This window comes from Capra hircus, chromosome 20 (assembly GCF_001704415.2).
Source record: "Capra hircus breed San Clemente chromosome 20, ASM170441v1, whole genome shotgun sequence".
Classification (NCBI taxonomy): domain Eukaryota; kingdom Metazoa; phylum Chordata; class Mammalia; order Artiodactyla; family Bovidae; genus Capra; species Capra hircus.
In genome coordinates, this window is record NC_030827.1 from 45,779,587 (window position 1) to 45,923,765 (window position 144,179).

Below are 144,179 nucleotides of genomic sequence, written 5' to 3' on the forward strand. Positions count from 1 at the left end.
AGCATCATCTTTCAGGTTTTGAAATAGCTCAACTGGAATTCCATCACCTCCACTAGCTTTGTTTGTAGTGATGCTTTCTAAGGCCCACTTGACTTCACATTCCAGGATGTCTGGCTCTAGGTGAGTGATCACACCATCATGATTATGTGGGTCATGAAGTTTATTGTACAGTTCTTCTGTGTATTGTTGCCACCTCTTCTTATCTTCTGCTTCTCTTAGGTCCCTACAGTTTCTGTCCTTTATTGTGTCCATCTTTGCATGAAATGTTCCCTTGGTATCTCTAATTTTCTTGAATAGATCTCTAGTCTTTTCCATTCTATAGTTTTCCTCTATTTATTTGCATTGATCCCTAAGGAAGGCTTTCTTATTTCTCCTTGCTACTCTTTGGAACTCTGCACTCAAATGGGTATAGCTTTCCTTTCCTCCTTTGTTTTTTGCTTCCCTTCTTTTCACAGCTATTTGTAAGGCCTCCTCAGACAGCCATTTTGCTTTTTTGTATTTCTTTTTCTTGGGATGGTCTTGATTCCTGTCTCCTACACAATGTTACAAACCTCCGTCCATAGTTCATCAGGCACTCTATCAGATCTAGTCCCTTAAATGTATTTCTCACTTCCACTGTATAGTCATAATGGATTTGAATTAGATCATACCTGAATGGTCTAGTGGTTTTCTCCACTTTCTTAAATGTCAGTCTGAATTTGGCAATAAGGAGCTCATGATCTGAGCCACAGTCAGCTCCTGGGCTTGTTTTGCTGACTGCATAGAGCTTCTCCATCTTTGGCTGCAAAGAATATAATCAAGCTGATTTCAGTGTTAACCACTAGTAATGTCCATGTGTAGAGTCTTGTCTTGTGTTGTTGCAAGAGGGTGTTTGCTATGACTAGTGCATTCTCTTGCCAGAACTCTATTAGCCTTTGTCTTGCTTCAGTCTGTACTCCAAGGACAAATTTGCCTGTTACTCCAGGTGTTTCTTGGCTTCCTACTTTTGCATTCCAGTCCCCTATAATGAAAAGGGCATCTTTTTTGTGTTTTAGTTCTAGGCAGTCTTGTAGGTCTTCACAGAACTGTTCAACTTCAGCTTCTTCAGCGTTACTGGTTGGAGCATAGATTTACAATATGAAACCTGATTTCTTTGATACCAGAGCAACTTGCATTTGGACGTAGGAAAAAATTCTCTATTCTTTTCTCAGAGGATCCCAGACTTCTCTGCTGCTATGTTGATGGCCAGATTAGGTGAAATAACGGGGAAGTACACTGTGTCTTATCACCCACATGGATGAGACCAGAGTTGATGGAATAAGTAACAGTTATCCCAGGTGGTGTTAGTTGTAAAGAATCTGCTTGCCAATGCAGGAGACATAAGAGCCATGGGTTTAATCCTTGGTCAGGAAGATCCCCTGGAGGAGGACATGGCAATCCACTCCAGTATTCTTGCCTGAATAATTCCATGGACAGAGAAGCTTGGTGAGCTACAGTCTGGGGGGTCTCAAAGGGTTGAACACAACTGAAGTGGCTTTGCACACACACACACACACACACACACTCACCAGTTACCAGAAGTCTCTTAAACCCAAGGACTGGAGATAATCTTTTTTAAAAGAGGTAAAAATAGTATACATTTTAACCTCATTAGCTTGCTCCGTACTGGTATTTTACCCATTACATGGTAATTAAGCCTGTTTTTCTCCAATCTTGAGTCATATGTAACTCACAACAAAAAGACCTACCTAAACATGGTACTGCCGCTTTGTTTTGTGTCCTCATCATTGCAGTGTTTTAAAAAATACAAACATTACACATTTCTATCTGCATTCACCTAAATGTGTCTCATTTTCCATAGTCTCATTCTCTCATTCTCTGACACATTTTCTTTCTCTTCATCTTTCTCTTTTTCTAATGAAGATCTGGTTAACTTACTTCCCTGCAACTTATGTTTTGTCTTTCTTGTGTCCTAAATAATGAATTTTTCTTCTGGACTCTTCAGTATTTAAGATTTAAAAATCAAATAATTAATTTTAATATTAACCTGTAGTTACAAGTTACTAGGTTTCAATAATAATTTATTGATTCACTTCATTAACTATCTTATAGCTACTAGCCAATTTTTTAAATTTACTGCAAAATCTGTTATTTGCCATAGCAACTAAATATAAATATATCAGTGTGCTTTATAAATTCAAAAGTGCTATGTTAATTCATGATTGTCATAGCTCTAGTTCAGACATAAGAGGTAGATGAGGAACAAAAAATGCATCACTCCAGAGACAATGGAGTCTTTACTGCACATATTTCTTAAATTGACCCCTTTACAGTCATTTTCTCCTGTGTCTATTGTGTGCTCAAAGCAAATTTAATTTAATGATGGTTTTTTATTATTTCTGTTCTGATGATTCAAGTGTTTCTTGAAAATAAACGTTCTTTTAAGAGAGATCATATTGTAGTTTTATAATATATTTTGAGTGAAAGTACCGTTTATTTGAAGTTCTATTCTGTCATTTACAAGATGCATGATCCCAGGCTAATTATATATTTAAGCCTACCCATTCATTTCTAAGGAGGTTCTCCTATGACTGTTCTGGGTTGTTGAGAGAGGATTAAAGCATGGATGATGCAGCAAAGTTAGTCTCACTCCACAGGTGACTGTGAACTACTATTTTCTGTTGTCTCCTATCTTCAAATAATCTTTATTTCTAAGAAATATTTTATGCCCCTGAGCCAAAATAAACAAAAATTATGCTAAAAATAGCTGCTATAAGGTAAAGTGAAATGAGTGAAAGGAAAATAAATAAAAGGAAGGTGCTTGGAATGAAAATAAAGTCATTTATAGGTAGATAATGCTAGTCTCCAAAGCATAAAACTTCACTAAATGAATTTACTGAGTTACCATAGGTCTCTTGATTCTTGATTTCTTTTAATCCCTTTTCTTCTTTTAATATTTTAATCTAATAAACTTTTTCTTATAAAACTGCTATGAAGATCTTATTCCATACTCATATATGGAATATAGCCAGGTTCTAATTATTCTATAAATAATATTTCTTTCACTAATATTATCAATAATGTCATTACTATAATCATTAAAATTGTGCATTTTTCTGGAATACAATTAATTACATACTTTTTCATAACTTCAATTACACTAACAATTTTACAGTGTTGTTATTCTTGAGACATGTATAAAATAATCTATGGGGGACAAAAATCTTTTAAACAAACAAATATGATATAAAATTTATATGTTACATTATCAACATCTACTGTCTCTCTTAAAAATTGCTAGAATATTCAATTTGGGAATATTGATGTGACAATTTCTTAATTAAAACATTCTAGAATATTTATATAGTTTGCTTAAAATCATTAATGATGGAAACACTTTTTTGTCTTTTGCCTATATGAGTCATGTATATAATGACTATACTCCAGAGCAGGCCTCCTTGGTGGCTCAAACTGTAAAGAATCTTCCTGAAATGCTAGAGACCCAGATTTCAATCCCTGAACTGGGAAGATCTCCTAGGGAAAGGAAAGAGAATCCACTCCAGTATTCTTACCTGGAGAATTCCATGGACAGAGAAGCCTGAGCTACAGTCCATGGGGTCACAAAGAGCTGGACATTACTGAAGCAACTTAGTGCATGCACACACACACACACACACACTCCAGAGCAACATGATGACATTACTGATAATATGCTGAATCAGTTAATGAGTAGGCAGAGTTTTAAGTCATTGGAGAAAATTTAAAAATTGTTTTTCTGCATAATATCAGATGTGTCTGGAGTGTCTTTTTTATCATGAATTAGAGAAGAAAATATCTCCTTTGTCTTCGAAGAAGACCATTATCCCTCTATGAATAATTTATTTACTTTAGTTTGCCCCATGCATCTAAAGGCTCTCAAAATCAAGTTGGTAGTTAAACTTGTCCCTTTGGGGCATTTCATTTGAGCAAAATACATATTTTGTTTTGTTTGTAATGTGAATTTCAAGACACACAGTAAAACTACTTTTATCAAATATAAATAATTTACTTTAAAATTGGTAAACAGCTAGTCTCCAAAGTATAAATAGCAAGATTTTTTTTTAAGTAGATAGATATAAGTTGAGGAAGAGTGAATTCTTCAAATCATGAAGAAAGGCAGGGAAGGACAATGAATATAGATAGGAATGTAATTTGAGAGTAATTTTAGATAGTGAGGTGACTTAAGAAACACAAAAAATGTAGTTTTGGAAGATTTCTGTAATCCCCCAAGTTATTAAATTTATTTTTTCTTTTTTTCTGGGTTTTATTATTGTCTTTTAAATTTATGTTATGCTTTCTATTATAGTATCAGTTCAGTTCAGTTCATTTCAGTAGCTCAGTCGTGTCCTATTCTTTGCGACCCCATGAATCACAGCACACCACGCCTCCCTGTCCATCATCAACTCCTGAAAGTTCACAAAGACTCATGTCCATCGAGTCAGTGATGCCATCCAGCCATCTCATCCTCGGTCGTCCCCTTCTCCTCCTGCCCCCAATCCCTCCCAGCATCAGTCTTTTCCAATGAGTCAACTCTTCTCATGAGGTGGCCAAAGTACTGGAGTTTCAGCTTTAGCATCATTCCTTCCAAAGAAATCCCAGGGCTGATCTCCTTCAGAAAGGACTGGTTGGATCTCCCTGCAGTCCAAGGGACTCTCAAGAGTCTTTTCCAACACCACAGTTCAAAAGCATCAATTCTTCGAGGCTCAGCCTTCTTCACAGTCCAACTCTCGCATCCATACATGACCACTGGAAAAACCATAGCCTTGACTAGACGGACCTTAGTTGGCAAAGTAATGTCTCTGCTTTTGAATATGCTATCTAGGTTGGTCATAACTTTTCTTCCAAGGAGTAAGCATCTTTTAATTTCATGGCTGCAGTCACCATCTGTAGTGATTTCGGAACCCCCAAAAATAAAGTCTGACACTGTTTCGATTGTTTCTCCATCTATTTCCCATGAAGTGATGGGACCGGATGCCATGATCTTCGTTTTCGGAATGTTGAGCTTTAAGCCAACTTTTTCACTCTCCTCTTTCACTTTCATCAAGAGGCTTTTCAGTTCCTCTTCACTTTTTGCCATAAGGGTGGTGTCATCTGCATATCTTAGGTGATTGATATTTCTCCCGGCAATCTTGATTCCAGCTTGTGTTTCTTCCAGTCCAGCGTTTCTCATGATGTACTCTGCATAGAAGTTAAATAGGCAGGGTGACAATATACAGCCTTGACATACTCCTTTTCCTATTTGGAACCAGTCAAAGGCTTTGGCATAGTCAATAAAGCAGAAATAGATGTTTTTCTGGAATTCTCTTGCCTTTTCAATGATCCAGAGTTGACCTCAAATTATTTTAAACACAATGGATAAATTTTAAATGAGTGAAAAATGGAAATGTATCAGTTAGGAGGCAGTTTTCATCTGACAGAAGTCCAAACATCTGAAGTTTTGCAGAAGCAAATACACATATTTTGTCAATTTTCCATGTTATTTACCCACTGAATCTTAAAGTATCTGTCCAAAGACAGATACTATGCAGGAAAAATCTAATAATCACCCATCAACACAGACATGTGAGCACACCCTTGTGGTCAGAGGAGCATTGCCATGGAAAGGAAAAGGCAATGATCTTTGTAGTTAAATTCTAAGTTCAGTTCAGTTAAAGCAGAAGGCAAAAAAATACTTTTTTTTTTTTTTTTTTTGGTCCAGTAACAGCTGTGTCAGAATAGGAACAGATGAGAGTTATAGCTTAAGAACAGAGGAATTAGTGTGATTAAAAGCTTTTGTACCTATTATGCTTAGATGCATAAAATGCTGTGAAGCTTCTAGTATAGAAGAAAAGCCAGCATATAGGAAAAGCAGGGAAGTTCATGTAGCATAGCACAGTTATGGCAGTTTCAAAATAATATTTATATTACCTAGAAGATCACTAGTTCAGATATGAGTTATTCCGTGCAGTGGAAGTGAATTAAAGTCAACAAAATTTCAAGTTAAATTCTGTGTTTTCTTTTATTTTTGTTGGAGAAGGAAATGGCAACCCATCCAGTACTCTTGCCTAGAAAATCCCATGGACAGAGGAGCCTGGTGTCCATGGGGTCGCAAAGAGTTGGACACGACTGAGTGACTTCACTTCACTTCAAAAACCCAAAGATGGGAAGAGTTGAACTTTAATTTTAAGGACCATTTTAAGGTTCAAAGTAATATGCAATTAGAGGATAAAAAAGCAGTATCAAGAATATATATTACATTTTAGTCATATATAAATTGTCAAAAACATTTATGAGAATGTTTTTAGTTTGATTTCCCTCTTTATACAATTTGAAGCAAAACATATAGTCTATCTTGTATTTGTAAAATAATATTGTATAAATTTATAGATTTAAATGAATTTATTGAATACTATAATTATATTAACTGCATTAATTTATGAGGGCTATTATAACAAAAAACAACATCCTGAGTGGCTTAAACAACTAATAGCTAGAGACTGAGGCATCAACAGAGTTGCTTCTTTCTGTGGCCTGTGAGGGATAATGTGTGTGTCTCTCTTAGCTTCTAGTAATCTCTGGTTTGTAGTCAGTATTCCCTTTTTATAAGGTTGTCAGCCATATTACATCAGAGTATACCCTAATAACTAGATCATTGGTAATGATTGTATTTCCAAATAAGGTCACATTATTATTCAAAGTCACACATATTCACAAGTACTGGGGGTTAGAATTTTTAAACCTTTTGAGGGGCATAATTCAATAACTTGTCATTCATTGATTTCAATTACTTAAAGTTTGTATTTTGAGTTACTGGGAAAATCCTACCTGGAATGCTAAAATGAGTAATTTGGAAAACATTCCTGAATATTTTTTTCAGAGATATGTGTCCCAGAAGCCAAAATAAATTTGAAAATATCTAAGTAAACACTATGGGGCTTGCAAATATAGTAAGGCATTCTCTGCATCTTAAATGCATAGTGTGTTAAGTAAGATTAAGTTTAAATATATAAATATGTAAATAACAAGAGCTAGAACAGCTCAAAGACAATAGAAGACTATGCTTGATTAATTGCTAACTAAGTGTTATAGACATTAGCTATAAGACAAGAACACAATTCCTTTAAGCTAGGCGGAATAGTTAATTTGTTAGGATTTAAATTAGAAAGTAAAGACTGGATACATTTTAGAAAGAAAGGTAGAAAAGGCAATTAATGAATAAAATGTTAGATGCAAGAAAACAGGGCTTGAATTCAGAGGATGAGGTGTTGCTCAACAAGTTAAAAGAGCGTTTGTTTAGCTATAAGGGACACTGAGTAGTCATGTATGGATGTCAGAACTGGGCCACAAAAAAGGGTGATCACTGAAGAACTGATGCTTTCAAATTGTTGTGCTGGAGAAGACTCTTGAGAGTCTCTTGGACAGCAAGGAGATCAAACCAGTCAATCTCAAAGGAAATCAACCCTGAATATTCTTTGCAAGGGCTGATGCTGAAGCTGATGCTCCAATATTTTGGCCACCTGACGTGGACAGCCTGCTCATTGGAAAAGACCCTGTTGCTGGTACAGACTGAAGGCAGGGACAGAAGGGAATGATGGAGCCTGAGATGGTTGGATGGCATCACCCATTCAATGTGTATGAGTTTGATAGTGGAGGACAGGAAAGCCTGGTGTGCTGAAGACCATGGGGTCACAAAGAGTCGAACATGTCTGACAGCAACTGAACAACACACTTGGAGATGACAGGAAATTTAATCTAATATTTAAAGTCATAATGGCAACCTTTCTTTTTATAATTAACTAAGTTCCAGCCTGCCTGGAAAATCCCATAGACAGAGGAGCCTGGCAGGCTACAGTCCATGGGTTCACAAAGAGTTGGACTTGACTTAGTGACTAAGCAACGAAATTCCAAACTGCCTTAGGGCCTTGGCCTCGGCCTCTGATATTCTCTCTGCTTCTGTAGCTATCACCCCTTTTTTTTGCACAATTGTTTCTGTTGCATTATTTCCATACTCAGCTTAAATATTATCTTGTTAGAGAGTTGTATCCTGAGTACTCTACTCTCTTTCACTCCCTAGTATAATCCCAGTTGATTTTCTCTATAACACTGATTAAAATTAATAATTATAAAAATTATTTATAAAATAAATAAAATTATTTATAAAATAAAAATTTTATAATTATTAAAATTTATAAATTTATAAATTCTTTGTTATATCTTATACTAAGATTTATGACATCAATAACCATATTTCTTGCTTTCAGCATTTTTACTCAGCATCAATAACAGTAGATGAAAGAGATATATGACATGTAAACATTGGCTAAATGAAGGTATTTAAGTTGTTTATAATTTTACTATTAGTATTGCTTTATAAATAATAAAAGACATTGGCTATTTGAGGTGCAGAAGGCAGGGTGAAACTCAGCAAATAAACTATATGTGCCTCATACTGTGCAAATAGACTTTATATCAATAAGCTCATTATTATAACACTTCCCTGATGGCTCAGATGGTAAAGAATCTGCCTGCAATGTGGGAGACCTGGGTTTGATCCCTGGGTTGGGAAGATTCCCTGGAGGAAGGCATGACAACCCACTCCAGTTTTCTTGTCTGGAGAATCCCCATGGACAGAGGAGCCTGGCGGGCTACAGTCTATGGGGTCACAAGGAGTCAGACATGACTGAGCAAATAAGCACATAGCAAAACACATAGTCAACCATACAGGAAATTCGGATTCACGAATTGAATGGAGGGACTAAATTTTGATCACCAAGTAGCTCCTGGCATGTGTTCCATATGATATCAGGACACTCACATTTATACTCATGGTTCACTGACATGATAGTGGTGGTGGTTTAGTCACTTAGCCATGTCCAGCTCTTGCAACCCCATGGACTGTAGCCCACCAGGCTCCTCTATCCATGGGATTTCCCAGGCAAGAATACTGGAGTGGGTTGCCATTTCCTTCTCCAGTGGATCTTCCTGACCCAGAGAACAAACCCACGTCTCCTTCATTGCAGGCAGATTTTTTTTTTTTACCTCTGAGCCACCAGGGAGACTCATAGACATACACCCTCATTATCATGGCATTCATCAGGGTATTCCAGAGAAACAATCAGGGAATTCCAGAGAAACAAAACTATGTAAATAGGTGATGGTTAGACAGATAAATAAACGCATAAATGCTAAGTTGCTTCAGTCTTAACCAGATTCTTGTGACCCCAAGTACTGTAGACTGCCAGAGTCTTCTGTCCATAGAATTCTCCAGGCAAGAATAATGGAGTAGGTTGCAATGCTGTCCTCCAGGGGATCTTCCTAACCCAGGGACTGAACCCACATCTCTTGTGTCTCTTGCACTGACAGGCAGATTCTTTACCACTAATGCCATTTGAGGAGATAGATAGATAAATAGATTTTTAAAAATTGGCTCATGTGACTGTGTAAGCTTGGGAAATTCAATATCTGATGGTGAAATCTGACAGGCTAGAGACTCAGGAAAGACATATAGTTCTAATTTAAAGGCAGTCTACTGGCAGAATCCCATCTGCTTGAAGAAGGGTATCTTCTTTTGTTCAACTAATTGGGTGAGATCCACCGCATTCCAAAGGACAATATGCTTTACTCAAATTCCATTAACCTATAGGTAAATATCATCCAAAAGTACCCTCATAGAAATAACTAGAATAATGTTTGACCAAATATCTGGGTACCAATCAAGCTGACACATAAAGTCAACCATCATAGTCAAAATCATAGAAAAAATCATAGTCAAATCATAGAAAGTGAGCCAGCAGAGGCAGAATACACAGAAGGACGTAAGACTGAAGAGGGCTCTTCTTTTCCAAGATTGAGAAGATTAACACCTTTTCTTCTACCCATTTCTCCATAAAACATATACCATGACTTAAAGTAGTAAATATTTAAGCGATTCTAAAACTGCCCCTTGAAAAGATGAGGACAAAATTCATACATCCTACTGAAATAGAGACTTTGGACTTTTCATTACCATTTTCTCAGAATCTAGTACAATGCCGTATAAGGTTTAAAACAAAAAGTAAAAAACATTGCATCATTATACTAATAAGAAATGATGAAAGAGTGAGTAGGAAGATAGCAGTAAGACTTCCTCCCTAAGTTACTACAATATAATACAAAGAATTAATATAAAATTGGTCTAATAATAACACATATGCATTGACCAATCAATGCATCAAAATAGAAATTCAAGACACATCTAATAACACATAAATATTTAACAAATAATTCAAATCAATGGAAAATACCTTATTCAAAATGAGTGTTAAAATATTTTAGAAACAATAAGTACCACAATATAGGGTAAGAAACAGCAAATAGTAATATGATAATAAGAATTGTAATAAATTTGAGCTAATAAATATTTAAAACACCCTGCCTGGAATTTTACAAATTTTATCCCTTTGTCTCTTTTAATGTATTAGAACTACTTGGTTTGTGAAGGCAGATTGCTGGACTTCACTCTAGGATTCTTATTTATAGGTTTGGGGAAGGCACCATATTTTGCATTTTCAACTAGGGGGTCCATTTGAGAATTACCAGTCTATACAAATTGTGATAAAATTTTCTTTTAAAAAGCTTCAAGATAAATTTAAGACCCCACGTTGCTTTCTTCTATAAAGTATGCTTAGTTTCAGGACAATAATAAAAAAATGTCAACATGCTTAATCCTATTTGATATTACCCAGGATTTTGAAAATGTCATCACTATAACACTATAAGTACTTTACATATAAAATATACATTTACTTAATTTGACTCTATTAGTGTTTTAAAATTGATTGCAGAAACCTGTCATTGATTTTTAGTTTTATAATACTCTCAAAATATTTGTATTTCTTACTGATACTGTAATCTATGAAAGATACTATATTTCACTTATTATTCTTTGAATTAATTCTTAAATTTGGCATTATTCCTTCTGAATATGAACCACCACCTGCCCCAAACATTCTAAGGAGCAGAAGATTATTATAATTTAACTTTTCTTGAAACATTCCTTTGTATGCTGAACATAAGTATCTATTAGTACTAGTTATTTGATTGATTAAAGAAATTCTCTTTTTTTAAAAAGGACAATTTTAAAAATATATTTACTAGCTTATACCATGACTTGAATTTCTTTGGTAGCTAAAAAAAAGGCTTTCCTCGGAAGCACTGAAATTTAGGTGTAATAATTTGAATTCAGTATCTAAAAACTAAATTTATTTTATGATATCATCTAAATAAACCAGAACAACATTTTCTAAGAAGTATAAACTGCAATATTGCTGAGAGATAAGGGATTGTAAGGAATTTGAAATTACTTCCTGAACAAATGATTCTAAGTTTTACTTCTTTCCTCCTTAAAACTGTTACTTTGTAAATAGTTATTTGGTGATAAACAGATGTCTATTACTTATTATTTTTCAATCAGAAAAAAATATTTTCAATATTTACTATATATGGGTTCAAGTTCAACAAAATTCTATATGTATAACTCGAGATTAACAAAATATCCTGCAAAACAATATGCTTGTTTTTGGGTCAGAGAAAGATAAATGCACAATAGTGTTTATTATTTAAAGTAAACAATTTACATGTAATAGTTTAACCACATATTCACACTTGAACTTTCTGGACACAGACTGCTACCTCGTGATTTGATTCCATCAGCACCTAAAGGTCATAAAAGCATTCTATCAATAATTCTATATCCATTTTATTTTTACTTCACTTATGCAAAATTCTTAAGGAATATTAGCATTACTTGGGAATGATATTCTCAGATTTCTCAATTGTGTTGATATATGTTTTTTAAAATGGCTTTTAAAAGCCCTCATTTCTATAAGAACTAGTAATATGAAATGGCTACATATAAAACAATATCAAGAAAATTTATACCAGCTTGGGGTTACACAAAATTTAATAAAAATAAAAGAATTAGGTTTGACATAGTACTCACATGACAAAAGTTGTTTGCTTTCTGTTTTGCTTTTAGAACTCTCTGGCTCTTTGAGTTTAGTTAATTTGAGCTAAGATTCCCATTATGACAGCACTTTACTTTGAAGTGGGATTTTTTAATGTCAAGAAGGAAAATCACCTCCCAGTTGGTTGGCAATTTATTAAAGCAAGAGGTCTCAGGAGATGAGCACGCATAATATTGTAAGACATAATGTCAGAGGGCTTGTCATTACAAAACAAACAATTTAATATAGATCAGAGCCTCTCATTTAAAAGTCATAAAAAGCCCTCAAAAAGATGATATTAAAGTTTTAATATGAATACTTTTATATTCTTCTCTTAGGGAAAAACAGGTGTTTGTTTGTTTGTTTGTTTGTTTTTTTCAAGTAGGCATGCATTAAGGCCTATTTAAGTCAATAAAAATTGGTCATATTTGTACTGTTAAAAAAAAGCAAAGTGGAGAAACATCAATATGTGATATATGATATATTTCTTTTATACTCCAGATTCTAATTGTCCCTCACCTGTTCCTACTGCCTGTTATTGCACTTAGAATTTTGTCATAGTTGATTACCAATCATCTCATATATGTTTTTAGAATAAGTTGGAAATGATGATTATCATAATCTGACTTGTTTTATGATACTCAAGTAGCAAGTTGAGAACTTAAGCTGAAATGAAATTTGAATTTGAATGCAGAAATGATTGAATTCCAGAGGCAAGTACCAGGCTATTATGTTGGAGCAGAACCTTCACTGTTAGGTTTGGGAAACCAAAAATACCAAAGAGAAGTTTAATCTTAGAGCATAGATATAAGGAGGTGTTACCTGTGCCTTAATGGGAAAAGGGATGTGTCAGGGGGGAGCATAAAAGAAACTAAAAGATACCTACTTGGTCTCTAGTGTTTGTGTTGCCACAATTTAATGTTGGTCAATAAATTGTACCTAAATTTTCTTGTATGCAGAATTGAAAATTAAAACCATGTATAGTTATTCATATGCTATATAAAACAAGTTTTAAAAATTGAAGTGGGTTGCCATTTCCTTCTTCAGGAGATCTCCCTGACTCAAGGATCAAACCTGCATCTCCTGCGTTTCGTGCATTGGAGGCGAATTCTTTACCCACTGACCCACCTGGGATTTCAACTAAAAACTGAATTTGCAATAAGGAGCTAATGATCTGAGCCACAGTCGGCTTCAGGTCTTGTTTTTGCTGACTTTAAAGAGTATCTCCATCTTTGGTTGCAATTAATATAATCTGATTTCAGTATTGACCATTTGGTGATGCCCATCTATAGAGTTGTCTCTTGTGTTGTTGGAAGAGGGCGCTTGCTATGACCAGTGTGTTCTCTTGGCAAAACTGTTAACCTTTGCCCTGCTTCATTTGGTACTCTGAGGCTAAAGTTGGCTGTTACTCCAGGTGTCTCATGACTTTTTATTTTTGCATTCCCATCTCCTATGATGAAAAGGACATCTTTTTGGCATTAGTTCCAGAAGGTCTCCTGAAGTAGGAAATGGCAACCCACTTCAGTATTCTTGCTTGGAGAATTCCATGGACAGAGGAGCTTGGCACGCTACAGTCAATGGGTCCCAAAGAGCTGGAAATGACTGAGTGACTAACACACACACTAGAAGGTCTAGTAGGTCTTCATAGAATCATTCAACTTCAGCTTCTTTGGCATTAGTGACTGGGGCACAGACTTGGATTACTGTGATGCTGAATGATTTGCTTTGCAAATGAACTGAGATCATTCTGTCATTTTTGAGATTGCACCCAAGTACTGCCTTTCAATATCTTGTAATAACTTACAATGGAAAGCAATTTGGTAATAATTCTCTCTATATATACTGAATTACTTTGATGTACATCTGAAACTTTTTAAATCAACTGTGCTCCAATTAAAAAACAGAAGACCTTATGAGTGCAGAGGTTATGGTAAATGAAGTAATACTACTAGCATCTAAGAGTTATATTGTAGGGGGTTTTCTGAGTACAGTTAACATGGAAAGTTGTTTTGGTAAACCTCCTTACTCATTAGACATCAAGAGTTCATAACAGTGCAAGGCCTTCTGAGCATAATGAATGTAAATATTTAGCTGAAACTCCAACCACATTACACATCAGTGATCTCAAAATGGAGACAGGCCTAAGTACAGCAATAATGGGCATGTAGTCAGCCAAAATTTTGACCTTACTCAGCACCAAAAAGTTCACACCAGAGGGAGTACTGCAAACGGGGGAAGACTAACAAAATATTCTAATCTATCCCTAAAAACTTCTTTAAAAATTGTAAAATATATGTAACAAAGTTTATCTCTACCTTTTAATGTTTGGTGCAGCATGTTTAAAAACTCATATCTAATCTCCAGAATTCTTTTTCATCTTGCAAAAATAAAACTCTATACCCCTTAAACAACATCTCTCTCTACTCCATTCCTTACCCCACCTGGCAACCACTTTTTTTATACTCACTCTATGTACTTGATTACTCTGGATACTTTATATACGTGCAATCATACATTTTTCATCTCTTTGCAACGGGCTTATTTTGCTTAGCATAATGTACCCATGTTGAAGAATCTGTCATCACTTTCTTCCATACTGAGGAGGAGTCAGAATTGACCTGCCTAAGACATGAGGAAGGGTGCTGATATTCAATGCAATTTCATCTGACATGATGATATTTAGAGAAACAGGAGATCCAGATTTTATATGGACTATTTATTAACAGCTTTACTGAGGTACTGCTATACAAACATTCATTTATTAAAATTGGAAAATGTATTTTCACATATGTGTGCACAATGAGACTATCACCAAAGTCGTCATAGTGAACATGTCCATTACTCACAGAGGTTTCACTAGCCCCTCCATATTCTCTTTCTCCCAACCCTACCCAAGTTTCCATCTCCAGGTAGACATCATAGTTTACATTTTATATAAAGGGAATGCTACAGGTATTCTTGTATGACTCTTCAATAAGTGCACAAATATATTTTTAGTATCATGTGTGTGTAAAAGAATGACATCAAATAAGGATAAGTAAGCCTTTCCTATGTATTAGAGTTGCATTGTTTGTAACCAAATGTGGGTTATTTTGCTGTTGTTCTCACAATCACTGAGAAAATGTTGTTTAAAGTGGGAACTGAAGTTGAAACTATCAAGAGTAATTTAAACTGAAAGTCAGTTTCATATGAATTCTTTACGAATAAAATAATTTTGAACCATCTTTATCATACAGAAAAGAAATTTTCAGGTATTATGTTTTACTTATCAGTGAGAAATGCCCCCTTAGTTTACAAAGTTTCTTTACATATCTGTTAAAATATTTGTACCCAGAAGCTATGTCATGAGCCTGTGATGATTAGAGAACAGATCATTGATTCTTCCAGGAACTGTGCACCATTTTAAGGTTTAAACTCAGACCTTACCTTTTTAGCTTTTTAGTTTATATTGGAATACAGTTGATTAATAATGTTGTGCTAGTTTCAGATACACAGAAATGTGATTCAGTTATACATATATTGATACATGCATCTATTTTTTTACAAGTTATTTTCCCATTTAGATTGTTACATAATAATGAGCAGAGTTCCCTGTGCTATATAGTAGGTCCATATATGCTAATAAAATGCTGTGGCCAATTCTATAATATTGGTGATTGCTGCTATTCAAATCAACTGTGATTTTGAATGCAAAATCTATACCCTATAGCACTGTATTTAGACTCTATTCATTATTCAATTATCACTTCATATAGGCATTCATCTGGATGTGATTCAACTAGAATCTCATAGAGTGGAAGATAACTGATTATATACATATTCATTCAGTTACTAAACAAATGCCATAAACAAATATGTTAGATTCTAGTTAAGCATATTATTAATATATACTAGAAAGTACACTAAAGTAGTTATCATTAAGTAATACATGGAAAGTAAACTTGCAAATTTAATTTCTCTACACATTGAAAAAAAAAACCTGCAAATTTAATATCTATACACATTGGGAAATGCCATTCTCTCTAACAGTCAAAATGTAAAGGGATTTAGTAAAATTCGCTTAGGAAAATAAAGTAATAGAATTTAGAATAAACACAGTTGTCAGGATCCAATTAGATATGACACGTATAAGTTCATTATAAATTTTGAATAGGTATAGGAACTGAAACAGTCATTTCTATATATTTGAAAGTGTTATGTTCAATAATTATTTGCTATACTCATTAGTGGTATTATAGTCAAAATACCAACTTAATTAAATGAAGAGTAATTGTAATTATGAAGTTAGGACTCTTTTTGCATGTGATAGTTCATTTTATGTGTCAACTTGACTTGGGCCAACAAGTGCCCACATGTTTGGTCAGACATTATTCTAGGTGTATCTGTTAGGGGTTTCTGATGAGATTTGAATCAGTAAAGGAAGAAGAGCAGATTGTTCTGCCTAATGTAGGTGGGTTTCATCTAATCAGTTCAAGACCCGAATAGAACAAAAAGGGCCACCCTTGCTCAAGAAAGGGAACATTTTTCTTACCTTTGGGCTTAAACAGATATATCAGCTCTTCCTGGGCCTGGAGCTCACTGGCCTTCAGACTGGAAATGCACTTTTAAATTTCCTGATTCTCAAGCCTTCAGATTCAGACTAGAATTGCATTGTCCTCTCTCCTGGGTCTCCAGCCTACAAATTCAACCTCCAGTTCTTTGGACTTACCACCCTCCATAATCACATAAGCTGATTCTTGTTTATACATACTGTAGGCTCTTTTTTCTTTAGAGAACCTTTAGTATGAATATACGATAAGCATCATTCTTATACAAGATATGGATTGTTCTTAATAAACTTTTTATTTTCCCAGGTTCTTGTAGATTCCCTAGTAAATTAATGTTTGTTGAATTAGAAATTCTCAGATTTTTTAGCATGATTCACGATGGCTGCTAAGAAATTGAACTTTATTTTATTTTCACAGCCTTTAATTTGGGAATATACTTGCATCCAAACTGTTAGCCACACTGTGGTGAGTGAAAATTTGTTTGTTCACAAACATGGCACATATTTAAACTTTTATGTCATGTTGTTACTGAAAAATTTTGACACTGAGGAGATGTACTGAAAGAGAAAAATAAGTCTCTAACATCCTATTCTGCAATATGATTGGGCATTATGAGAGACTCTGATACCACTAGAAGATATAACAAACTTACTTCCCTGGACACTATTATCCATAATTGTTTGAAGTAAGAATATAGTAGCTTAAATTTTCTTCCAAAAATCATGGAGCTGTTTAATCTACCTATTGTCAAACTGAGATAATTTTTTTCAATACATTATGGAATAAGTAAATCTTACTTGATTAATCTTGGTGAAAGGCTTTTCATCAATAACACCTTTGAAGACATTACTTAAAACTATGTTCATGATTAAAATACCCAAAATATCTTGCATTAAGTATCAAAAGCATTCAGGAGACTGAAATAGTAAAATCAACTTATATTACAAAAAAGTAACTATTAAAACTAAGAAAGTTAGTTTTACAGAAAACTCAGATAGTAAACAGTCTGCCTGCAATGCAGGAGACCTGGGTTCAATCCCTGGATTGGGAAGATCCCGTGGAGAAGGGAATGGCAACCCACTCCAGTATTCTTGCCTGGAGAATTTCATGTTCAGAGGAGCCTGGCAGGCTATAGTCCATATGGTTACAAAGAATCAGACATGACTGAGAGACTAATACTAAAGTGTTAGTTAGGATGGGAGTATGTGTTCTGTGAAATTTTACTTATGATATTTTCCTGAAACCAAAGAGAAATAAAACTTGAGTACTGATAAGATCCAGTAATGAGGCATCTACTGAAAACATTAGTGATAAAAAGCATAACTGATAGAAAAACGTCACTAGGGAGCGCAGAATGAAGAAGAGTTAACACAGAAACTTTCTATCCCCAAGGAAGCCATCTCTTCCATTCCTGTTGTTGGCAAAGCAAAGGGATATGAGATACATATTCAGTTATCAATTAAGCTTCAGCAATATCAACTTTTGCAACTCTTTCTGATATCATAACGACTGGAAACCTGAGAACCATTTTTCTCAGAATTCTTACCAAAAGAGATTCCACCATCAAGAGGCATTTGCACAATACATAGAAATTAGAAGCTATAATTGAGTTCCATCAAATACCATGAGCAGAAAGAAGAAATAAAATTTTTCCCTCATTCTGGGAATTGTCTAGAAAACAATGAATGCATGCTACAGTCCAGGGGATCACAAATAGTCAGGCATGACTGAGTGACTGAACTGATCTGAAGAAGGTCAATGGAGAAAAAGAGTGAAGAATAATAGTTGAAATAATAGACGATGTTCAGGGAAGAAGGTTTCCCTAGGGATAAATATGGGTATTGTCAAAATAATCAAGTAAGTGTGCAGGGAACATTTAAAATTGTTTAGATGTGTTTAGAGGTTTTAGATTTTTTCAGTGGAGGAATGATTTTTGGATAGGAAAAACAAACCTAAAATGTTCCCATACTTTTGATGGCTGAGGCGTATCCTAGGTAATTTGATGAGGTAAAAAATCAGGAATCTCAGTTAATTAATTAGGGTGGCTATGCTATTTGAGGAAGAGAGACAGATTGTTAAATGCCTAAATGCCAACCCTTGGCAATGAGTCAGAGTGACTGGGGAATCTAAAATTACACAACAGATAGAGATTTTTCTTCAGGTAATTTACAGATAAGAGGACTTTGCAGGATAGCTTGGGGAACTAATCCATGGACAATAATATTTGTGGAAGGGATATGTGTTTTAAGCCTTAAACAAGTGATTTAGAAACATAATGGAACACAAGTCACTTGTTCCTGAAATATAAATGTGTTCCACTAAAATGTGTTCCAGTTTTCTGCTTAGCCCTTAACCTTTATTTTACTCTGTGGACCTGAAAGATTTATTAACTTATTCATTTAATTTACTTTTGGGTACAGTCCAAGGAGTAGGTATTTGCTACTATAGGTAGGGATTTTTAATTTGCTTTGTAGCATTAAATGTTTTCCTGTTTCTTATACTTTAATAAAGGCTATTTCTGCGGCAGACTGTTGCATCTTTCTTCATTTAGTTGCAATATGGTCCATGTGATTACTCTCACCTCCTAAATTATTAACTGCAATTTGATGAACTGAAATTAAATGAATGATAGTAAACTATATATGATGAATTGTTTTATAATCTAGGCAGATGTCTAATTGTAATGATTATATAAAATGCAGTGGCCTATTAATGACTTAAGTATTATCATAAGAATGCATATAATCAGAATATAAATATAAATGTTCCTTTAAATAAAGCATCATTTTTTTTCTTTGAAAATTGTTATTGCTTGATAGTATACATGTTTCAATGCCATTCTCCCAAATCATCCCACCCTCTCCCTCTGCCTCAGAGTCCAAAAGTCCATTCTATACATCTGAGTCTCTTACCATCTTTCCAAATTCCATATATGTGTGTTAGCATACTTTATGGGTGTTTTTCTTTCTGGCTTACTTAACTCTGTATAATCAGCTCCAGTTTCATCCACCTCATTAGAACTGATTCAAAAGTATTCTTTTTAATGGCTGAGTAATACTCCATTGTGTATATGTACCACAGCTTTCTTATCCATGATCTAGAGAGATGATATGGAGGGAGGTGGGAGGGGAGTTCAAGATTGGGAACTCATGTACACCTGTGGTGGATTCATGTCAATGTATGGCAAAACCAATACAGTATTGTAAAGTAAAAGAGGCCTGGTGTGCTGTGATTCATGGGGTCGCAAAGAGTCGGACACAACTGAGTGAATGAAGTGAACTGAACTGAACTGAACTGAAAATTTAAAAAAAAAATGTTATTGCAATCAAATGAATCACAATACATTTCTCCAGGATTATTCAAAACCATACAAAGTGACATGGCTACTTCTTCCACTATATCTTATCACCTTGAATCTCTTTTGTCTTATGAGAAATTTTCATGATATTCCTGTACATACAAATAATTGACTTCTCAAATATAGCAACCAGAGCATAGACAAGTTGTTACAACATAGCTATGCAAAAATACAGTCACATAAATTATAGTTTTCTTTTTCATTTGTCTTACTCATCCATCCTACTCCTCACATAGCATTCTAGTGACAACTGAGTAAAAGCCAGCAATGCAGTGTGATTCGGATCCACTGTGTCATTCAGAGGTCATTTTCTCTCTCAGAACTAAGGGCATTGTCTGCATGGTTGAGGCTAGGTTATATTTATATACATTGCAGCCCACAGAAAGGACAAGAAAATCTGAAAAGGAGGACAAGCATTCTCATTTCATGCAAAGAATGAATTAGAAAAATTATCTTTCATTTACTTCCTACTGATAACACCTAAAATTTCATGAGTGCTTCTCATAAAGAAGCCCAGTTTCTGGTAATATGGACATGTACCCAGCAAAATTTCTTGGGAAGAAGACAGAATTTCAGATAATCTAGCACTTTGCCATACCAAGATCCCAGGTGAGGAACATTTGTATTACTCAGAAACATGGACCAGACATTCCTCTCCATGCTTTACCTAGAAACCCATCATTCTTATTTTTCTTTATTCTATGAGTGAGTGAGTGAGTGAAAGTCGCTCAGTTGTGTCCAACTCTTTGCGACCCTGTAGACTACACAGTCCATGGAATTCTCCAGAGCAGAATGCTGGAGTGGGTAGCCTTTCCCTTCTCCAGGGGATCTGCCCAACCCAGGGATCGAACCCAGGTCTTCCGCTTTGCAGGCGGGTTCTTTACCAGCTGAGCTATCAGGGAAGCCCAATTTCACAAAAAATAGATATAATAAAACTAAGCGATACTTATTAATATAATAAACACTACCTAGTTTCTGTTTCACTTGTTCTTCCTATCAGCTATCTGACATTAGGGAACATATCTAAACCATTTGATGTTTAATTTCCACATGTGTAAAATCAAGCTATTAAAAATTAACTCACAAAATTATGTTGCTTAATGAAAAAAAAATGGATAGAAAATCTGGACACTTAATAAAACACTACTAATTTTCTTATGCCTTTTAGTCTCATTAGCAAACTAATTCTTGAATAATGTGAAATCTACCCCAGAAATTTAAATAACCACAAGTATTATATAAATAAAAGCACACATTTTTCTTGAGTTTCAAGGCCACAATTTGCCTCACGAAGAGTCAAATAACTCGTAGGGACATGCGGGGATGCAATTTCCTCTTATAGGCTTTTAATTATTCTTTCTACCGCTTTTTGGTGGATTTTTTCCCCTCAGATTTATTCCTGAGTATTGTTCTACTTTTGAGGAAATGAATTAGAAATAGCATATGAATCATTATGAGTATGTGTTCACAAACACAAAAAAAATAAACTAAAACCAAAAACCTAGAACCCCAAACACAATATCCATGGAAAGACTGGGTCTTATATCAAAATGACGGCACATAAAAGCTGGAATAAAATGCATACATTATACATGTATACTTTTTAATATTTTTACTATTTTTAAGTAACCTACAGTAAAGTTGAATGTCTTGTGTGCCATTATATGAATTTGAGCACATGTATATATTCATGTAATCAGCACAGTTTCACTGGCCCAAAAAATCTCCCTCATGGTATCTCTTCACAGCCACAGCCTATCTCAATCACTAGCTCCTGCTGACTACTTCTTTGAAATCACAGTTTTTAATTATTTTTTCAATCATATAAAAATAAACATGCAGTACATAATTTTTTGAGGCTTGTTTTCACTCATCGTAACAATATACATTTGCATGTAACAAATCTTCTACTTGCTACTATCCCATCGTGTGTCTGTACCACCATTTGTTTGTCCATTCACCTATGTGGGATCTTCAGGTTATTTTCACTCTGAGGAACACATATGCTATAAACACTTGTGTATGTTTATATTGGGTTGGTCAGAAAGTTAGTTTGATTTTTCTATAAGATTTTATGGAAAAGCCCAAAAGAACTTTGTGGCCAACCCAATATAAACCCTAAGCTGCTTGAATCTGTACATTTATATGCTTTGTCTAGTCTAATTTGGAAAGTTTGTAACTATTATTTCTCAAACAATGTTTTTTCTGGCAGAATGTTCTTTCACCTCTCTTTCTGAAATTTTCATGATGTGATTATTAGAAATGCTATTAATAACATCATCATATTAGGGTTCTACAGAGAAACAGAAACAATAGGAAAGCGAGAGAAATTTATTTCAAGCAGCTGGTTCATGAGATTATGGGGGCTAGGGAACCCAAAATCAGAAGAGCAGTTGGCATGCTGGAAATTCAAGGGCATTTTGAATAACAGGACATTTTGCAATCTCAAGTCCCAAATCTAAAGGCTGGAAAATAAGGCAAAGTTTGTTTGTTACAGTCTAGTGGCAAGTTGCTTCTTTTTCAACAAATCTTGTCTTTGCTCCTAAGGCCTTCAACTGATTGGATGAAGCTCATATACATTATGGAGGATAAACTGCTTCACTCAGTTACCTGATTTAACTGTTGATATACTTTAAAAAAATGCAACATCGAGACAAACATGTATATAACCTTGTAAATATTAACCTATAATAAGTATTATAAAAAATAGAACTTCAAGAATGATATCATTTTAATAACTTTACCCATTGCTTTTGGCAACCCACTACAATATTTCTGCCTGAGAAATCCCATGGACACAGGAGCCTGGAGAGCTATAGTCCATGGGGTCTCAAAAGAGCAGGACATGACTTAATGACTAAACAACATTGTTTTGTAAATGGAGAACCCATGGTGATAATATTGCTTTGTAATAGGTGGCAATCCTTAGTTATATGTTCCATATGGAGCTGGGGGAAGGAGGAAAAAGCAATTAGAGTTCAAATACATAGGATCAACAACCTTGGTGAGTTTGCACATGTGAGTAAGTGCACATGTTAGCATTTAGAATAATAATAATAATAAATCTAATGCTTGTTTTTAAAATGGAAACTTTACTTTTAAAAAATCTTACATGGGCCTGGATATTTATTTATTTATTTTAAGTTTTCTCATGTTCTTATTTTCTAACAATTTAACCATTTTAATGTAATTTCTCTCTGTGCTGTGTGCTAAGTCACTTCAGATGTGTCCAATTATTTGTGACCCTATGGACTATAGCCCGCCAGGCTTCTCTGTCCATGGGAATTTTCCAGCCAAGAGTACTAGAGTGGGTTGCCATGCCCACCTCCAGGGCATCTTCTGGACCCTGGGATTGGACCTACGTCTTCGGTGTTTCCTGCTTTGGCATGCAAGTTCTTTACCACTAGTGTCAATTGTGTTACATAGAACTGAATTAATTTTTCTAAGTAAATTAAAATGAAATGGATGAATTACATTATGACTATAATTTGTTTGCTCTACTGTCACACTTAAATTTTTATGGTCTGTATTATTTCTTTGTTTGAGAAATACTTAGCTACCCTGTGAGAGTTAAATCATTTTTGGCCATATTTTTGTGTGGCAAAACAGGGAGTATCCTATATTAATGATCAGTGTCTTTTCTTTCTAGGAAAGTGTGAAGCAAAGGCTATTAATTTTGTTTATTATCATCTTCCCCTTTAGTATAGAGCCTGGTAATTGGGAAAACGTTCACATACCCCAAACTCATTTCACATGTGCTTTCTTTCATCACTGATTAGTGATTCTGTCTCTTTTCCTCTAATGTGTGAAATTAGGTCTCCTTACTTTGACATAGCTTGTTAAAAGGGACAGAAACAGTATGTTCATGTGGGTTCATCTGGTCTGATGAGCTCTAAGTATTCCATGAAGCAATCATTTACAGGGCCAGGTGACACGGGTCAAGTCAGGCATGGGGAGAAGTGTGCTATGATAATCTGAACTAAAATTATTTTTTTCAAAATACGTTAATTGCTTCATTTTATAAGTCACTGAGAGCTATGAATAAGGCAGGGACTGCATTAAAATTCAACTTTACATAGCATATTTAATGAAAATGATAGGTCACAACATAAAAGTGCCTAGAACATGTCATGGTTTTAAAACCAGATGATTCTTAAAAGCTGTTGTTTAAAATGCATATACTTTCATTATAAATTAGTTTTTTAAATAACCACTAATATAGATATTTAACTTAAAATGAATGTATACACTTCAATTTCAGGATGGGTTTTAGGGCAAAGGACTTGTGATTCTACAAAATAAAAGCTTTTTTGGTGGGGTACTATGTTCTGGAAATACTCATTAAAATTTTGAAATATTCTGGATTCAAACTATTTAATCTTATCTTTTAATTTTTATTGGAGTATAGTTGGTTTACGATGTTGTGTTAGTTTCAGGTGTATTGCAAAGTGCCTCAGTTATACATATACATATATCCACTCTTTTTCAGGTTCTTTTCCATATAGGTCATTGCAGAATATTGAGTAGAGTTCTCAGTTTGTCCTTAGTTATCTGTTTTATATATAATAGTGTGTATATGATGTCAATCGCAATCTCCCAATGTATCCTTTCTCCCTGCTGACCCTCAAGTAACCATAAGATTATTTTATACATCTGTAAACTTATTTCTGTTTTGTAAATATGTTCACTTCAACCTTTTTTTTTTTAATCCCACATATAAGCAATATCATATGATATCTGTCTTTCTCAGTCTGACACTTCACTAAGTATGACGCTTTCTAGGTCCATCCACATTGCAGCAAATGACATTATTTCTTTCCTTTTTATGGCTGAGTACAAAATGCTACATTCACCCCTAGAGATTAGTGGTTTCAGTGCACTGGAAAATCAAGCATCTTTAAGTGTGTTTCAACAACTTTTTAAAATATGAAATGAGTTTCTACTAAAATCAGTTTTTCCTAACAATTTTGATTCGCATATATGCTCTAATAAAAATAAAATTTTAAAGTGTGTTGCATTGTCTGTGGAATATGTGTACTTGTTGGGAAGGGATATGTGTAGGTTGAAGCCTATGGGGGAAATATTTGAATAAATCTGTTATTTTTTCATAATAAAGACAAAAATCTAAGACCCTTGAATTTGTAAATATTACTATAATTCCAAAGAAAACAGAAATACAGAAGGTAAATACTATTTAATGAAGCTCAGTATGTTATTTAAAAATATGTGTCATATGATTATGTCTATAATACTTTATAGGTACAGTATATAATAAAATAGCATGAGATAATATAAGAGCACCAATCTTCAGTGGATATTTATACCTATATAAATAGGTGAATAAAAATATTTGTATTCAAGGTACAAACTTGAGGGCATTGTTATAAACATAGTTTCTACAGCAGGAGTTCATACATTACAATCATTCAATTATGGGTTTTGAGCAATTATTATTTCCTTCTATCTCAATTTATTATAATATTTTTACTCCATAATACACTGCTTATATCACTGACATGTACTTAGAGTATAACTGGAAATGATAGATTTAATTTTTGGTAACATGAACTCATTGCTTTGGGAGTAATGTCAAAAGTGTTTACAATGGTGAATGGAATTGTTTCCTTAATTTCTTTTTCTACTTTCTCATTATTCGTGTATAGGAATGCAAGGGATTTCTGTGTGTTGATTTTATATCCTGCAACTTTACTATATTCATTGATTAGCTCTAGTAATTTTCTGGTGGAGTCTTTAGGGTTTTCCATGTAGAGAATCATGTCATCTGCAAACAGTGAGAGTTTTACTTCTTCTTTTCCAATTTGGATTCCTTTTATTTCTTTTTCTGCTCTGATTGCTGTGGCCAAAACTTCCAGAACTATGTTGAATAGTAGCGGTGAAAGTGGACACCCTTGTCTTGTTCCTGACTTTAGGGGAAATGCTTTCAATTTTTCACCATTGAGGATAATGTTTGCTGTGGGTTTGTCATATATAGCTTTTATTATGTTGAGGTATGTTCCTTCTATTCCTGCTTTCTGGAGAGTTTTTATCATAAATGGATGTTGAATTTTGTCAAAGGCCTTCAATAAACAAACGGGATCTAATTAAAATTAAAAGCTTCTGTACAACAAAGGAAACTCTAAGCAAGGTGAAAAGACAGCCTTCTGAATGGGAGAAAATAATAGCAAATGAAGCAACTGACAAACAACTAATCTCAAAAATATACAAGCAACTTCTGCAGCTCAATTCCAGAAAAATAAACGACCCAATCAAAAAAGGGGCCAAAGAACTAAATAGACATTTCTCCAAAGAAGACATATGGAAGGCTAACAAACACATGAAAAGATGCTCAACATCACTCATTATTAGAGAAATGCAAATCAAAACCACAATGAGGCACCACTTCACACCAGTCAGAATGGCTGCGATCCAAAAATCTGCAAGCAATAAATGCTGGAGAGGGTGATGGAGAAAAGGGAACCCTCCTACACTGTTGGTGGGAATGCAAACTAGTACAGCCACTATGGAGAACAGTGCTGGAGATTCCTTAAAAAATTGCAAATAGAACTACCTTATGACCCAGCAATCCCACTGCTGGGCATACACACTGAGGAAACCAGAATTGAAAGAGACACATGTACCCCAATGTTCATCGCAGCACTGTTTATAATAGCCAGGACATGGAAACAACCTAGATGTCCATCAGCAGATGAATGGATAAGAAAGCTGTGGTACATATACACAATGGAGTATTACTCAGCCGTAAAAAAGAATTCATTTGAATCAGTTCTGATGAGATGGATGAAACTGGAGCCAATTATACAGAGTGAAGTAAGCCAGAAAGAAATACACCAATACAGTATACTAACACATATATATGGAATTTAGGAAGATGGCAATGACGACCCTGTATGCAAGACAGGAAAAAAGACACAGATGTGTAGAGTGGACTTTTGGACTCAGAGGGAGAGGGAGAGGGTGGGATGATTTGGGAGAATGGGAATTCTAACATGTATACTGTCATGTAAGAATTGAATTGCCAGTCCATATCTGACGTAGGGTGCAGCTTGCTTGGGGCTGGTGCATGGGGATGACCCAGAGAGATGTTGTGGGGAGGGAGGTGGGAGGGGGGTTCATGTTTGGGAACGCATGTAAGAATTAAAGATTTTAAAATTAAAAAAAATAAATAAATAAAATTAAAAAAAAAAGTGTTTACAGTGCTGTGTCAAAGATCAAAATAAATAAGTAGGGTACTAAAAAAAAAAAAAACAACTTGCCTCTCTTCAGTATGAGAAACATGATTCTGTCATGAGTGAAACACAACAAATGTTGAAAAGAGATAATCAACCATTCATTCATTCATTCATTAAAGAAACGCCGACTCTGAGACCTACAGACTGTGGCCCGCCACACTCTTCTGTCCATGAGATTCTCCAGGCAAGAATACTTGAGTGGGCTGCCATTTCCTTCTCCAGGGTAAATAAACCTATGGAGTTTAAAAAATAACAAGAGACATACTATTTCCTCAGGAGTTTTATAGCTTAGTAGATGATACAGACATACAGACTCTTAAGTGGCTGGAAATGTTGCTGCTGCTGGTGCTAAGTCACTTCAGTCATGTCTGACTCTGTGCGACCCCACAGACGGCATCCCACCAGGCTCCTCTCTGTCCCTGGCAGTCTCCAGGCAAGAACACTGGAGTGGGTTGCCATTTCCTTCTCCATTGCAGGAAAGTGAAAAGTGAAAGTGAAGTCGCTCAATCGTGTCCAACTCTTCGCGACCCCATGGCCTGCAGCCTACCAGGCTCCTCCGCCCATGGGATTTTCCAGGTAAGAGTACTGGAGTGGAGTGCCATTTCCTTCTCCAGAGTAAAAAAAACCTACTGTGGTTTAAAAAATGACAAGAGACATACTATTTCTTCAAGAGTTTTACAGCTTAGTATATGATACAGACATACACACACTTAAGTGGCTGGAAATGTTAGCAATGTGCAAAAAGACACAAATTAACTAATCAAGAATTTGGACAGCAATGGAGAGGAGGAATCATAGAAAGAGATGAATCTTGATCCAAGACTTAAAAAATAAACAGGAATTAGCACTATTATTTCAGTCAGTTCAAGATATGCAGATCATAAATAAAATATATACTTTAAAATCTGAAAGAATATACAAACATGCATCCCCCCTACTTCCTATTAATAAAGAATATTGAAGGCATTTATGGAGAAGGAAATGGCAGCTGACTCTTATCTTCTTACCTGGAAGATCCTGTGGACAGAGGAGCCTGGCAGAGTACAGTCCATGAGTTCACAAAGAGTCGGATACTACTTAGTGACTAAGCAACAACATAGCAATGCACTAATCAACACTCAAAATTATTTTAAGCATTAAACACATGTATAGCTCTAAATAATTTTTGCCAGCCACGAATCTTGTCATCATTCTAGGTAATTTTAATGTTTTTATGGAAAAACAACCAAATAACAAAATAAACTTGCTCTTCCTTCTTTTGGGCAGTTTAATAGAAGATAACTCTTAACCTCCATTGTACTTAAGGTATCCATTTTTTTTGGGGGGGGTACCATGAAACCCAAATACTCTATCTATGAACCCTTAACTTGAAAATTTAATCTTTGTTTATATTGCTGCTGCTGCTGCTGCTAAGTCACTTCAGTCGTGTCCGACTCTGTGCGACCCCATAAACGGCAGCCCAACAGGCTCCTCCGTCCCTGGGAGTCTCCAGGAAAGAACACTGGAGTGGGTTGCCATTTCCTTTTTCAATGCAGGAAAGTGAAAAGTGAAAGTGAAAGTGAAGTCGTGTCCGACTCTTCCCGACCCCATGGACTGTAGCCTACTTTGTTTATGAAAACCTACTAAATCTCTAATATGTTTTTATATTATAGCTATTATCATGTCTATGAATTTCTCTCTCTTGCTTTCATCTATTTTTTATCCAGCATGGGTTATATAAGTGAAACTTTAACCACTTTTTGTTATTATCAAGTTGTTTGCTATATGTTGAAACATAGATGCAGGCCCATTAGGAGTGTAGACAGAGCAGGTGGAGAAGGAAAAAAAGAAAAAAACAACATATAAGAGAATGATTTCATATAACGAGTGTTATGGAGTAAATATCTGTATCCTCTTATCAAATTCATATGTTGAAGCATTAATTTCTAACGTGCTATGTTTGAAGATGGGGCCAGTAAGGAAGAAATTAAGATTAAATGGAGAAATGAGGGTAAGGTCTAGTTCAGAAAGGTTAATGCTCATAAAAAGGCACATCAGAGAGCTCTTTGCATGTGAGCAAAGATGTCATGTGAGTACGGAGCAAGAGGGTGGTCCTCTATAAGCCTGGAAGAAATTATCATCAGAGTTCTCATCAGAAACCTCTCTTACTGGGCCTTGATCTGGGAATTCCAAAGCAATGACAAAGTAAAGATCTGTGGTTTAAGCCACCTAATATACAGTATATTTTTATGACAGCTTAAGCCAACCAATGTAGCCAGTATCATATAAACAACTGAGCAAGCAATTTATAAATTATGAGGCTACAGTTGAAGAATAGTCTATGAACTTAAGGTTCAAGAAAAGCCAAGCTGCAAGGAATGTTTTTGAGAATGAATGGTTGCTCACAAGGTAGTGATGGTCACTGGATGTGACAAGGTCAAGAGAACAAGGAATCAGGATGGGGTGGGTGAGACTCAGAGGGATACAGAGACTAGAGAAAGGAAGATAATTTACATTTTTGGCCAGTAAGCAAGGATAACAGATACTACAAAGAGATATTTATTTACCTTAGTTATTGCCAAGATAATTTGTGTTAGTTTTCCTTCTTGTGAAAACAAATGTCTTCTGAGAATGTGGGCTCTGCCATGATAGATGGCATTGATAAGAGTGCTACTGGAATTTTCTGATAGTGAATATTTTTTCTCTTACCGTTGGCAAGGCAACTGTCATCTGCTTTGATGGTGTGGATACTAGGGTCAAGTTACAAGATCAAGACTCCACGAGTATGCTATCCCAGGAGAGAGAACAGACATTGTCTGTTTGCATGCAGTAAGTTGAAAGTCATAATGCTGGTGGCCAAAAGTGTGACCTCTGTGATAAAGGCCAGCAGACAGTAATACAGGGTCAGAATATTCCCATCCATCAGGGGCACCTTGAGATCAGAGCCCATTTGGGTAGCGTCAGAAAGATCAGAGTGCTGTCTCCAGAGGTGATGTAATTTCTCAGAATACTCCACACAGATTCTTTACATAACAAGAAGGGTAATGCTGTTGCAAAGGAAACACCAAAATTTAATCTAGATTCCACATATAAGTGATATCATACATGGAATCTAAAAAATACAACTAACTAGTGAATATAACAAAAAAGAAAGTGAAAAAAGTGAAAGTGAATGTCACTCAGTGTGTCTGACTTATTGCAACCCCATAGACTGTAGCCCGCCAAAATGCTCTGTTCATGAAATTCTCCAAGCAAAGATACTGGAAAGAGTAGCCATTTCCTTCTCCAGGGGATCTTCATGACCCAGGAATTGAACCCAGTTCTCCTCAGTGGGTTCTCAATTTTTCCCAGTTGAGGAAGACAAAGAGGAGGATCAAAATAGGGGTAGAGATTAAGAGGTACAAAAGTAATGCATAAAATAGGCTACAAAGATATATTGTATAACATGGGGGAATATATCCAACATGTTATAATAAATATAAATGGAGTATAAACTTTAAAAGTTGTGAATTACTCTATTGTACCTATACAAAATGTATAGTATTATACAACAATGATGCTTCAATAAAAAATCTCAAAAAGCTTTTTAATCTATTACCTATGGTAAGCTATTTCTTCAGAGTTATCTTTTTAAATATGTCATTGTACATTACATTTTGCTTTTCAGCTGTTTTATTTTGAGGGCTGCAGAAAAGTTTTTCTTGAGGAATACATCCCAGAGATTAAAAAAAAAAAGAAAGAAAGAACTCAATAAGTCTATTTTTCAGACAAATTTCCTGTACACTGTAAGTGTAAAAAGACATGAAGCTAATCATTCATCATTAAACTTCCTGTAGACACATCCCAGGATTTCACTTTTGAATACATATTTCGATAACCATCTAGCAGTCAAAGCAACCATCTTCAGTGTGACTTTCAGCCTCTGAGAATATAGATTTTCTCATTATCCACAGGTAATTATTGAGTTCTACTGATTAAGTTCAGATACAAACACTGAATAAACAAGATGGCTGTTTATTAATGAAGACAGTATACTTTTCAATTGTTGGAATACAAATGACTTTATCAAGAGCCTATCAGTCATTTCTCATAGAATGAAGTATTTGAGAAATCACGTTACTTATCAAGGTTTCCTTGGTAGAGCAGAATTAAAAAAAAAAATCCCATTAACAACACTTGCCTTCTTTCTCCCTCTATTAAGAATATTATCTAAATATCCTTTTGCCGAAATCCTCTATTATATGTGTTTTTGGCAACATGACAATCTCTGAAGCCTCTCACTACTGCCTCTCATGAAAGCTAAGAAGGACCTAGACTCTCCCTCTGCTTCTCTGTATGGCAGACACTGAGGATGTCCAAAGTGAGTCAGATGGATTAAGGAGATCTTCTGTCCCTGATCTTCACACTGTCACTGATTAATGAAGAAATGGATCAAATGGTGGAGCACCAAGCCCATGGGGACATAAGTATTGGCACAGGAAGCAGTGTTCTTAAAGACCATCTTGGTTTCTCACCTGCTGCATAGATTGTAGACCCCCAGGGTGTTTTCTCTGTTTTCTAACTGTTTCATCAGCCTCCCATCCATTTTGTTAGCTCACTATCGACTGAATCCATTTTATTTTATAGTGTTACGATTTTGCTTAAAATCTCCTTTGTAATACTCTTCAGTTCAGTTCAATTCAGTCGCTCAGTTATGTCCGACTCTTTGCAACCCCATGAACTGCAGCACACCAGGCCTCCCTGTCCATCACCAACTCCCGGAGTTTACTCAAACTCATGTCCATCGAGTCTGTGATGCCATCCAGACATCTCATTCTCTGTTGTCCCCTTCTCCTCCTGCCCCCAATCCCTCCCAGCATCAGGGTCTTTTCCAAGGAGTCAACTCTTCCCATGAGGTAACCAAAGTATTGGACTTTCAGCTTCAGCATCAGCCCTTCCAATGAACACCCAGGACTGATCTCCTTTAGGATGGACTGGTTGGACCTCCCTGTAGTCCAGGGGACTCTCAAGAGTCTTCTCCAACACCACAGTTCAAAAGCATCAATTCTTCAACACTCAGCTTTCTTCACAGTCCAACCCTCACATCCATACATGACCACTGGTAAGCATAAAATCAAGATATGAGAAAGGAAAATTCAAGTTTCTTTTAGCTTCCAGATTTAGTATATTTTTCAGCTGGAGAGCAGGAGATGAATTCTGAAATCTTTTGTTTCTGTGAATGACATTTCCAAGCTTAGTAAACATTTCTTTGGGTATTTTTTTGTTTAATTCTTAGGTAGGGTGTTCCTACAATCAAGTTCCCATTTTGGGCTAAAGTAAAATTTACTCTGATATTTATCACTGATATTCATATGGGCACAGAGGAAGCTGGCTCCTCCCATAATGAGTTAATTTAATTCAGTGTACTTGAAGAGATATACATAATATCCATTGATGTTTCCACAGTCATTAATGCAAATAATCTCACTATGTAATTTAAATATACACTTACTAACTTAAAAAACTGTACACATAAACTTATATATTTTATAATATATATAAGAAAGTTTAACATTGACAACTCTTTGAAAACCATCCACATATAGGACACAGTTCTGCAGCAAATGATTTTTATAGGTGTCTAATAAACAAAAGAGCATCCCCCTGTCCTTTTAAAGGTGCTAGTGAATTTTGCTTCAAGTATTCCTCCACCACAAAGTACACAAAAATTTATGGTGTTTTGTCATCTTATCTGTCAAGTGATTACTTCATAATGATTTACACCTGAGACAAACCTCTCAAGGTATGTGAGTAAAATGTTACTCTGTTTATAAATAATAGATTTAAAGACAACTTAGAAATATATTTACTTATATATCCTGAATATTAGAGCAATACACATATATTGAAAAGTAAATGAAGCATTTAAAAGCAAATAGAGTAATAAATATCACAAACAATTCTATCATCCTATAGCAATCACATGCTATTTATAATTCAGTTTTGTCAATAACATAATGACTGACCCACACACATCATATATATAAACCTTTTACAGTTTATTCATATGTCACAGAGCATATATACTTGCCAAGGCTCATTATGTAGTGTTAAAATTGCTTTAGAATGGCAGTACCTATATGAACTCTGAGTCCTAACATGAATGTCTACTTGTAACTTCGTTGCATGCATGTTAGTAATGTTCAGTTTAGATGTCTCCAATTTTGTAAAATAAATACAATATTTAATTTTCATGACAAGGGGTCCATATAATCAAAGCTATGTTTTTTCCAGTAGTCATAAAAAATGTGAAAGTTGGACCATAGAAAAGGCTCAACACTGAAGAACTGATGCTTTCAAACTGTGTTACTGGCAAAGACTCTTGAGAGTTCCTTGGACAGCAAGGGGCTCAAACCAGTCAATCATAAAGGAAATCAACGCTGAATATTCATTGGAAGGACTGATGCTGCAGGTGAAGCTCCAATACTTTGGCCACATGTTGCAAAGAGCTGACTCATTAGAAAAGCCCCTGATACTGGGAAAGATTGAGGGCAGTTGGAGAAAGAAACAACAGATGATGAGGTGGTTGGATGGCATCACTGACTCAATGGACATGAGTTTGAGCAAACTCAGGGAATAGTGAAGGACAGGGAACCCTGGCATGCTGCAGTTCATGGAGTCGCAGAGTTGGACACGACTTAGCGATTGAACAACAACAAATCTTGATTTATGGACATTTTCCAGAAGGGCAATGGCAACCCACTCCAGTACTCCTGCCTAGAGAATCCCAGGGATGGAGGAGCCTGGCAGGCTGCAGTCCATGGGGTTGTGAAGAGTTGGACACAACTAAAGTGAGTTAGCAGCAGCAGCAGCACGGACATTTTCTATATTTTAATTTTTTCTTCTGCCACAAAGCATCTTGTGTGTATGTACATCAATATGCATGTATATAACTGTTTCCTCCATCTTGGCAAAGGAATAGATTCCCAGAATTACAATAATTGGATCCAAGGTACATTCAGTATTGCTTTTCAAGTAGGCTATCATAACTTTTATTTCCACATGAAAAAGTACTATAATTCCTACATATCTGATGAAAGGCATTTTAATCTGTTTTTAAAACTATAAATCTGATTAGGTAGGGATCAGCAAATGGCCAAATCTAACTAACCATATATTTCATAAGTAAAGTTTACTGCAACATGATCACACCAGTTTACTTACTATTAACTGCAGATACTATGATGGAGACATCAGTTTGTTGACAAAGGTCCATATAGTCAAACCTATGGTTTTTCCACTAGTCATTTATAGATGTGAGGGTTGGAATACAAAGAAGGCTGAGTGTCAAAAGAACTGATGCTTTATTTATTTTTTTTTAATTTTAATTTTTACTTTATTTTACTTTACAATACTGCATTGGTCTTGCCATACATTGACATGAATCCGCCACGGGTGTACATGAGTTCCCAAACATGTATCCCCCTCCCACCTTCCACCCCATATCATCTCTCTGGATCATCCCCGTGCACCAGCCCCAAGCATCCTGTATCCTGCATCGAACGTAGACTGGCGATTTGTTTCTTACATGATAGTATACATGTTTCAATGCCATTCTCCCAAATCATCCCACCCACTCCCTCTCCCTCTGAGTCCAAAAGTCCACTCTACACATCTGTGTCTCTTTTGCTGTCTCACATACAGGGTCATCATTACTGTCTTTCTAAATTCCATATATATGTGTTAGTATACTGTATTGGTGTATTTCTTTCTGGCTTACTTCACTCTGTATAATCGGCTCCAGTTTCATCCATCTCATTAGAACTGATTCAAATGTATTCTTTTTAATGGCTGAGTAATACTCCATTGTGTATATGTGCCGCAGCTTTCTTATCCATTCATCTGCTGATGGACATCTAGGTTGTTTCCGTGTCCAGGCTATTATAAACAGTGCTGCGATGCACATTGGGGTACATGTGTCTCTTTCAATTCTGGTTTCCTCGGTGTGTATGCCCAGCAGTGGGATTCCAGGGTCATAAGGCAGTTCTATTTGCAATTTTTTAAGGAATCTCCACACTGTTCTCCATAGTGGCTGTACTAGTTTGCATTCCCACCAACAGTGTAAGAGGGTTCCCTTTTCTCCACACCCTCTCCAGAATTTATTGCTTGCAGACTTTTGATCTCAGCCATTCTGACTGGTGTGAAGTGGTGCCTCATTGTGGTCTTGATTTGCATTTCTCTAATAAGGAGTGATGAATTGATGCTTTAGAATTGTGGTGTTGGAGAAGACAATTGAGGGTCCCTTGGAATGCAAGGATATCAAACTCAGTTAATCCTAAAGAAAGTCAACCCTGAATATTCATTGGAAGGACTGAAGCTGAAGCTCCAACACTAAGGCCACCTGATGTTAAGAGCTGACTCATTGGAAAAAAACGCTGATGCTGGAAAGATCGGAAGCAAAAGTCAACTGGGTGGCAGAGGATGAGATGGTTAAATCTCATCACCAACTCAATTGGCAGGAGTCTGCGCAAACTCTGGGAGATAGTGGAGGATGTAGGAACCTGTTTTGCTGTTCCATGGAGTTGCAGAGTCAGACATGACTTAGGGACTGAACAACAATGACAGAATGACAAGATATGTCAGAGAGTTCATGTGGACTATAAAGCCTGAAATACTTATTACTTGGACTTTTACAGAAAAAGTTTACAAACTTCTAATAATTATTTTAATTGATTACCCTAATTGACTACTATTAGTTTCCAATAACTTTATAATTGAATATATATTTGACTACCTTGATTAGGTCTTTAATTCCTTACCTATATCTTTTGCCAATATTTATATGATAAGGTTTTCCTGGTTATATTCTGAGATTATATGCAATTGATTGCAAATATTTTCTTAATATTTTATTTTCTATTGACTGTGCTTTTGAAATTTATGTTTTAATTTTTATAAATACTCCATTTTTTTTTTTCCTAAATAGCTACTCTTTCATGCCTGGTTAATATATCTCACTAATCCAAGCAAAGAGATTATAATTTAATGAAAAACCTCTTTTAATTCAATAAAATTTAATTTTAATGGTTTGTGATGAGTTATAAGAGTCCAATTTTATTTTCATTTGTGGTTTCATCTGGCTTTTGAAATAATCTGTTCATCTATTGAAATCACATATAAACTCAATCCCATATATACAACTTCTCTAAAGCCTTATAACATAACTCCATTTCATATGGTTAAAAAATTACATGTAAAACCTAAACATGATGTTTTTCAATATTATTTCTACATATAGCCTTAAATTTTACTGAAGGCTGTTTTTCCCTATTGAAGTTCAGTTAAGTCACTCAGTCATGTCCAACTCTTTGCGATCCCATGAACCACAGCATGCCAGGCCTCCCTGTCCATCACCAACTCCCAGAGTACACCCAAACCCATGTCCATAGAGTTGGTGATGCCATCCAAACATCTCATTATGTGTCGTCCCCTTCTCCTCCTGCCCTCAATCCTTCCCAGCATCAGGGTCTTTTCAAATGAGTCACCTCTTCACATCAGGTGGCCAAAGTATTGGAGTTTCAGCTTCAGCATCAGTCCTTCCAATGAACACCCAGGACTGATCTCCTTTAGGATGGACAGGTTGGCATCTCCTCACAGTCTAAAGGATTCTCAAGAGTCTTCTCCAACACTACAGTTCAAAAGCATTAATTCTTCGGTGCTCAGGTTTCTTTATAGTCCAACTCTCACATCCATACATGACTACTAGGAAAACCATAGCCTTGACTCGACAGACCTTTGTTGGCAAAGTAATGTCTCTGCTTTTTAATATGCTGTCTAAGTTGGTCATAACTTTCCTTCCAAGGAGTAAGTGTCTTTTAATTTCATGGCTGCAATCACCATCTGTAGTGATTTTGGAGCCCAGAAAAACAAAGTCAGACACTGTTTCCCCATCTATTTGCCGTGAAGTTTTTATATAATTTAAATGTAAAATAGCATATAATTTTTCTACACAAGTAATATAGTTTATGCATTTGTTACATAAATTCTGCTTTTGTGAATGAAAAAGACATTTATTTAATATACATTATTGACTCCCAAACACTTAGCATAATGTCTGGTATAAAATGAGCTTTTAATAGATTCATTTTCAAGCACTGTTATTGCATATCTAATATTTAACAATCTCTCAAGACCAAAAATACTGAAACACATTTTAAACCAGGCCTAAAAATATAATATGCTATAGGAAGTTGTTGCTGATAGGTACCTGAAAAAATTTAAAGGATTTTAAAATAAATTTCCACAAAGGAGGTTAAAATAACTTCCTTTTAATCACATAAAATAAAATATCTCTTATGAAGATAAAAGTTATTATTATAATAGCTATAAGTTTTGAACCCATATTTTGTGCCAGATGTGTGCTAGAAGCTTAATGGGAATTACACATGAAATTATGTGCAGCTAAACACTAATTGGAAGAAGAAGGCGGGGCAGATTTGGTTATTAAAAAAATGGAGAAAGTGATACTTTAAATTTGGCAGCTGATTAACTGTATTAAGCAGATTAATAATAAAAAAAAAATAAAACAGCTTGGAGACTGGTGACATTTTTCATCTTTGTCCAAGCATGTGTTGCTCCAGATGATACTGGATAGTGGGAAAAAACCTTTTAGGGTAGTTATTACTGCATTCACCTGTGCATAAAATGTAGATTATCAGGTTTATAATATAATGAATAAGAAAGCTTGTAATCAATTGATTTTCATTGCATTCTTTGTAGTATAAATATGTATATATTAAACATTTACATGTCATAAATATGATAATTTAGAAACCTCAGAAATCTAGTTTTCATCTTATATTTCATATTCTAGATGACAAAAAAGTTAGTATCATTAAACAATGTATTATAATGGAACATTTTCGAGGCATTATTTAGAAAGCTGTGAAAAACTGACATTAAAATTTAATTGTATTTTGGATCTGAGTCTTTTTAAGCAAAGTTAGATTTTAAAGAAGCCAGGATTGGTGAAGCATTTCACATAGAGTAAAATTTACAGTTTTACATTTTAATGTTTCATAAATGTATTTCATTACTTAGCCACCATATATTCTCAAAATTTCCCATTTTTCAGTCAGTCTCCTCAATCCTATCTAAACCCTGTCAACCACTGATCTGAATACTTTCCAAATAGCAAGCATATGAATTGAATCATAAAGGAGTAGCACCTCTGGGATTCTTTCACTATTTTTGAGATCCATACCTGTCAGTATGTCATTCTGTTTGGTCTTACTTATTGCCAAGTACTATTCTACTGTGTAAATGTACCAAAATTAGTTTATCCATTTGATGGTTGAGGAACATTTAATTTTTTTCAATTTATGGTAACTACAAAATGAAGCTATTATATATTCAAATACAGGTTTTTGTGGATATACATTTTTATGCCTCTTAGGTAAACAATTAGAAATAAGATTAGAGGGTAACAGAGTAAGTATATGTATAATTTTTGAGAGGCTTTACAAACTTTTTTTTCAAAGCAGAAATAAGATTTCAGGTACCTATCAGCAATATATAAGAATATAAGTTATATTATATTTCTACCAATGGTTGATATTTTGTAGTTATAGACATTCTGATAATGTTTAGTGATATCTCATTGTGGTTTTATTTCTCATTTACTCAGTGCCTATTGGTGTGAACTGTCTCTTCATGTGTTTATTTGCAATTATCTTCTTTAGTGAAATGTCTGTTTAAAGTTTGTACCCAACTGTTATTGTCTTTATCTTATATCGAATATTAAATTTCCATTTTCAGAGCCATAGTCTGTGACTTGACTTTTCATTTTCTTAATGGGTTCTTTGAGGCAAAAAGTTAAATTTTGATGAACTATACTTAATCATTTTTCTTAAGATCTAAAATTATAAAATCTGTACTCAAACACACATACTTTGTAATTATTTCAGTGGGAAAACAAAAAGATCAAAAAGAGGAATTTGCTGACTGTCAGCTTCTCACTTATGCCCAAATACATGCCAAGACGTCACTGTCTTTTGTCACAGTAATAGAATGTTTGCATATTATAAATTTATAAGTATATCTACAGTGTTAAACTTTAATTACTGCTATTTTTCAGAATATTCTAAAGATTCCAATTATAAATTCATAAGATTTGGTGGGCATATTGTATACTTTTATTTTTTATATATTTTACAGTATAATAAACACAGGCTCAGGGTGTCAAATATCTTGAGTCTAAAATTTCAAGAAGTCATTTGAAAGACACACAGCTTTGGGAAATTTATGTATATTTGCAATATTTTAATCTGTTAAATAAGGTGTTTCTAATTATCAGAGTTCTGCATGATCACAGTAATATTTTTTTTTTTTGGCCTGACACATGTAACCCAAAGGAAATAGTTAACAGTTCAATTTATTAAGTAGCAAGTTCTATTACAGTTAAAAGCATTTGTCTTGAAAACTTTATGATCATTTAAAATAATCCACAAAAAATTGAAAGAAAAATGCTTTTATTTAATTACCTCGAATCATTCACTATAGCAAATATTTCCTTTTATTCAGTATATCAAATATTCCATTACAAAAAACTACCAATACCTGTTAAATACTGTACACTTTCTAAGACACAACATTCTACAATATAGATAATACAGCCAATATTTTATAAATAATTTAAATAGGATATAAGCTATAAAAATATTGGATCACTATGTTATTCATCTGAAAATAATATAATATTGTAAATCAATATACTTCAATAAACATTGTTGATTTGAATGGAAAAAGATCAGATCTACATTGCAACACATGATCTATGATAATGCCAGATATGAGACATTTTTAAAGCAATATTGGAAACAGCATAAGAGAGGGATGATTTTATTCCTTCTGAGTAATAAACTCACATTGCCTATGTCCATAAAAAAAGAGGAACCTTTGTTTAACTGCAACAGCAACAACCCTATGTAAAATCTTATCAATCACCTATACCTCACTGTTGTGATATAGTAGATAACTTCCAATCCATGCTGATTAAAACTCTATATATATTTATAAGATAGAGCTTATTTAAAAATTTCAAACATATAGCAAAGATTAAATAATTTTATAAGGAATATCTATATATTCCAATCTGAATTCTAATGTTAACATGTTACCATACTTGCTTTATCACCTGTATGTATACTTATACTTCTATTCATGTATTTGTCCACCTTATTTTCTGGAGCATATTACAGTAAATTAAAGACTGTCAATATGCTTACTCCTAAATATTTCAGAATCCTTTTTTAAATTAGAATTCAATAAATGTTGATTTTTTTTTCTTTTGGTGTAAAATTGAATATAAAAAAGTTCACAAATATTAAGAGTATGCTGGCTGAGGTTATATACATACTTAAATGCATGAGAGGCCCTTGGACTGCAAGGAGATCCAACCAATCCACTCTGAAAGAGATCAGCCCTGGGATTTCTTTGGAAGGAATGATGCTAAAGCTGAAATTCCAGTGCTTTGGCCACTTCATGTGAAAGGTTGACTCTGATGTTAGTAGGGATTGGGGGCAGGAGGAGAAGGGAATGACAGAGGATGAGATGGCTGGATGGCATCACTGATTAAATGGACTGAGTCTGAGTGAACTCCAGGAGTTGGTGATAGACAGGGAGGCCTGGCGTGCTGCAATTCATGGGGTCGCAAAGAGTCGGACACGACTGAGCGACTGAATTGAACTGAACTGAACTGAACTGAACTATATATATACATATGTTTTTAGGATCTTGCATTTTCTTCTATTAATTAATTAAATTGCACCTTAAAATATTTACTATGAAATATTTTATCAATGTTCAATTATCAATATGCCAAATTTACACTGTGATTTCTTCTTTGAATACTGCATTATTTTGAAGTTTAAGTATTGAGATTTAAATGTGTTTATTATTTCAATTGCATTTTTATCAGATAGCCAATTCAGATACTTGCTGTTATTTGAACATTGTTAAGATTTTCTTTACAGCTTAGCTCATGTTAAAAGTGCTCATGTAATTGAAAACCATCCATGTTTCTATGCATTAAATGTAGTGATTTACATATGGTGCCTTCAATCATTTTTATTATTTGTCTAGTGTTTGTGAGTTAGTTGCTCAGTCGTGTCCAACATTTGCCACTCCATAGACTGTAGCCCAGCAGTCTCCTCTGTTCATGGAATTCTCCAGGCAAGAATACTGGACTGGGTGGCCATTTCCTTCTCCAGGGGATCTTCCCTATCCAGGGTAAACCCACGTCTCCTGAACTGCAGACAGATTCTTTATCAGCTGAGAAAACAGGCAAGCTCACAACTGTCTAAATTCTTACCAATTTTTTGTTTCTGATCTATTACCAAGAGCTATTAACATTCCCTCATTCCCATTGCATTTTAATCAGATATCATTGTAATCACTTTTTTTCCCCTTTCCTTCATATAGTGTTGAGTATTATTAGCTAAATGTTACATTTGGATCGTTATAAGTTTTTAAGTAATATTTTATTTTTGTTATTTTTCTTCAGTCACTCAGTCATATCTGACTTCTTGCAACCCCATGGACTGCAGCACCCTTGGCTTTCCTGTCCTTCACCATCTGGAGTTTGCTCAAACTCATGTTCATTGAGTCAGTGATGCCATAAACCATCTAATCCTCTGCCCACCCCTTCTGCTGCTTTTGACATTTCCCAGCATCAGGGTCTTTTCCAATGAGTAGGCTCTTCATATCAGGTGGCCAAAGTATTGGAACTTCACCTTCAGCATCAGTGCTTCCAATGAATACTCAGAGTTGATTTCCTTTAGGGCATGATCTTCCCTGATAGCTCAGTTGGTAAATAATCCAGCTGCAATGCAGGAGACCCAGTTCAATTCCTGGGTCAGGAGGATCCACTGGAGAAGGAATAGGCTACCCACTCCAGTATTCTTGGGCTTCCCTTGTGGCTCAACTGCTGAAGAATCCGCCTGCAATGCGGGAGACCTGGGTTCAATCCCTGGCTGACAATTTACAGCCTTGACCTGAACCTTTCCCAATTTGCAAGATCTCCTGGAGAAGAGAAAGGCTACCCACTATAGCATTCTGGCCAGGAGAATTCCATGGACCATAGAGTCCAGTCATAAAGAGTTAGACACGACTGAGAGAGTTTCACTTTCACTTGGGCTTCCCTGGTGGCTCAGATGATAAAGAGTATGCCTGCAATGCGGGAGACCCAGGTTCAATCCCTGGGTCAGGAAGATCCCCTGAAGAAGAAAATGGCAATTCACTCCAGTATCCGTGCCTGGGAAATCCCATGGATGGAGGAGCCTGCCATGGGCTCACAAAGAGTCAGACACAATTGAGCGATTTTCACTTTCTTTCACTTTCCTTTGCGACAGATTAGTTTGATCTCTTGCAGTCCAAGGGACTCTCAAGAGTCTTCTCCAACACAATTTGAAAGCATCTATTCTTTGGCACTCAGCCTTCTTTATGGTTCAAATTTCACATACATACATGACTACTAGAAAAACCATAGCTTTGACTATACGACTTTTGTCGGCAAAGTAATATCTCTGCTTTTTAATACACTAAGTTTGTCCTAGCTTTTCTTCCAGGGAGCAAGTGTCTTTTAATTTCATCACTGCAGCCACTGTCTGCAGTGATTTTGGAGTCCAAGAAAATAAAGTCTGTCACTGTTTTCATTGTTTTCCCATCTATTTGCCATGAAGCGGTAGAACTGGATGTCATGATCTTTTTTTGAATGTTGAGTTTTAAGCCAGCTTTTTCACTCTCCTCTTTCACCTTCATCAAGAGGATCTGTAGTTCCTCTTCACTTTCTGCCATGAGGGTAGTGTCATCTGCGTATCTGAGGTTATTGATATTTCTCCTGGCAATCTTGATTCCATCTTGTGTTTCATCCATCCTGTCATTTTGCATGATGTACTTTGCAGAGGAGTTAAATAAGCAGAGTGACAATATGCAGCCTTGACGTACTTCTTTCCCAATTTGGAATCAGTTTGTTGTACCATGACTGGTTCTAACTGCTGCTTCTTGACCTACAGAAAAATTTCTCAGGAGGGAGGTAAGGTGATCTGGTATTCATATCTCTTGAAGAGTTTTCCACAGTTTGCTGTGATTTATACAGTCAACAGCTTTTGCATAGTCAGTGAAGCAGAAGCAGATTTTTTTTTTCTGGAAGTCTCTTGCTTTTCTAGATCCAGTGGATGTTGGCAACTTGATCTCTGGTTGCTCTGCCTTTTCAAAATCCACTTGTACATCTGAAAGTTCTTGGATCGCACACTATTGAAGCCTACTGAAGGATTTTGAGCTTCACATTGCTAAGCATGTGAAATGAGTGCAATTGTGCAGTAATTTGAACATTCTTTGGCATTGCCCTTCTTTGGGATTAGAATGAAAACTGACCTTTTCCAGTTGTGAACAATCCTTCATTCTCACTGCATTTTTAACAATTATCTTTGTAATTATGTTTTTGTTTGCTTCACATATTTTGACTTTTATTAGCTAAATTTTACACTTGCATGTGTACATGCATGTGTATGTGCTAAGTTGCTTCAGTAATGTCCAACTCTTTTGCGACCCCATGGACTGTTGGCCACCAGGCTCTTCTGTCCAGGGGATTCTCCAGGCAAGAGTACTGGAATGAGTCATCATTTCCTCTTCCAGGGGATCTTCCCATCCCAGGGACCAAAGCCACATCTCCTGCGTCTCCTGAACTGTAGGTAGGTATGTACCCACTGAGCCAGCTGGGAAACTTACACTTGTGTCATTATAATGTTTGCAGTAATTTAGTATTTTATTTAATTGTATGTATTTTCTTCACTTTTATACTTAATAATATCAGTAATTATATTACTAATATTATTTTTATTACTTTATTATTTTTTATTCTTTTTATTACTTTATTCTATTTTATTATTTTTATTATTTTATTACTAATATTATTATTATTACTAAGATTATTTTACTAATATTAATACAACTCATTCAGCATTATTTGGTTTATATTTTTTAACCTGAGGTATATGTGGGCGGTTAGGTATGTATGTGTGTATGTATCATCTATCTGCCTGTTCATGTATCTTATATTCCATGTCTTTAAACATTTATCATTTTGATTTGGATTTGTCTTTAGTAATTTGAATATTAGTTAATTTACATCTTATTTCAGTTTTTAATTTACCTTTATTAAATATCATGGTGTTTGTATTTATTATTGCTAATGTAGTTTTAATAATTTATACATCTTACCTTGTATGACTATCACTCATTTTCCATATAGTTTTTCTCCTAATGGATTGATTAAGTTTTCTTTTTTCTTTTACTTGTTACCTAGTCCTCCCTACTCTAAAGATTTGGAATGTCTACATCTATCATTTTTCTTTTCGTGTTTATCTTTTAAAAATACATGCAGAATTTTCTTAAAGGTGAAAATCTAACTAGTATCTAGTCTCTACAGTTAAAATCTTTAAATCTGTTCATTATGTCCTGTGACCCTCATAAGGGGTTTCCCAGGTAGCACTGGTGGTAAAGAACCCTCCTGTCAATGCAGTAGACATAAGAGATGTGGGTTTGACCACTGGGTCAGGAAGATCCCCTGGAGTAGGCACGGCAACCCCCTCCAGTATTCTTGCTTGGAGAATCCCATGGACAGGAGAGTTTTGTGCACTACAGTCCATGGTATCACAAACAGTCAGACATTCCTGAAGTGACTACGCATTCATGCAGCCTCATAAGGGTGCATATTACATTAATAACATCATTTTCCACCTCCAGAATTAATCTTTTAAAATTCCTCTTTATTGAGCAATTTATTTTCTCCAAATTTCTTCTGAAATTTTATTCCTTCTATCTGGATTCATTGTTGCTTTTATTGAAGTGCCATCTTTAGCAGTTCATGTAGTTCAGTTATCTTAGTGCTTTATGCTGATTTTTACTGAAAATTGTTTGTTTGCATTTAAATCAAACTAGAGGTTATTTGGGTATTTGAGTCTAAGTTGGTAACATTTTGTATGAGCACTCTAAAGACATTATTTTATATTTTTCTGGCTTACATTTTTTCTTTTAAGAAATAGTCTATCAGTCTCGTAATCTGCATTTTCTTTGGAGCTGCTTTTAACTTGATTTCTTCTGTCCTACCTGACTGTTGATACTCGTTTACCTTTACTATTGTTGCCCAAAACCATGTTTCCTTAGCCTGAGGACTCAGGTTTTTCATTTTTCTTAAATATTATTTTAATATTACTTCTTCCCTAGCCTCTCCATCTACAGTCTTTATTATATGCTTCAAGTCTTCTATTCCTTCTTTTTAAAAGACTCTGTAGCCTGATCATTTGAATCATGTAAGCTCATTTTTTCAAACTCTTCCACATTTCCCAGAGAACTTGGATTTAAAACACAGATCTTGGCTATGAATTGCAAGTCAGGGTCTGGTTATTTGCTTATTTGCACACTTCATCTCTCCTCACATCTCTTTCTCTACTTACCTTCAAGCATGACAATCTCAATCACACAGATTTAAAATGAGAAAGACATTACCAGAAACATTAATTTTGGACTAAATTAAATGTGTTACAAGTAGAGAAGACTATAGTTACTCAATAGAAGTAGTTATTTAATGTCTGGAGGAGGGCATGGCAACCCACTCCAGTATTCTTGCCTGGAGAATCTCCAAGGACAAGAGAGCCTGGTCCATGGGGTCGCAAAGAGTCAGACACGACTGAGCAACTAAGCGCAGGACAGCACAGCACACATACCACAGTTATTTAATGATTGATACTTAATTTGGAAGATGAATTAATTAAACAATAAACTAATAATCAGCAGAAATTACATAAGATGTCATGTTTTATCTTTTTGGTCATGAATAGCACCTTGTACATTTTAAGGGCTCAATACTGACTCAGAGAAATGTAATTGATTTTGATAGAATAGAATTTTTAACAAAAACTGTCTGCAGGTAGCAGGAAACATGAGAATTTTAAAGGCCACAAATGTAGTTACTACAGGAAAATTCACTAAGCTTTGTGCATTTTTTAAATTGAAATAGAGCTAACATTCTGTAAGTGCAAGGTATGTATCATTAAACTTTGAATTTTCCCAAAATACTCAACTAGTAAGTGTAATATTATGAGAAAAGCAAATAAAAATCAAAATAGATCAGTCTTTGAGATGAGATAGACTTACCTTACTTTCTTTTCTATAGAAAATAATGAAATTTATATTATCCCATAGTTCAAACTTCGCTGCATAAACTGTACTGTAATTACCATAAAAACGTACAGTGCCTAATAAAAGTGAATCCATTGTTTGGAATAAAACTTGCCTTTTATTGAAGTCAGAGTCATCACATTTCTTCTACCCAACTTCTTGAATAATAAGGATTTCTACTTTCTTTAATGTTCTGAGAATTTTCTTTCTGAATAATATAAAGGCTTATATTATCATGCAGAGGAAAAGGTATAGGCTTCTATTGTGAATGTGCTGCAATATTCCATTTAAATGAAGTTGATTCAGCACAAGTTCTCTAGATACTAGCAATTTTAGTTTGAATAAATGTAAAATGTTTGCCTGGGTTGAGGCTCACATTATATACAAGCTTTCTATCATGAGAGACCTTCTTGGGAATTTTTTTTTACAATACATTTGGAAAGAAAGACTGAATAAAAAGATATTATTACTTTTTTTTTTATTTTGTGGATGTGATATAAATATATTTAAATACAACTTTGGTGATTAACAAATAGTAGTCATGGATTCAAGAGGCTTCTATTGTTTAATACTTTAAGCCCTCCCATTTTTGTATAAAATTAATTTGAGTTTTGAATATGTGTAAGGGTTTATAAAGTCATTAAATTCAGAATATTTTGAAGACTTCTTTATGTGGTATCATTCAAACCCGTAATGAATTATTAAATCTAATGCCAAATTATTTATTTAGCATAATAATAAAAATGATTGGGATGTTTTGAAAGCAATTTTTTTCTCATAACTGAATATAACCAACTTCGTTCACATTGAAACATGAATATCTAAAAACACTAATGTATGGAATGCAGTGAATATAAGTAAAAAGAAAATCACAAGAGTATGTTTTAAAAATAATAAAGTGAGAATGAGATCTCTCATACAAAAATCTATTTCTTTAAGGGGAAATTTACCTGTTTCAAATCTCACATTAGGTTAAAAGTTTAATACTAGAAAAAACATACTCTGTGTTAAATACTTTTTAATCCCACTAGTGGTATTATATATAGTGCCAGCTGAAACATGAACTTTTGTGTCAGAAATTTCAAAAGTTCATTAATTACATGAATTTTATTTTTTTTAAGTTTTTATTTTTTTTAAATTTTAAAATCTTTAATTCTTACATGAATTTTAGTAAGTTAATCTCCCCCTGATCAATTATACATCGTTAAATTTAATAAAAATATTAGCACTATTTCAAAGGATTGTTGTGGAGTTTCATTGAGATAATATTTATAAACACAATTAAAACAACACTATGTACAGATTAAATAGTACCTCCTAATATTTTTTTTTTAATCCACTCTGTCAGTTTATTCTTGGAAAAGGCATACAATTAGTCCATATTACATAGATCAAGAAAAATAAGAGGGAGAAAGTTGAATTGTGTAAATCTGAGAGCCTCAGAGGGAATACTGAGTTGTTATGTATTTCAAAGTAGGAAAATGCTCGTAGCAGGCTCTGCTGTTCTCATATAGAAAAGAGAACTCTGCTTCTGTTTATGGGGACCTCTGTGGTCAATTAAACATATACTCCAATGTTTCCTTTCTTGTGAAATTAAATATGACCACATTGCAGAGCAATTGGCAATGGTAAGTGTTGGAAGCAGTCTTTCCTATAGCCTCATTAAAAGACAGCTTTCATTTATTTTTTCCTTCTTCCATCTTCATGTCTGAAAATATAGCAGTCATTGCAGAGAGGCAACATATATTGAGACAGCCTGGAACCTGGGACCTGGAACTCTACTACAACCACGTACACCTGGACACAAGTCTCCTCAAACTAACTACAGAGAAACTATAACAGACTAAAAGTAATTGTGGGTATGGGCAGTTGGGACAAATTGTGGACAATATATAAAAGGACCAAAAAGCCCAGCTGCCACTTCTGAAATGCCAAGAGCAAAAGTGGGGCACTGGATATGCTCCTGCATTGAACACCACCAAAGGAGTGGGCAAACCACCTAGGTCATCCCACTGCCCTGACCCCTGGACATCTGGACACCTGGACACCTGGACACACCTCTGCTCTCATCCAATATAGGGAACCAGCTCATCCCCATTTGGAGAGTGACTGCATGAGCAAGGGAACCCGTTACATATTCTTGCCCACTGCTGTGTCAAGGGCCCCAATAAAGCCTTGTCTGAATTTCTTGTCTGGCCTCTAATCAATTTCTATTGATTAAGAAAGTCAAGAACCCTGGTCAGTAACAGTATTAAGAAGGAAAATGACAATATAAATGCTGGACAAAAGATGAAATCTGAGTCCTTGTTAAGACAAAGTGGCAGAGATGAACTATCTATAGCTAGACCTCATTTTATGGTAGTAAAGCATATATCTCTGTGATAAAGCCACTGTAAAAGTTCCTTTCATCATGTACAGTTAAAAGAAACCTGAACTGACACAAAACTGATGGATGAAGAAAACAGTAAAGGTGCAAAGATACCCCATCCATACCAAAAATGTAACCTTTTGTTTTATTAACAGTACTCTGGGGACTTCCCTGACAGTACCATGGTTAAGACGTCACCTTCCAATGCAGCAGGTATGGATTCAATCCCTGGTGGGAGAGCTAAGATCCCACAGGCTTTGTGGCCAAAAAATTAAAAACAAACAAACAAACATGAAACAGAAGCAATATTGTAACAAATTCAAGACTTTAAAATGGTCCTCATTTTAAAAGAAAAGTACTATTTCATCCTTACAATCTTCCTTTGTCATTTGCAATTATTTCTATTGTTTTCTCTAACATCTTAGTCATCTCTTTTCCATCTTCTTTGCTGCTTTACTGTCTACTTGATCATTCAGGTTTACAGCAGACAGTTATTGAAGTAGCCCACAATGTATTATGTGTCCCTGTCTCCATACTCATGTATAGCTTCTTCCCAGATTAGCTGTGATTGACCATGTGACTTTCTTTGGCCAAATATTTTAGCAAATATCGTTCAAGCAGAAGCTTGAAAAATATGGGCATTGAAATCATCTCTTTTTTTGATTTTGGAATCACATTTCATGTAAAGAATCCCAAGGTAGCCTGATCAAAATGTGTGGCCTGGGAAGTAGCTAGGACCAACTCTCAATCAAATTAATAAGGTTATTTTAAAACATCTAGACCAAGACACAGTGCTGAGTAATCTCATTTGAAACCAGCCAAAAAAAAAAAAAAAAAACACCTAGCTAAACTCAATTCAAATTGTTGACATGGATGAAAGCAAACAAAATTACTGTTAATTTTAAACTATTTAATTTGGGTGTTTTTTACTACACAGAAACAGGTAATACAAGTTGCATAAATGTTTTTGATGTTCTTCCATTATATGGCTATATTCTCTTGCCATCACTCCCAGATAGATATCATCAAATTATACCTTTCATTCAATCCTCCAGACCCTCACTTCCAGTCCTCTTCTCAGTATCCCTTCTAAGAGAATATTACCTATGTGGGGACTTCAAGCTAAACAGTTTTGTTGTTTTTGTTGTTGTTCATTCACTCTGTTGTGTCCAACTCTTTGCAACCCCATGAACTGCAACATGCAAGGCTTCCCAGTCCTTCACTATCTCCCATAGTTTGAAAAACTCATGTCCATTGAGTTGACGATACCATCCACCCTTCTCATCCTGTGTCACCACCATCTCCTCCTGCCTTCAATCCTTCCCAGTACCAGGACATTTTCCAGTGAGTTTGCTCTTTGTTATCAGGTGGCCAAAATATTGGAGCTTCAGTTCCAGCATCAGTCCTTCCAAAACTACTCAGGGTTGATTTCCTTTAGGATTGACTGGTTTGATATTGCTGTCCAAGGACTTTCAAGAGTCTTTTCCAGAACTGCAGTTCCAAAGCATCAATTTTTTGGCACTCAGCCTTCTTTGTGCTCCAACTCTCATATCTGTACATGACTACTGGAAAAACCACAGCTTTAAGCATACGGACCTTTTTGGGCGAAGTGATGTCTCTGCTTTTTAATACACTGTGTAGATTTGTCATAGCTTTTCTTCTAAGGAGCAACATGATAGCCGCTGGTCCAGCAAAAATCCTAAGAAGTGAATAAATCCTGAACAGTTAATAATCTGTTCTCATGAGCTGCTACATGATAGCTGTAGCATAACACTTTCTGCAGAGCCCTTCATTTCTCTGACAGAATGCCCAGTGCCCTGTTAATGTAATGAGGTCCCACAGTGCTCGGTCCATTTGTTTCCTCTTCACTGTTGTATTTTTAGTGGTGCCACAGTGCTCAACTTACAGAATGCAACTTATAAAAATGTATTAAGTGAAAGAAAGAAGGAATACATGAATGTTGATGTTTCCCTGCTTTCCAGGACAGCACCAAGGGCTAGAGAGTGTCTGAAATTAAACATCTCCATCCTTCTGTTCTGTACGACTCACATAAAAACACTTGGGGAAGATGTTGAAATGTATTTGTGTAGGTTGAAAATGCATAGCTGGTGAGTTTGATTTGACCTGTGTTGAAAAACACTATTTTAAATTATGTATCCTGGGTATATACATATTAGTCAAAAAGAGGTGGCATTGAGAAGACATTTAAAACAGTTTTTAAACCACATTATGCAAAGGCCATGCCTGCATTAATGTTGAAACAAGTAAGCTTCACAGATACTCAATTGCACACCTAGTTAACTGGCAAAGAAGAAATTGGAAGTAAATGATGATGGATGCATAACCCAGTCTTTTTCAACTGCTCTGTCATTTGTAGTCTGAAGTATTTGAAATAAAGTGATGTTGATTACTGTAAAAAAGTTGCTTAAACAAGCTATAATTTTCTGAAGATTGACTATAAAATAGGAAGTCAACAGGAAATTCAATGAACAAAAGCACATCTTAGAAACTTTGGGAGAATAATTCCAACATAATTGCACATGGTCTGAGCTCCCATGAAGTTGATGCTGAGATATTAGTGGCTGTGCATGCAAGTTAAATGATACAGTTTCTTTCATAAACAGTTAAAACATTATTTACTAAATAACCATACTTTCAGGCTTCTAAGATGAGTATTAAAAGTTTTGGGTCTCTGAAACTCATTTGCAATAAGTAAAACAATTGAATTACAATTTAACTGGTAGCATTTGATTCCATCTTAGTAAATACTCAAAAATAATGGCATTATTAATGTGATAAACTACAGCAATGGTGTTATTCCATAGCAGATACCATTTTGCAAATAGGAGATAAAAATATAAAAAGTCATTTTTTCAAAATCCTGACCTGGAACAGCAAAACTAAAAAGTCAAAGGTAATAAATATTAGATTAGACTTAAAATTGTAAGGTCAAGAGGACTGAAAATATTATTACAGTGCTTAAAATATTTGGTGTTTCCATTGTGGTGTTTTCTAAATACTCTAAGTATTTGGTGTTTCCAATATGATTCTAAGGCATCAGAGTAAGTATTCACAAAAACGTGTTTGCATTGTGGATGCAAAAAAATTAACATCACTTAATTGGTTTTGTACACCATCCAATTTTACAAGGATTGAGTCATAATCCACTACATTCCTGAACGCAGTGCAGACTGAAAGGATTTCAGGGTGAAAAACAAGATGAGACACTCTGTACTTTGGAAGAGCATGAACTTAGGTGGTTAGATGGATACCTCAGGAACAATTTGAATGTCCCCTGATATTTGTGTATTCCCATATTAAAAAAAAATAGTAGAAGGTACTAAAATCATTAACATGAAAGTCTGTTCTTTGTTTCAACAGTAATCTTTTATCAAGATGTATGTTTGATTGCATACATTTCCAAGTCAAAGATCATATATATACTGGCTTCTCCCCTAGTTCTTCAGAGCAGTTTCCTCAATGCTGAGTAGCTATCTCCCAGGCTACAGTCCTCAGCAAGAACCTGAATAAAACAAACTCACAACTCTTCTGCTGGATTTTTTTCCAAGTAGACAATGTATATAATCAACCAACATTCTACAATTTTTTTTTTTTTTTTGCCACAAATTTTCTAAAGGCTTATCCTACAGAGAAAGAGAAAACAAGTCTGAAATTAAGTTGATGTTCAAAAGCATGAGCATGAGCAACTAAGATAAATAATATTTTTTAAACATGTGGTCCACAAATTATATCCATAACAATTGCCTGGCAAGCCTGTTAAAAATGAAGATTCTTTGACTGTGACCCAAACCTACAGACACAAAATTTATGGATAGAAACTCAAACTCTTTATTTTCAACAAGCTTTTCAGCATGTTTTATGCATACTAAAGTTTGAAAGAAATATTTTGTAGGAAAGGAAAAAAAAAAGATTATCCAAAAAATATAATAAACATAGGATGTTACACCATAATTTTAGTCATTCACTAAGCTGTGTCTGACTCTCTGTGACCCCAAAGATGGCAACATGCCAGGCTTACTTGTCCTTTGCTGTCTCCTGGAGTTTGCTTAAACTCATGTCCATTGAGTTGATGATGCTAGGAAATTGTTAATAATAAGTATGCTGAGTAGGCACTTAAAATTGTAATGCTTTCCTATGGAAATCTATTTAAAATGTGGATATATTTCAACTGAGTCATGAATAATTGTTCACTGAAAGAGTGGTGGTACAGAGAGCTATGTAATATTCAACTGTATGTATTGTTGATAAATCTAATGTAACACTATATTTCATTCCCACTGAGTAAAGTTGAAAATTCTAATATAAATTGCCTTTTTTTAAGAAGATTTACATATACTTCACATATTTTATCCAGTTTACAGCCTATGCATTTTGTCAATATGAAGTTATCTAGAGCACCAAAATTTCATTAGAAAAATTAACAGCTATAATATTTGTCATATTTTAAAAACAAAATTCTAGTCATAAATTAGAGTATTTTATATACATATATATTTGTTGTCTAAAACTAAATATTAGCAATAAAGTTATAGTTAACTTATTAACATAATTAATGTGCTAACTTGAAATCAGAGAACTATTAAAATATGTTTTTCTTAAATAAACAATATAGTAGTACATCAAAAAACATAATTTAAAAATTGAAATTTGTCTTCAGTTAATCAATTACATTTTGCTGAACTACAAGATTATTGTCTGAATTAGAACAAATAGCCCTGATTTTCTTTACTCATCCTCAATTGTTTGCTATTTTGTTGTAGTAAATAGATAATCATTATTATTTACATACACCATTGAAATATTTCAATAAGAAATTGAATATCCAGCACATTTTGGAGAAAATGCAATCAAAAGTAATTTTTATATGAATTGATAATTTTTAAATACAAATTTAATCTTTTCTTTACCTAACTGCATATGTTACTATTTTGAGTTTTAGTAGGGGAGAAAATATTTAATGCACATGCTATAAGACTTCTCTACAATTCAGAAGATTTAAATTAGCATAGAAAAGAGTCAAGAAAGCAAAAATAAAAACCAAGTGAGGAAAATAAAATATCTCTAGTCTACTTTTCTTGAGTGAAAAATTATTGGTACCACATATATGTTGGTACAATATATCTCTCATTTTCCTGACCAGCTTCCAGGAAGAGAATATCTTCTCAGGTCAAGATTACACAAAGGTTACATATTAGCTATGAATTGGTTCAGACAACTTTCTAACCATTTAAAATTGCTCCAAAATACATAAAAGCCATGGTTGTTCAAGGGAAAGCTCTTTTCTAAGTTTGCTATGTTCTTGATTTATGAAGTAGAGTAGCTAAAAGGATGCTTACATTTAAACTAAATGAGTCTTTTTTTAATCTTGAACTTATTTAGTAGAATTCTTACAAGAACAAGCCTACAAATAAAAGAAAAATGGCAGACATAAGTAAATATTGCTACACTTAAATAAATATGTCTTTTTTGATACTTAAAAGAAATTGATTTAATATAAATTAGGACTAAAGCAAGTGCCAAAGTCATTTTTGCAAAATTATGCTTTTGTTGATTGTCTTTTTCTTATATTTGCAATGGTAATTTTCTTATATTGTGTTAGTTATAAATACGTATACAAATATACATGTATAAACACACAGAAAGGAAAGCACTAGAGTCTTGTTATTTTACATTTAAACTTTCTATGAAAAGATATATTTCTTTTTTCTTATCATCAGAAAATCTCACATATCTATACTGTAATTACCACACTGAACAAATTTTGCCTCTCTATGGAGAATTCTGTTTTGTCATAGCAGATAAAATAGATCCTTGAGCTTTTAGCAATTGTCATAACACTCTAGTCTTGCATGTCATTTGGATGAATATTCATGTCAAAAATTTAAGTTAAAATTTATTTTAAAAAAAACCTCAAAGTATATTTTATATTTCATTTCCGGTTTTCCACTACAAAGATGGAAAAATCTTATTATGTGTCAAAAATAATAAAATAAAAAATACATTTTACATGTTACTTCTCTCTGGTTGTAACTGACTCCATGCAGTCACTCCAAAGTTGATTTATGAGAAAATGATACCTTTGAACTGTGAAAGGAAAATTACACCAGATGGAGTTAAATAGCTAAGGAAGACCTTGTCATGACTATTACAATAGGGAAGAAGAATTGAACTCAATTCCATTAAAGAGAAGAACTTTTAAGTTCCTGGGTACAGTAGTGAAACAAATATTGGAGGACCTTAGAAAAGAGTTTGGTCACTGTGGTTAGGTCATCTGCATGTGCTAACTAGTGCTTGGGGAAAGCTAAGCTCCTTCAGGCAGATAGCAGCCCTATGTTTCTTGATGACTGCATTTCAAGGCGATGGCTCCCAGGTACTTGAGAGAAAATTTAGCCAGTTATAAAACTGGCCAAAGGACTGGAGGTTTACATCTTAAAAGGGTGGAGAAATAATTTACAATAAAATGTTGTCTTAGACAACAATTTAAAAAAAGGGAGGGAAGGGTCCAAGGTCACGAAGAAGCCTGTGTAAAGTTTAGTCAAGCAGGCAATCATGGCTACAATAGGAGAGAGGTCTCTAGTCTACACTGAAGGTTCATTTAAGTGCTACCTATGGTTTCTCCAACAATCATGTACAGATTGGAGAGGTGGTCCATAAGGAAGGCTGAGCACTGAAGAACTGATGCTTTTGAAGACTAGAGCAGTGGTGCTAGAGAAGACTCTTGAGAATTCCTTGGACAGCAAGGAGATCAAATAAGTCAATCCTAAAAGAAACAAACCTGACTATTGATTGGAAAGACTGTTGCTGAAGCTGAAGCTCCAATACTTCTGCTATCTGATGTGAAAAGCTGGCTCACTGGAAAAGACCTTGTTGCTGGGAAAGATTGAAGATGGGAGGAAAAGGCAGTGGCAGAGGATGACATGGTTAGGAAGCATCATTGACTCAACGGACAGGAATTTGAGCAAACTCTGGGAGATAGTGGAGGATGGAGGAGCCTGATGTGCTACAGTCTGTGGGGTCACAAAGAATTGGACACAGTTTAGCAACTGAGTAACAACAAATAATACTGGAGGGAAATGTATCCATAAGATAGGTTGGATGTCTTATCCTTGAGGTCCTTTCCTCCACTGTTTTTCCTTTTAAGTCAAATAGTTTGTCTTCTCCAAGAAACTTTAAAATACTACCTCCACTCTTCCCCAGTCTGACTTAGAACTCTTTGTCTGTTCCCAGGTAATCCAGCAGTATCTCTTTCAAAATACGTATCATCAGAGATTTAATTTGGGGAGGCAATTTTGTCTTCCCCATCACACTTCAGCCATTTCTAGGACAAGATGTTGTGATTTTTATCTCTGTTATCCAAGAAACAAGCTAAGTGTCACAAATAGTCAGTACATAATGAACACTGCTAAATAACAGGAACATATTTATTTCATAGTAAATAGTTTAAAGTCAGCTGGGGCTTTGCAGGTGGCACTAGTGGTAAAGAACCCACCTTCCAATGCAGGAGACTTAAGAGACAAGGTTTCAATCCCTATCCCTGGATCTGGAAGATCCCCTGGAGGAAAGCATGGCAATCCACTCCAGGATTCTTGCCTGGAGAATCCCATGAAGAGAAGGGCCTGGTGGACTGCGGTCCATGGGGTCGCAGGGAGTAGGACATGACTGAATCAAGTTAGCACACACAGGATAAAGAGAATCATCGATGGACAAAAGGTTATACAAAGTCCCTTAAATCTTGAATCTTAAAGCATTTATTCTGTTTCTTTGAGCAGTAAGGCCAACCCTATTAGAGAGCATTATAAATGAAAAATATGCAAATTAAAAAAATAGCCCAGATTTAATGGGGATTATAACAAAATCGAATATGAGCTTAACTTTGAATTTCTTGGCTTTTATGTTTAACTTAAATCCAAGATACCATTTGAAAGTATCTTTTTGAATGCAAATCAGCACCAATACTGCTGAGCATAGTGAAAATGAATGAAAATGGTAGCAGAAAAAACTTTACAAATTATACAGAATCCTGTTTTAAATCCTGTTTTATGTTTTATTATTATTATAATTAATGGCATACAGACTAAATCTTGCTTATCAACAGTAAATGACAAACAAGATTTTTCCATTGCATTTATTAATTTCAGACAATCACAAATTTGAAAGATGATTCTAATTTTAAATAATTATTAAATCTATCATTAATAATGTGTAGAAGCCCAAATGATTATTTTTAATAACTATTTTTCATGAAATATCACTTTCTTCTCAGATGTTGTATTGTAGTCTTTCAAAGTAAACATAAATGTTTTTAAAATACAGAGTTGATTTAAAGCTTTCTTTTATTTCCAAAAGTATTTTCTGAATATTTAACTTCAACGAGACCAAATTCAGACAATGAGGCTATCCTCTGACATGATCATTAATTTACATAGTTTTATTTTAGAAAGAAATTAACTTTTTATAAATGTCTGGTTTTAAAATTTAAAAAATATATATCATTTGAAAAAATATCATACTAGAAAGAGAGAGACAATGAGAGAAACAGACATAAAATGTATCTAAAACTCTATAGTTACAGACATAAGCCATATATCTTCCCTAGGTTTTGGTTTTGGACTGTTTGCATTCACAAATATTTTCTAAGACACTAAAATTTGTAGATTTCAACATTTTAATGGCTTCATATTTTTCCATATAATAAATAAATAATGCCTATGAAATGAGTCCATTATTTTCAGAATTCATGTGGTTAACAGGAAATTGTTACTATGCTTCCACTAAGTGTATGCTAAAACTTACATAATCAGTGACTAGCAAGTTCATTTCAGCTTAGTTCAGTCGCTTAGTCGTGTCCAACTATTTGCCACCCCATGAATCGCAGCACGCCAGGCCTCCCTGTCCATCACCAACTCCCGGAGTTCACTCAGACTCACGTCTGTGGAGTCAGTGATGCCATCCAACCATCTCATCCTCTGTCATCCCCTTCTCCTCCTGCCCTCAATCCCTTCCAGCATCATCTTTTCCAATGAGTCAACTCTTTGCAAGAGGTGGCCAAAGTAGTGGAGTTTCAGCTTTAGCATCATTCCTTCCAAAGAACACCCAGGGCTGATCTCCTTCAGAATGGACTGGTTGGATCTCCTTGCAGTCCAAGGGACTCTCAAGAGTCTTCTCCAATACTACACTTCAAAAGCATCAATTCTTCAACAGTCAGCTTTCTTCACAGTCCAACTCTCACATCCATTCATGACCACTGGTAAAACCATAGCCTTGACTAGACGGACCTTAGTCGACAAAGTAATGTCTCTGCTTTTCAATATGTTATCTAGGTAGGTCATAACTTTTCTTCCATGGAGTAAGTCTTTTAACTTCATGGCTGCAGTCACCATCTGCAGTGATTTTGGAGTCCCCCAAAATAAAGTCTGACACTGTTTCCACTGTTTCCCCATCTATTTCCCATGAAGTGATGGGACCAGATGCCATGATCTTCGTTTTCTGAATGTTGACTTTAAGCCAATTTTTTCACTCTCCTCTTTCACTTTCATCAAGTGACTTTTTAGTTCCTCTTCACTTTCTGCCATAAGGGTGGTGTCATCTGCATATCTGAGGTTATTGATATTTCTTCCGGCAATCTTGATTCCAGCTTGTGTTTCTTCCAGTTCAGCCTTTCTCTTGATGTACACTGCATATAAGTTAAATAAGCAAGGTGACAATATACAGCCTTCATGTACTCCTTTTCTTATTTGGAACCAGTCTGTTGTTCCATGTCCAGTTCTAACTGTTGCTTCCTGACCTGCATACAGATTTCTCAAGAGGCAGGTCAGGTGGTTTGGTATTCCCATCTCTTTCAGAAGTTTCCACAGTTTATTGTGATCCACACAGTCAAAGGCTTTGGAAGAGTCAATAAAGCAGAAATAGATGTTTTTCTGGAACTCTCTTGCTTTTTCCATGATGCAGAGGATGTTGGCAATTTGATCTCTGGTTCCTCTGCCTTTTCTAAAACCAGCTTGAACATCAGGGAGTTCATGGTTCACATATTGCTGAAGCCTGGCTTGGAGAATTTTGAGCATTACTTTACTAGCGTGTGAGATGAATGCAGTTGTGTTGTAGTTTGAGCATTCTTTGGCATTGCCTTTCTTTGGGATTGGAATGAAAACTGACCTTCCCAGTCCTGTGGCCACTGCTGAGTTTTCCAAATTTGTTGACATATAGAGTGAAGCACTTTCACGGCATCATCTTTCAGGATTTGAAATAGCTCCCCTGGCATTCCATCACCTCCACTAGCTTTGTTCATAGTGATGCTTTCTAAGGCCCACTTGACTTCACATTCCAGGATGTCTGGCTCTAGATTGGTGACCACACCATCATGATAATCTCTGTTGTGAAGATCTTTTTTGTACAGTTCTTCTGTGTATTCTTGCCACCTCTTCTTAATATCTTCTGCTTCTGTTAGGTCCATACCATTTCTGTCCCTTATCAAGTCCATCTTTTCATGAAATGTTCCCTTGGTATCTCTAATTTTCTTGAAGAGATCTCTAGTCTTTCCCATTCTGTTCTTTTCCTCTATTTATTTGCATTGATTGCTGAAGAAGGCTTTCTTATCTCCTCTTGCTATTCTTTGGAACTCTGCATTCAGATGCTTGTATCTTTCCTTTTCTCCTTTGTTTTTTTCCTCTCTTCTTTTCACAGCTATTTGTAAGGCCTCCCCAGGCAGCCATTTTGCTTTTTTTGCATTTCTTTTCCATGGGGATGGTCTTGATCCCTGTTTCCTGTACAATGTCACAAACCTCCATCCATAGTTCATCAGGCAGTCTATCAGATCTAAGCCCTTAAAACTATTTCTCACTTCCACTGTATAATCATAAGGGATTTGATTTAGGTCATACCTGAATGGGCTAGTGGTTTTCCCTAATTTCTTCAATTTCAGTCTGAATTTGGCAATAAGGACTTCATGATCTGAGCCACAGTCAGCTCCTGGTCTTGGTTTTGCTTACTGTATAGAGCTTCTCCATCTTTGACTGCAAAGAATATAATCAATCTGATTTCGGTGTTGACCATCTGGTGATGTCCATGTGTAGAGTCTTCTCTTGTGTTGTTGGAAGAGGGTATTTGCTATGACCAGTGCATTTTCTTGGCAAAACTCTATTAGTCTTTGCCCTGCTTCATTTTGTATTCCAAGGTCAACTTTGCCTGTTACTCCAGGTGTTTCCTGACTTCCTACTTTTGCATTCCAGTCCCCTATAATGAAAAGGACATCTTTTTTGGGTGTTAGTTCTAAAAGGTCTTGTAGGTCTTCATAGAACTGGTCAACTTCAGCTTCTTCAGCATTACTGATTGTGGCGCAGACTTGGATTACTGTGATATTGAATGGTTTGCCTTGGAAACGAACAGAGATTATTCTGTCGTTTTTGAGATTGCATCCAAGTACTGCATTTCAGACTCTTTTATTGACCGTGATGGCTACTCCATTTCTTCTGAGGGATTCCTGCCACAGTAGCAGATATAATGGTCATCTGAGTTAAATTCACCCATTCCAGTCCATTTTAGTTGGCTGATTCCTAGAATGTTACATTCACTCTTGCCATCTCTTGTTTGACCACTTCCAATTTGCCTTGATTCATGGACATAACATTTCAGGTTCCTATGCAATATTGCTCTTTACAGCATTGGACCTTGCTTCTGTCACCAGTCACATCCACTGCTGGTTATTGTTTTTGCTTTGGCTCCATCCCTTCATTCTTTCTGGAGTTATTTCTCCACTGATCTCCAGTAGCATGTTGGGCACCTACTGACCTGGGAAGTTCCTCCTTCAGTATCCTATCATTTTTCCTTTTCATACTGTTCATGGGGTTCTCAAGACAAGAATACTGAAGTGGTTTGCCATTCCCTTCTCCAGTGGACCACATTCTGTCAGACCTCTCCACCATGTCCCGCCTGTCTTGGGTTGCCCCACAGGAATGGCTTAGTTTCATTGAGTTAGACAAGGCTGTGGTCCTAGTGCAATTAGATTGACTAGTTTTCTGTGAGTATGGTTTCAGTGTGTCTGCCCTCTGATGCTCTCCTGCAACACCTACCATTTTCCTTGGGTTTCTCTTACCTAGGTTGTGGGGTATCTCTTCACGACTGCTCCAGCAAAGCACAGCCACTGCTCCTTACCTTGGATGAAGGGTATCTCCTCACCACTGACCTTCAACGTGGGATAACTCCTCTAGGCCCTCCTACACCCGTACAGCCACCACTCCTTGGACGCAGGGTGGCTCCTCTCGGCCGCCACCCCTGACCTCAGATGCGGAGTAACTCCTCTTGGCTGCCGTCCTTCGGGCATGGGGTCTTCCCGGCTTTTGCCCCTGATCTTGGATGCGGGGTGTCTTCTCCTGGCCACCTCTGACCTCAGACTCAGGGTAGCTCCTCTCGGCCACCACCCCGGCCTCGGACGTGGGGTGACGGGGGAGTTCAATTCAATCAAGAACTTCTTTTATAAAATTTTTTCGGCTAATCATGAGGAGGTGTTGTCACCATGAAGGGAATTAGTGCTTTTCTAGATACGAGGACAAGAAAGGATTGGGATCATGAAATCAGTTCCTGAAAATATCTAAGCATTTAAAGACCTGTTCCACTAGTTTCCCTGGAGCACAGAGTGCTTCACTCTCCACCCTGAACTCTCTTCAGTGTGTGTCGAAGGTCAGCAGCTGCAGCAGCACAGGATTCAACCTCTGCAGAGGCAGGTGGCAAATGCCTTTGGCAAGTGCTACTTTGTAGCTGATATTGTGAAAGAATTAGGAGATGAAGCCAAGAAGTTAAGAAAGGAGAGTTTATTTAACCAAGGATATGCTCTGGTGCTAGCTCTTTGTCCAGCCAGTTAAGAGGGATGTACAACACCCAAGGCTGATTCATGTTAATGTATGGCAAAACCCACTACAATATTGTAAAGTAATTATCCTCCAATCAAAATAAATAAATTAATTTTTAAAAAAGTAGGATGTACAAATGAAGGGGCAAGATATTTACTGGGTGTGTTGCATGAAGGGGGAACCCCTTCCAGGGCCCAAAACTGGGCTCTTGTCTAACACTCAGAAATGAATTGTCTAAGGAGACACGTACTGACAAGGGAAGAGATTTTATTGGGAAAGGGCACCCAGGTGGAGAGCAGTAGGGTAAGGGAACCCAGGAGAACAGCTCTGCCACATGACTTGCAGTCTCAGGTTTTATGCTGATGGGATAATCTCAGCAAACGTTATCCTCCATGGTGAAACCCTCACCATTTGAGGGTTTGATAACCCTCAGCAAACATTATCCTCAATGGTGAAAAATTGAAAGCATTTCCCCTAAAGTCAGGAACAAGACAAGGGTGCCCACTTTCACCACTACTATTCAAGATAGTTTTGGCCACAGCAATCAGAGCAGAAAAAGAAATAAAAGGAATCCAAATTGGAAAAGAAAAAGTAAACCTCTCACTGTTTGCAGATGACATGATCCTCTACATAGAAAACCCTAAAGACTCCACCAGAAAATTACTAGCACTAATCAATGAATATAGTAAAGGTGCAGGATATAAAATCAACACCCAGAAATCCCTTGCATTCCTGTACACTAACAATGAGAAAACAAAAATAGAAATTAAGGAAACAATTCCATTCACCGTTGCAATGAAAAGAATAAAATACTTAAGAATATATCTACCTAAAGAAACAAAGACCCATATATAGAATACTATAAAACACTGGATAAAGAAATTAAAGCAGACACTAATAGATGGAGAAATATACCATATTCATGGATTGGAAGAATCAATATAGTGAAAATGAGTATACTGCCCAAAGCAATCTCTAGATTAAATGCAATCCCTATCAAGCTACCAATGGTATTTTTCACAGAACTAGAACAAAAATTTCACAATTTGTATAGAAATACAAAAAACCTCAAATAGCCTAAGCAATCTTGAGAGAGAAGAATGGAACTGGAGGAATCAATCTGCCTAACTTCAGGCTCTACTACTAAGCCACAGTTATCAAGACAGTATGGTACTGGCACAAAGAAAGAAATATAGATCAATGGAACAAAATAAAAAGCCCAGAGATAAAATCACACACCTATGGACACCTTATCTTTGACAAAGGAGGCAAGAATATACAATGGAGAAAAGACAATCTCTTTAACAAGTGGTGCTGGGAAAACTGGTCATCCACTTGTAAAAGAATGAAACTAGAACGCTTTCTAACACCATACACAAAAATAAACTCAAAATGGATTAAAGATCTAAACGTAAGACCAAAAACTATAAAACTCCTATAGGAGAACATAGGCAAAACACTCTCCGACATAAATCACAGCAGGATCCTCTATGACCCACCTCTCAGAATATTGGAAATAAAAGCAAAAATAAACAAATGAGACCTAATTAAACTTAAAAGCTTCTACGCAACAAAAGAAACTATAAGCAAGGTGAAAAGACAGCCTTCAGAATGGGAGAAAATAATAGCAAATGAAGCAACTGACAAACAACTAATCTCAAAAATATACAAGCAACTCCTGCAGCTCAATTCCAGAAAAATAAACAATCTAATCAAAAAATGGGCCAAATAACTAAATAGACATTTCTCCAAAGAAGACATACAGATGGCTTACAAACACATGAAAAGATGCTCAACATCACTCATTGTCAGAGAAATGCAAATCAAAACCACAATGAGGTACCATTTCACGCTAGTCAGAATGGCTGCAATCCAAAAGTCTACAAGCAATAAATGCTGGAGAGGGTGTGATGAAAAGGGAACCCTCTTACACTGTTGGTGGGGATGCAAACTAGTACAGCCACTGTGGAGAACAGTGTGGAGATTCCTTAAAAAAGTGGAAATTGAACTGCCATATGATCCAGCAATCTCACTTCTGGGCATACACACTGAGGAAACCAGAATTGAAAGAGACACATGTACCCCAATGTTTGCAGCACTGTTTATAATAGCCAGGACATGGAAGCAACCTAGATATCCATCAGCAGATGAATGGATAAGAAAGCTGTGCTACATATACGCAATGGAATATTATTCAGCCATTAAAAAGAATACATTTGAATCAGTTCTAATGAGGTGGAAGAAACTGGAGCCTATTATACAGAGTGAAGTAAGCCAGAAAGAAAAATACCAATACAGTATACTAGCGCATATATATGGAATTTAGAAAGAAGATAATGATAACCCTGTATGTGAGACAGCAAAAGAGACACAGATGAATAGAACAGTCTTTTGGACTCTGTGGGAGAGGGCGAGGGCAGGATGATATGGGAGAATGGCATTGAAATGTGTAAATTATCATATGCGAAATGAAACACCATTCCAGGTTTGATGCATGATACAGGGTGCTCAGGCTGGTGCACTGGGATGACCCAGAAGGATGGGATTGGGAGGGAGGTGGGAGGGGGGTTCAGGATGGAGAACACATGTACACTCATGGAGGATTCAAGTCAATGTATGGCAAATCCAATACAATATTGTAAAGTTGAATAAATAAATCAATTTTTTAAAGTAAATTAAAAAATTAAAAGATTAGCAATTAAAAAAAAAAGAAATATGACTTTATTAGGAAAAGGTCTTCAGTTTTACAAATTACCTCCAAAAAGAGTCAGCCTTTGAAGGGGTGTATTGATCTCTTTATTTGTAGCCATTCACTGGTAAGCAGGGTCAGATTATCTCTCTTATGAGCTGATCAAAGGCTCTTTATTTTTGTTGCAGAAACCAGTACTTGAGGAACTAAGCTCCATACTCTTAGAATTGGAGAACTCAGGTTTGTTACACAGGTGGGCCCAGAGGAGTTAACACTCCAAGCTCTGAGCCCCAAACAAAGGGATTACAAAGTTTTTATAGACAGTCTATAGTGGGCAACACTAGCTTTTAATAGGCTGGTTTAAACTAAAGGGTTTTGCTCATGCAGGAACAGCAATCAAGATGGGGAGGCAGATGCCTGACCCTTACACAGATAGGCATGATTAAGCAGGTTTGCAGGGGCTGGGCGATTGCAAAGAGCAGGACAAGGATTGGTGAGATAACTTCAGTTCCTAGTATTGCAAGTCCCCAATTTCTGAGACTACGTGACCTATGTGATCCAGACTTTGCAAGGGGCAAGGTGAGTTGCAGAGGCAGAAGCAGGTAAAATTTTAACTTTTCCTCTTCAGTTTAACTGTCAGGGAGAGGAGCAGGGTCCTTTGTGTGCGTCTATTAGTCCCTCAGTCATGTCTGACTCTTTCAGACCCCATGGACTGTAGCCCACCAGGCTCCTCTGTCCATGGGACTCTCCAGGCCGAATACTAGAGTGAGTTGCCATGCCTTTCTCCAGGAGATCTTCCCAATCCAGGCATTGAACCCAGGTCTCCTGCATTGCAGGCACATTCCTTACTATTTGAGCTACGGTGGAAGAGGGTCCTTTGAGGCAGGCCATTATGTATGACTGTAATAACAAAAGCAACTAAAAGTCAAAGAAACAGTTCCAATGTGGAATCAGAATTGGCTTCTTCTCTGCAACATGCATACATATTTTTGAGTATTTTTTGTGTCTTAAAATATTAAATTTATTACACATTTTCTGAGCAGGTCCTAAATTCATGTGGTCCTATTGTAACTTTTCTAAATAACCACAAAAATCATTAACAATGGTGAAAGTGGTGCACCCTTGTCTTGTTCCTGACTTTAGGGGAAATGCTTTCAATTTTTCACCGTTGAGGATAATGTTTGCTGGAGGTTTGTCATATATAGCTTTTATTATGTTGAGGTATATTCCTTCTATTTCTGCTTTCTGGAGGGCTTTTTATCATAAATGGATGTTGAATTTTGTCAAAGGCTTTCTTTGCATCTATTGAGATAATCATATAGCTTTTATTTTTCAAGTTGTTAATGTGGTGCATTACATTGATTGATTTGTGGATATTGAAGAATCCTTGCATCCCTGGGATAAAGCCCACTTGTTCATGATATATGATCTTTTTAATATGTTGTTGGATTCTGTTTTATAGAATTTTGTTAAAGACTTTTGCATCTATGTTCATCAGTGATATTGGCCAGTAGATTTCTTTTTTTGTGGCATCTTTGTCCGGTTTTGGTATTAGGATGATAGTGGCCTCATAGAGTGAGTTTGGAAGTTTACCTTCCTCTGCAATTTTCTGGAAGAGTTTGAGTAGGATAGGTGTTAGTTCTTCTCTAAATTTTTGGTGGAATTCAGCTCTGAAGCCGTCTGGTCCCGGGCTTTTGTTTGTTGGAAGATTTCTGATTACAGTTTCAATTTCCATGCTTGTGATGGGTCTGTTAAGACTTTCTATTTCTTCCTGGTTCAATTTTGGAAAGTTGTACTTTTCTAAGAATTTGTCCATTTATTCCAAGTTGTCCATTTTTATTGGTATATAATTGCTGATAGTAGTCTCTTATGATCCTTTGTCTTTCCTGTTGTCTGTTGTGATCTCTCCATTTTCATTTCTAATTTTATTGATTTGATTTTTCTCCCTTTGTTTTTTGATGAATCTGGCTAACGGTTTGTCAATTTTATTTAATTTCTCAAAGAACCAGCTTTTGGCTTTGTTGATTTTTGCTATGGTCTCTTTTCTTTCTTTTGCATTTATTTCTGCCCTAATTTTTAAGAGTTCTTTCCTTCTGCTAACTCTGGGATTCTTCATTTCTTCCTTTTCAAGTTGCTTTAGGTGTAGAGTTAGGTTATTTATTTGTCTTTTTTCTTGTTTCTTGAGGTATGCCTGTATTGCTATGAACCTTCCCTTTAGCACTGCTTTTAGAGTGTCCCATAGGTTTTGAGTTGTTGTGTTTCATTTTCATTCGTTTCTATGCATATTTTGATTTGTTTTTTGATTTCTTCTGTGATTTGTTGGTTATTCAGCAGCGTGTTGTTCAGCCTCCATATGCTGGAATTTTTCATAGTTTTTCTCCTGTAATTGAGATCTAATCTCCCTGCATTGTGGTCAGAAAAGATGCTTGGAATGATTTCTTTTTTTTTTTTTTTTTTTTTTTTTTAATTTACCAAGGCTAGATTTGTAGCCTGGCCCAGGATGTGATCTATCCTGGAGAAGGTTCGGTGTGCACTTGAGAAAAAGGTGAAATTCATTGTTTGGGGGTGAAATGTCCTACAGATAGTAATTAGTTCTAACTGGTCTATTGTATCTTTTAAGGTTTATGTTTGCTTGTTAATTTTCTGTTTAGTTGATCTATCCATTGGTGTGAGTAGGGTATTAAAGTCTCCCACTATTAATGAGTTTTTGTTAATTTCCCCTTTCATACTTGTTAACCTTTGTCTTACATATTGCGGTGTTCCTCTGTTGGGTGCATATATATTTATAATTATTATATCTTCTTCTGGGATCGATCCTTTGATCATTATGTAGTGTCCCCCTTTGTCTCTTTTCACAGCCTTTGTTTTAAAGTCTATTTTATCTGATATGAGTATTGCTACTCCTGCTTTCTTTTGGTCTCTGTTCGTGTGGAATCTTTTTCCAGCCCTTCACTTTCAGTAAGTATGTGTCCCTTGTTTTGAGAAGGGTCTGTTGTAGACAACATATATAGGGGTCTTGTTTTTGCATCCATTCAGCCAGTCTTTGTGTTTTGGTTGGGGCATTCAACCCATTTAAGTTTAAGGTAATTATTGATAAGTATGATCCCATTGCCATTTCCTTTATTGTTTTGGATTAGAGTTTATACACCGTTTTTGTGTTTCCTGTCTAGAGAAGATCCTTTAGCATTTGTTGGAGAGCTGGTTTGGTGGTGCTGAATTCTTTCAGCTTTTGCTTGTCTGTAAAGCTTTTGATTTCTCCTTCATATTTGAATGAGATCCTTGCTGGGTTCAGTAATCTGGGCTGTAGGTTATTTTCTCTCATCACTTTAAGTACGTCCTACCATTCCTTCCTGGACTGAAGAGTTTCTATTGAAAGATGAGTTGTTATCCTTATGGGAATCCACTTGTGTGTTATTTGTTGTTTTTCCCTTGCTGCTTTTAATATTTGTTCTTTGTGTTTGATCTTTGTTAATTTGATTAACATGTGTCTTGGGGTGTTTAGCTTTGGGTTTATCCCATTTGGGACTCTCTGGATTTCTTGGACTTGGGTGATTATTTCCTTCTCCATTTTAGGGAAGTTTTCAACTATTATCTCCTCAAGTATTTTCTCATGGTCCTTCTTTTTGTCTTCTTCTTCTAGGACTCCTATGATTCGAATGTTGGGGCATTTAACATTGTCCCAGAGGTTTCTGAGATTGTCCTCATTTCTTTTAATCTGTTTTTCTTTTTCCCTCTCTGATTCATTTATTTCTACCATTCTATCTTCTACCTCACTAATCCTATCTTCTGCCTCCATTATTCTACTATTTGTTCCCTCCAGAGTGGGTTTTTTTTTATATCATTTATTGCATTATTCATTATATACTGACTCTTGTTCATTTCTTCTAGGTCCTTGTTAAACCTTTCTTGCATCTTCTCAATCCTTGTCTCCAGGCTATTTATCTGTGATTCCATTTTGTTTTCAAGATTTTGGATCATTTTCATTATCATTATTTGGAATTCTTTATCAGGTAGATTTCCTATCGCTTCTTATTTTGTTTGGCTTGGTGGGCATTTATCCTGTTCCTTTACCTGCTGGGTGTTCCTCTATCTCTTCATCTTGTTAATATTGCTGTGTTTGGGGTGGCCTTTCTGTATTCTGCCAGTTTGTGGAGTTCTCTTTATTCTGGAGGTTCCTCGCTGTGGGTGAGTTTGTACAGGTGGCTTGTCAAGGTTTCCTGGTTAGGGAAGCTCGTGTCGGTGTTCTGGTGGGTAGAGCTGGATTTCTTCTCTCTAGAGTGCAATGAAGTGTCCAGTAATGTGTTATGAGATGTCAGTGGGTTTGGAGTGACTTTGGACTGCCTGTATATTGAAGCTCAGGGCTGTGTTCCTGTGTTGCTGGAGAATTTGCATTATATGTCTTGCTCTAGACCTTGTTGGCCCTTGGGTGATGCTTGGTTTCACTGTAAGTATGGAGGCATTTGATGAGCTCCTGTTGATTAATGTTCCCTGGAGTCAGGAGTTCTCTGGTGTTCTCAAGATTTGGACTTAAGCCTCCTGCTTCTGGTTTTTCATCTTATTTTTACAGTAGCCTCAAGACTTCTCCATCTATACAGCACCATTGATAAAGCATCTAGGTTAAAGATGAAAGTTTTTCCACAATGAGGGACACCCAGAGAGGTTCACAGAGTTACATGGAGAAGAGGGAAGAGGGAGATAAAAGTGACCAGGATGAGGTGAGGCGGAATCAAAAGAGAAGAGAGCAAGCTAGCCAGTAATCACTTCCTTATGTGTACTCCACAGTCTGGACTGCTCAGAGATGTTCACGGAGTTATACAGAGAAGAGAAGAGGGAGGAAGGAGACAGAGGTGGCCAGGAGGATAAAGGGGGGAATTAAAAGGGGAGAGACAGATCCAGCCAGTGATCAGTTCCCCAAGTGTTTTTCACCATCCAGAACACACAAAGAGATTCACAGATTTGGGTAGAGAAGAGAAGCACGAGGGAGGAGATAGAGGTGACCTGGTAGAGAAAAAAGAGAGTCCAAAGAGGGAGAGAGCAGTCAAGCCAGTAATCTTGCTTCCAAGTAAAAATAGGTACTGAAGATTGGGTTCTTAAAGGTACAAAATTGATAGCAAATACCAAAAAGCAAAGATTAAAAATCTAGAGTAGAGTTTGGATTTTTAAAAATACAATATTAAAGGAAAAAAGTCATAAAAATTATAAAATATATATAGATATGAAGTTTGTTTTAAAAAATAGTGCCTCTTTTTTTTGCAAAGTAATAGTAGGTTATAAAAATGAAAGTTAAAGCAGTAATAAAGGACTTAAAATTTTTTTAAAAAATAAAAAAATAAAGAATGATAATAAATATAGTAAAAAATATATCTAGTAAAAAATATATCTTTCTCTGGTGGTGTGGTGGGCAGTGTGGGGTCAGTTCATTTTTGGATAGTTCCTTTATCTGGCTTATATTTCTCAAGATCTATAGGCCCCTTCCTATGTAGTCTATACTAACTACAGGGTTTTAATCTATTGCACCTGTCACTTCCAAGGAGGTTCCCTCTGTTTTAGCTTCTTCTGTTTTCTGGTCCCTTCAGTATCTAATTTCCGCCCTGACACAAGGGGGCTGTGGTGGACACTTTTTTAGGCTCAATTGTTAAGTCGTGCTGTGGGGAGGGAGGGACGCTGCAAATAAATAACACTGGCGTGTGTTCCCAGTGTCTCGGCCACACTGGGTTTGCCCCCGCTCACGGCGAGTGTGCTTTCCCTGTCTACACTGCTTAGGCTCTTGGTTGCTCTGCCAGGAACTGTCTGAGGCCGGCCCTGGGTTGTATGCCCTTCCCAGGTCTAAGCCACTCAGGTTCAGGTACTCGGGTAGTCCTCAGAGGTGCAGACTTTGTTGCCTGCGTTTTGTGCCCTTCCCAGGCCCAAGCAGCCCAGGTGACCAGGTGTTAGGTGAGCACTGTCGCTGAGACTTATTGCCTCCCCGTCCCTGCTGCTTGCTTTTCCGGGTGTACAACCAGCGCACCTTCTGAGGCGGATGTTGACCGTCCAGAATCCCAAGAAGTCTTAGTTAGCAATGAAGCCTGCTTGTAGTTCGGTAGATAATGCTTCTCTGGGGCCGCAATTACCCACTTCCAGCTCTGGCTGCCTGTCACCGGAGGGTGATGGTCTGCAGCCAGCTAGCTCAGACCAGTCCTTTGTTCTGTGAGAGGGCCTGGCGGTGTCTTACATTAGGGCTTTTAGCATGGTAGCTATCCCACAGTCTGGTTTGCTAGCCTAAGTTAGCTCCCTCAGATTGCCCTTGGGACATTCAGGCCCGGTCCTTACTCTAAGCAATGCAGCCCGCACCTCCCTGCCCAGCCCCCGCTTGCTAGTGGTGGATGCAGGCATCTGCGCTGCTTCTCTGCTAGGGGAGTTACCATTGGGCACATAATCTGTGGGTTTTAATTACTTATTTTTCCTCCTGGTTATGTTGCCCTCTGTGGTTCCAAGGCTCGCCACAGACTCGGCAGTGAGAGTGTTTCCTGGTGTTTGGAAACTTCTCTCTTTTTAAGACTCCCTTCCCAGGCTGGAGCTCCGTCCCTATCTCTTTTGTCTCTCTTTTTGTCTTTTATATTTTCGCTTACCTCCTTTTGAAGAGAATAGCTTCTTTTCTGGGTGCGTCATGTCCTCTGCTGGCATTCAGAAGTTGTTTTGTGGAATTTACTCAGCGTTTAAATGTTCTTTTGATGAATTTGTGGAGGAGAAAGTGATCTCCCTGTCCTATTCCTTTGCCATCTTAGGACAGCCTCCATCCTAATCCACTAATGTCTTTCAGTCTTCCTGAGCAATCACTCCATAAAGCTGAAATATTTACTTATAGCTTTTATTTCAACTTTTGAACTCACTATGAAGCTGCTAAAGCTATGAAAAAAGCTGAGTGCTGAAGAATTAATGCTTTTGAACTGTGGTTTTGGAAAGGACTCTTGACAGTCCCTTGCACTGCAAGGAGATCAAACCAGTCCATTCAAAAGGAAATCAGTCCTGAATATTCATTGGAAGGACAGATGTTGAAGCTGAAGCTCCAATACTTTGGCCACCTGATGCAAAGAGCTGACTCATTGGAAAAGACCCTGATCCTGGGAAAGATTTAAGGCAGCAGGAGAAGGGGACAGCAGAGAATGAGACAGTTGGATTACATCACTGACTCGATCAACATAAGTCTGGGCAAACTCCAGGAGTTGGTGGTAGACACAGAAGCCTGGTGTGCTGCAGTTCATGGGGCCACAAGGAGTTGGACACAACTGAGCTATTAAACATTTTCTGGTTCTCTGGTTATCTACTAAATTATTTTAATTATGTGACAAAGAATTAACTGGTCCCCAATGATATGTTTACTTTTTAAAAAATGCTTTTTAAAATAAAATTACCAGGATATATATTGTTTATAGAATAAAATATGAAGTAGGAAAGTAAATAGTAGCCATCTTGATTTTTTGATAGTACACAAGCAAAGGAGGTTGAAACAGGAAGCATGAATATGTTAATTCTTTGCTGTGTTGTAAAGAAGATATTTGTTTCTTACCCTTTCACAAGCTTGTCCTGTCAGAGAAAGACTGAAAAAATTGCAGTCTTCTTGATGATTTTCCTGGTTTGAACTCTGGAATTAAAAATCTGGCAAACTGGCTAGCCTGAGTGTAGGTTACAATGATCTACTTGGATAATTGTCTAGTCAACTCAGGCATGATATGAAAGTTATATTAAATTTTGAATTCCTTCTTCATTTAAGTTCAACAGAATATTTAGATAGCATGCTGCTGTACCTGAAAAAGTGAATGAAAGTCAATATGCGAAAATGCTGTTATATGTGTTGACCAAAAGATATGTTCATGAAAAACCCCAAACAAACTTTCTGGGCAACATAATGTGTATGAATGAACATAAACATGAATATGAACAATTGTAAGTATAAAAACTGAGTATTAAAATCTGAAGCTAATGCCCACAAACTCATAGAATTAGTGAATGGAATTTCGAAGAAAGCATTTTATATTTGTTATTTTCTGTCCTCAAGAAATGGAAGTTCTACCTTTGTATCTGGCCATGACAGAGAAACTGGTAGCAGACTTGCCCTTGAACTGGAATGAATTAGAAAATTGGATAAGTCATTAAGAAAAACAACAACCAAAAAAATATGTTTCATGCATTTAGCAATTAGAAGGAAGCTCAGAAATGTGATCTCTGAGAGAAGGGAAACAAATGAGACCAACATTATGATTTCACAAACCTCTCTTTGTGGGACACTTCCTGAATTGTGGCCAAAGGTGGCATCCAATCTAAGTAGTCTCCACAGTGGAGGAGAAAGACTGAAATTCCAAGAGGCTAAGACAGTTGAAATTTGTGGGGCAGAGTATCAGAGACATGAAAGCTACACTGTTCTCTGAAATATGTATGGTGACTACCTGATTCTTTGGATCATTTCTAAGCTGTGTGTTCATAGAGTGAGAACAAACAAGTGTGAGTAGTGCAATAGATTCTTAAATTCTCAGTATCAATTTTAAGAACAACAATAGGAAGCTGGTACCTAAAATACGGACTTCCCTGGTGGCCCAGTGGTAAAGAATCTGCCTACCAATGCAGGAGACATCGGCTTGATCCCTGGGTTGGCAAAATCCCCTGGAGGAGGAAATGGCAACCCACTTCAGTACTCTTACCTGGAAAACCCATAGACAGAAAAGCTTGGCACGTCAGTGTCTGTGGAATTGCAGAGTCATACACAACTTAATGACTGAGCAGGAGTACACACAGAGAAAATGACCAGAATACATACAAGGATGAGAGGCATTCAATTCACAATCAGTGAGAGTGGAAACACCTTGTTGAACACTCAGTGTATTTATTCCATCTAAAATCTTAACTCATTGAATATTTTATGAGGGCAATGTTCTATGTACCCATCGCTCCTGTAAATGTAAACTAACAAATTTACAAACAAACACTGAGGATTTCAAATAACTCAAGTAATTTGGATTCATGTCAAAAGAATATAAAAAAACTTAAAAGATAGAAAATAATTGTATGTCCCCAAATTACCAACTTTAGGAAATAAAGAGGGCATCACAGATACTCCGGATATTATAGGGATAATAAAGACTTAATAATGAAAAATTTTAATGCAACACTGACTTAAGAAATAGGAAACTTGAATATCCTATAACTATTTTGAGAAATGAAGTCATAATTAATAACTTTCAAATTAGGTAATAAACTTTAAGACCAGAAGCCTACACCAATGAATTCTATAAAACATTTGACAAGGAAATGGTACAAATCCTATACAATTTTTTTTCAGAAATCGAAGAAGAGGGAAACAGTCTCTTCTTTCCTGAAAAGTGATGATATTTTTTCAAACAGTATAAGTAAATATCCTTAAAAATCCTTCCAGACCAATAAGATGGAAGACCATGCCAAAAAGTTTTATGCTTTCATGAAAAATCAACCATTATTAAAACAATTGAAGTTCAATGAAAGATGATGAAAAGAGGTTATTAAATTTTTAGAGAAGTTAGTTCTTTGTTGTTGTTGTTCAGTTGCTATGCTGTGTCCAACCCTGTTGCACCTGCATGGACTGTAGCATGCCAGGCTCCTCCATCATGGGGGTTACCAGGCAAGAATACTGCAGTGGGTTACCATTTCTTTCAAGGGATCTTCCTAGACCAAGGATCAAACCCTTGTCTCCTGTATAGGCAGGTGGAGTCTTTATGACTGAACCACCAGGGAACAGATATTAAAGCTATTAAAATGAACAGCTGAGTACATGTGCAACAGGAGAACCCAAGAGCAGAGAGGCAAGCATGTTTGCATCAGGTGGCATTTCTCTGAGATCTGCATTCAGATCTCTGTCTGTAACATCCATTGGTCCAAAGGTAATAAAGAAGGAATAGGATTAAATCAGACTGTCATATCTTGTAGAAGTCGAATATCAGGCAATAAGATAAATTGTAACACGTGTCAGACAAGCCTAAGTTAAGAACCAGGGCATAAATTTAGGAGCCCCTTTGTGTCTCCTTTATTGATATTTGGGAGAAAGGTGAACTACCTAGGTCTTCAGGTGGAAAGAGAACAGGTTTAACTAAAGAGTTTAAAAGAACAAAGAATGTAAGAACAGCTACCACTTATCAGGCAAGAAAAATAACCACAGCATGGGTATGTGTTAGTTGCTCAGTCGTGTCTGACTCTTTGCGATCTGAGGGACTGTGGCCCACCAGGCTCCTCTGTCCATGGGATTTTCCAGGCAAGAATACTGGAGTGGGTAGCCATTCCCTTCTCCAGGGGATCTTCAGGGATCAATCCAGGGATCAAACCCATGTCTCCTGTATTGCAGGCAGATTCTCTACCATCTGAGCCACAAGAGAAGCCCCAACTATAACATAGAGGGATCCAATAAATTAGTCACAAAGACTCCCAGCTCTGTTTCAAAGGTGAAGATTAGCTTGACACACATTTTGGAGCCATTTTCTAGTAAATAAACCTCCCTTGAACACTCGACCACCAGACTACCTTGAGCCAGAAAAAAATGATGACCTTCTTTGATCTCATACCTTCACTCAACAAGGTGTCTAGATATTGTCAACCTAGAGAAACCTTTGTCTCATTTTAGAGCTAAAATCCCCACTCCTAGGATGGGAATTACTGGCATTTTGGCAAATGCAACATATGTCTGAGCACTGTGTAAGCACATGTAGAACTCCACTCTGATGAAAGATTGCACTCATTCTTTCATGAATATACATGCACCTTTGATTGAAAGTACTTGTTGTGTTCAATGGCTATGCATTCCAAGCAACAGACCCAATGAGTATCATAACACAACCCCTCTGGAGAACTCACAGTTTCTTATAACTCAAGTCTACACATACTGTACAGCCCATAAATTTCACTATCCACAAGAGATGAAAATGTATGCATTAATACACACTGAGGAAACCAGAATTGAAAGAGACGCATGTACCCCAATGTTTATCACAGCACTGTTTATAATAGCCAGGACATGAAAACAACCTAGATGTCCATCAGCAGATGAATGGATAAGAAAGCTGTGGTACATATACACAATGGAGTATTACTCAGCCATTAAAAAGAATACATTTGAATCAGTTCTAATGAGGTGGATGAAACTGGAGCCGATTATACAGAGTGAAGTAAGCTAGAAAGAAAAACACCAATACAGTATAATAAAGCATATATATGTAATTTAAAAAGATGGTAATGATAACCCTGTATGCAAGATAGCAAAAGAGACACAGATGTATAGAACAGTTTTTGGACTCTGTGGGAGAGGGCAAGGGTGGGATGATATGGGAGAATGGCATTGAAACATGTAAATTATCATATGTGAAACAAATCGCTAGTCCAGCTATGAGGCATAATACAGGATGCTCGGGGTTGGTGCCCTGGGATTACCCAGAGGGATGGTATGGGGAGGGAGGAGGAAGGGGTTTTCCGGATGGGGAACACGTGTACACCTGTGAATTCATGTCAATGTATGGCAAAACCAATACAATAATGTAAAGTAATTAGCCTCCTAATAAAATAAATAATTTTATTAAATTATTTATAATTTTATATTTAATTTAATATTAAATATATTTAATTTTATATTTAAAAAAGTAGCAAAGGAAACTAGTTTGAATGGAAAGAAAGGGATAGGAACAGGGGAGGGGATGGTATAATTGGCTGAATGTTTAAAATGAGATAACAGGAAAAATAAAAAAAACGGTAAATTCCAGGGTTTTGAGCACATCTGACTTTGACAATAATGTAGTAAATAAATTAAATAGAAAGATAAATCAGTAGGATTTTGGTTTTGAGAAAAAAATGACAAGATTTTAGGTATGCCAAGTTTGAGATACTCAACCATGTCTTACTGTATCTTACTGATTTGGAAAGTTATTGATTAAATTACTAAGATAAAATTTTAAAAATAAATAAATAAATTGTTACCAGTTTCTTAGCCCCAACAGCCATGCTTTGTTTCTACATCTTCATATTTCCCCATCATTAACTCTCAAGTCAGCATTTTACTTCAAAAGACAAGGATACAGGGGCTTGCAGATGGTTTAATTCCTGACCCCCTTCCTCCATCACTTTGGAGACAAGGAAATTTTCTAGCAACATTGCCTGATAATAAGTAAAGAGGTTTTTTAAAAGTGATAATAATAATAATGAATGCATTAAAAGCATGCACACAAATGTTCACAGGGGTTTTATCACAATAGCAAAAACCTGAAAACCTTAAATTATCACCAGCATTTAAATGGATGAAAAGTGATGATCCATACAATGGAATACCATTCAGTAATAAAATATAATGAGATATGGATAGAAATGAAAACATGAAAGAATCTCAAAACCATAACATTGAGTAAGAGAACTCAGATGAAAAGGTACTTTCTATAATTCTATTTAAGTGAACTTTTAGAAAAGGATCTAGGGAAATAGTAAGCAGATCATTGCAACCGAGGATGATGGTGTTGGGAGACAGTGATTGCAGAGAAAAACAAGATAACTTCTGAAGACAACAATCTTGATTCCATCTAATGCCAGCTTATCTCATAGCAGGTAATGACAATTATCACCATCGATGTTTGACAATAAACAAGTCTTGACACAAAAGAAAATGCAAAAAAAAATTCTAGTAAAAATCAAAAGAAAAATATTTCCAATAGGCAATTATGTCAAGACCTAAAGTCACTAATTATATAAGAAAAATATTTTTAAGAAGTAAAAAAAGCTGATTTTGATTATATCATTAAGTGTAATTATAAAATTATTTATACTATTAAAATATAAAGCTGAAAGCTACTTCTTGTAAGAAAACATTTGCCATACCTATATCTCAGATACAAATTGCCCCATGATATTTAACACAACACAATTCAATGAAAAGAAGAAATCAAATAAAATTTAGAAAAATCGTTTGAGCAGATATTTCACAAATTATGGCTTATATTACCAACACATGCATTTAAAAGTTCACTATAATTATTCCTCAAGGTATTGAAAAATAGAAACACAAAGTACTACTATTAAACATATACTAGAATGGCTAAAATTTAAAGGAATAATAATATCAGATGCTGTCAAGGGTAGGTTTGAAGTCACGTTTTGTTGTTTGGAATGTAAAGTAGTACAATTAATTTCTATAACTTTATGGCACTTTCTTGTGAATATACAAAACTCACATAATATTGTAAATACATGTGTTATATTACCATTAATTCATTTGTAGGTATTCTTTCAAGACAAGTGAAAACATTTGTCTAAAAAAATTAATCATATGTGAATATTCATAAAAGCCTTAATCATAAGAAGAAAAATATTACAACCTAATTCCATCAATAGATAACTGGATAATCATATTTCCATATATTAATCCATTCAAATACTACTCAGTAATAAATCAAAATATTTAAGCAATCAAACTAATGAATTTCAAATCTTTTGCTGAGTGAAAACAATCATACAAAAAAGAATAAACATTCTGTAGCTTTATTTATTTCAAATTTTAGGCCAGTGAAATTTACCTATAATAATAGAAGCAGACGAGTGCTGGTGAACATAAATTTGATTATATGATAGCATATTCAGTGGTGACAGCATTGTACTCTATCTTGATTGGTGTAGTTGTCATACAAATGTAATATATTTGTTGAAGGAGTCTAATGATACGTATAAAATGTGTTGTTTCATGTAGAATATGCCTTAATAAAATGTTAAGAATAAATAAATAAATAAATAAGCAAAAGGTGGAGAAAAACAAGTAAGTGCTTTCATGGAAGAATATGTGACCAAATAACTGCAAATGCAAGAAAGTTTAAATGAAAGGAATGAATTATTTATGAGACAACATATGGAGAACTAGAAACATCATTTATTTGCTTTTTTATTGATTGATTTTATACTTGAAATTATAAGATTTGGAACTTTTTTCCTAGAAAATAATTAGGGTAGTATATTTTCCCTCTGTTTTCTGTTGAAGTGTGCTGAAACATAGAATACTTCATTCAGAAACAGAAACCAGCTAAAGAAGATACATATTTAAACAAATTCTCTCCAATAAATAGCCTGGAGAAATCTTGTCCAAAGTGGCATACACAACTCCCTGAAACACAAAGCGGGTTAGTCTTCTACAAAATAATGTTTTGCAGCATAAATGTTGTTGCTGTTCAGTCGCTAAGGCAAGTCACACTCTTTGTGACACCCTAGACTGAAGCATTTCAGGTTCCTCTGTCCTTCTCTATCTCCTGGAGTTTGCTCATATTTATGTCTATTGACTCAGTGATGCTTTGTAAGCATTTCATCCTCTGCCAGCCCCTTCTCCTTTTGCCTTCAATCTTTCCTTCAATCAGGGTCTTTTCCAATGAGTCTGCTCTTCACTTCAGGTGGCCAAAATTTTGGAACTTCAACTTCAGCATCAGTCTTTCCAATGAATATTCAGGGTTGATTTCCTGTAGGAGTGACTGGTTTAATTTACTTGCTGTCCAGAGTCTTCTCCAGCACCACAATTCAAAAGCATCAATTCTTCAGTGCTCAGATTTCTTTATGGTCCAACTCTCACATCCATATAGAACTACAGGAAAAAGTATGAAAGTGAAAGTCTCTCAGTTGTGTCTGACTCTTTGCGACCCCATGGACTGTAGCCCACCAGCCTCCTCCATCCATGGGATTTTTCCAGACAACAGTACTGGAGTGGGTTGCCATTTCCTTCTCCAAAGGATCTTCCTGACCCAAGGATTGAACCCATGTCTCTCTCATTGCAGGCAGGCTCTTTACCAGGGAAGTCCCACTGGAAAAAGTATAGCTTTGAATACACGACTTTGTTGCCAAAGGTCTATATGGTCCATGGTCTCCAGGCCAGAATACTGGAGTATGTAGCCTTTCCCTTCTCCAGGGGAGCTTCCCAACCCAGGGATCAAACTTAGGTTTTCTGCATTGTAGGTGGATTCTTTATCAACTGAGCTTCAGAGAAACTCAAATCCCAATGTAGGTGTGAACAATTAGTGATGTAATAATGTTATAAACTCTTGTTATGCTTGACAAAATAATTTTAAATTTTTGTAAACAAAACTTCATAGTAACAAATACTTTAAAAAGGTTGGCTATCAATTTCTTTAGTGAAATATGCTGAGACATTTTTTTTTCCTCCAAAGCAACTTTCAACTTTCATTATGTAGATGGCAATTCAATTTTCATCATGTAAGTTGAGGATGTAAGATGCATTTAGAACTAATACCTATGACTCAAATAAATTGTGTCAGACAGTGTTATGAAATTGGCAGGCAATAATTGGCATTTTTATACTGGCTATAAAATACTCCACAATATTGAAACCCTTACTTCTCCGTGAAATGAGTTTATTTAGATGCCTACTAAGATGATAGTTTACATAAAAATGAGTTATTCATTAACAGTACAGTTTAATACATGATACATATCACTATGAAGTTTCAAAATTTTACTTAAGTATGAATATGGATTTGTAATATTTATTATTTAATGTGTAATATAAAGTTGAAAAGTGAAAGTGCCAGTTGCTCAGTCCTGTCTGACACTCTGATTGCCCATGGACTGTACCCTTCTAGGCTCCCCTGTTTATGAGAGTACTCCAGGCAGGAATACTAGAGTGGGTTGCCATTCCCTTCTTCAGGGGATCTTCCAGACCCAGGGATCGAACTCAGGTGTTCTGCATTGCAGGCAGATTCTTTACAGTGTTAGTCGCTCAGTCATGTCTGACTCTTTGCAACCCCATGGACTGCAGCATGCCAGCATCCTCTGTCCATGGGATTTTCCAAGCAAGATTACTGGAGTGGGTTGCCATTTCCTTCTCCTGACCCAAAGGGGGATCTTCCTGATCCAAAGATTGAACCCTAGTCTCTTACATTGCAGGAAGATTCTTTACCATCTGAGCCACCAGGGGAGCCTCAGATTCTTCATAATTTAACAGTAATTAACATTTATTGAGAACTTTTATGTCAGACATTGTACAGAGGTTCTTCCATATGACCTTAAAAATGACTCTTAGTCACAGTCACATTCTACACTTTACATATGAGACAAATGAAGTTCAAAGTTAAGTCATTCACCCAAGGTCAGTAAGTTGGTACATAACTCCTGAACATGTGCAGTGTTCCTAACTCAATATGCTGCTAGGTTTTGTTTTCTGAAACAAAATTACTAGGGAAGCCCAACATTGATCAAACCATTTCTGGGGATTAAGCTGACCAGCCAGAATTTGCTGCACTGGGTATCTTTCTGTTGTCTATAATACTAGATTAAGAGTGTAAAATACTTTGCCTAACAGAATGTGCAATTAAAATTGGGGAAAAAATGAGAGCAATGACTCATGTAAATCTTCTAAAAGTTTAACTAACCAAAAGAAAATCTATAATTTTGTTTAGAATTAGTTTATTTGTATTTTAGTTTATTTCTTTTGTTTATATCCCATAATATCTCACATATCATAAGGTGTTAGTCGCTCAGTCGTGTCCACGTCTTTGTGGCCCCATGGACTATAGCCCAACAGGCTCCTCTGTCCATAGATTTCTCCAGGCTAGAATAATGAAGTGGGTTGCCATGCCCTTCTCCAGGGGTCTTCCTGACCCAGGGATTAACCCTGGTCTCCTGCATTGCAGGTGGTTTCTTTCCTGATTGAACCACCAGGGAAGCCCCACACATGTATCATAAAAGAGAAATTAAATTTAATTCAACAAATAGAGTTTTAATGTACTTATGTGCAACTCAACTGTTAGTCATTTAAGAAAGATAAAAGTAAATGCAGTGTTTTCTACTGGTGTAATACGTACTCTAGAGGAAATTATTAGTAATTAGAATTTAAATTACTGTGTCAAAGAACTCTTGAGTCATTAATTTTAGTGGTGGCACAAGGAATTTTAATGGAGGAGATAGCATATCATCCAAGGTCAGTAATTTGGTCCTCAGTTTATGAGGCTGTGCAGTATTGTTCCTCAGTCAATATGCTGCCAGGTTTTGTTGTTCTGAAACAAAAGATTCTATTATTTACCTCCCCCATTTTGCTTATGCTACTGCTAAGTTGCTTCAGTCGTGTCTGACTCTGTGCGACCCCATAGACGGCAGCCCATCAGGCTCCCCTGTCCCTGGGATTCTCCAGGCAGGAATACTGGAGTGGGTTGCCATTTCCTTCTCCAAGGCATGAAAGTGAAAAGCGAAAGTGAAGTCGCTCAGTCGTGTCTGACTCTTAGCGACCCCATGAACTGCAGCCTACCAGGCTCCTCCGTCCATGGGATATTCCAGGCAAGAGTACTGGAGTGGGGTGCCATTGCTTTCTCCACATTTTGCTTATACGAGCATACAAATAGTTTAGATTTATGAGTTTTAAGTCTATGGTACTCAATTGAATTTCTTATATCTTCTTTGTCTTTCTCTTGTAGCTTGTTGTCAAGCTTTTCTACCTGTTTCTCAATCAGAATTTTAAAATTAAAAAAAAAAAATTTTGAACAAATGCTGGTGACCAGTTGATCTAATATGTGACCAATGGGTCCAATGTGTATCGGAGAGCTTCAAAGTTCCTGGTGCTGATAGATTATTTTTTTTTTTTCTCAGAAACAGTGAATGCAATCATAATAGCCTAGACACACTCTAAAATGTCTCACTGATCACAGAAAACTAGCCCATATCTACAGGGAATTATGCTGGCTGACTGTGCTCCACAGGATGATTCTGAGATTCATTTATATTGTAGTGTGTACTGCTAATCCATTATTTTATTATTGAGTAATATTCTCTTGTGTGGATATAATGTAGTTTACCCATTCACCTATTGATGGACATTTGGATTGCTTTCAGTGTTTGCCTATTTCATATAAAGCTTCTATTAAAAATATTTGCAAATCTTTGTACAAACAAGTGATTTAACTTCTCTCAGAAGTTTCACTTCTTAAGAAACTGACAGATCATTTTCCAAAGTGAATGTACTTTTTTATTATTACCAGCAATGTATGATAGCTCTAGTTATTTCATATCCTTGCAAGCACATGATCAGTCTTTTCAGTTTTAGCTATTTTAATAGATTTGTGGTTCAACACCAGTTGAGCTTTTATTTGCTTTTATTAATGTCGATGATGTGGAGCTTCTTGCATGTGCTTACCTCAGATATATTAAAATTTTGGAATTTTTATTTAGGTGTATTTCTCATTATAAGTTATTTTTTGTATAAGTAGTGAGATACATAAAGTTTATATTTATCATTATACATTAATATTCAGTGCTCCAGTATCATTCTAAAAATATTAATGTTTCTCCACTGACTCTCTGTTAACTAAGTAAAACTTATTTGTTTTTTCATATTCAAAATCTAACTCTGGATTTTGTATTCTCTTGCAATAATTATTTGTCAATACTTATACAAATGGCGGAGGAGGGCATGGCAACCCACTCCAGCATTCTTGCCTGGAGAGCCTCAGTGGACAGAAGAGCCTGGCAGGCCACAGTCCAAGGGGTCGCAAAGAGTCAAGACACGGCTGAGCCACTAAGCACAGCACAGTGCATGCAAATACCGCTTATCTTGATTATTATAGCTTAGTAATAAGTCTTTTAAAATTGAGATGTAACTAACATAAAACATTGTGTAAGTTGAAGGTGTAGAACTTGTTGATTTAACACATTTATATATTGCAATATAATGACCACCATAGTGTTAGCTAACACTACTATCATGGAACATAATTATCATTTCTGTTTTGTGATTATAACATTTTCTGTTAATTATGATCACAATGATGTGCTTTCCTAGAATGTATTGATCTTCTAACTGCAAGTTTACACCCTTTGACAAAAAGCTTCCCAAATCCCCCAGCGCCCCTCCTCCTCTGAGTCCCTGGTAACCACCATTCTATGTTTTGTTTCTGCAAGTCTGACTTTTTTAGAGTCTACATATAAGTGATATCATACAGTGCATGTCTTAACATCATGAGTTCTCACCACCTCTTTCTGGGTTTCCCCTCCCTGCTTACGGCTTGGATTTTGCTCAAAACAGTTAACTTTGGCAAATGAAGGCTCATTTTATTTGCTCCCTATCTCTTGTCAATCATGCTTCTTAACTGCCTGATATCCAATGTCTTGAAAAGCATGGTCTCGGACATTTTGTCTCTTTAGTGGATAAGTTGTTAGGTAAAATTGGTCCCTGTTAGCCCATTTTGTCCAGAGATGGCAAGGTTCATTTTTTGGTCCATATTCAGTTATATTTTAGACTGTTAGTACAGGTACCTTAAAGATTATACAAGCCCAAACTCTCTAGATTATCAACCTAAGAAAAGAAACAGTTTAGTAATTAAGGTAATGAGATATAACTAAAACCTCAATATTCCATTGGCTTAAACAAGTGAACTTTTGCTTCTTATTCATCTAAAATCAGATCGAGGTTAGTGACCCTCAGACTATCTTAGGTTATGCAAAATATCACCTTCATACTCCAAGTGGGTTCTATGAACCAGCAGCAATAGCATCATTTAAGAGCTTGCTAGAAATGAATGATCTCAAGCCCCATCACAAGTATGTTTTATTATAATTTGGCTTGTAACCAGAACCCAGGGAGGCAGTATGAACATTAAGTTTGAGAAGCACTATTTCTCATTAAAGGAACATGACCACCAGAGTAGCTGTATCAGGGTTAATGATGAATTAAGAAAACCCACCAAAATACTTTGTAATGATCCATTCTGAAAGTGTCTTCCATCATTCTGACTCTTATCTAGTTTACAATCATAAGACTTCAACCCATATGCAAGGAAGGATGGAGATTAAAAGGACAAATGGATATTTGGTAGTATAATCAGAATTAAATTTGTCTCATTGGAAAAGACCATGATGCTGGGAAACATTGAGGGCAAATGGAGAAGAGGGTGGCAGAGGATAAGGCAGTTAGAGAACATCACTATTCACAACTCAGTGGACATGAATTAGAGAAAACTCTGGGAGATAGTGGAGGACTGAGGAGCCTAGTGGGCTACAGTCCATGGGATCACAAAGAGATAGACATGACTTAGTGACTGAAAAACAGCAGTCACATTTATCTACCTAGCTGATTCTTTTAATGTGAAAGGAGTCTAAAGTTTATGTCATATAAGAATACATGGAGAGTTATTAAAGCTCAAGTCTACATATGCACAAAAAAACATTTTTTTCTGATTTTTCCTCCTCAGTTGGTAAAGAATCCACCAGCAATGCAGGAGACCCCAGTTCGATTTCTGGATTGTGAAGATCCGCTGGAGAAGGGATAGGCTACCTACTCCAGAATTTTTCGGCTTCTCTTGTGGCTCAGCTGGTGAAGAATCTGACTGCAATGTGGGAGACCTGGGTTCAGTCTCTGGGTTGGTAAGATCCCCTGGAGAAGGGAAAGGTTACCCACTCCAGTATTCTGACCTGGAGAATGCCATGGACTGTATAATACATGGAATCACAAAGAGTTGGACACGACTGAGCGACTTTCACTTTCACTTTCCCTCCTACAATATTGATCATGCAAAGGTCAGTTAAGAGCTTCATTTATCCTCTATAATTTTTTTTTTTTAAAGCAAAACATTGTTAAACATTTTCCAGGCTCAAAGTAGATTAAAAAGAGCCATTGGGAAAAACCGAGCATAGAGCTCAACAAAAGAACAATGACAAACAATCACTATCTGCAACTGATGACTGAAAGAGTAAAATAAGTTAAAACAAACAAAAATAATAAACGCCATGAAGGTTGGTAGTAATTTGTATAAGAACAACAACAACAACAAAATAGGTTTTTGAAATATTTTGTTCCTAAAATAAAAGGATTTGCTATTCAAGATAAAAATTACAAAATTGAAAGATTGAAACATTGTGATTAAACATAGAATTTATTTGTTTAAAGATTATTAATATTTGCATGCAGTTTCATAAAAGTACTCTAAAAATCATTGGTACAAATATTTAGTTTTGAAAAACACATTTACTGTTAAAGCCAGAGTTGAATATATATTAATAAAAATCAATTTTTCTCAAGTATTGTTCACTTAAAGTAATAATTACAAAATGACAATTATTGTGAGTTTGCTTTCCTCTAATAAATTGAAATAAATGGGATTTTTATGTCTGTCTTTTAATGTAATTGAAAAGTAATCTCCTTTAAAATGCTCAATATAGGTAAAATTAGTGAATCAAAGTTCTAATTTTATATAAATATTGTATTGGTACACGGCATGTTTTACTGACTACTTTATCAATCAGCAGACAATATTAATCATGGATGAATTTATAAGTTTCTCTTTCTTTTCTTTAATATAAAAATAGCTCTCAGAATTAATTGAAATATATGATTTTACAAAACTCTTCCTTGGAGACAAATAATTTAATTTATATTACTTTCTGTTATATCAAGCAGGGATAATGAACTAAAGCAAAAATAAAACAAAAAATAAAATTTATTAGTTAATATTCACTTTTGAATATTATGGGAAATATTTATAGTAGAAAATAAGCAAATTTAAAGCTAGTCTGATTTGTTGTTTGAAATACTTTTCGTTTATGAATTTGTTTTCAGATGCTTATATTTTAAATTTGTTGAGTACACACATTTTATATAATAGTTACTAAAAAACATTATACTTATACAGTTCATTTTACTCATTAACCTCTATTATGTGAGATTCTATTATTAACAATATCATCACTATAATGTTTACTGTAAAAAACAATAGGGTTAGTAAAATTTCTCAGCTATCATGCATACTTTTTGTACAAAAATTTTATTCTTAATTTACCATGAATTATGGAAGTGATGTTTTTATCACTTACAATTACTTATAAAAAGAGTCTCCCAGTCTCATTATTTGCACATGTGGCAAGTAAAAGAATATCTTTATAAAAGAATAGGGAAAATTACTATAAAACCACTAGCATATAACACTGCAAGTCTGCATGGTAATAAGCCAATTTTTTGTGGAAATGAACTCATTAATGCTAAATTTTTGCTGACTTCCGACTGATCAGAAAACTGCCTTACAAAATTCAAAAAGCACTTCATGAATTGTAGAAGAGATGAGGAAAAAAGGAATGAACCAACCATAACCAAGCATATTTCACTCATTTGGCTTCCAGCTAACTCCCCTATAATCTATAGCTGTGATCTAGGGGGGGAAATGAATAAAATTGTTGAGAGTGACAGAAGGGTTCCATCTGAATGACACAAAAAGCTTGTTGATGAGCAGTGCAAAGCAGTTTAGACATGAAGTGCAGCTGGGATTTGATTGTTTATTATATTTTATTTTATCTCTCCTTGCACTTGAAAATATTCTACACATTATTTATAAATATGTCAACTTGCTATAAGTGGGTTTTATACAGTGGAGGGGAAAATTGAGAAACAAAATGGGATGTGAAATAGATAAGTATACAAGAGACAGAAGGCTAGGGAAAAAATAAGTTTCTCATGTTTGATTAGAGTACTTATCTAAAAAGACTTCTAAAAATACTTGGTAACTGATCATTTTTATAAACATCCATAGTCTTATGAGCAGAAAAAGAATTTATTTAAATAAAGGTTCTTATCAAAGTGGCTTATTTCTATGGCAATGATTATTTTTATTTAAATGTCCCTAGACCTCTATGGTTCATTTTAAAGGCACATGAAAAGTCAATACACATTGAGATGCAGATCTTAAATACACAACACTGTAATAATCAAAGCTATAAAAACTTAATTTTTCTTTTTCAACTTATCTGGAAAATGTGATGGCAAATCATTCATCTACTATAACTATTCACAATGAATTTCCTGAAAAAAAGTAAATTCAAACAAGTTAACTGTATCCTTTTATTTTGGCTCAAGTTATGACTGATTGAAAACTGAGAGAAGCAAAATGGTTTCCGAACTGAAGATATTCTGAGTTAAGGGGCTGATATTGCATTTACTTATTGTTTATATTCTACCCATATCAAATATATACACCACAGTTAAAAATTAAGATGGCAAAAACAAAACGCAATTATTTAAGCAAAAGAAATGTCAAATTTCAAGTAATAAATTATGGTTGTAAGGCAACTATTATACAATAGAATAACTGTTACAATTAAACTATGACCCACAAGAAGCTATCTAAATTACTCAGTTCAGTCCAGTTCAGTCACTCAGTAGTGTCCGACTCTTTATGACCCCATGAATTGCAGCACATCAGGCCTCCCTATCCATCACCAACTCCAGGAGTTTACCCAAACTCATGTCCATCGAGTCGGTGATGCCATCCAGCCATCTCATCCTCTGTCGTCCCCTTCTCCTCCTGCCTCCAATCCCTCCCAGAATCAGAGTCTTTTCCAATGAGTCAACTCTTCACATGGGTGGCCAAAATACTGGAGTTTCAGCTTTAGCATCAGTCCTTCTGATGAACACCCAGGACTGATCTCCTTTAGAATGGACTGGTTGGATCTCCTTGCAGTCCAAGGGACTCTCAAGAGTCTTCTCCTCAGTCAGTCAGTTCAGTCACTCAGTCATGTTCGACTCCTTGCGACCCCATGAATTCCAGCACGCCAGGCCTCCCTGTCCATCACCAACTCCCGGAGTTCACTCAGACTCACATCCATCGAGTCAGTGATGCCATCCAACCATCTCATCCTCTGTCATCCCCTTCTCCTCCTGCCCCCAATCCCTCCCAGCATCAGAATCTTTTCCAATGAGTCAACTCTTCACATGAGGTGGCCAGAGTACTGGAGTTTCAACTTTAGCATCATTCCCTCCAAAGAAATCCCAGGGCTGATCTCCTTCAGAATGGACTGGTTGGATCTCCTTGCAGTCCAAAGGACTCTCAAGAGTCTTCTCCAACACCACGGTTCAAAAGCATCAATTCTTCAGTGCTCAGCTTTCTTCACAGTCCAACTCTCACATCCATTCATGACCACAGGAAAAACCATAGCCTTGACTAGACAGACCTTAGTCGGTAAAGTAAGGTCTCTGTTTTTGTCTCTGTTTTTGAATATGCTATCTAGGTTGGTCATAACTTTTCTTCCAATTAAAAGTCTTCTCCTAGGGGAGCCCAAACATGGACCAAACCATTTCTGGGGATTAAGCTGACCAGCCAGAATTTGTTGCAATGGGTATCTTTCTGTTGTCTACAATACTAATTAAGGGTGTAAAACACTGTGCCGGACAGAATGTACAATTAAATTTGGAAACAAAAATGAGAATGATGTCTCATGTAAACCTTCTAAAAATTTAACTAACTAAAAGAAAATCTACATTTTTGTTTAGAATTAGTCTATTTGGATGCTAGTTTATTCCTTTTACTTATATCTGATAATACCTCACGTATCATAAAGTGTTAGTCACTCAGTCCTGTCTAAGTCTTTGTGACCCTATGGACTATAGCCCAACAGGCTCCATTGTCCATGGACTTCTCCAGGCAAGAACACTGGAGTGGGTTGTCATGACCTTCTCCAGGGGTTTTCCTGACCCAGGGATTGAAAACTGGTCTCCTGCATTGCAGGTGATTTCTTTACTGATTGAGCCACCAGGGAAGCCCCACATATGTATCATAAAAGAGAAATTAAATTTAATTCATCAAATAGAGTTTTAATGTACTTATGTGCAACTCAGCTACTACTCATTTAAAAGTAAATGCAATGCTTTCTATCTACTAGTGCTATAGAATAATTATTATCTTCTTAAAGGTGTAGTACATACTCTAGAGGAAATTATTAGTAATTAGAATTTAAATTACTGTGTCACAGAACACTTGAGTCATTAATTTTAGTGGTGGCACAAGGGGATTTTAATGGAGGAGATGGCATGTCATCTGACTATAATAGCAGTTGGTCAATCAATTACAATGGTGTGGGAAAATAAAATATATAATGTGTAAAGAAAATATTTTTTCAAATTATAGTATTTAATGGACATCATATATGTTGTTGTTTAGTCGCTAAGTCATATCAGACCCTTTGGGACTCCATGGACTATAGCCCACCAGGCTTCTCTGTCCATGGAATTCTCCTGGCAAGAATACTGGAATGGGTTGTCATTCCCTTCTCTAGGGGATCTCCTGACCCAGGGATCAAACTCAGGTCTCCTGCACTTCAAGAAGATTTTTTTATCATCTGAGCCATCAGGGAAACCTCTCATATATGTGTATGTGTGTGTGTGTGTGTGTGTGTGTGTATGTATGTGTATATATATATATTTATGTATATGATTTTGAAGGACTTATATGTCATAAAATACAATTAAAATTTTATCCTATGTTACTGGCAATTGACAGGATCAAATGGTCAAATGTAATTTTAGGTGATTCATTCCCTCATCATCTATTTGTCAATGATTCTCCTTTAACAATTGGAATAATTTATCAATGGAGATAGCTGGGCCTGGTACTTCCTTTCTACTGAGTTTCTGTTTAGCAATTAAATATCTTTACTTATTATAGGTACATATTAAAATTTTATATTTCTGCTTAAATCATTTTAGAAAAGCTGTATCTTTCTAGAAAAATTTCATTATATCTGAGTTATATATTTTTGATACATATTTCTCATATTTTTAAAGTGGGTAGTAATAGACCTGTCTCTCTTCTGATTTTAATAATTTCAGTCTTCCCTTAATTTTAATTTTGCTTGCTTTGGTTAGGTTTTTTAATTTTTTCCTCTTTTTATAATTTTTTATTTTGAAAGGTTAGGTTATTGATTCATTTCCTCTTTTTTAACATATTCATATGTAATTAATTTAACTCTAAGCATTTCTGTAAGTTCACATATATTATGGTTTTGTTTTGTTTACATTCAACTCAAACCATTTCTAATTTCCCTTGTGATTTCTTCTTTTATCCATTGATTATTTAGTAGTGTCTTGTTCAATTTCCATGTATTTGTAGAATACAAATTTCCATCTGTTTTTTATTCCTAATTTTATTCCATATGGTAAGAGAACATATCTTATATGATTTTTATCTTTTTAAATGGACTGAGGCTTTGTTATAATCTATGTTTTTTCTTTTTTTTTTAATTAAATTTTTATTTTTACTTTATTTCACTTTACAATACTGTATTGGTTTTGCCATACATTGACATGAATCCACCACGGGTGTACATGCAATCCCAAACTCGTATGTTTTTTCTTGAAGACTGTTCCATATGCATTTTAGAAGAATGTGTAATAGGCCATTGTTGGATCCTTTATGGATGGTTGTTAGTTCTAATTAGTTTATAATGGTTTTCATTACTTTCCTTTCCATACTGATTTGTTTTATCCAATACTAAAGGTGTGTCATAGAATTCTCCAATTACTATTTTATTTTTTTAATTGTTATTTTGTATTGGGATTCAGCTGATTAATAATATTGGGGTAGTTTCAGGTGAACAGAGAAGGGACTCACTCAGCCATACATATACATGTATCCACTATCCTTCAAATTGCTTTTTAAAAAACTGTTTCTTTTTTAACCTATCTCATAATTTTTCTTCATAAAATATGGGGGCTTTGGTGGTTTAGGTGCTTATGTCTAAAATCGTTACATCTTCTTAATGGGTTGACCTTTTTATTATAAAATGCCCTTTATCTCTAATAATGAGTTTTGTCTCAGGATCTATTTTATCCAGTACTTATATAGCCACCTCTGGTCAGCTTTGCTTACTGAATACATTTGTGCCTTTGAATTTAGTGTTATTTGTAGTTAGTGTTTAGTTGGATAGTGCTTTTAGCCATCTGTCAACCTTTTGATTGAAGATTTTATTTTTCTCACCTATAATAAAATTAACTGATAAGCTGAAAAGGTAGGATTTAGCCTCTCTTATTATGATTTTCCACATGTAATTTATATTTTTATTTTATTTTTTTTAAATAGCTCAGTTGGTAAAGAATCTGCCTGCAATGCAGAAGACCCTGGTTCGATTCCTGGATTGGGAAGTTCCACTGGGGAAGGGATAGACTGCCCGCTCCAGCATTTTTGGGCTTCTTTTGTGGCTCAGCTGGTAAAGAATCTGCCCACAATGCGGGAGACCTGGGTTCAATCCCTGGATTGGGAAGATCCCCTTGGGAAGGGAAAGGCTACCCACTCCAGGATTCTAGCCTGGAGAACTCTGTGGGCTGTATAATCCATGGAGCTGCAAAGAGTCAGACTCAAGTGAGTGACTTTCACTTTCATCCCTCCTTACTGCCTAGCTTTGTGTCAAATAAATGTGCTCTACAATGACATTTTTAATCCCTTATTTTTATTTTAACTCTATTATTTGAATTATTTTATTAGTGATTGCTCTTGGATTGGATTTTCCTGGTGGCTCAGACAGTAAAGAATCCATCTGCAATGAGGGAGACCCGGGTTTGATCCCATGGTGGGAAGATCCCCCAAGGGGATCTCTAAAGCAGGTAATGGCTACCCACTCCAGTGTTCTTGCCTGGAGAATTCTATAGACAGAGGAGATTGGTGGGTTACAGTCCAAGGGGTTGCAAAGAGTCAAACAAGAGTGAGCAACTAAGCACACATAGGCACACACTCGGATTACAGTTAACACTTTAATTTATATTGATATACTTCCAATAAAGGCAACTTAACTTCCATATTAGGGACTTCCCTTCTTGTCCAGTGGCTAAGGCTCTAAGCTTACATTGCAGGGGGCTCAGGTTTGATCCTTGATCAGGGAAATTGGAAGGACTAATGCTGAAGCTGAAGTTGACCCTTTAATACTTTGGCTACCTGATGTGAAGAGCCAACTCATTAGGAAAGACCCCGATGTTGGGAACGATTGAAGGCAGGAGGAGAAAGGGACAATAGAGGAAGAAATGATTCAATGGCATCACCGACTCAATGGACGTGAATTTGAGCAAGCTCCAGGAGATGATGAGGGACAGGGAAGCCTGCATGCTGCAGTCCATGCTGTTGCAAAGAGCCAGACATGACTGAGAAACCGAGCAACAACTACTTCAATATTATCTCTCTCTTTTGTGTTAATATTTATATAATATCATATACTTCTACATTATAAACCAATCTATGTAGTTTTTTATGCATGGAGTAATGTTACATCAAATGGGAGTATAAAAGTGTTTCCTCCCAAAATACCAAAAACATGCATGTGCATGTGTGGGTACTTACTCCCTTCGGTCATGTCTAACTGTGACTCTTGGACTCTAGCCCACCAGGTTCCTCTGTCTATGGGGTTCTCTAGGCAAGAATACTCTGATATTTACCAATGCAGTTACTTTTACTAGTATTCTTTATTTCTTCGTGTATTTAAGTTACTCCCTAGTATTCCTTCTCTATTGTTTTTCCAAGGCAGGTCTGCTAGTGACAGATCCTTTCAGTTTTGTTTAACAAGGATGACTTAATTTTTCATTTACTTCTTAGGATAGTTTTTCTGTTTACAGAATTTTGGGTTCACAGTCTTTCTTTGAGCACTTTGAATACATCAATCTATGAAGAGCTATAAAGGTTTTTTTGGCCTTCCTACTTATTGGTGAGAAATTCACTATTAACCTTACTTTGGATCACTTGTACATGGTGAGTCACTTCTCTACTGCTATTATGTGTCTAGGTGTAGATATGTTTGATTTTACCCACAATAGTCAAGCCAAATGAATAGCTATAGATTCAAACTTGGATCAAGTGAAAATTTTTGATGTGTAGAATAATGTACTCAATCAAATTTAAAAAAATTTAGGGCATTATTTTTTCCCAAATATTTTTCTGTGCCTTTCTCTGCCTACTATCCTTGTGGTATACCCATTTTGCATATACTGCATATTTTATCACGTTCTAAAAGTCTCAGAGGCACTCTTCAGTTCTTTGTTATTATATATTTTTAATTTTATGACTTATCTTGCAAGTTTACTGATTCTTTACTCTGCTGGCTCGAATATACTATTGAGCCTTTCTAGTGTATTTCCCTCTTTTATTGATATCTTTGTGAAATTGCTTTTATACTTTCCTATAGTTCTTTATACATGGGTTTTCTTTAATTCTTTAAAGGCATTTAAAATGACTGACTTGGAATATCTGTCTAATAAGTGCAAAATCCGGACTTCCTAATGGACAGCATCTACTGACTTCATTTGTTCCGTGTGTATGCACATTTTCTCATTTCCCTGCATGACTCACATTTTGCTGTTGTTGAAAAATTGACATTCTAAATAAAATAATGCGGTCATCTGGAAAATAAATCTCTCACTTTTCTTTGGGATTTGTTTTTCTTGTCTGTCATGTTTTTCTGCTGCTGTTCTTATGTGTTTTGTGACTTTCCTAAACCAATTTTATAAATTCTATATTCTCTGTTGCATGTGCCCTGAAGTCTCTGTTTAGTTTTATTAGCGGACAGATAATTATTAGACAAAAACTTCCTCAATGCTTTGAACTAAGATTTAGCTGAGAGGCTCTGTGTGCATGCTGGGACATGTCTTCAAAACTCCAGCTGGCAGATTACAATTCTGTCTTAAGCTTCCCTGTCTGCTAGTGTGGAGCTTCAAGGCAAGACAGAAGTGAGAAATCAGAGCCTTTTCACATCTTTACTGAGAATGAACACAGCCCTGCACATGCACATGGGTTTTAAATTTCAAGGAATATATGGGAGCTTTTGAAGCCTGTTACACATATCAAGATCCCAACTTTCCCTTTTAAGTCTTCTGGTTGTAGTTTTCTCTTGCACCAGTGGTTATCACTTCCTCTGGAATCAGCAGTGTTAAGCAATTGCTATTGTTTGTTTTGATAATCCTCTTCTCACAAATGAAAATTCAGTTTCTTACAATAATTATAAACTCTGAATCAGGTAAAAGAGACACAAAACTGAAGCTGGGTTTTTGTGAACTTTCTACACATGAGGCTTTTGGGGAGCTTCAAAACTCTTCTGCCCCTCCTAGTGAATTCTAGAATGCTTGTTTTCCTGACTACCGTTATTGCTACAAAATTGTTGGTTCTCAAGGTTATTACAGAACTCTGATATGGAAAGGGAATAGGCAAGTAAACATGCCATAAAACTAGCTGTTTAAACTCAGCAGACTCAGTTTATTTTTCTTAAATAAAGTCTTCTAAGATTATTGCAACACCTTGGTAAATCTTTACCACAGTTTGAAAAAGTTGATTTTTTTCTAGTGTTCTCTTTGCTTTTCTGGTGGAACAGATTTTCAGAGATCCCTGCCCTATTATTACCATTATAGCCACTTGGCATTTCTTTTTAAGGATTTTAAGGGAGAATTTAGGCAAAAGTCTTTCTGAATTTTCCCAGCATATCAGAGGCCAACAGGCTAATTTCATCTACAATAAAAATATCACTATATCCTTTGGGATTTTTGTTTTTATGAGAATAATGCTGCTGGCTAAGATAGCTGAACAAATATCTAGGTTGTTTTTCCTTCTATTTCAAATAATGCATAATGATCAACAAATTAGCTGCAAGCAGCATTGATTTAAAAAATCATTAGCCTTATTAGCTGAATTATAAATTATCCGTGTACCTATGGTATAGAAATTGCAAAGGCTGCATAAAGTAAAATATGAACGAAAAGAATGAGAGCAAATATCAGGATAAGCATGGGTTTCATGTAATGGCAAATATGTAACAAGGAAATAGGATAGTATGGTGCCTAAAATTAAGAGCTATGAATTGAGACTCTTTGGAATAGAGTTCTGGTATCGTCAATTACTGATCTGGAAAACTGACTCTCAGTACCATTATTGGTAAACAGGATAATAATATCTTTAGACAAGGTTGCAGCAAGAATTATATGCCATAATCTATGTAAAACACTTAGCACAGAGTTGGACATAAAACAAAAATTCAAGAAATCTTTACAAATTATTGGTATTAATTTATATTAATATATTTACACCTGTTGACTGGTGATGGCAAAGTGAACCTCTCTAAAACAGGTTGTCTTACTAAAAATAATTATTGCTAATAAGTCACCAAAAATATTGTCAATTATTGTAGTAGATATTTTTATAATTTTTATATTTTCTTGTCAAAATGACCCTTACACCATTCTGTTTTCTTTTGTTAATTTAAGTAAAGAATTTATGTGAAGGTAACTATCACAAAATCAGAGAACAAACTAATCATGAATTTAAAACAAGTGTATATGGCCCATGTCTTGATTCTATAACATATTGTTAACTCCTTCTCAGTCACACACTGTGTTAATAAATTTTTACTTTTTTATGTCAAGAAATTTTTGTAAATATTTCAAAATATATAACTACAATTTGAGGCACTTTCCTCAGACAATTTCAGGACTTTCTGTATGCCTACATTCAAGAATTGTTTTCCTGTGTTACCAAGATGAACCTAAGTAAAAATATAATTTTCAAATCATATAATCTTGTGATTATTTAAGATTCCTACAATGTCCCAAGAAATACATGAGGTTACATTTGGGTACCCGTAATCCTCAAATTCTCTGAGGAGTATTATCTGAGCTGAAAGAGTATAGAAGGTTCAAACTAAGTATGCATCAGTAGAATCATATGTCTATGGCATTAAAGCAGGCCCCTGCTGATTGCTGATGTAAGGATGTAGAATGTCACAAGAGACCCTTATTTCTGTCCTAATGGTTGAATTAGTCCAGAAAATTCACAAAATAATTAGTTTTTAAAAAATCCATCTGATAACTGAGGGTGCAAAAATACCTAAATAAAATAAACTTCAGAAAGAGAAACATGCTTTAGGAGAGATGCGTCATACAGTTCATTTCATCACACAACACAGTAAGTAGAAGCCAGTAAGGAGACTAGTAAACAGCCCAAATTTTAGTAAACTTTCAGTGGCTGCACATAGGCTGACATGACAGATTTGATATTTAAGAAACAACATCCTACAATTTTCCATTAGACCTTTACCAAGTGAATGGGGATTGGAACACTGCCAGAGGCTGAGAATATTTCCCAAAAGAAAATAGGTTTTTCCCCAATGCAAGGCAGTAACCTGCCCAAAGGAGAGTCAGGGAAGGACAGATGAGAGAGAACCTCAAACGTGTGCATGAATTCAAAATCACGCACGTGGACACGCACACACAGACATACACAGACATACAACGTAGTGACCTGACACGAGATGAAACAAATCTTCTTTGGGTGTGGGAGGAGTGGTAAAAATACTTATTTCAATTTCTACTGTCCTTCCCATACTGTCAGGCAAGTAAAGATATTTTCTAAATGTCACCAATGCTTCAGGAATTCTGACTTCATATATTGGTCCCTCTAATACAAATATATTCAATTTTATCTACTGTCAGCAAACCAAATGCCTGTCCATATTTTAATTCAATCATATATTGTGTTGGTTCAGTGACCCTCAATTCAAAAAAAAAAAAAAAAAAGCCATGTCATTTGGGATGGAAAGGAAGTTAGAAAATGTTAAAAAATGATTTATTTTGATAAAAATTTATATCTTTATCAATATTCTTTAAATAGCTTGCTGTATGGCTATTTCACTACAGTTTGAATGTATCCAGTACTTCCTTCCTGAAAATGAATTTTTATGGTGTTTCAAATTTATCATTTTGCTCTCAATTTGATACATTTTTGAAATTTTTATTCTAAAGATAAACTCAATCATTGTATTTATTTAGTTCATTTCCATGTTTCAGGAGAGTATTATTGACTCTAATTTTATAAACTGGAAAGTACATGATTTACAGGTTTCAACATTTTTTATCTATGAACTATTGGTACATGAGGTTCATTTATTTCTCCTCAAGCAAAAATAAAATTCGAAAGCCATCAAATTTTTTCTTTTCTCTAATTTTATTGAATTTATACAAATTTTAGAATATAGTGGACACTGTCTTACCCAGGAATGTCATTGATAGCTGATGTGCAAGGAAAATTCTGAAAATAATGACTATATTCAATTTATTGTCTTTCTCCAATGAGAAAAGTATAGGAAGATTAAAGACTTTAAAGGGTAATTTAATTAGGTCTAGATTTTATGATTTTTGAGCATAATGAGAATATTTCTAAATTTCTAAGTAAAAAGTTCATGTACTTTTTTCTCCAAATGAGGGAAGCTCTATTTCCTTACAAGTCCCATCAAGGCTTTGTTAGAGTCCATTCTTAATTATTATCCATTCAGAGGTGGAAATGGCAACCCACTCAAGTAGTCTTGCCTGGAAAATCCCATGGACAAAGGAGCCTGGTGGGCTACAGCTAGTGGGGTTACAAAGAGCTGGGTATGACTGAGCAACTAACAATTAACTGTCATCTCAGAAAGAGGAATTTCTCAGTCTCATTTTAATTGAAGACTGGCCCATGAGACTGACTTCTGATTGTCTGACACTGTCTTCATGGAAGGAGTCTTTATTGATTGTTTGGTGTTTGAAACTCTCTCTTAAATAATCCTCTTTATTTGGCTAATTCATCAGTAATTTCCAATCCAACACAGGCAATCTGAGTCAAAATTCCTATAAATGTTTCCATTTCATGTAACCAAGTTGATATTCTATCTCTAGATCACAAAGGTTTTGTCTTGTTATATGTAGAAGTGTTCTTCAGGTAAGTGGGACAAATCTCTAGATGTGTTCAGACTAAATCCAGAGATTTATATTAGGAACTCATTCTAGTGACAAATATTTGTCTAGTGAACTATGATATTTTGTTTTCCATAAGTTAAAGCCTGTATGTCTTAGTTCCTCAATTGTGTTGTAATTTTACCTTCTGCTGGATATTTGAAACTTCAAATTTACATTTTCATAATTATTAATAGCTCTCTCACCATATCAACATTTCCAGGAAAAAAAAAAGAAATGCTGGAAGAACTGAGTAGTTGACTTTAACTCTGAAAACTTTAAGAAAACGGACTGATGATTTTAGTTTATGAGACTGGAGCTTTCTCACTAGACTTGTTTTAATTTTCTGGTAAGCTGGAACTGATTGGTTTAACATGGCGAATCTCAGCTTATTAAAATCACCTTAGCTGCTTTTTAAAAATACCTAATTCATTGCATCCTACTTCAGGGTGATTAAATCAGAGTCTCTGGGAGCAGAGACTAGACATTATAATATGATTTTAATATGAAGCCCAGTTGGAGAACTATGAACCAAAGCATGTTACTGTCTCTGAAGTAGTATCTCTTATTAAGAACTCTTTTGTTATTTTGAAGACTTACTGCAGGGTAGAATTGATCATATTTGGGGATTTAAATCCTAATTTTGGTGAAAGTATTGGATACCTTTCATGCAGATGATCAGTTTAGATATAGGTATATCTAACAGCATTTTTCGGAGAAGGCAATGGCACCCCACTCCAGTACTCTCGCCTGGAAAATCCCATGGATGGAGGAGCTTGGTAGGCTGCAGTCCATGAGATCACTAAGAGTCGGACACGACTGAGCGACTTCACTTTCACTTTTCACTTTCATGCATTGGAGAAGGAAATGACAACCCACTCCAGTGTTCTTGCCTGGAGAATCCGAGGGACGGAGGAGCCTGGTGGGCTGCTGTCTATGGGGTCACACAGAGTCAGACAGGACTGAAGCGACTTAGCAGCAGTAGCAGCAATAGCATTTTTAGATGACAATATTTTTGAGTGAAATCATATGTGGTATGAACACAGAATATTTTAAACTGCATCTCTACGTGGGAAGTGAATATTGTATATTATTTTACTTATTCTATATATGCTGCAAACTGTGAAGGATTACTCTAGACTAGGTAAAAAGTGGGTCCTTATTATATGTTTTTTTATAAACCTGTGGAGATTTCTTTTGGGAATAATATAAGATTGGGGATTTTTTTTACTTTTCCTCAGACTTTGATTTTGTGGTAAGACAATCACAATGAATTAAAGAGCCAGAGTTGAATTTGTTGTGGTAGTTGTTCAGTCACTAGGTCATGTCTGACTCTTTGCAACGCCATGGACTGCAGCATGCCGGGCTTCCCTGTCCGTTACCATCTCCCAGAGTTTGCTCAAACTCATGTCCATTGAATCAGTGATGCCTTCCAACCATCTCCTCCTCTGTTGCCCCCTTCTCCTCCTGTCCTCAATCTTTTGCAGCATTAGGGTCTTTGCCAATGAGTCAGATAGATATGAATAGAGACCTCCAGATACTGATGCTTATGAAAGACTTTTAATATTCATGGGAGTAGCAGGGATGGTGGAAATTGTGATCAGATAACAGTCTCTGCTGGTGATCCTACATCTTCTTATACTCGTAAATCAAAATCAACTGAAGGGCTGCATATCAAAAATTATTGAGTCAGTGTCATGGGGTTTAGTGTCTCTTTTGTTGCTGTGATAATTGCTATACTCCCACATTTTACTGGCTTATGTTAAGAGATATGAAACCTTTTAACTAGTGGAATTAAGTAGGTACCCTCAGCAACAGTGGAAAAAAAGTGCACTGCTTTATTCTGACTCATTAAGAACTGATTTTACTGAATTTTAACTGGAAGTTAGTTTTAATAATGGTGTAATTCTCTTTTTCCTATGGAATAAATTTGATTTCATTATCATCATGAATTATTTAACAGACATCTTTGCATTATATGCCATATTCTTTGCATTACATTTGAGATTGGTCTGAGATCATTTTTAGCCCTCTATTAGTAGTAAATGTGGCAAATAAATTTTGGCTAAAGCATGTATATTGTGCTCCACTGGCATTGCCTTTTTCACTGATTTTTTTCTTCATGTCACTCTTTTTTCCAAATAATTTTTTCAACACCTCTTTTTATACTGCATGTACTTAAACCACTTTAAATCATTTCTGAAACAAAGTGACACATCTATAAAATTTTTTAAAAGTACAAAATATAAATTAAAAATCTTGAAGGAAACACATCATTTCTAACTCCAAATGATGAATACTTGACAAAAGTGTAGGGAACTGATTCCCATCCTTTTTTTTTTTTTTCCTCCCCTCTCTAGGAGTTACTCTGTCAGTAAGCACTGCCGAGTATTTTGCTTGGGTTCTAATTCTACATAAAATACTTACATTTGCCCATCTACTGCTAGTATCAACTTGTTTCCACTTGCAAAATTATCCATGCATGTTTTATATGTATATTTTAATAATTAATTGGATATATAATTTAATTTTATCTGTGGAAACATTTTAAATCTCCATTCTTGGGAAAGTTATCTATTTTCAGTGTTGGATTTAGGAAGGTGATGGGGATCTGAGAGTCAATGCATCAAGTCAAATGGCAAAAGATTCTGAAAGTAATGGAAACAGCAACAGAAGGAAAAATGATTTTCCTTCAGCACAACAATTTAAATAAATTGAATACGCTATCAGCAAGGCAGTGTGCTATTTTTGGGAGTTAGAAATTGTCAGAACAGCCCTTTCTAGATTTGCTTCAAGCTGCTGGCAGTCTCATTCCATCCCCCCATTAGGCTGAGGATAAAAAGCAAGCCAGGTGGTTTATGTATGCATTCAAAACCAAAATTGTTTTATCCAAATGTGAGAATGGACAAGAAACAAAAATAGTTCTGTGATCTACAAATGAGAATAGGACTATTTTTCAAAAGATTTCTCATGCTGAAAAAATCTTGAAAACTACAGAATTTTTTGCTGGCAAACATTTCAGCAGAAAAAGAACCTACTTGCCTGCACTGCCTTTTTAAGCTTTTGAAAGCTGAAAAATGTAGACTGGATTAAAAAGTATACAGAAGTAATATTTTAAATACTTGCTAACTAACTTTCATTGTGTCCTCATGTGTGTCCATAGGAGGCAAAAGAACAATTACATCCAAATAAAATATATTTCCTGCTACCAATAACCATAACTATAAAAAGAGGGTGAACTGTGGAATTATATTAACTGTGATATGGACACTGCTAATGAGGTTAAATACTGGAAGTCATTCTTTTCCTTCACAATTTTACAAAACAAGAACTTGTCAACTACCTGGATTTTAGAAGACATTTTCACTACGAACATATTTCATTTAAAGGCTTGTGTTTTTTGGCAACAATAGCACATTGAATTGTGACTGTCTTCCTTTCAAAAAGTTTATATACTGCTTGGTGTAAAAGATCACAGTGAAAATCAGGGAGGAATCTGTAGCTCTGATGCCTAACTCATAAAACATAAAATGAGTAGCTCTTAACAGAGGTACACTTTGCAGTCCTCCCACCCTTTCCCCTGTTATACGGGCCTCAGTTACGCTTTCCAGACAGGAAATGTTCATGGCTGGCCCTGCAGGATATGTGAGGACATATTTAATAATGTGTGGCCATCAACAAAGGGAAAAAAAGTATGCTAAACAAGAGAAAGGTGAAGAAAAAGCCAGAGGATTTGCAGACAGGAAATAATTTGTTCTGTTCACTATTTTAGCCTTGTAAATATGTCACATTTGGCATTACAGCTCAGACTTTCAGTATCATCTTTGAAGGACAGAAAAAATTTCACAGAATCTATCTTATAATATTATGTAATATTTCATATTTCATAATATTTCACTATTGTAGAAACAAATTAAGAAGCTGAACATTTCTCTAAGAGGGCAAAATTAAACACTAGGGTTAGGTGCATTGGCATTTTAGTTGTTACAAAGTTAAATACTTAGTTGTGGGTGTGTATCTAATTCCAGGTCTGCATTGTACAAGACATTTTGTATGTTTTCTCCTGTCAGTCTTTGCCTTTTGATCTTTGATTTGCCTATCTAATTCTTGGTCAAAATAAATGCAACACCAAATAACTAGCATTGAATTGTTCAGAATTTCTATTTCCTAATGTATTATTATACATATTATATAAAGTTTATTTCACCTCAGATTACACCACCTCATGCAGGGGGGGAGTAGAAACCCTTTATGTTTCACTGTTCTTTTCATGTCATAAAAAGGACTTGAATTTGTTTTATTTTTTTTTTTTTTCCGGAGTGCAGTTGCTTATTTCTACTGAATAGCAAAGTGAATTAGCCAATCATATAACTTTCTGATGACACTAGAAAGTGCTGAATGTAGCATCCAGTATCCCTGGGTTTGCCTTTTAAACTTTCTCCATTAGTTTTTACCACCTTTCTAAGGCATAACCAACAAAGGTCCATACAGTCAAAGCTATGTTTTTTTCTAGTAATCACGTATGAATATGAGACTTGCACCATATTGAGTGCTGAAGAATTGATGCTTTTGCATTGCGGTGCTGGAGAAGACCCTTCAGAGTCCTTTGGACAGCAAGGAAATCAAACCAGTCAATCCTAAAGGAAATCAACCCTGAATATTCATTGGAATGACTGAGGCTGAAGCTGAAGCTCCAATACTTTGGTCACCTGATGTGAAGAGCCAATCCACTGGAAAAGACCCTGATGCTGGGATAAATTGAGGGCAGGAGAAGGAGCTGATAGAGGATGAGATGGTTGGATGGCATCACCAACTCAATGGACATAAGTTTGAGCAAACTCTGGACGATAGTAAAGGACAGAGAAGCCTGGTGTGCCGTAGTCCATGGGGTCGCAAAGAGCTGGACATGAGTTGGCGACTGAACAACAACAAGGTATACCCAGGAATCAAGAATCATGTCATCACAGATGGTGGGAGTCACAGTTCATAGTCTTTTTCCAAATACTTGGAATTTCTCTTTTTGTAGTAACTTCCCCTAAACAGTCTGCTCCTCTACTCTAGGACAGCTTTCATTATTTCTGCACAGAACTGGACATTCATAAAAAGCATTCATTTAATATGAGCCTCTTCAAACTCTGCGACACAAAGAATTGCAAATCCCCACTACCTGTTTAAAATGAAAAAGAGAAGCTTATGAAAAAGTCAAAAATAGTTTAATATTTTGAGTAAGCCTGACACAAATATATTGCATTTTGAAAATAAGATTTCACTCTGCAGCCAAAAATTGCCACACCTCATGTTTGAAGTTTTATAGAATTATTTAGCTCTAAGAAAACTTGAAGATGCATGAATTTTACTCATTTTACTCAGAGATTTCATGAAGAAACAAAAAATGATTAAACAATATTAGTAGTAGAACCTGACTTATGTCATAACCATTGCCTTTTTCCCTACATTTTTTTAAAATTTTTATATACTTTACTTCCCACGTGGTGCTAGTGGTAAAGAACCTGCCTGCCAATTCAGGAGACATGAGAGACTCCAGTTTGATCTCTGGGTCAGGAAGATTCCCTGGAGGAGGGCATGGCCACCCACTCTAGTACTCCTGCCTACAGAACCCCATGGACAAAGGAGATTGGCAGGCTGTAGTCCATAGGGTTGCACAGAGTCAGATGTGACTGAAGTGACTAAGCAGCAGCAGCAGCATACTTAACTTAAAATATTATATTAATGTCAAGTTTACAACATACTGATTCAACATTTATATACACTACAAAATGATCACTACTGTGAGTCTAGTTAATATTTGTTGCCATTCAAAAATATCACAAAATTATTACTGTATTCTCTAAACTATAAATTACAGCCCCATGACTTATTTTAAAACTGGAATTTTTTACCTCTTAACTCCTTTCAGCTGTTTCACACAACTCCCACCTTGCTTGCTGCTATTATTCATTAGTTTGCTCTCTGTATCTATGAATATGTTTCTGTTTGGTTTCGTTTGTTTTGTTTTCTATGTTCTGTTGTTGTTTAGTCAGTAAGTCACATCCGACTCTTTGGGACCCCATGGACTGTAGCCCATCAGGCTCCTCTGCCCATGGGATTTCCCAGGCAGAATACTGGTGGGTTTCCATTTCCTTCTCTGGGGATCTTTCCTACCAGGGGTCAAACCTGCAGCACCTGCATTGGTAGATGGATTCTTTACCACTAAGCCATTAAGTGAAATCATATGACATTTGTCTTTCTCAGCATAATATGGTCTAGACCCATTCATGTTGTTCCAGATGACAAGACTTCATTCTTTTTTGAGTAATATTCCACTGTGAATATGAAAGTAGCTCCACTGTGTTTGACTCTTTGTGACCCCATGGACAAAATTTCCAGGCCAGAATACTGGAGTGGGTAGCCTTGCCCTTCTCCAGGGGATCTTCCCAACCCAGGAATCAAACCCAGGTCTCCTACATGGCAGGCAGATTTTTTACCAGCTGAGCCTCAAGACGGCAGCCATGAAATTAAAAGATGTTTGCTCCTTGGAAGAAAATCTATGATTAACCTAGAGAGCAGAGACATTACTTTGCCAACAGAGGTCCATATAGTCAAAGCTACAGTTTTTTCAACAGTCATGTATGGATGTGAGAGTTGGACTACAAAGAAAGCTGACCACTGAAAAATTGATGCTTTTGAACTGTGGTGTTGGAGAAGACTCTTGAGAGTCCCTTGGACTATAGGGAGATCTAACCAGTCGGTCCTAAAGGAAATCAGTCCTGAATATTCATTGGAAGGACTGATGCTGAAGCTGAAATTCCAATATTTTGGCCACCTGATGTGAAGAACTGACTTATTGGAAAAGACCCTGATGCTGGGAAAGATTGAAGGCAGGAGAAGGGATGACAGAGGATGAGATGGTTTGATGTCATCACTGACTAGATGAACATGAGTTTGAGAAACTTCTGGGAGTTGGTGATGGACAGGGAATCCTGGTGTGCTGCAGTCTCTGGGGTCACAAAACTGAAAAGTAAAAGTGAAGTCGCTCAGTTGTGTCCGAGTCTTTGCAACCCCATGGACTGTGGCCTATCAGGCTCCTCTATCCATGAGACTTTTCAGGCAAGAGTGCTGGAGTGGATTGCCATTTCCTTCTCCAGGGGATCTTCCCGACCAAGGGATCGAACCCACATTGCAGGCCAACGATTTACTGTCTGAGCCACCAGGGAAGCCCCAAAATTAGGATTAGTGAAAGTAACTCAGTCATGTCTGACTATTTGAAAACCCATGGACTGTACAGTCCATGAATTCTCCAGGCCAGAATACTGCAGTGGGTAGCCTTTCCCTTCTCCAGGGGATCTTCCCAACCCAGGGATCAAACTCAGGTCTCCCACATTGCAGTCAGATTCTTTACCAGCTGAGCCATAAGTGGCTCACACAGTTGGCCTGAAGAATTCCATCAACAGAGGTGACTGGCAGACTACAGTCCGTGGTGTTGCAAAGAGTTGGACTGAACTTAACTGACTGAATATTCCATTATGTGTGTGTGTGTGTATTTATAACTTCTTTATCCACTCACTTATGAGTGAGTACTTAAGCTATCTCGGCTATTGTAAATAACACTACAATGAACATGAGGATGCATATATATCTTTTCAAAGTAGTGTTTCTGTTTGTTTTTTTTTAATAAATATTCAGAAGTAGAATGACCTTAAGAACTGCTGAAACTTAAGGTCATTCTATTTTTTTATTATTAAGGAATCCTCATACTGTTTTCCATAGTGACTGAACCAATTTACATTTCCACCTTCAGGTGCATGGAGATCTTTTCTCCACATCCTTGCCAACTTTTCTTATTTCTTGTCTTTTTGATAATACCCATTTTCACTGGTGTGGGGTGATATCTCACTGTAGTTTTGATCTCATTGTAGGATGATATATTTGATTAGTTATGTTGAACATATTTTCATATGCATATTGTCATATATATGTCTTCATTAAAAAAACATTTATTTAGGTCTTCTAAGTATTTTTATTCAGTTTGTTTTAATATTGAGTTGTGTGGATGTTTACATATTTTAACTATCAACCTGTTAAAAGTCATATCATTTGCAAATATTTTCTCCCATGCAGTAGGTTGTCTTTTCATTTTGTCAGTGGTTTCCTGTGCTATGAAAAAGCTTTTACATTTAATTTGGCTTCATTCATATATTTTTGCCATAGCTTCTTTTGCTTTGCAACAGATCCCTCCATATATTGCTATGATCTATGGCAAAGAGAATTTTGCCTTTGCTTTCTTCTAGAAGGTATACATTTCAAATCTTATGTTTAAGTCTTCTAGTTTGAGTTTATTTTTGTATAAGATATAAGAAATGGTCTAGTTTTAATCTCTTACATGCATTTGTCCAATTTTCCTAACACCATTTGCAAAAGAGATTCTCTTTTACCAACTGTACATTCTTTCCCTCTTTGTCACAGATTAATTGACCATATGTGCAAGGGTTTATCTTTGGAATCTCTGTTCTATTCCATTGATCTACATGTATTTATTTTTGTGACAGTGGCACCTTGTTTGGATTACTATAGCTTTGCAGTATACTTTAAAATTAAAGAGGAAAATATTCATATTTTTGTTTTCTTTCTCAAGATTGTTTTGCCTATTTAATCTTCTGTGGATCCATATATATTTAAGTTATTTTTCTAGTTTTATGAAAAATGTTATGTACATTTTGACATATATTCCATTAAATCTGTACATTGCTCTGAGTAGTATGAGCACTTTAATAGTAACTCTTCTGATCCATTAGCAATGTGTACCTTTCCATTTATTTCTCTTTTCTTAAATTTCTTTCAATAATATCTTATAGCTTCAATGCATTTAAAAAGTTAAAACTGTCATAATTTCCATCTCACTACAATAAATATGCAGATATAAAGGCCATGAAATAAATTGAACAAAACCAGCATCATTGTTTTCAGATAACTTTGATTATTCTCTTCATTTTTTGGTTTATTTAGGGAGCTTTTCAGGTTTTAAATTAGTTTAAGAGGCCCCTAATGCTGTGATTACATATATAAGAAAAACAAAATCTAGGCAACCACATCATTGTTTGGTTGAATAAATTATTAAAATTTTAATATACCTTGATTTATCTTGATTAATCTTTCCTATGAATTGATATGTTTTACAAAGAACCAATTTTCCTCTTTGAAAAATTCATCTCATTCTATTTTATGTTCATTTTGAAAACTTTTTCATATGCTGGCAAATTTTAAATGTATTAGTGTAAATTATCAAGAGAATGAAGATCATATTTTACTGAATGTTACATTCAAAAACATTTCTCTGATAATATTAATTGAAAGGGATTATTTATGGAAAATGTTCCAGAATATCCTGATTATAATTTAAATCGATTGTTTAGCTTAGCTTGATGAGAAGGTGAAAATGCAGCTGTCTGACTGTTTGCATACAGATCTACAAAATGATAAATCCTCAGTAGCATTTTTATTTCTAGCAGCATGTCTATTGTCAGTGATTAAAAAAAAATAGTTACAATTAAAGATGTAAATAGAATTAATAATCTCATAATTTTAGTGCTGTGATTAAAAAAAAATACTAACAGTTGACAAAATCATGCCAGTTTAATCAATGCCATCAGGGGGAAAAAAAAGTCATGAGTCTCATTGGAATGAATACTGCTCAGTTACTATGGATAGATCTTTAGCAGAATAGAGATGGACCATTATTTATCCTGGTTCCATTCATTCTAGTTCTATTGCAATACGAATGTCCATCCAAAGTGATTTTTAATTTTCTGAGACTATTTAATTTACTGTCCTTGGATTTAGTATACAAACTGCCAGATCAGGCTCTAACCCTTCTAGCAAAGAAGGGATTTGCTAGTTTAAAAGTTTGGCTATTATCAGCCACAGAGCTAAGAAAAGAATGTTTTGTATGCTCTAGGCTTTTCTTTCATTTACTGTTACTTTTTGAAGTCGATGGCTCTGTAGAATCTAAAAATAAAGAAACATCAGAATATTCAAGTAAAATTATAACTCATAGATTCATAAGGAATGAAGGAAATGTAAACATTTTCTTTTTCCTCAGTGATCAATTGAAACTAACTCCATTCTACAAACAGATATGACAAAATCCTTAAACAACTTATTAAACACATCTGTTTCAGTGGTCAAAAACATCTTTACCTAAGTGTTCTCCACCTTGAGAATGTACAGAATAAGTATTCAAATGTGAGGATGCTTTGATAGCATCTCTGGTACACAAATTTGAATATGACTCACTTGAATCTAAGACCTATAGATCTAGTTCATTGAAGATCATTGAACAGTAATTTCAAATGACAGCTATTGAGATGCCCCTCTTCCATTGTCTCACTCACCATCTCCATTGTCTCATTCAATGTTCAGCTGGTCAACAGGCCTCCAAATGGTTCCTTTACAACTGGTTCCTTTTACCAACTCTACTGACAGGTCATTCATCAGGAGCTACTAGAGGGCATTAATCAGCCAGTTGACCTCATTGTACCCAGTCATCCCCATTTCAGCCCACTCTCCATGCCATTAACCTTTGGAAATAGAAATCATATCATGCAATTCTTGACAATGGTCAGGAGGCCTTGAAAAGTTTTACCTGCTAATTGCCTAAAGGAAATGTTCAAATACCTTTAGCAGTGTCTAGAATCAACATATCTTTACTGGCTATGGATCTGTTTATCTCTATTTACCTTCATACGTTCTAAGCAGAGTCAATTTCTTTTCCTTCACATTCCACACAAAACTGCATGTCTTTCGAATTTCTAATTTCTGTGTTCAGAATAGTCTACTATTCATTCTTTAAGATCCAGATCAAATGTCACCTACTCAGTGAAGCTCTTCATTAAAGCACCCCCATAAATTAACTAATTTTAAATATGCCACTCAGGCCTTAAACAACAACAACAACAACAACAACAACAACAACAACAACTATGGTTAGAGTCCTTACAAGAAAATAATGATCCATTTTGATACTTTCCATGCCTTCCTTATGTCTTTTAAGACAATAGAAGTTTGGATAATTTAGTACTAAACTCCACCTTATTTTATGATCTTTTCTTCTGTAAGTCATATTTCCTTTAGAGTAATGACTACTCTATATTGTTTCTAGCTTTTTAAGATCTTCCTGAAGAACTCAAGCGATATTCATATCCTTTTAAACTTAAACTTTCAGACAGGATTAATACAGTGTATTTTCTAATTGAGCTATAAATGAGAACCATGTAAACATTTATGTAAAGGTGAGAATGGATGTATGGAAGGCTTGGTTAAACATCCAAGAAAAACTAACACAGACTGCATGTGAAAACATTTGCTTAGCATATTATAATAAAAGAAGACAATTACATACACGCACGAGCTCATACACATGCACACTAATTGGCCCCAGAAAACCTGCTCTACTTTTTTGAACAATCTCCCACTCTTTAAGGCCTATTTTACATCATGTATCTCCTGAAACCTTCACCAGCTCCTTTTGCTACATTCCTCTCAGCTGAATACCTTATTTCCAATCTCAACAGGAAGCATAAGAGAGCTGCCAATTATTCCATCTCCATGCCAGTTTATCTTTCTTGCTAACTGCATGCTCAGTCCTCTGTCCTCTTCTCACAGATAAACGTTTCAGATTCTACCTAAATCCACCAATTCTGTTTACATTTGAATGCCTCTCCTCCAGTTAACTCAAGCCTATCTCTTCAATAATTACCCCTCTCTCCTCTGCACCAGTTTCTCCTCTCCACTAGATCATCCCTTTCAGCATGCACATCTATTCCAATGCCTTCCATTTGAAAACAAAAAAAAATCTCCTTTATTCTATTTATTTCTACATTTGAAAGTTGACTGAATGGACATGAGTTTGAGCAAACTCAGGGAGATAGTGAAGGACAGGGAAACCAGGTATGCTGCAGTCCATGGGGTTGAAAAGAGTCAGACACACTGAGTGAGTGAACAACAACTCTACATTTGCTCTTACCCCAATGCACCCTCACCTGCTTATAACAAGACTTTTCAAATGAATGTTCAAATCCCCTGTGCTTATTTCCTTTCTTTAATTCTGTTTGGAACACACTGTAATGGATGAGTATAACAGCAATCCACTTAGACATCAAACTGGATCACAGATAGCCTCCACAGTCCTAAATAAATTCTATACCTTTTATTTTTCCATCTCCTATTAATGGTATTTTCGCAACTTCTTCACATGTTCCCTTACATCACCTGCAATTGGTTAACTCTGATCTCACTGAAGACTCTCTGTTTCCTAACCTGCTTCCTGCTTATCTAACTTCTTAATATTTAAATACTCATATCAGTCATACTCATTTGATGATTAATGTGTGTGCTGATGACTCTACAATGGTTAAGTCCACTCAGGACTTTTCCTACTGTACTCTAAACTCATAGGCTCAAATTCATATTGCATATCACTATTTCAATGTCTCAAATGTATCAGGTCCAAAACTCGATTTATACCTTCTCAATCCCCAAACTGGGCTTCCCTGATAGCTCAGTTGGTAAAGAATCCACCTGCAATGCAGGAGACCTCAGTTAGATTCCTGGGTCTGGAAGATTCTTTGGAGAAGATATAGGCTACCCACTCCAGTATTCTTGGGCTTCCCTTATGACTCAGATGGTAAAGAATCTGCCTGTAATGCAGGAGATCGTGGTTCGATCCTTGAGTTGGGAAGATTCCCTGGAGAAGGGAAAGGCTACCCACTCCAGTATTCTGGCTTGGAGAACTCCAGGGACTGTATAGTCCATGGGGTCACAAGGAGTTGGACAAGACTGAGTGACTTTCACTTCCAACCAAAAACTATTACCTCTGTGTCTTTCTTAACTTAGTACACAACAACCCCAAGGAATATTTATATTCATTCAAAATTAAACTTTCAGACTTGAAATTAATATGGTAAATTTTCTAACTGAGCTATATTTGAGGACCACCTAAACACAGATGATACCACCCTTATGGCAGAAAGTGAAGAGAAACTAAAAAGCCTCTCGATGAAAGTGAAAGAGGAGAGTAAAAAAGTTGGCTTAAAGCTCAACATTCAGAAAACAAAGATCATGGCATCTGGTCCCATCACTTCATGGGAAATAGATGGGGAAACAGTGGAAACAGTGTCAGACTTTTTATTTTTGGGGCTCCAAAATCACTGCAGATGGTGATTGAAGCCATGAAATTAAAAGATGCTTACTCCTTGGAAGGAAAGTTATGACCAATCTAGATAGCATATTCAAAAGCAGAGACATTACTTTGCCGACTAAGGTCTGTCTAGTCAAGGCTGTGGTTTTTCCATTGGTCATATATGGATGTGAGAGTTGGACTGTGAAGAAAGCTGAGCGCCGAAGAATTGATGCTTTTGAACTGTGGTGTTGGAGAAGACTCTTGAGAGTCCCCTGGACTGCAAGGAGATCCAACCAGTCCATTCTGAAGGAGATCAGCCCTGGGTGTTCTTTGGAAGGAATGATGCTAAAGCTGAAACTCCAGTACTTTGGCCACCTCATGCAAAGAGTTGACTCATCGGAAAAGACTCTGATGCTGGGAGGGATTGGGGGCAGGAGGAGAAGGGGACGACAGAGGATGAGATGGCTGGATGGCATCACTGACTCGATGGACGTGAATCTGAGTGAACTCTGGGAGTTGGTGATGGACAGGGAGGCCTGGCGTGCTGCGATTCATGGGGTCGCAAAATGTCGGGCCTGACTGAATGACTGAACTGAGTTGAAACATTTATATAATAGTGTGGATTTTGTAAGGACTAAGGCAAATACATGTAAACATCTTGACTGTTCTCTTTGCCTTTATTCCACATTAACAAATTCTTTAAGACTTAAGGCTTTATCTTTAAAACGTTCCCAGAATTCAGCCAGTTCTCACCAATATCCAGTACTATGAAAGTCCACAACTGCATAGCGTTTTTGAATTACTGATAAAGTTGCTACAGAATTCTCTTGTTCCCTCTCCATCCCCGTCCCCTCCCCCCAACCCCTAGCCTCTTTTCTTAAAGTAACCCATTTAAAACAGTGGTTATTTACTAGTGGTCATTTTGCCTCCCCTGGGGAATGTCTGAAAATGACTCTGGAGTCAAAACCGGGTTGGAGGGGGGGACTACTGACATCTAGTGGACAGATGCCAGAGATGGTGCTATCAATATATCAATATAATCATAGGAAAGCTACCTTCAACAAAGACAGACAGCACCACAGTCACAGACTCTATTTTAAAATATATAAACAGCATATGCAACTTAGCTAAACATCTTTAAAAAAACAACCCAATCACAAATAAATGGGAAGAAGATCTAAATAAGCATTTCTCCAAAGAAGACATACAGATAGCCCCTCCCCCCAAAAAAAAATGTTGAAAGATACTCAACATCACTAATTATCAGAGAAATTCAAAGAAATTCAAATTGAAACTACAATGAGATATCACCTCACACCAGTCCTAATGGCCATCATTCAAAATCTACAAATGATAAAAATGCTGGAGAGGATGTGGAGAAAAAAGAATCCTCCTACACTATTGGTAGGAATGTGAATTGGTATAGCTCTTTTGGAAAACAGTATAGAGGTTCCCCATACTGGAACAGAGCTTCCCCAAATAAAAATAAAGCTACCATATCATCCAGCAAGTCCACTCCTGGGCATATATTCAGAGAAAATTGTAATTTATAAAGATACATGGACCTCACAGAAGCAATCAAAGTGTACACAGACAGATGAATGGATGAAGAATATGTGGTATATACACAAAATAAAATATTACTCAACCTTAAAAATGAATGAAATAATGCCATTTGCAGTGACATGAATGTACCTAGAGATGGTCTAGGTCACATAGTGAGTGAAGTAAGTCAGACAAAGACAAGTAATATATGATACCATTTATATGTGGAATATTAAAAATACAGTGCAAATGAACTTGTTTACAAAATAGAAATAGACTCATAGATGTAGAAAACAAACACATGGTTACCAAAGGGAACTAAAGTTGGGACGGATAAATTAGGAAACTAAGACTAACATATACACAATACTATAAGGAAAATAGATAATAAGAATCTACTACACAGTAGGGGTTTTTTTAATATAGTAGTTTTTAAGAATCTATTGTATCATGAGAAATTTTGGGCTGTATGAAGCACAAGTGGAATCAAAATTGTCGGGAGAAATATCAATAAACTCATATATACAGATGACACCACCCTTATGGCAGAAAGTGAAAAGGAACTAAAAAGCCTCTTGATGAAAGTGAAAGAGGAGAGTGAAAAAGTTGGCTTAAACTCAACATTCAGAAAACTAAGATCATGGCATATGATCCCATCACTTCATGGCAAACAGATGGGGAAACAATGGAAACAGTGTCAGACTTTATTTTCTTGGGCTCCAAAATCACTGCAGGTGGTGACTGCAGCCATGAAATTAAAAGACACTTGCTCTTTGCAAGAAAAGTTATGACCAACCTGGACAGCATATTAAAAAAGTAGAGATGTTACTTTGCCAACAAAGGTCTGTCTAGTCAGAGCTATGGGTTTTCCAGTTGTTATGTATGGATGTGAGAGTTGGACTATAAAGAAAGCTGAGCACAGAAGAATTGATGCTTTGAACTGTGGTGTTGGAGAAGACTCTTGAGAGTCCCTTGGACAGCAAGGAGATCCAACCAGTCCATGCTAAAGGAGATCAGTCCTGAATATTCATTGCAAGGAGTAAAAAATGCTGAAGCTGAAACTCCAATACTTTGGCCACCTGATGTGAAGAACAGACTTATTGGAAAAGACCCTGATGCTGGGAAAGATTGAGGACCTGATGAAAAGGGGACGACAGAGGATGAGATGGTTGGATGGTATCACCGACTCAACAGACATGACTTTAAGTAAACTCCAGGAGTTGGTGATGGACAGGGAGGCCTGGCGTGCTGTAGTCCATGGAGTCACAAACAGTAGGACATGACTGAGCCTTACTGAACTGATTGTTTAGCACAGGGATTCCCTGGTGGCTCAGATGGTGAGGAATCAGCCTTCAATGCAGGACACCTGGATTTGAAGATCCCTTGGAGAAGGTATCTACCCACTCCAGTATTCTTGCCTGAAGAATTCCATGGACAGAGAAGCCTGTTGGGCTACCGTCCATGGGATCACAGAGACATGGGACACAACTGAGTGACTAACACTTTCACTTTCACTGTATAGCACAGATAACTCTACTTAATACTCTTTAATGATCTTTATGGGAAAGGAATCTAAAAAAGTGGATATATTCATATGTATAACAGATTCACTTCCCCGTACAGCAGAAACAAACACCACATTATAAATCAACGATACCCCAATAAAAATTAACTTTAAAAAAGTCTCACTTTCCTCAAAACTTTCCAATGGATTCTCATCTCACTGAGTGAAAATATTCTTGAAATTAATTGCCTACAAGGTCCCACAATACCCAGATCCCTGATATTTCTCTAATATCACTCCCTCTTGTAACATCTCACTTATTTCCAACAACATTGGCCTCCTCAGAATATCTCAAGTATGTTTCTGTATCAGGGCCTTAGCATTTGCTTCTCTTCTTGAAATATACTTTGAATATATATTTTTATAATTTACCCTTTCACTTCTTTTAGATGTCTAACCAATGATGTTTTAATTGTGAGGCCTTCTCTGACCATCATTTATAAAATATAACCCCTCAATATGACATACACATAGATAGCTAGCCTTTCCTATTCCTTTTCTATGTTTCGCTATTCTCTATAACTTCTGACTTCTTAATATAATTACTTGCATTTCAATTTCTCTTCTACAGTGTAAGTTCAATGACGTCAGGAACAAATTTTTTTTTTTTCCTACTTTGTTTACTTCTTGAATACTTAGACGCCTGGGACAGAAATGGGTGTTTGATAAATATTTGTTGTATGAAGGAACTTAAAATTCTTGGTTATTTATCTATTGAAATAGCATTACATTAAACTTTGCTTAACTTGAATCAAGGGAATAAAACATACCAATTTTTAACTAAAGAGTTTTGATTCCTTTCACATTTTATGTTGATTACATGAAAGCAGAATATCTTATAAGCTCCTTCTCAGTCCAAGGAAACAGGATCACATCAGTAAGACAGAGATGAAAGGGCATGGAGACTAAGAGGAGAATTAAATGTTCTTTTATTTTCTCTCTTACTTTCAACTGATAAGTAATTATGGGTGTAAGTCTTCAGTTCTTTGATTTGCTTTAAACCAATTCAAAAAAGAACAAATTACCTGAAACCTTAAAAGACAACTTCAGTTAATCAGCAAAGTACAGTTCATAAATTCCCTATGCACATCTATGCACTGCAAAGAGCTAATTCCAGTGAGAAAGTAAATTCAGAATTATTGTTAGCTTGCTCAGGCTGACTTATCCCTTAACTCACTACAGCCTTATTTCTTGACTCACAGTGCAGGGGATATGGAGAAAGCAGGTCAGTGATTGCATTTTAGTTTGACATTAATTACATCTTGGTATTTTAGCCATGTGAGTTGAGAAGAACCTAGTTTAAAAAATGTAAATATGAGTAATGAATGATACAGCATATTTTGCTGTATCCTCCATCCAAGCCCTCTGGCAAACTGCTAAATTCATTTAAACTCAGTATTCTCAATAAGCAAGAAAATATGAAACTCTGAGTATTTTCCCATTGCATGTAAAATGCTTAGTATGATGTCTGAAGACTGCATATAATCAATGATTCTCCAACTGATCGTTTTTGCTCCTGTTATTACTGTTACCATTGCTATTATTATTTTAAAATCCCCACCATTTAGAATAGTGCTAAGACATTGTCAGACCCCAGCAAATGTGCTTTAAATGCATAAATGAATTATTTTATAGAAACAGAAGAAAAGTATTCAGTCTATAACTTGTTTTATAATTTAGATGAAAGAAGAGAAAAACTGTTTAATCTAATCCATCCAGAAAACCATTGCCTCAAATAAAGCATTTATTTATTCAATGTCCTGGCATAAGATTTCTGATTTCTAGAAATCATACATATCAGATGTACTAGTCCATGAAGTATGAATTGTAGGAAAAAGGTTAACACAGGTCCCCAGAGAAATAAAGCTTAATAGGACCCCTATCTTATACTACTCACAAAAGTTAACACAAAATGGATTGAATACTTAAATAAAAGACCTGTAACTGTAAGTCCAAAAGAAAACCTGGGAAACATACCTTTGATAATGGTCTTGGCAAAAATTTCTTGGATAAGTCACCAAGAGCACAGGAAAAAACAGGCTAAAAAACAAGAAGAAAAAGAAGGTTACATCAAAAGATAAAAGCTTCCACACAGCACAAGAAATAATTAATAAATGGAAAAGATAACCTACAGAAAGAGAGACGGCATTTCCAAATAATATATCTGATAAGCAGTTAATATCCAAAATAATAAAGAACTCATACAACTGGATAGAAAAAAAAAAAAGAAAATATTTCAATTAAACATGAACAACAGACCTGAACAGGCATTTTCCTACAGAAAATGTATGATTGATCACTCAGTTCAGTTCAGTTCAGTTCAGTCGCTCAGTCGTGTCCAACTTTTTGTGACCCCATGAATCGCAGCACGCCAGGCCTCCCTGTCCATCACCAACTCCCGGAGTTCCGTCAAACTCACGTCCATCGAGTCAGGGATGCCATCCAGCCATCTCATCCTCTGTCGTCCCCTTCTCCTCCTGCCCCCAGTCCCTTCCAGCATCAGAGTCTTTTCCAATGAGTCAACTCTTCGCATGAGGTGGCCAAAGTACTGGAGTTTCAGCTTCACCATCATTCCTTCCAAAGAACACCCAGGGCTGATCTCCTTCAGAATGGACTGGTTGGATCTCCTTGCAGTCCAAGGGACTCTCAAGAGTCTTCTCCAACACCACAGTTCAAAAGCATCAATTCTTCAGCGCTCAGCTTTCTTCACAGCCCAACTCTCACATCCATACATGACCACTGGAAAAACCATAGCCTTGACTAGATGGACTTTTGTTGGCAAAGTAATGTCTCTGCTTTTCAATATGCTATCTAGGTTGGTCACAACTTTTCTTTCAAGGAGTAAGCATTTTTTAATTTCATGGCTGCAGTCACCATCTGCAGTGATTTTGGAGCCCCAAAAATAAAGTCTGACACTGTTTCCACTGTTTCCATATCGATTGATGAGACCAGATGCCATGATCTTAGTTTTCTGAATGTTGAGCTTTAAGCCAACTTTTTCGCTCTCCTCTTTCACTTTCATCAAGAGGCTTTTTAGTTCCTCTTCACTTTCTGCCATAAGGGTGGTGTCATCTGCATATCTGAGGTTATTGATATTTCTCCCAGCAATTTTGATTCCAGCTTGTGCTTCTTCTAGCCCAGCGTTTCTCATGATATACTCTACATATAAGTTAAATAAGCAGGGTGCCAATATACAGCCTTGACGTACTCCTTTTCCTATTTGGAATCACTCTGTTGTTCACGAGGTATATAAAAAAGTCATCAACTTCACTAATCATCAGGGAACCCTAAGCCTGTGAGCCTGCAGGATGAGTCTTACAAGGCCCCAAACAGAGACTAGTCAGGGAGACTCTAAGTAGAGAACCCGTTTGAGCTTTCCTATACTTCTGAGTTAAGAACTCTGAGATATTAAATAGGCTTTGTTTTAATTTTTTAACTCTATAGTAACTTGTTACTCAACAGAAAATGAATACATCTGAGTTCAGCAATGAAGTGATTTCTCACCATTCACAACAGAAGATAGGGGTTTATATTTTGGAAGGAAAAAATGTTGAACTCATGGAAATGGACTAAATAACTGAACTTGGACATATTAAATAGTTTAGATACCAGCTCCCTCATAATATTCCATGACCAGAATTTAATCACCTAGCTAAGTATATTCTGCCATAATGGGATGAAGGAAAACATATATTTGGGTGCCTCAGGATGAAATGATTATATTGCTCCCTCATTACCACAAAGTGAGTCTCACAATTCAGCAAAACTGGTCAACTCACAGAGGAAATTTTTATTGGGAAATGAGGTCTTTTCCACTCAAGCTCAAGACTTATAGTCTACTACCAATTCTGGTTGGGCAGGAGAGCACTTGTTCCTTACCCTTGGCTTCGTTCCACTTGGAGAGAACACTGGTACACCAACCCTCTTCCCCTCTGTCCTCTTGTTTGCTCATTCATCTCTGAGTACATGACGTGATTTATTCTCAACTATAGATTTAGAAGAAATGGTGTGTGAGTCTCATTTTTCCTCTTTGGGAATCACACTGCCAATGTATTAGGAATCATGCAACTCTGTCTTGTCAGCTTCAAAGAGTCAACCACCAGGGAGGGGACCTGGGGCTTTCTTAGCAGACTGCCTGGCCCTGAGGATGATGTGTGAAATGGGAGGGGGAATCTTTCCAAATACAAAATGTACTCTTAGGAAGCCCATTGGAAAGGGATGTTAAGACCCAGTTTCTTCAGTTAAACTTCAGTAAATAGGAAATTTGGGCTTCCCTAGTGGCTCAGCCATAAAGAATCCACCTGCAATGTAGGGGACGCAGGAGATGCAGCTTTGATCTCCGAGATGGGAAGATCCCCTGGAGGAGGGCATGACAACCCACTCCAGTATTCTTGCCTGGAGAATCCCATGGACAGAGGAGCCTGGAGGGCTACAGTTCACAGAGCTGCAAGGTGTCTGACATGACAGGATATACTGAGCACACACCACTGCACAAGTAGAATATTTAGATCCTCCAAGTGTTGCCTCCAAGTGTGAAATCTGAGTAAATTGTAAATGATTTCAGCACTAAGTGTGAAAATGTATATCATTTAGTTACATGAAGCCAATAATGAGTAATCTACAAACTTAATTAACTATGTATGTAGACCAAAAAATCAGACAAAACTTGAAGAAAAGAAATAGCATGAAATAGGAGAAAATTGCAATATTTATAATTTTACTTGTACCTGTTCATCATATACTACCCTTATATTTCAATTTCATTATTATGAACTCCCTTTGTTTTATTGCTTATTTTTAGTACTTAAAAATTATGTATTACTATTACTTATTTTTCTATTCTTATTTTTTAAATTGTTTATCTCAAAGTATCCTTAGAAGATCATTTGGACTCTGTCAAGGGAAAAACTCTCAGATAAGAGAAGGTGAAAGCAAGCAAATTATTCAAACTACCATAGTAGGAAACAACCAAGAGTGATTTCCTGAGAAAATTTAAATTTCTTTTTTACTGGGCATGGTGCAAGATAAACTTATATTGAGAGTAATCTTGCTGGTTCAGAGAGAGTCATTTACAACTTATATCAACATGCCTGTGATTTTCGTGATTAGTCTAAAGAAGCCCACAAAATCTGCTTTTAGCTATCTGCTCCTTAGGACTAATTGCTGCATTTTTCTTGCTAAAAACCAATGGAACAAAATATGGGCTTGCCTAAATTTTTAACAAGTGATGTTATATCAACAGAAAACATAAAACAGATACTTTGTTTCAAGTTAAGCAATAGATATACAATTAAGATCATATTAAGCAAAAGAAATAAGTAATAGAAAGATCATATTAAGCAATAGAAATAAAACAGCACTATTTTGTCCATTATATGATATGCATATATCAGAAAGGCAAAATCACAAGTTAATTCTAAAATAAATCAACACAAATAGCATTTATTGATGTTTCATTCACGTCAGTCACTCAGTCGTGTCCGACTCTAGGCGACCCCATGGCCTGCAGCACGCCAGCCTCCTTGTCCATCACCAACCCCCAGAGTTTACTCAAACTCAGGTCCCTTTGTCAGCGATGTCATCCAACCATCTCATCCTCTGTCGTCCCCTTTTCATCCCACCCTCAATCTTTCCTAGTATCAGGGTCTTTTCAAAAGAGTCAGTTATTTGCATAAGGTAGTCAAAGTATTGGAGTTTCAACTTCAGGATCAGTCCTTCTGATGAATATTCAGGACTGATTTCCTTTAGGATGGACTGGTTGGATCTCCTTGCTGTCCAAGGGACTCTCAAGAGTCTTCTCCAACACCACAATTCAAAAGCGCCAATATTTCAGATCTCAGTTTTCTTTATAGTACAACTCTCACATCCATACATGACTACTGGAAAAACCATAGCTTTGATGAGACGGACCTTTGTTGGCAAAGTAATGTCTCTGCTTTTCAATATGCTGTCTAGGTGGGTCATAACTTTTCTTCCAAGGAGCAAGCGTCTTTTAATTTCATGTCTGCAGTCACAGTCTCCAGTGATTTTGGAGCCCCCCAAAATAAATTCTGTCACTGTTTCCCCATCTGTTTGCCATGAAATGATGGGATCAGATGCCATGATCTTAGTTTTCTGAATGTTGAGTTTTAAGTCAACTTTTTCACTCTCCTGTTTCACTTTCATCAAGAGGCTCTTTAGTTCTTCTTCACTTTTTGCCATAAGAATGGTGACATCTGCATATCTGAGGTTATTGATATTTCTCCCAGCAGTCTTGATTCCAGCTTATGTTTCTTCCAGTCCAGTGTTTCTCATGATGTACTCCGCATATAAGTTAAATAAATAGGGTGACAATATACAGCCTTGACGGACTCCTTTTCCTATTTGGAACCAGTCTGTTATTTCATGTCCAGTTCTAACTGTTGCTTCCTGACCTGCATGCAGATTTCTCAAGAGGCAGGTTACGTGGTCTGGTATTCCCATCTCTTTTAGAATTTTCCACAGTTTGTCGTGATCCATATAGTCAAAGGCTTTGGCATAGCCAATGAAGCAGAAATAGATGTTTTTCTGGAACTCTCATGCTTTTTCAATGATCCAACGAATGTTGGAAATTTGATCTCTGTTTCCTCTACCTTTTATAAATCCAGCTTGAACATCAGGAAGTTCACGGTTCACGTACTGTTGAATTCTTGCTTGGAGAATTTTGAGCATTACTTTTTAGTGCGTGAAATGAGTGCAATTGTTTGGTAGTTTGAACATTCTTTGGTATTGTCTCTTTGAAACTGAGATGAAAACTGACCTTTTCCAGTCCTGTGGCCACTGCTGAGTTTGCCAAATTTGCTAGCATATTGAGTGCAGCACTTTCACAGCATCATCTTTTAGGATTTGAAACGGTTCAACTGGAATCCATTACCTCCACTAGTTTTGTTAGTAGTGATGCTTCCTAAGGCCCACTTGATTTCACATTCCAGAACGTCTGGCTCTAGGTGAGTGATCACACCATCATGATTATGTGGGTTGTGAAGATCTTTTTGGTATAGTTTTTGTGGGTTTTCTTCCTACCTCTTCTGCTTCTGTTAGGTCCATAACATTTCTATTCTTTATTGAGCCTGTCTTTGCTTGAAATGTTCCCTTTGTATCTTTAATTTTCTTGAGGAGATCTCTAGTTTTTCCTATTCTATTGTTTTCCTCTATTTCTTTGCATTGATCACTGAGGAAGGCTTTCCTGTCTCTCTTTTGTCTTCTTTGGAATTCTCATTCACATGGGTATATCTTTCCTTTTCTCCTTGCATTTTCTTCTCTTATTTTCACAGATATTTGTAAGGCCTCCTCAGACAATCGTTTTGCATTTTTTGCATTTTTTTTTCCTCCTTGGGGATGGTCTTGATCCCTGCCTCCTGAACAGTGTCATGAACCTCTGCCCATAGTTCTTCAGGCACTTTATCAGATCTAATCCCTTGGATCTATTTCTCACTTCCACTGTATAATTGTAAGGGATTTTATTTAGGTCATACCTGAATGGTCTAATGGTTTTTCCTACTTTCTTCAAGTTAAGTCTGAATTTGGCAATAAGGAGTTCATGATCTGAGCCACAGTCAGCTCCTGGTCTTGTTTTTGTTGACTGTATAGAGCTTCTCCATCTTTGGCTGCAAAGAATATAATCAATCTGGTTTCGGTATTAACCATTTGCAGATATCCATGTGTAGACTCTTCTCTTGTGTTTTCGTAAGAGGGTGTTTGCTAGGACCAGTGCATTCTCTTGGCAAAATTCTATTCGCCTTTGCCCTGCTTCATGCTATACTCCAAGGCTGAATTTGCATGTAACTCTAGGTATTTCTTGACTTCCTACTTTTGCCTTTCAGTCCCCTAATAATGAAAAGGACATATTTTGGGGGTGTTAATTCTAGATGGTTTTGTAGGTCTTCATAGAACCATTCAACTTCAGCTTCTTCAGCATTACTGGTTGGATCATAGACTTGGATTACTGTGATATTTCACAGTTTATCTTGGAAATGAACAGAGATCATTCTGTCGTTTTTGAGACTGCATCCAAGTACTGCATTTTGGACTCATTTTTTGAGTACGATGACTACTCCATTTCTTCTAAGGGATTCTTGCCCACAGTAGTAGATGTAATGTCCATCTGAGTTCAATTCACCCATTCCAGTCCATTTTACTCCGCTGATTCCTAAAATGTCTATGTTCACTCTTGCCATCACCTGTATGACCACTTCCAATTTGCGTTGATTCATGGACCTAACATTCCAGGTTCCTATGCAATATTGCTCTTTATAGCATCGGACTTTACTTCTACCACCAGTCACAGCTACAACTGGGTGTTGTTTTTGCTTTGGATCCAACTCTTCCCTCTTTCTGGAGTTATTTCTCCACTGATCTCCAGTAGCATAGTGGGCACCTACCAACCTGGTAAGTTCATCTTTCAGTGTCCTTTTGCCTTTTTATACTGTTTATGAGGTTCTCAAAAGAATACTGAAGTGGTTTGCCATTCCCTTCTCCAGCGGAATGTTTCACTACCTTAGTTCAAGTACAGAAAACAATTCAATGCAGATATGATAGTAAATACCTAGGAAACAGTTCCAACCCCAAGAGCTCACTTTGTTCCAAATAGTTATGTTGGATTTTATTATGTATTTTATATAGTTTAGTTAAACTCTTTTCAGTTTTTAGTATGATGGATTTTTTGTGTTATTTGCCACATTTCTCTACTGTGATTGAGATTTTACAGCCAGTAATTGTCATTCATAATCATGTTCTCATGTGATTCTAGTAATAACTCTGTAATTTTATCTTGTTATCCCCATTTTATAGATGAAGAAACTTAATTCCCAAGACTTTGAGTAGCTTGCCTAGAATTTCTTAGCTTGAAAATTATTGAATTAGGGTTTTAAATCGGTGGCTTAGACGGTAAAGAGTCTGTCTACAATGCAGGAGACCTGGGTTCGATCCCTGAGTAAGGAAGATCCCCTGGAGAAGGAAATGGCAATCCACTCCAGTACTATTGCCTGGAAAATCCCATGGAGAGAGGAGCCAGGTAGGCTACAGTCCATGAGGTCGCAAAGACTCGGACACAACTGAGCAACTTCACTTTCACTTTTCACTTTTATTTAACTTAAACCCTCAAGAACTTTTTTTTCTACTATGTTCAAGGAATCAGAATCTTACTTTCCCTTTAAGCAATTTCACAAGTTCTACCTACACTAAAGTTTTAAAGATTTCAGATCACAAGAAACATAAAGCACCAGAAATAGGATTCCTTATGAAAGTACTCATCTAATCCACTTTAACCAGTGTTTAAGAACATTCCTCAACACAATATTTGGAGAAATAGTCAATTAGTCTCTCACTCATCAATTTAAATTATAGGTTTCTCAAATTATTACTTCTAAGAATAACTCAATATAATCTTGTTACTAGAATGTTTATTTCAAAACAAATTATCGATATAAATTTTGCATTGTACTTCTTAGGATCGAAGATATCATGTCTAAATAGTCTAAATAGCTTTTATTTCAACTTTCTTCTTAATATATTGAGTGTGTACATGTTCAGTTGCTCAGTTATATCTGATTGTGACTCCATTGATTGTAACCCGCCAGGCTCCTCTGCCCATGAGATTCTTAAGGCAATACTGAAGTGGGTTGCCATTTTCTACTCCAGGGGATCTTTCCAACCCAGAGACCAAACCAGCAACTCTTTCATTTCCTGAATTGGCAGACAAATTTTTACCTCTGAGCCACTTGGGAAACCTTCTAAATATATTAGGCCCCATTTAAATTAGTGAGAACCTTTGTTGTGCAGAAGCTTTTAAGTTTAATTAGGTCCCATTTGTTTATTTTTGCTACAGCAAAAGAGACACAGATGTATAGAACAGCCTTTTGGACTCTGTGGGAGAGGGAGAGGGTGGGATGATCTGGGAGAATGGCATTGAAACATGTATAATATCATATATGAAACGAACCACCAGTCCAGGTTCAATGCATGATACTGGATGCTTGGGGCTGGTGCACTGAGATGACCCAGAGGGATAGTATGGGGAGGGAGGAGGGAGGGGTGTTCAGGATAGGGACACGTGTATACCTGTGGCAGATTCATGTTGATGTATGGCAACACCAATACAATATTGTAAAGTAATCAACCTCCAATTAAAATAAATAAATTTATGTTAAAAAAAGAAAAAAAAATTAAATGAGAACCAAAAATTTGATTCTTTAAAATTTTTGTTTGTGACTTCCTGAGATTTAATGCAAATCTAGAGAGAATCCAGGGAGCTCAAGTGTTCCAGAGGTTGCTCTGGGTAATCAAAATGTTTCTGGTTCCTATGGCTAGTTGAAGCTCTAAGATGAACCCAAGAACTGTACCATTATTTCAGGCCATTTTCATGGTTTGATGGAAACTGCACTGAAACAATAAGATCAGTATAGTCTTCTGTTTTAAAAATATACCTAAAGGCACTCTCAGAGAAGGCAATGGCACCCCACTCCAGTACTCTTGCCTGGAAAATCCCATGGACGGAGGAGCCTGGTAGGCTGCAGTCCATGGGGTCGCACAGATTCGGACACGACTGAAGTGACTTAGCAGCAGCAGCAGCAGCAGCAAAGGGACTCTGGGACCATCTCACTGCCTTGTGAACATTCAAGATGAAATTCCCAAAAAGAACATGTTTCCTGACCTTGCTTATTCATACTTGTGTCTTTCTCATTATTACCCCCAAATAAGAGCATTATCCTGGTCCCTAGAGAAGTGGGCTAGGTGGATGAGTGGGGTCCTAATGACATTTTATTACAATTTGAATTCTTATAATGTTTTACTCTACTTTAGACATGATATGGCTAGCACAAGATGATGGTCAACTGCCTATCCATCCTTAATGTACATGAAATAATAAGTAATTTTTTTTTTAATCTTATGATGATGATCCATAGTAATGGTTCAATTAAATTACTGTTCTGTTCAGACTTTTCTAATATTCCTTTATATTATTATTTATATTACAATGATATCAAGGATGTCAGTTAATATATTTCATTCAAATAAGTACATGATTTTACTTAGAAATAAAACAAAATAAATGGATTTATTTCACTTAAAAATCTTGATTTAGTCTGTCATCAAAATATTTTTGGATTCTGAAAAATTTTAATTTATACTCTCTACATATTTCATTTACTTTGCTTTTTTTATTTTTTGGTATAAATTTATTTATTTTAGTTGGAGGTTAATTACTTTACAATATTGTATTGGTTTCACCGTACATCAACATGAATCCACCACAGGTATACACGTGTTCCCCATCCTGAACCCTCCTCCCTCTTCCCTCCCCATATCATCCTTCTAGGTCATCTCAGTGCACTAGCTCCAAGCATCCAGTATAATGCATCGAACCTGGACTGGTGGTTCGTTTCATATATGATATTGTACGTGTTTCAATGCCATTCTCCCAGATCATCCCACCCTCTCCCTCTCCCACAGAGTCCAAAAGACTGTTCTATACATCTGTGTTTCTTTTGCTGTCTCACATTCATTTACTTTAGAAAATTTAAATTTATTCAGTAAATTTCCTCACAAAGGAAAATTTGCAAAACATATTCATGGAAATTTTTACAAAAGAAAAGAAGCAGTTGATCAACAGAAAGGCTGCTGTGCAACATTCACTCACAGATCAAAAAAACTGGATCAGTGGATTTAAATCTAAAGCTTGTGGGAGAGTCCCGAGCATATAGATTTGCTCTGGTATGGCCCAATAAGTTGGATAGAGACAAAGAAACAGCAATGGTCAGCAATGGATACTGAACACAGAACATATGGCAGAAATTCCTCCAACAACAACAGCAAAAATTATAGATAATGTCAGTTTCACACTTTTTTTTTTCTTCTTAAAAATTGCAATGCAAAGTACACCAGAAAACTGCTATTCTATAGTCTGGTTAGCAGGTCAGCTGTACTGTAAGCGCACTGTTTGTCAAAGGCCATTCATTTTCTATAGCACTTTCCAGTCAATCCTAAAGGAAATCAACCCTGAGTATTCATTGGAAAGAATGATGTTGAAGCTGAAGCTCCAGTATTTTGGCTACCTGATGCGAAGAACTGACTCACTGGAAAAGACCTTGATGCTGGGAAAAAAATTGAAGGCAAAAAGAGAAGGCAGCGGCAGAGGATGAGATGGTTGATAACATCGCCAACTCAATGAAAATAAATTTTAGCAAACTCCAGGAGACAGTGGAGGACAAAGGAGCCAAGTGTGCTGCATTTCATGTGATCTCAAAGAATCAGATAAGACCAAGCAACTGAACAGCAACAATAACACAGCATTCTTCGATTATACGGTATACTTTTAGCTGACCTGTAGCATGTATAGAAGCTGATACTACTGCATCAAACAGCCTAATTTGAAGGAAACACATGTTGCTTTGATGGCCAATCCATGTTTATTTCACAGTCTGTTTATGACAGGGACACATTTTAAATATATTGATCTTCAGTAGACTAGCATCTGTAAATATATCTTTGGATATCTCAACATATCATATTCAAATTAATAATCTACTTTTAAAATTTACATTTTTATGTAGGTTAATTTTCATTACTGGGAGTTCAAAATAGTTTTTGATGTTATTAAAATATGAATTTATTCTTAGCCACTATTTTTTAATAGATTGTTTATTTATTAATAGATTGTTAGAAAATGGATTATTTTCCATGAAGTTTGAAGTTCCGGAATATTGGGCACATAAATTTTCTGATTAAATGTTTGGTCTGGGCTGTGTGGTGGATGGGCAGTGCAGTTTCCAAGCAGCTTTTGAATTTTCCACTTGGTGTATTCCTGATGCATATGCGTGTGTGCTAAGTTGTGTCCAAATCTTTTGTGATTCAAAGGACTGCAGCTCAGCAGACTCCTCTGCCTATGGAATTTTTCAGGTAAGAATATTGGAGTAGGTTTCCATTTCCTACTCCAGGGAATCTTCCAGACCCAGGAATCGAACCCACATCTCCGGCATTGGCAGGTGGATTCTTTACCACTGCATCACCTGGGAAGCCTATATTTTTGATGCTTGCTCCTAAATTTGCCCTACACATGTGACCTTTCACACTCTACAATTTTTCTTCTCCCACCAAGCAGCTTTATAAGATCTATTTGTACTCAGGGTGTTTTAGACCTTATGATGACTGAAACAAATCAACTTTTTTATTAAACCCATTTGCACCACTGATTATCAAGAAAGATATGAAACAATGATATGAAAACAATTACCAAACAATGATATGAAAACAAAGATATGAAAACAATTACCTCCCACAAGTTATACTTCAGCATGGACACAAACACATACACACACACACACACACACACACATAATTATTATGTATACAAGTGTACTGATTTCCTATTACTTCACAATTACCATAACACAAACTTGGTGGCTTAGAACAACACAAGGTTTCTGTTTCATTGTGGTTTAGGAGTCCCTGCACAGCTTTTGTAGGCACTCAGCTAAGGATCTCACAAAGCAACTGAGCTATGTTTTCAACCATAGGCTTGACTAGGAAAGAGTTTGCCTCCAAGCTTATTCAAATTCCTGGCACAATCATTTACCTGTGGCTGAATGACACAGAGCCTTGAATTGTACTGGCTGCTGACTGGAGGTCACCTTCAGGTCCCAGAGACTGCTCAGAGGTCCTTGCAGCCAACTTCCTTGTTGTGTGACCTTCATCAACATGGCCTTTTCCTTCATTAACCCAGCAAGAAGAATATTCCATTATGGTCACTGAGATGGTGTCTTATTTATAACATAATGAAATTATAGGCATGCATGCATGCTAAGTTGCTTCAGTCATGTCCCACTCTTTGTCATCCTATGGACTGTAGCCCACCACATTCCTCTGTCCATGTGATTCTCCATGCAAGAATACTGGAGTGGGTTGTCATGCCCTCATCCAAGGGACCTTCCCAAGGGTCGAACTCGTGTCTCTTACATCTCTTGCCCTGGCAGTCAGATTCTTTACCACTGGCACCACCTGGGAAGCCCTAGTTTCTTTGTTATATAATGTAAAATCAAATTGAAGGACTCTAGAAGGAAGTGATTTTGCTCATAACCCAGAAGATGAAATTACACAAAGGGTGGATGCTAGAAGATGGGACACTCAAGATCACTTTGGGTTCTGGGCACCACAACATGTGATAGAATTATTTTAGTAACTCAGTTAGTGTTGCTATTTTTTTTTTTTAAACAGCTTTTGCCCATGAAAGAAACTACAGAAAGATTATGAATCAACCAGTTCCAGGAAGTGTGCCATCTTCTGCTATGTCAACCTTTTGATAATTTCTTGTGAGTTTCCAATACCACAAAAAGATGAGAGTCAAGAACCATCATAACAAAAATGTCCTTAACTACAGTACCCTCATTCTTTGTAGATTTATAGACATGCACTGGCTTCCTTGGTGGCTCAGAGGGTAAAGAATCTGCCTGCAATGCACGAGACCCAGGTTCGATCCCTGGTTTGGGAAGATCCCCTGGAGAAGAAAATGGCAACCACTCCAGTATTCTTGCCTGGAGAATCCCATGGACAGAGGAGCCTGGTGGGCTACAGTCCATGGGGTCGCAAAGAGTCGGACAGGACTGAGCGACTTCATACACACACACACACACCACACACACACACACACACACACACACAGTGACCACTTTACAGAAGTGCAGAAATAGCTTTGCTGCAAAAATATGGATGTCATTATTAGTTTAGTCAAATTTTATTCAAATATAAGGTACTATCATGGTCAGAGAAATGTGAGCAAACTTTTGAATAAACTTTTACATGCTGGTATTTCCTTTGTACTAAAAGAAGACACACTGAATATTTTTTTTTTTTATGCAATTGGACCTATTTCAAGGTATCTGCAAACCTCAAAACAACAAAAGGTAAACAATAAAAAAGTATTTTTCATTTCAGAAGACATTTCATTGAACTTAATTTTGTGATTCACCATGAATTTGGAGATATGATTATGTAGAAATAACATAATTGAGATAATGATGATGGATACACTTAAATAACACAAATTGCTATTGAAAATAATGTCAGAAGTGTAACACCAATTAGTTATTCTCAGCGCTCTTAGTAGTTCATATTTTTCCCTTGAGTTTTTATTTTATGTAAAGCCATACTTTTTATTCTAGCTGTCTGAAATTGAATTAATTCATTGATTACAAATTCACTTGTCAACATAATTAAAATAATGCACCTCTACACATATTGCTCAGTTCGACACATAAACATGTTCCCTTAAGAAGTTTAGGTCAGCCAGCCTTTGAAATTCTAAATATAGAAAAAGGTTTTAGCAGAAAAATGCACTTAGCAAAATCAGACAAAAATCTATGTAATTGCTCTTAATTGAGACCAGGGATGCTTACCTCTTTACAGATACAAGTGTGAATACATAAAGTCTTAAAGTACTAATGAGCAATCAGAAAGCAGGGGAGAAGAAAATGAGACAGGTTTCCTTTCTATGTGCTCCTGACAGAGAGTAATATTCAAATGACCACTCTGCAAATCTGAAAAGGCATTTGCACATGTGCTTGAAGGTGACTGAGTACAGTAAATAGATGGCTATAGCCATCTATATGACTATAACCTTCTCAAACTAGGCATATCACATTTTCAGATAGAAATAGTCTTTAAAAAAACATTCCTTCAATTTAAAATATGACCAATTATAAAATACCCTCACAGTGTTACTCAGATGAGAGAGAAGGACTTTCCCAATGGTATCAGATCATGTGTGAAAAATCTCTTATTTATCCATCAAGGATAAATAAATATTTGTCTAAATGTGCCCATGTTCCAACATCACAGAAAACCTCCACAAATGATCCAGTGAAGTTAAGCATATAGGATTTTCTCCATAGTTGGTAAAGGTAACAATTGAATATAAAGGTTCCATGCTTTGACTGCCTTCTCTACAGGCTTTATGGTCTTGCTTTCAATTTTCTTAAATTGTTTCATTCAGCCTTAGTAAGTCCAATCAGTGTATAACCTTTGACTAGATGCTATTTTGAGTTTATGCATCATTTGAATTCCCATATCCTTTTTCTCCTTCCTGCCAACTTCCCTCCTGTCTGAACTCCCCCAATATACACTCATCAAAAATCTACTTCTAGCTAATTAGAAGCATCTAGAATTGCCTTGTCTGCTTACTCAGTAAGATATTTCTAAGAGGTCACAAGGAATATCAAAAGATATAGACAATAACCCTAGAATAGGTTGAATAAAATGTTGCTGAGATGAAACTATCTGGATAAATTTCCATTATCTTTAACAAATTCATTACCAAACCATAGAGAAGGTTTGGAGTTTGTGAGAATTTTTGACATGTGATGGGAGGTTTCATTTAATAGAAGAGTCAGTGAAAGGAGTGTTTAAGGAGACAGAATAATAACTCAAATGGTTCTATATCTGTGGTTCAGAATCATCATCATTATATTCTAAAACAATACTAAATTTCTAAATAATGCACAAGTTCTTATTCCTTATACATATGGAAAGAATATATTATGGCCTTACTTTAGATAAGCAAAATGTAGCACAAGACTCCCACTTTTGTGCTGAATGTGATCTTTCACCTGTATTCACTCAACATGACATTTATTGACCTTCCTTATGCGAAATACTTTATCTATTGTTCCTGAGAATACAAGGATGAATACATTATTGCACTAAACTAAATCATCTCAAAAACTTACATGGGTATAGAAAATTACATAAAAAACTATTGCATTAAACAAAATTCATTAAGTATACAGCACTGCACGCTTTGGGAATCTAAATGAAGCAGTGAAACTTTAGCCTGTAATTGTTAAGACAGACTTATGGAGAAACTGATGCTTGCTTTTATTCCAGATAATCAGTTTTAACTGTTCAATAATCACTTTCAACTGATAGTGGAAGGTTAAATATGAATACAAAATGAAATATTAGCTTAGATCTTTAAAGAAGGAAATTTACTAGCCTATTTATGTGTATCCTCCCTATGTAAATGGTCTTAAAGGTAAGCTATGGTTAAAGGGATAACAGTCAATTATTACAGACATTTTTGCTGTGGGTCTGAGCAAGGTTTTAACTTTATTTCTTTTCCTAAATGTTGTCTTTAACAACAACAACAACAACAACAAAGAGCTAGTAACAAGAGAATTGAAAGATACTCAAAGCATTATAATGCTTGGTTAGCCATGAATATTGATATACTTAATAGACTTTGGCTCTGAAATTTTATATCAGGACAATTGTTTTAGGTATTTTTTATTACTTGATTTGCTATGAAGTTAACAACAAATGAAGGTTCGAAACAAATGATGTATGACTGTGTGTGTCAAAGTACTTTTTCCGAATTTTTCTTCATTTTGGAAAAACCCACGAACCACTGTTATGAATTAATCTGAATAAAATTATCTTCATATTAATACTCTGAAACATTACAAACATAAAAGAAAAAAAAAAGCTAAGATGCTCATACATTTTGGGTTTCCAGGGATGATTCTGATTTAGGACTGTGATTTATGAGTAATGGTTAACCATATCCATTTCACTCCTTGAAGTGGCCTAGTTTGGACAATAAATTATTTGATCTGCCTAAATAAAACAAATGAATGTATATTCAGTTAATGGATAACCATACAGTTAATGATAAACATTAGAAATACCTTGGTCACTCTCAAATCCTAACTTCCACAAGGCTCCTCTCTCCATGGGATTCTCCAGGCAAGAATACTGGAAGTGCGTTGCCATTCCTATCTCCAGAGAATCTTCCTGACCCAGGGATCAAACCCAGGTCTCCTGCACTGCAGGCAGATTATCATTTGAGCCACCAGGGAAGCCTAAATGAGTAGGTAATACAATTCTCCAACTTAATGTGGTATTGTTAAATTGCTCCTCGAATTAGTAATTTTCAAGCTCATCAGGAATGCATAGGAAGTCACTTTGCTTCTTGTTACTGCCACAGTTAGTATTAGTAAAGCAACATTTCTGTTGTCAACTTTTTTGTTGTTGGTGGGTGGTTGATTGTTTTTGCTAGTCAGTTAAATGAGAAATTATACTTCTTCCTGTTTTAATTTGCAGTTCCCTGATTACTAGTGAAGTTCATTTATTCCTGTGTTCACTGGGATTTCAGATATTCTCTCCTGTGCATTATGTGATCATAATTTTTTGCCCTATAGGTGGGTTTATTTGTTTCTCCTCAATAATATGTAGAAGATATTATTAGTTTTTGGATCATGGTTCTTGATTGATTGTACATGGTTTAAATATCTTTTTTCCAGATAGAGGCTTCTATGCACTGAACAATATAATTTGTTAAGGCAAAGTTATTTTTTGTCCTCTTTAGGCTACCCTTATTATCATGAATATCACAGTGTTTTATGACTTGATTGTATATATGATTTCCTATGAAATTTTGAGTTTTTTACCAACAGGAACAGTGTTTCTTCTCATCTCTAGCTAATGACACACATAAGACACTACAACAATAAGCATTAAGTTATAATAAAATAATTTTAGTCTTGAGAAGTAGTTAAACCCATTACCAGAGGGCACCAGACAATCACTGCTGGTAAAAGTTTAGAAATACAGTACATATAATATGACTCTTGAGACTACAGGATTAAAGATACAAATTGATGGAAAAGATTTCTTGGTTATTTATTCCCTCCAATCATCTAACACACAATACAGCCAGGTTATATTTTCTTTATTTGATTGCCCATAGTGTGTCCAAATACACTATAAAATGAAGAAAATTACTTGAGGCAACAAATATGAGAACATGAAATTACCAAAAAAATCTATGATACCCTGAGCTAGGAGAAACACTGAATATATATATTCTGATCAAGAAGCCCACCAAGTCTTTACTACTAAAATTTGGAGCACATTTAAATCTCATTAACATAGAAATTATATTTATTTTTATTATTTTCTTTTAAGCATCCTCATAATCTCCCATATTATGGTTCAGTTTTCTTTCTTATATATCACATGAGTATATTAGCATATAAGCCTAAATATGATAATGAGCAAAATTTATAAAGATGCTCACATAAAAGCTGAGGATTGTAATTTAGCCTTTCCAATCCAAATTAATATGTTGAAGTAGAATAGAAGCTACTTTGTATTTATTGATAAATTTAAGTTGCACAATTCCTCCAAGAACATAGAAATTATTATTAACCCTAGTCCTTCTTAATTAGCCTCTTTATATCTTTTAATGACTAGCCCATGTAGCAATGAGAGACAATAGATTATGCCTTACCACTTAATTCTACATTTTGAAATGCATTAATGGTTCTTGTCATTCATATTATGTGAGTGTCACTTCCTTGGCAACATGCTGACAACATGTCAATAAGACTGAAGATGCAGGATTAATTCCCAAGAGTGATGATCTGAACAGATTCATTTATCTACAAACAAGTAAATATTTCACCCTTTCTTTTAAGTTTCTATGTGACAGCATCATTGTCATACATGACTTTTATAATATAAAAATTAAAAATAACTTATCTGAACACACTTAATGTGTGTTAATAATGAAATATTTTAAAGATAATTCAATGAAAATAATATATATTTTCCATATATATATATGCTGAGTAAAGGAAATTATAAATATATTTATATGAGTGGTTAGTTTAAAACATTATTGCAGATAGAGACTAGCTATCTTTATGTTGGGCGAGTCACTTACATTGACAGTCAGTTGCAAGTGACTTTTGGAAACAGTTTAAATGTGAAACAACAACAACAACAAAAACACTATGTTCAACTAGAGATCAAAGTTCCCTGAGGAACTAAGAAAAAATATTCAAATTGTGTGCTCATCGATACATCTGTTGGGTGATCTTTAAAGTTCTACTTTCTCCTGTAATATTATTTTGCTTTTTGCCTACATACCTATTTGCAAATAGGATAAGCATATGCTTCACATTTACCAGGATACTCCCATTTAACTACTGTCTATTTGGTGTATGTTTTATTAACCTCATCTCCCTCTCAAAAGAACCTTGGCTTAGGCAACAAATTATGTACATACCCTACAAATACTTTCCACTTTTAGTCATTTTTTATAGCAATCAAAGGGAACTTTCAGTATGTTCTGCATGTGAACAATATCGAAAGCAGTTTACTAACCCTGAAATTCCACTAAAAAAGAAAAGTTCTCATTTATGGTATATGACAAGAAATTGTTCGAAGGATGTATATTTTCCAACATATTATAGTTTGGTTAACAAACAAAAATAAAAGTCTAAGAATTTCAAGCACATCTAATGTTTTTGAATGTCTTCTGTTATATATCACATGAGGGATAAAATGGATTAGCCCTTGAGAGGTGCTGAAGTGTGATACAGAACTAATATTTTGGAAATGAAACAGTTTGGGAGAAATCAAGTGACACATCCGGCCAGTTGTACCAATGAAGATTAGAAGTCAATTAACTTGAACTGGTCAATTTACTTTTACTACAGCACACAGCCTTTAATTATTAGAGTAGCTGGGCCATAGCTATTTGCATAGTTTCAGGATATAAAATCTATATTCTCCAAAAGTATTAAAGATAAGCAAAAGAAGTAATCAAAATTAAATTCAAAGTTAAAATAAAGGAATTAAAGTGATGTATATCTATATCTCTCTCTATATATATGTATGTATGTATCAATATACATGTGTGCATGCTAAGTCACTCCAATAGTGTCTGATCTGCAGCGCTATGGACTGTAGCTTGCCAGGCTCCTCTGTCCATAGGAATCTCCAGGCAAGAATGCTGGAGTGAGTGGTCATGCCCTCCTTCAGGGGATCTTTTTGTATGTAGCATGGTAACCTATAGCCCACAATTTAGAAAGAATACAAATTAGTCTTTTTTCTTCCTAAATGTAATTACTTCTAAACACTGTTCTTTCTTGCTGCTGCTGCTGCTGTGAAGTCGCTTCAGTCGTGTCCGACTCTGTGCGACCCCATAGACGCCAGCCCATCAGGCTTCCCTGTCCCTGGGATTCTCCAGGCAAGAACACTGGAGTGGGTTGCCATTTCCTTCTCCAATGCGTGAAAGTGAAAAGCGAAAGTGAAGTCGGTCAGTCATGTCTGACTCTAGCGACCCCATGAACTGCAGCCTACCAGGCTCCTCCATCCATGGGATTTTCCAGGTAAAAGTACTAGAGTAGGATGCCATTGCCTTTCTTAGGAAGCCATATAATTTTGATATGTGTTTTAATTTAAATTACTCCCAATCTGCTTCTAATTATTTTTAAATGTTGTATTGAGATTAATTTCAGTGGTATTAATGTATATAATTTAAATAAAAACATGAAATTAAATTACCATTGGCTTATGCAATATTTAAGAAAATCAGCTTAAATGGGGGAATAGTGGAATTAAGTACTGCGTATTATTGAATGTATAAGTTAATGCTTTCCTACTGTGTTAAGTAAAGGGATTGGCATAGAATCTTTAGTTGTGAATTAAAGTGCTGGGACAGAGGTGTTACATGAGTAGCAACATGAATGAGCAAGGAAGGATTACCACAGAAAAGAAACAACAGCTGTTCTTTAGGGAGCTCTAAATAAGGTTTAGTAAGTACAATCAAATTTTTCCTGTTCCTTTCCTATTATATTTTACTGCTTGCTATTTTATTTTTATAGCAATTACATTTACCTATTTCTCCTTGTATATAAAAGAGCACATTTTTTTCTTTTATGTAGAATGATAAAATGATGCCAATTTGATTTAGTGCAGTGACTTAATAGCAAGGCCGCATAAATGAAATGTCCAGAATAGGCAAATCCATAGGCAGAAGGGCTTCCCAGTTGGCGTCACCAGTAAAGAACCTGCCTGTGAATGCAGAAGACATAGAGACTAGGATTCAGTCTCTGGATTGGGAAGATCCCCTGGTGTAGGAAATGGCAACCCACTCCAGTAGTCTTGCCTGGAGAACCCCATGGACAGAGGAGCCTGGTGGGCTACAGTCCATGGATTAGCAAAGAATTGGATATGACTGAAGCAACTTTGCAGCAGCAGCATACACGTACAAACAGTTCATAGAACGCAGTATTAAAAAAAAAAAAAGATTAAAAAAATGCACAGAAGACCTAAAGGCCATTTTCCCAAAGAAAACATACAGATGGCTAATAGGAACATGATAAGGTATTCAATGTTGCTAATTTTTAGCAAAATGCAAATCAAAATCACAATCATTTCATACCAGTCGTGATGACCATGATCATATAGTTCATAAATAAAAAAATATTAAGGGTGTAGAGAAAAGGGAACCCTCCAACCCTGTTGGTGGGAATATCAATTGTTGTAACCACTCTGAATAATACAGAGATTCATTAAACAACTAAAAATAGAACTACCATATGACACAGTAATCTCACTCTTGGACATATGCCTAGAAAAAAAATTAATTCAAAAAGATACATGCATCTAAATGTAAAATTAACTATAGCCAAGACATGGAAAGCACCGAAGTGCAGATCAATAGACAATTGGCTTAAAATGATGATGTGGTATATATACAGACACAGACAAACACATACCCACACACAATGGAACATCACTCAGCCATAAGAAAGACTGAAATATTGCCATTTGCAGCAACATGAATAGATCTAGGCGATATTACACTTGGTGAAATGAAAATCAAATACTATATGATATGATTCTTATGTGGAATCTAAGAAACTAATACAAACAAATCTATATACAAAACAGAAACAGACTCGCAGACATAAAAATCAAAATTATGGTTACCAAAGAGGAGAGGGAGGTAAAGGGACAAATTAAGAGTATAGTATTAACATATATATAAACTTTGGCCACCTCATGCAAAGAGTTGACTCATTGGAAAAGACCCTGATGCTTGGAGGGATTGGGGGCAGGAGGATAAGGGGAAGACAGAGGATGAGATGGCTGGATGGCATCACCGACTCGATGGACATGAGTTTGACTGAACTCTGGGAGTTAGTGATGTACAGGAAGGCCTGGCGTGCTGCAATTCATGGGGTCGCAAAGAGTCGGACATGACTGAGAGACTGAACTGAACTAAACTGATAAATAAAACAGATCAGCAACAAGGATGTACTGCATAGAGCATGGCATTATATTCAATATCTAATAACCTATAATGGAATGTAATCTGAAAAGGAAAAAAAAGAACTTAATCACCAATTCCTGTACTTAAGACTAACACAGTATTGTAAATCAACTCACTTCAATAAGAAAAAAAAAAAAGTAGCTAGTAAGTACAAAGATAAATATGGAAGTGCTTAAGAAGAGACAGATATAAAGCTGTGTTTCCAAGAATCTCATATAGGGTAGCATCTAAGAGTAGAGAAATCCTATGTTAATATTTGTCTTCCTTATTTCTCCAGTAAGCCTGCTTTTTTTCTGTAATTTCCTATCATTTTTGGTAATGGCAATGAAAGCCAAAGACTGTACTTACTAGTTAAGACACAATCTGTGTATAAAACACAATGCGTGTGTGCATGCTCAGCCTCTAAGTCATGTCTGACTCTTTGTGACCCCATGATACTGTAGCCTGCCAGGCTCCTCTGTCCATGGGATTTTCCAGGCGAGAATACTAGAGTGGGTAGACATTTCCTTGTTCAGGGTATCTTCCAAACCCAGGTATCCAACCCGTGTCTCCTGAGGGAGACACATCTTGCATTGCATAAAACTTTGGGCCTTTAACAATTCACACAATAATTTAAATGAAATAGCAATCTTTTGGAAAAGCACTTAGTATATGGAGAGAAAAATTAAAATATCTGTCATATTTATAAAATGTAGATATTCTGTTACCTTTGATGTAAATGCCTGAAATCATATTGATCTTGATAATCACAAACTCATGGCATTATTGTCAAATCAGTCTCAATCCAACTTTAAGATGTGATGTCTATTGCTCTGTTATCCATAATATTCGGTACCCGGCAAACTATATCATTTTCTTTCCCTTCTTTCTGCCAGTGTTTACCTTTTTCACTCCACTGGTAAATTCTCCAAGACATAGTGGCAAGGTAGTCTGAAATCTAATTTTCTTGAGTTTTTACTTCAACTCATACAGCTTGGATAAGTCATTTAATCTTTCAAAGATTAGAATTCTCATGTACATAAAGGAAATAAAAACAGTAATAACACAGGTACCACCAAAATAATATAAAATATTTGGTAAAAGACCCTGATGCTGGGAAAGATTGAAGCAGGAGATGAAGGAACAACAGAGGATGAGATGGTTGGATGGCATCACTGACTCAATAGACATGAGTTTGAGCATGGGAGTTGGTGATGGACAGGGAAGCCTAGCATTCTGCAGTCCATGAGGTCACAAATAGTCAGACAAGACAGAAGGACTGAACTGCAGCATTCAATAGATACTAGATAGACATTGTTGCTTTTTTAATTTTTTTACTAAAATCTTGCCTGGAATATATCCTTCAATCCCTTTTAGAGATGGATACATATTTTATCTCCTTAGATCTCCAAATCAAACTGCACTTTTAAAAAATAGTTTATTTTTACCTTCCACCTCCAATACCTAATTCATTGCTAATGTTCATTTATTCTATATGATTGATTTACTTTTTTCATAAATTCAAGTAGTGTAATTATCAGTAGCATTTTCTGGTGAATGAAACCTATCCAGAACATACTAAATAAACTGTAATATTCACTTAAACTACAAAGTTAACAATTTGAGAGAGTGGGGAAAAGTTGTTATTCAACAATGAGAGATGGGACTTTGAAAGTAATTCAAGTATGACCCACTGGTGGCCTTTGTTCAGATGCTCTCTCCTGACAGTCAGAGATGCGTTGTTGATCAACCTAGAATATTAATGCCAGAATGTTGAAATCAAGATACCTGCCTCTCATGGTATAAATTCAAAGAGAGATTGCAAGCCATATCAAGGTTTGCAAAATGAACCTAAACACATTTGCCAATCATGGAAAAAAGTAACACTAGGTACTGCTACAAAGCCATCATGTTTGTAAAAAAGATTAAAGTAATAACCAGAGAACAGAGAACAGGTAGATTTGGCAAAGAGATCAGCCTCTGGATCATGAATCTTTCTTTTTTTTTCTCTTGAAACCATAAATGATCTTTTATACTTGACACATTTTTCAAGTTGACCTCTAAAACTTTTATCATTGATGAAAATAGTACCAACAATGTATCTCCCACCACATTTTAAATTATTTGAGTTTTATGTCCTGCCTAAACATATTGAATTTACTCAAATAATTTTGAGTCTGTAATCACTCATTGAAAGAATAAATAAACTTTTTAAAAGTCATATACTTTGCATTTTTTCCTTTGAACTTCAATTTCAATTTCACTTCTCCAAAGAATTCCTACAATAAATATTTTTATACATAAGTTTATATACATATTTCAAACAAAGCATATTTAGATTTATAATTTACATATAATTTAAAACATATTTCCTAGGCCAGTTAGGCTTTACTTTATTAAAACATTTATTCTAGCCTGAGAGCATTTCATTTATTAGTGGTTCATTGTTGGCCATAATAACATTATATATTACAACTTTTAAAAATGTTTAATTATAAAATAAATTTTATTGAAATTGCAGTTAATTAAGATGTGTGGCATGGTTATAAAGCTTATATAAGGATGTCCTTAGATATTATATTTATAATTACCTCCTTGCTTAATGGTCCTGAGATTTTTACATTATAGGGCAATGCATCTTATTGGGATATAAGGTGCACTTATTCTTATGAAAATGAGAAGCATAATTGTGAAGGAGGAGGTTAGAAAAAGAAAATAGTTGTCAAGAAGGTCATGCTAGGAAAAAAGTTTAGACAGAGGTAGAGGATCTGGAAAAATAATCCACTGAAAGAATCTGTGCATGAGTTTTTAAAAAGTTTTCCTGTGATGCCAAATGTACACATATCACAGGATGGAAATCATTGTTTTACATGATCTGTGAGATTTCCTCAATTCATTCATGAGGGTTAGCCAGTTCACATTAGAGGAACATAGGAGTATGGGATGAAAACTGAAAGAACACAAATGCAAAGGTATGCATTAGATGCTGTAGGCAATCAATGGTCACCCTCCCCATTTTGACTCAAGAGGCCTCTGGTTTCCATGTGAAGGAGTCCCTCCACACTCTGCTCCTTGCTGGATTCAGAAGTGTAGGCATACTAATGAACATTTCCCTTGTGGATACACTTTAATTATGTAAGTTCATTTCTTAAAATTTCCTGGATAATCTTGGAAATCATAATTAACTAAGACACTCCAGTGTCATTTAACGAAGAACTGTCTTTGGTCACTATGGTCAGACTTTCGCAGCAACTTCAGTTCAGTTCAGTTCATTTCAGTCGCTCAGTCTTGTCTGACTCTTTGTGACCCCATGAATCGCAGCACGCCAGGCCTTCCTGTCCATCACCAACTCCCAGAGTTCGCTCAGACTCACGTCCATCGAGTCAGTGATGCCATCCAGCCATCTCATCCTCTGTCGTCCCCTTCTCCTCCTGCCCGCAATCCCTCCCAGCATCTGAGTCTTTTCCAATGAGTCAACTCTTCGCATGAGGTGGCCAAAGTACTGGAGTTTCAGCTTTAGCATCATTCCTTCCAAAGAAATCCCAGGGTTGATCTCCTTCAGAATGGACTGGTTGGATCTCCTTGCAGTCCAAGGGACTCTCAACAGTCTTCTCCAACACCACAGTTTGAAACTTAGCATGTTTCAAAAGTAATGGGAAAATTTAAATACTTCATGGATAATTATATGCCACAGATAATAACTTACACTTTAACTCTTTCAGTATATTTAGCTTTAATTAAAAAAAAATAAAGTGTTTGGTCCATTTATTTATTTTTTATATTGTAGGTTCTTGGACTGTGTAATTGTTTAGAGAGTTTATACTAATCATTGCAGACATTTCCAAAAACAGAAATGAGTACAAAACGGCTTCTATAAATACTGAATATGCTCTGAAGTAAGAATCCTTGTCTGGCTCAACAGTTTACTGAAAACATAGGGACATTGTACTCTAAAAATCAAACTTCTTATTCATGTAAGCATTATTCACTGGGGTTGTCGGGTCTTCCAAAACATTCTTTCTTATACTTGATAGATCATCCATTTTAAAAACATCTTTTTTCATATTCCACCAGACTCCAGTTGGTAATACTGAATGAAAATTCTCTAAAATATCACTTTTACTTAGAGTGCTGATGTCCAACATTCAAGCAAACAAGGCTATCAGGTTGGTTGTCTTCTAATTAAACTCAAGGAGATTTTAGAAATTGAACACAATCACTTTTGTATGTAGCACACAGAAAGTAAATTTATTTCTTTTTTATGTTTATTTTTTATTGGAGCATAATTGCTTCACCAGAAAGTAAATTTGAATAGAAATCTTACTTTTCTGTCCCAATAATGTATTCTTTAGAATATTCTACTAGTGTCTTACCTAAAATCTTCCAACCCTTTGAAATTGTATTCTATAGTATCATTCTTTTAAAGAGTATATAGAACCCTTAGGATTTAAACTCAATGTAATTTACTTACTTTTTAAGAAAAATGACACTGTGGAAAAATAGTATTTTCATTAATATGAACAATGCCAATTTGTTAATTCAAAATCAAAATATTTATCTCAATTATCTCTATTACTTCATTTACAATTACTTTAAGGACATTTTCCTCACTAGATATTATTATAAACTTTTATCATTAAAAATACTGAGTTATCAGAGAAATAAGAAAGCATACTTGAGATGACAGAAAATTTTAAAATTTCATCCTTACTTTGCATACTTAATCCTAAGCGAAGAAAAACTGAATGGAAAAAAACAAACAAACAAAGGGATAGACTCTACCTTATCTGCTGTGATATATTCCATTTCCCTAAATATGACCTATTTCTTGAATAGCATAGGTTTAATGGGTTTAGTGATGAACATCACCTCTGACTGTTTAAATTTTGTTTCCTCAATCTTCACAAAATTTATTTATGGTTTTATTTTCTTTTATTCTGAATAAGTCTCAACAATTTCTGTAAATCAAGTATGAAAATCAGTGCTTAAGAGAAAAAAGAAGCAAAAAGGATGTGAAGGATGGAGCACTTTACTTGGAGTGTCTGAATAAGGACCACCGAAATGTTGGTGGAGTGGATCAAAATGGCACTGTGATTTGAGGAAAGTAGTCGGTTATATTTTTGTTGAAACAGACGACTGATGCAATGAAATTAAAAGACTTTCTTTTTTCTTGGAAGGAAAGCTATGAGACAGCATATTAAAAACCAGAGACATTACTTTGCCAACAAAGGTCCATATAGTAAAAGTTATGGTTTTTCCAGCAGTTATGTACAGATGTGAGAGTTGGACCAAAGGCTGAGAGCTGAAGAATTATGCTTTTGAATTGTAGAGCTGGAGAAGACTCTTGAGAGTCCCTTGGACAACAAGGAAATCATACCAGTCAATCCTAAAGGGAATCAATCCTGACTATTCATTGGAAGGACTGATGCTGAAGCTGAAGCTCCAATACTTTGGGCAACTGAGGCAAAGAGCTGACTCACTGGGAAAAAACCTTGATGATGGGAAAGACTGAAGGCAAAAGGAAAAGAGGGCGGCAGAGGGCGAATTGGTTAGATAGCAACACTGACTCAATGGACAATTTGAGCAAACTGTGGGAGATAGTGAAGAACAAGGAAGCCTGGCGTGGTGCAGTCCATGGGCTAGCAATGACAGAAACAACGGAGTGATAGAACAACAATAAAGGCAGAAGCAGTTCCAACATAACTTAAAAACTGTGACTTTAGAATCAGAAAGACTAGGGATAAATATTAAGATTCAAATTTCAATATCAATAAGAGCTAAATTCCTACAAGAAAAGAAGTATAAGGAAATAGTTTAGAGTATAATTAGGAACAGAGGACCACCTAGATGTACATGGACCAAACCTTGAAGCGGCAATCATACTCCAAATCTATTTTCTTACTCCACTTAAAAGAATTCAGTCACATGGTCATACTAACATCAAAGGATGCTGCAAAATCTAATCTGGTTGCGTTCTAGTTAGAAAAGGAAATCAGGGAGGCCAATTCCAATAGAGCATGTCTATCATTTAGCTTTAGTTTCCTCTGTTCCACTGTATAATCTCTTCTGATTATACAGTGGAAGTGAGAAATAGATTTAAGGGACTAGATCTGATAGAGTGTCTGATGAACTATGGATGGAGCTTTGAGATATTGTACAGGAGACAGGGATCAAGACCATCCCCATGGAAAAGGAAGGCAAAAAAGTAAAATGGCTGTCTGACAGGAGCTCACAAATAGCTGTGAAAAAAGAAGTGAAAAGCAAAGGAGAAAAGGAAACATATACCCATGTGAATGCAGAGTTCCAAAGAATAGCAAGGAGAGACAAGAAATCCTTCCTCAGCAATCAATGCAAAGAAATACAGGAAAACAATAGAATGGAAAAGACTAGAGATCTCTTCAAGAAAATTGGAGATACCAAGGGAACATTTCATGCAAAGATGGGCTTGATGAAGGACAGAAATGGTATGGCCTTAATAGAAGCAGAAGATATTAAGAAGAGGTGGCAAGAATACGCATAACTGTACAAAAAAGATCTTCATGATCCAGATAATCACGATGGTGTGATCACTCACCTAGAGCCAGACATCTTGGAATGTGAAGTCAAGCAGGCATTAGGAAGCATCACTACAAACAAAGATAGTGGAGGTGATGGAATTCCAGTGGAGTTATTTCAAATCCTCAAAAATGATACTGTAAAAGTGCTGCACTCAATATGCCAGCAAATTTGGGAAACTCAGCATTGGTCACAAGACTGGAAAAGGTCAGTTTTCAATCCAATCCCAAAGAAGGGCAATGCCAAAGAATGCTCAGACTACCACACAATTGCACTCATTTCACATGCTAGTAAAGGAATGCTCAAAATTCTCCACGCCAGGCTTCAGCAATACATGAACCATGAACTTCCAGATGTTAAGATGGCTTTAGAAAAGGCAGAGGAGCCAGAGATAAAATTGCCAACATCTGCTGGATTATCAAAAAAGCAAGAGAGTTCCAGAAAAACATCTATTTCTGATTTATTGACTATGCCAAAGC